This window comes from Anas platyrhynchos, chromosome 1 (genome assembly GCF_047663525.1).
Source record: "Anas platyrhynchos isolate ZD024472 breed Pekin duck chromosome 1, IASCAAS_PekinDuck_T2T, whole genome shotgun sequence".
Classification (NCBI taxonomy): domain Eukaryota; kingdom Metazoa; phylum Chordata; class Aves; order Anseriformes; family Anatidae; genus Anas; species Anas platyrhynchos.
The window spans coordinates 23,168,004-23,296,036 of record NC_092587.1 but is presented as its reverse complement, the minus strand read 5'-3'; the positions used below and the strand labels follow the sequence as shown (position 1 = coordinate 23,296,036).

Genomic DNA, 128,033 nt, shown 5'->3' with positions numbered 1-128,033 from the left:
CTATTATTCTATATGATAAAGTTGTACCTGCCTACACTACATTAATGCAGCTTATGTAAATGTTATTATATTCTGTAGTATTCTGGCATGGATCCAGCTCTCCAGGCCCAGGTTTCTCTCACCCAATATATCAATTGAACTGGGACAACTAAATTAGAAGCAAACATATTTGGTGGGGATAGGGGCACTTCCTGAGGATGACTTTAGGGTTTATCAGTAGGGTTTAGCTGTTTTTGAAGTCACACTTGAGCAGTAGCTGTTAGAGATGGCAGTTTGGTCAGAGGTGCCTATATCCCACCTCAGTTTTAAGCCAGGCATGTAAGTCCTGGTTTGGATCTGGGCCATGTTTCCTCTTTAGTCAGAGGTACGATGCCTTTCTGAGTACAAAACAGCTCTGCTGTACTGCTTCCTTCCATTGAGAGATACAAGTTATCTTTACTTGTTTGTCTGTTTTTCCCCCCAACAACATAAATAATTTTTCAAGTGCTCTCCTGTTATTATATATTCAGAGGAAGACCTCAAAATCCAAGTTTGATTGGGAATTATAATTCTTAATTATTACAGCCCAGGAAGGTAACCAGCAAAGCACAGACCAATGGAACAAAACCTGATTTTCAGCTATTTCAGAAGTATCTACCAAGTTTCAGTTTCTCTTTTTAAATCGTATGGGCAGCCCAGATGATTTTGTGAGGACAAATTAGCACACATTGTGGTGTGCTAGTGACCAACTGCTGAGTGGTACAGTGATGAGGTACTTCCCAAACCACAGCAGGTTACCCCATGTACATGCTAACTGTTCTCAATGGAAAAGCTGAACCAGCCTATGGCTCTTCTGCTGGCGTCCCTCTCCTTTTGAGGCCAGAGATTCAGGCTGTGTGAGAGCAGGTATCAACTCCTATCAGCTGCACCACTGTGATCAGACCACCCTCTCTTCTCTGCTCCTGTAAGGAGTGTTTCTGGTTTCAGTTTTATAACTTTTTGGATTTCTGTTTTTGTCTCTTTGTGTTTCCTATTGCCTATGTTTCCTATTGGCTGTATTTCACAATTATCAGGTAATGTGCTGGTATTTGAAAACATCTTGGGATTTAACTGTCATAGAACAACCAAAAAAAAAAAAAAAGAAAATGCTTAAACTTCAGACTGTGGAATCTTTTTTGGTGTCAATACCCTTAAGATTTAGGCATGTCAGAACTGTTATGATGGCCAAATTATTTTATGGATTGCAGTAGGAGTTAGGCACCTAAATAGGCCTGAAAACCTGTGCCTTTGCTCTCAGCAGCTGCCTGGTTAAAACCATCACACATGGCATGTAGAACATAATGCAGCATCTCATAATAAGTGAATAGAGTGAAACTCAGAGTGAAACAAATTGTTCTAGCTGTAGGCTTTTTCCCTGCAGAGGATTAGAGACCAGTTTATGTTATTTTACTCACTAAATGATAGTGACAAAGTTTACTAATCTCTATACATAGATAGGAATGAATGTTTTTAAGTATAACTAATACTTTCTTTTATTATAGTACAGTTCATGATTATTTCATGTCTTTTGAGCTTAAACATTTCTTAGTAATTGCACATGAAAATAATAATATATGGAATTAAACATCAGAGGATAGCTGATAATCATGGAAATATTTTAGTCAATTGTCTTTTGATGGTCTAAGCCAAAGCCATATGGAGTCAATATTAAGCTTCCCTTGGTTTCCATAGACCTTGCATTGAGCTGGGTGTCTCCTAGGGAATTACAAGACCCTGCAAGGGTCTTGAGACTTTGATGGGTGCCTCTTCTGTGCTAGAACATTCCTACAATAAATCAGATGGATGAAGGCATACATTGCAAGGAAAAAAAGTTTCGAAAATACCCATATGGGTATCTAAATACAAAAAGTACCTAAAAATATCTAAATATCTAAAAAGCATCTAAAACAAAATCTTAATTATCTAAGTTGTTAAAGGTTTTGATAGGTTACTAAGCATTTAGATGATAATAATAATAATAATAATAATAATAATAATAATAATAATAATAATAATAATAATCTCTGTGATTTGGTATTTAACAATATTTGTTGGTATCAGATATGAGGATAACATTGTGTTCTTTCACATAAACAAAAGATTAACAACCATTTAACCATCAGCTAAATATCTGCATGTGTCTCACTAATACTGGAAAGAGGGTACAGTTTTCAGTACATCTAGTCTTTTAGCAGAGGCAACCTTATTGAAAAGCTGTGAAAGAGAACAGGACATACAGAAAAACTGCTTTGACATTACTGGCTGCTGATGACCCTCCTAGGCTGTTCCATGAATCACTCTGAAATGGGAAATCTGATACTGATTCTGAATTTCAGGTAATTCAGAAGCTCCATTTGTGGTAATGTCTAGTATTAAAACCCTGTACCATATTTCTCACTGGCTTTATGTCGATAAAGATATCTTCTCTTTTTGCTCCCATTTACTGTCATCTTGGAAAAGGACAGATGTTTGAAGCTGGCACCTGATTACAGTCATACGGTGAAGAGGCTGTAAAATTCATGGTCTCGTTCCTTCATCTAGATCCAATCAGGCAAACCCCATCTGCATGTGTAGCCAGTTACGAGGAACAGATCCAAGTAACAGCAAGGTTAAGTAGGCATTTCAAATTAAATCAGAAATTCTGATCTGAACGAACAGATCCAAACAACAGCAAGGTTAAGTTACTGTTTCAAATTAAATCAGAAATTCTGATCTCATGTAGGCAGCCGTTGTCTCAACCATCCTAATTTATTCAGAACTAAACCATTTTCCTCACATTAGCCTGGAGGCAGCTGAAGGGTAATGCTGTACCTTCTTGCCCATTTCTGCTGCTTGATCTCGCAGACAAGGATTTTTCTTTATCACTCAGCCAGTTCCAGATGTCTGGATGTTGATCTTAATCCCAGGCTGGGGCCTTGCTGTGTATCAGATTGACAGTCAAGTGCAAAATAGCTTTGCCTTAGCATAATTCAGGTGCCTAACTTGCTGAAATGATGGTTAAATTCACAGCAAAAAACCTATTAGATACAGCATATAAACTCTGTACAGATGCATGACACATTCATTGTAATTGTATATTGTTTTGAAATCAAAGGGAATAGAACATATAATCAGTTAGATGTTTGTTTCTGTTATTCTTATTTTCATGTAGAGGGGATTAACGCTAAAGTACCTATCTGAGCCTTAGTACGCTGTTATGACAGATTATTTTATGCTGACCTTGAATAATTTAATCACCATAGTTACTGTCTTGACAATAACACGGCAAACTACAGACTTGTATATTTTTGTGTATACTTCCACCTTGTTCTTCACTGCTGGAAGTTTGAGGAGTATCATTTTAAGAAAATTACAGAATTATATTTAAATCTTAATTTATCTTTTATCTTTTTCTACAGGACTCCCGCTTGGGGAGGATGCAGGATTTTCTGAAAACAGGCCCAGTTAAAATTAAAAAAAAAAAAAAAAGAAAAAGAAAAAAAGAAAAGGATTCAAACCTGTAGCAAATTCAGAAATATCGTGGCTTGTCTCTGCTATGTGAACTGGTGAAATTAATCAATGGGGATGATTACTCAGTACTCAGATGAGTTTTCACTGATGGACTTTCTATGGGAAACAAAGTCTCAACTACATGTATATGTGACTTCCTCAGTGTTTTGAAGTGAGATGTTGACTGTTGTTATAGACTTTTGTTCTTCTGATTCTTCAGGATTTTTTGTAGCTGTTTTGAGAGGGTGGAAAAGGTGAAATGTGGCATGAACTGGAACATCTAATTATCACTTAGTAACACGCATTGCAGGAGGTTAAGATTCAAGTTCTTTCCTAAAGTAATATTGGACAGAAGTGTCGCAGCACCATCTTATCAAAACACCATGCTTGAGATCCTTATTCAGACAAGTTCTGACATTCAGTAAAGGCGAGCCTCCTGGAAAGAAAGTCAAGGTTCTGCTATTCCAAGGATATTATAACTGTATGTGCTAATAATGACATCAAATCTAGTTTCTGCTAGGATTTTGGGTAAATATCAGTTCTAGAAAACAGGAGCTTATTAGTTCTTCCTGAGATATGTGTTTATGTAAGGATTTTCTCTCAGCAGATAAGCAAGATTATCTTGAAATCTGCCAGGACTGGCTGCAGTTGCACCTCAGGTGTGACTGTAGAAAATGTAATTCTTTCTTTAACCCTCACTGGATGTGGCTGATGAAGGCTTGAGCACTGGTTCTCTTTAGATGTGTTTAGGGCTGGAGCAGTTCTGCATTTTCCTGCCTCATGGGGAACATGGAATAAGTCTCATGGAGCTCTTCAGCAAAGAAATGCCTAACCTATTCCCAGACCTTCGGACACAGGTTGTTAAAATTATCCCATCTTTTCTGGTCATCTCTGCATCTATCAGAGTGATCTGTGTTAAGCAAATGGGACATATGCGTGTTTCTCCCAGAGAGTGGGAGCAGAAATGGCTGCTCAGCATTGAGGGAAATGTCCTTAGTTTAAAAGACTGGATTTCTGAAGTAAAGACTACTACATGTCTCTGCTACCAAGGAAATCACTCTTTATTAGAAAACAACCTAGACTTAACTAGCATTCAGTTAAGGCAACATGAATACAGAAGATTTAATTGTAACTCCTGGGTCTAAGAAGAAAGTGGTGTCTCTGTAGGTAGTAAAATGCTTTTCTAGAGTTTCCTGAGTATATTGCTTTTATAAAAATAACACACTTTTAATTTTTTTTTTTTATATTCTGCGTCATGATCTCTTGTATTCTAAATATATAAAAAAAGAATCTGAGTCTATTAAAATCAAAAAAATCTTTTGTTATATTTTAAATCCATGTAAAATAAAAGAAAACATGCAATTTCCAGCCTGGTCTTGTCTTTATCTACATGAGTTTCTGGCTGGTAGAATGAAATATCACTTCTCTACATCACATATATCATGTTCTTCTCTTGTTACAATATAGACTTCAGTAGCAGTGACTCACTTCCACAACAAGGTGGAGCAGATGGAGGAAACTTAGCATGTCTGTACTGATGTCCAGAAATAGGATATGGACTCTGAAGTGCAGCCCCAAACCAGTTCTGCTTAGTTGGCAACTGAAGGAAGCACAGGAAAAACTGCAGTCGGAATTAGATGACTTACAACAGTTTCCTAAAACATGTAGATCTTAGAGGCAGGCCTGATACTAGATTTCCCAGAACTTATGAAATAAGTGCTGGCAATGTTTGTTTATCTCCTCAGACTATGCCTTTGAAACAAGAGACAACACAGAATATGGAGCTTCTATTGCCTTCCTTTACAACCCAATTTCCCCCAAGGGCACTCAGCTCCTGGGCCTTTAGTTTCATTAGAACATTTGTCTGGGATGGCAACATGCTGCGTATTTTGAGAAGCAAAACTGAAAAGAGAAGTGGAAGAGAAATGCAGGAACTGTGTCATGAGAATTGCACATAGACGATACTCACACCTGCTGGGGAACTGGGCTTCACGAGGGATGAAGTTCACTAACACTGAAAGCTGGCAAAATCTTTCCAGTCACCATGACAGCAGTGTCAAACTTCCATACAAGAAATGTGCAGGACTCCTAAAACTGAAATTTTATGGTAATTCATAATTACCATATGGTAATTGACACATGTCTATAAAAGACAGAAAGGGCTCAAAATGTAAAATTTGTATCCACATTTGACTCATCCTTAAAACATGTTAATAAAATCTTTCGCTTTTTTTTTTTTTTTTTTTTTGAAAAGACTTCACAATACTCTCTCTAGTACCTGTATTTATTCTATCTAGTCCATAAGGAATACTTAATGTCAAAGAGCATTATAGAAAATATGCTAAATTTGTGAGTTTTAGCCAGCTGTTTGATGTATAACATTGGCATTTTAAAGCTCCTGCTGAATTTTTAAACCATTTGGAAAATAAATCAGAGACGTCAGTGGGACTTCTCTGACTTACGCCAGCTGGGAATTTGACCCTGAGTGTTTTAGAACAGGCTAATTGCCAATCAATAGGAAAAAAATTCAGTTGGTATGTGAAAAATAGCATTCAGCTGCCAATTCAGTCCTCGGCTTTTCCGGTGGAATTTTTGCCAAGAAAATTGTCTCAATGGTTTTAGTGGTGCCCAGGTAGAGGTTGCAGGTTCTGCTTGATGCAGCTGCCATGGCCTCACAGGCATTTCAGGGCAGGGGAAAAGGAACCAGGAAGAACATGAAATGGGGATACAGACATGTGGGACTTGTGTGCTGGGACCATTTCTCTCAGCAGATGGATAGAGAAAAACAAAGGATTGACTATCAACACAGAGCCAAAGAGTCAAACTGGTCATTATCCTGGGAGCTACTATGGGTTGAGATAGGTATTACATAGGAAAACAGTGTCTAAAACTATCACAAACTCTCTAATCCTAACCAAATTCCTAAACACACAGAGAAAGAAGCATGGTGCCAGTGAAAGATGATCTGTGTAGGACATAGGGACATTGATGCTCAGTGTGTGGACCAAGCACGTAGCAAATAGACAGAAGACAAATGCTGAACTTGAACCAAGTGCTCAGCACAAAACTGGCCAACACCTGCCGCAGATGGGAGTCCACAGCATCACTGGAGTATGGGTTCCTGTTAGAGGTGCTGAAGACCCTCTTTTGAGCAGCAGCCTTGTAGTTGTAGTATTTGCCCGGAGCTGACCTCACCAGGAAGCTATAGAATTTGGTTTTGCTCTTCATTCTGATGTCGACAGTCCTAAAGTTTTATCTTGCCAACTTGATAGATAAGGCCTATGATTACATGATATTTTGGGTAAAACAGAAGATTCAAGGCCAAATAGAAGACCTAAAGCAATATTTGGCCTAGTTTCTTACTTTTTCCCTGTACTTGAATATATGAGACTGCTAGCAAGCTGCTCATTAAACACTCCAGCACTGATATAGTGACCCAGTAATACTGGTCATTTCATCTGTTCTTGCTAATAACTTTTCCAGTCATATGCAGAATGGATAAAACAACACAATCTGGGAGATGGCACACTGGCATCTCCCCATCTTGGATTCCTACCTCTTGGCAGCTTGGCTTGTGCAGCAGGTCTGCTGTTCTTGGCTGAGTCTGGAGCAGCCGGCACAGCAATAACCCAAGTGGAATTATCTATTTTTAAGCTGCTTTCTGCATCAGCAGAATCTGGAAGCAGTTATGTAACTCCAAAAGAGCATCAAATCTCTCTCCTACCCATCCCAAACTCACAGTTATTTTCCCTGAGGTTAAAGCCCTACCCTGAGAAGTCAGCTCCAGGCAGATGATTTTCCTAGGATGTGCATTCATCAGTTACTGCTGGCATAGCGCAGTGAAGATGGGTGTTACACAAGCAAATAATAATGCCACTAATATGTGCTATTATTAAGGTTATTAAAATACCAACTGGCATTGCAGAAAATTTGTTGTCATTAACTACATATTAGAGCTTTATAATGAACCATAAGCGTGACCACTCCTGGGCAATCTTGGCAAATACTAGAGCTTTGGAGGAACCCATTAACATCACAAGTTGGTAGAGGTGGCATTGTGTACTGTGGTGGGATTTGAAGGCAGAGCAGCAAGGGCAGTGGTGGGCAGCACTGATGAGGCAAGCTTTGGGTGTAGTGCTGCAAACAGAGTGTGCTCCTCAGGACTGCCAGCACCCCGGTCTACCTGCACTCTGGTTCACCACACTGCCACCCTTCACGTGCTGGTGAGTTCCAAGCAGAAAAAGGAATGACTACGACATGTACCCAAGCTACATCCAGGTGGTTTGTCTGAGCATTGCAAAACTATGGAGGAAAGGGGAGGGTGAGGGTGAGATGTGACTGCTGGACTCTGGGGCCCTGTCTACTCTTTGGAGGAGTGAAGCACTGACAGTTGAGCTGCAGGGCTACTTGGTGGTGGCCATCAGAAAATTCCTTGGCTGGTGTATTTGCTAACTCCTGCAAATCTACCATTTCTTTTCTCTATGTGGAACATTTCCTATAGTACTGGCTGGCAAAATAAAGAGTATAGAAGAAGTGATAGCATTTATGAAGGTGAGCATTTGCTTGGTGCTAGCTTTCTTGGTACGCAGAAATCAACATAAAGGAACCAGAGTCTATGAAAAGAAAGTTCTTTATAGTGCCACCAAACCTCCAAAAGAGAAATCTGCTTTTTCTGTAGCAGACAAGCTCTATTTACATGGTCTGCCTACTTGTTGAATATAATGCAGTACCTGAATTTTACATTAAAATCTTTACATTTTTATGTGCTGTCCTTTTTCAGGATAGGTTAATGAATAGTATACACAGTTTTATTAGGTTTTCTGTGTGACTTGATATCTCTGACCAGATCAATCAAATTCTTTCAACCAAGCTCCAAGGCAACTGTTAATCGAAAAAGAAATAAAACATTTATTTTTAAGAGATTTTCTCTCCATTCAAATAAAATTTGCTGTTTCCTCAAGAGGATCTTCAAAGAAAATTTGCTCATTAAAATATTAATTGGAAATAGAGAGAAAAGGGTCATGGATGGAGTCACATATTTATTGAAACCTGCCTAGAGGAATTTGATCGCCTAGTTTCTCAAATAGGCTTTGTAGCATTGATCAATTCATTGCATTGAGAAACATGGCCAGATAACCTTTCTGTTCTTTTCTTTGCTCAGCAGAAGCTTTGATAATGTAGAAATGATCAAAGATAGTGGGTGTTATGACTTTTTTTATAGTATCTCCCAGGAAAGGACCACTTCCAAAATAAGGTAAATTGTGATTGAAAAGAGAAAGGTGACATCACCTTTTCTTGTTCCAGACTTCACTTTTAAACATATTTTTAAACAATGCCATTCAAAACTTTTTTTTTCTTTTTCCCTCTCCCCCAGGATGACTTGATAGGAAAGGAAAAAAAAAAATTTGTTGTTTTGTTTTGTTTTGTTTTGTTTTTTTCCCCAACTTTATTTGCCCTGGTAATGTCATGTTCCACTGCTGGCTTCTAGTGCTGGGCTTTCTGGCTGCCTCTGAGCCCCTTCCAAGCTGAAAGGCTGTGCGCAGGAGCCTGGGAAGCTGGTGATGCTGTGCAGGGTGACTGTGGGGCTCTTGTTCAGCAAGGATCCTGCAACAGGATCCACGATCTAAGCAATTAGCTTGCTACCCAGGGAGACAGAATGAGAAATGTAGCCCATTCATACTCACAGAGTTGGGCACCCAGTTGTCTCTCGAGGAGCAGGACTTCTACAACTCCTTCACAGCTTTGCACTTCTTCTGCTGGATGTGATGTATATAATAATTGCAAAATCTCCTGAGTTGAAAGGGACCCACAAGGATCGAATTCAACTCCTGAGCCCACAAAGGGAAACCTAATAGTTAAATCATCTAAGAGCATTGTCCAAATGTGCTTGAATTCCAGCAGTCTCAGTGTTGTGACCACTGCCCTGGGGAGCCTGTCCCAGTGCCCGACCACCCTCTGGGTGCAGAACCTTTCCCTAACCCCCAGCCTGACCCTCCCCTGTCCCAGCTCCATGCCGTTCCCTCGGGTCCTGTCGCTGTCCCCAGAGAGCAGAGCTCAGCACCTGCCCCTCCGCTCCCCTCGTGAGGGAGCTGCAGGCCGCCATGAGGCCTCCCCTCAGCCTGCTCTGCTCTGGGCTGAACAAACCAAATGGCTTCAGCCAGTCCTAATAAGTCATCAGAAATAAAACATTTCTATACTAGGGCTGCCCAGATATCCCCATTGCCTTTATCTAATATTGCTTTTCAGTGAGTGATGTCTAACTTGAATATGGAGGCCTAGTGCACTGGTTCAAGAAGAGTCCAGTAAAAAGTATAAACACACATCAAGCCTTAGACTGTCCTTTGGGCTGCATACTCATGCCTACACTTCAGAAGCTTCCAGAGTTTTTCAGTTTTCATTATCTTTACATCTCTGATTAGGGACTTGTGGTTCTACAAAGCACGGAGTGCTTCTGTCTGCATACCAAGAGCCCTCAGCTCCTCCTGATTTCAAACACTCGGGGGAGGTTAGGATTGCTTTGTTTGCCCTGCCAAAGAGTACATGCTGTAACAAGTGAATGTGGGCATAAGTGGTGTGCCACAAACTTCACTCCGTGCCACTTAAGGAAGGACGGGGAGAACTGGATATCCGCCAGCCCGTATAAAGGTAAGGTAACTTGGGAACAGGTAGTTCTGGTAGCTTTCTCCTGCAGAGCCCTGTAAGGAGCAGATCTCATCAGAACCAGGTAAAATCTCTGCATGAATTTGCTTATCTTAGTTTAAGCCTGCTATTGTTTGAACTGGGTCATTTCTAAGCTAAGGGTGGGATTCGGGTGTATCCCATCTAACTTCCTGCTGCCCCAGAGTGACATAGGACTCTTGTACATCCTGTGTCATAGCTGCCAACCCCATGGAGATATCTGGGATAGAACAGGGCAGTTCCTAGATGCTTGTAAATAGACACATGGGTCATCACCAAGTGTTTTTACAACTGTTTGCACTATTTTTGGGGGGAGCTTAGCAGGCATAAATTTATGTTTAGTCAAGAAATTTCTGTGTCCTAATCCATTGGGACACTCAGAAAGATGGTTTGTAGTGTACTGGTAGCAATCATAATGAGATAAGATGCTTATGTCTAGTATGCAGACGTTACCGAACTCCTAAAATCCTCTGCTCAGATATTTCCTAGCTCTATAGACCACTGTGTTCCTTCAGCACATCAAGCTTTCCTAGTAATGTCTTATCACCAGCTGACTCGTCTTGACATGTGGCTACTGGGACACTCATTTCACACTCACACCTAGGTAGTATTCTCTAGGATTCTCAGCTATCTGACCTGCAGATGATGACTTGCTAAGTGTCTTTAGAGCGTATTTTCTGGACATTTGAGAGAGAGCCAGCTAATCTTGATAAACACCAACTGTATCCCATTTTATTCAACAGCCTAGTATTGTAGACAATTCACCCGAAAGACTTGTTTGCTGATCTTGTTTGGGAGCAGAGACCTAAACCCAGGCCTACTGTACATTTAAGCTTGGTGAATCTTCACATCGACATGCAAAGAATAAGCGTTTATTTTGCTGAATCATTACAGTGATGGGAAAAATAGAGAGCTTTTGTTCTTTGTACTTATTATGTGATGCTATTTGTAGTTGCTCAGAGCAGAAAGCCAAAGATGAGAGTATCATGGGACTGTAAGAGCCAGCAACTCTATGACAGATGGACAGCTGAAAGCTGAGGTGACCCCAGCACAAGTTATGCCCTTTCCAAAGAGTGCAGTCCCATGGAGGCTGGACATGGAAGGCAGGCCTAGATGCTGGTAACAGGGATCCATCAACAGCCCCATCAAAAGCCAAGTGATGTGCCAGGTTCAGGGGTTGTTCAGGGAGCCCAGTCAGAAGCAGCAGGAGATGGCGCCAGAGATGAGATGGTGGTGTGGGTCCAAGACATCCACAAAAGAGACAGGGACAGGGATGGAGAAGTTGGCTCCCCTGCAAAATTGCTGGGGTAAGAAATGACAGCCTTGACCTTAGCCGAAATGGGGTACTGGGCCATGGGCAGGAGTGGAAGGATGCCCCAGGAGAGGGTAGGCTGGGGCAGAAAGTCCATTAGTACCCTCAGGGCTATGACAGAGAATTGTTTCAGCTCCTTTTGTGGAACGCTCACCAAAATATGGAAAATAAGGGCTGCAGATATGAGATGAGCAATGCCATGAGAAACTTTGCAAACAATAGCAATAAAGCTGTGGCATATGTATCTTTCCTAAAACCTTGGTGTAGTAGGAAGGAGGCTTAGGTTCTCTAAATTCCCACTAATGTTTGCTAGCTGGATGTTTATTTTGAGAAAGGCAGGTCAAGAGAGTTTTTTGAAATCTACAGGTAACACATTTGCAAACATGGATGAAGTGCTGTATTAAGATCTTTTCAAACTGCTCTTGCTTCTATCCTTAGCATATTTTGTGGTCACAGGAAAGTCTGTGATTATTTTTCACTTTCAAAGAATTGCTTAATTCATCATCTTCATGAGATTTGCTGTAGAAATACAATCACCAATTGCTCCTAACACAATTACTTTGTCTGACTGGAATTTACATATTTACTAAAGCAATGTCTGTCTCATTTAATTTTGAATTGAATAGAGAAAGGTCAGTAATGTAGAGAAAGAAAAATACAAGGAAAATTAAAACAGATTTGAGGGAACCTCCTTTAGTAATGAGCTAAATAAAGCAAATGAGTAGTTACCACACAGAATCTCCACTGACAGGCTTAGAAAACCCTCCAAGTCACTTAGCACTTAAAAGCCGTGAAATTCTATTTGTTTATTCACAGTTCCCTCCGTTTTTGCACATTTTAGCACAAAGCTTCAAGTATGCTAAGTAGCAAGAAAAAAAATAATAATCAGGATCTTTATGCACAGAAATAGCAAGTAACTCAAAATATACATTGCTCCCTTTGGGAAAAAACAGCTGAACTCTGTGAATAGTGCTTACTAAAAATTGTTCTGGAGGATACTGAGCATCATTTCACAAATTTGTCAAATTTATTCAAATTTATTTACATGTACACAGACAGGCCTTCTATAAACATTGTAGCATTGGTTCCTGCTCTTAACAGTGTTAATGTTGATAACAAGACTAGGTGTCTGAATTTTATTGTGTACATTAATTCCCACTGGTTTGGCAGTGTACATGGTAAAATAACTACTTAACAGACATAAGTATGTGATACAATATAGAAAATAACTCTCAGAATTGACACATAGTCAAGATGATATCTTCCATCTAAATCAATGACTATAGTAATGGTAGGAATATTCCAAAAAGTCATGTTCTTCTCTCAAAGAGACAAAGTTAGGGAAAGAATGTGATGCTGGCAAGTAGACAAACTCAGTACAACATGGTAGAGCCTGTTAATCTTTGGAAGCTCACTGTGTTTGCACATGCAATAAAGACAGTGCTTTCACTTGAAAATATTCATATGAAGGTAATAAAACCATCTTTTATGCAGTTGAGCAATATATGAAATAGAATAGTTTTTCTTCTGTATTTACATCTTTTTCTAAAATAAGAAAACATAATGTCAGAACAAGGCCTGTCGTACCCCTGTTTATCAGTATGCTGGGGGAGCATATTTTCTGGTAAACTTGTTACTAAAAGTTCAACATGTAACCAGCATAAAGAGCCTGTAAGCAGGCCCTTTTTATTAGTGCTTGTAGTAATAGGACAAGGGGTAATGATATTATCTAAAAGAGGGTAGATTTAGATTAGATACTAGGTAGAAATTCTTTACTGTGTGTGTTATGATACACTGGAACAGGTTGCCCAGAGAAGCTGTGGATGCCCCATCCCTGGAAGTGTTGAAGGCCAGGTTGGATGGGGCTTTGAGCAACCTGGTCTGGTGCAAGTGTCCCTATCCATGGCAGGGGGGTTGGACTAGATGATGTTTAAGGTCCCTTCCAACCCAACCCAACCCAACCCAACCCATTCTATGATGCATAGAATTATAGATTCTAGAATTACAATTCTGTAATTCTATGATAACTTCCAATCAACAAAGAAAGATTCTAGAAGTGAGAATGCAAGTTGTTTTGTTTTGTGGGTTTTTTTTTTTTTTTCTTGTATTAAATCATAAATAATTTTTCACTAATTGAAATATAACTCCTCCTTTTCCTAACAAGATGAGGAGGAAGAAAAGTGCAACAGGCAGTGTAAGAACCTATGGGTTCAGAATTCAGTTACTTTTCCCCTAGATTAAGATCCTGAAGGGAGATGCTCTGGCCATGATGTGACGAGCCACCAGCTGCAGAGGAGCACGCCAGTGGAGGATCCAGATCTGTTCCTGCTCAGGATCATGTCAGTGCTGCTGGCCAGGTTTCACCCTCAGAGCCAGGGCAGACCCAGGGCTTCTGCCTGTGAGTTTCTCAGAGGCAATAGGCAAGGCCTGGGAGAAAAAAAAAGAAAAAAGAAAAAAAAAAGATTAGGAACAACTGTGTGAGAGCCTAATTTTCAACTGCATTTTCCAGCAGTTATGCCCTCTTATTTCCAAGGGATTCAGATAATGTAACCCAGATGCTTCTCTGGCTATCACTTTAGAGACTCAAAAGTGGTTCGTTTTTTTTTTCTTGCTTTTTTTTTTTTTTCTTTTTTCTTTTTTGCCTTCAGTCAGGAAATGAAAAAATCCTTTTATAGCTGTTTCATTTCAACAGATGATTTTGCCGTCAGCTGTTTAACTACTAACTAAATACAAAATCAAAATGAAAATGAAAAGTCATTTCAACTGACAAACTTTGTTCCAGACTCTTTCAATATCATTGCAACCTTCTCCCCTCTTGTTACTGAAATTTTATGATGGGCAAAAATTAAATCATTTTATACATCTTAAAAATATATTTTATTGAAAGTTGTAGCACTTTTTTAATGCAAAGCAACTTTTCTAGCAGCTCTACCTACCACACTTAAATTCAACCTTCCATGGTAAATTCAAACTACTCTTTAAAACATTTATTAGACATGTTCTGCAGAATGCTACACATCCTCTGCTCATTTCCATGTGTGCAGAGGATGTTTGACATCTTAAAGTCGGAGATGTTTAGAATGCAAATAAACGTGCAAGGGTGCAATTTTTTTCTAATGCTTACACTGTGGACATGTTTAAGAATGTATTTTACCAACAAGCTCCAGCTGATTTAAATAGAATTCAGTGTTTGAAATGCTTTTCAGCCGAGATGCTTTAGGTAGTTAATAGGACCTAAACCTTGCTCTCTCTACTCTAATGTATATTGATAATGATATTTCAGGGATTACAGCACTGAAAATAGGAATGGGAAATAAAATCCAAATTAAAGTAAGAACTATAGCTTGAGAAGTGGGTTCAGTAACTGACCTGCATCTTTCAGTGATCTTTGCCCAAACACTAAAAAATGCTAAGTTTGAATTCTTGGAAAAAGAGTAGAGAATTTTCTTTTTATTTTTCCTGTCACAGTCAATGCACCTTGCAACAATTTCACTTTTTAAATTGGAAATAGAAATAGCAACAAATACCACAAGAAATCCTTCATCTGATAATCCTACTAAACTCAAGAACAGAGAAATTACTAGAAATTGAATTAGAAAACCTCACCTGGGAAAGTTGCCTGGTTCAGGAAACTTTGATGAGTTTCAGTTACTGTTGGATAGCTTCTTGCAAGCTGATCAAAGCTTCTGAACATTTAGGACTCTGAATATCCTTTTATTAATGAGAAGTTTTTTTTTTTGTTTTTTTTTTTTTTTTCAATATTAGTAGTTATGTATATAGCTTCAGATTTTATACTTTAAGCAACAATTTAGGCAACATAGAAAGTTTGTCATGTTAAAAAGTCACGGAAGCAGATAGCAAGTTTACTGGCTTTGGGCAGAATTGAAGGTTTTTCCCTTTGGGGCTTGAATGCTGTTTTCTGCACTGCAAAAGAGCAAATACCTCAAAGAACTTCTACTCAAAGGTTCACAAGCCAGCTGTTCCTTTCTACCACATATAAGCTGCAAGACTCAACAAAACATTGCTATCCCCCACTGCTTCAGCAAAACTCTTATTCTCCCTCAATCATCTGCTTTAATTCTGCCAGAATTCTCCATATTCCCTAGCCAGAGGTTTTATCCAGCTGAGTTCAGTGATAGACATTCACCCATCGGCAAACACAGCTGCTTCTGAAATCGTGCTTGACTGGAATATATCCCTGAGAGGTGAGTGGTATAATAAGGTTTTCTTTCTCATAGTGAAAACTTTGTGTGAGTCTGTTCTGCAGGACTAAGCTAGTTAAGAATACCAACAAGAGTCACAATAGCTAATGGGTTTGTAAGCTGATTTATATAATGAGAAATATATATTAATGTTAACTAATTAAATTGGGAAAATGATGATTGAAAGAAAATATATTCTTCCCTTTAGAAAATTTAAAAATACATGGAAATTAATATAATTGCATTTTTGCCAAAAAATAAAAAATAAATAAAAATGAGTGCCAGGCTACAAGCTGGGGAAAACAATTTGTATGTTTGTGTTATGGAATATGGTGATCCAAAACAAAAATTTAGGCCAAGTGTTAGGAACCTGTTTCAAAGGGTCCAATAATACTGTGAATTCTTTGTGCAGCAATCTTTACATGACAGATTTGCCTTCAGACCCATCACGGTTATCACAGCTGTGCAGAGAACTCGGCTTACCCAGGAGCTCAAGCTGGCAGGGCCTGTTTTCTGAAGATGGAGAAAGCACAGAGCGCTGGTGATGGGCAGGACAGGACAACTCGTTTCATGCTGTGTACCAGGACACCTGCCAGTCACTCAATACCACTGTTGGAGGGCTTTTGCACACCAGTGTTCTATCACTTCCCTCCATAAATGTAAATCACACACTGTTGACCAGTGGAGTTCCTATTAGACTTGTCCATAAGGACAAAGATGTGAAAAAGGGCAGAAAGGGCAGACAAAGATGTGAAAAGGGCAGAAAGGGCAGAACCAGAAAGAAGGAGTTCAAGCAGAATTGGACCCTTTCAAAATATCTTAATCTTTGGAAAGAACAGGGATTTTGTCTGGGACCCTTTTGTATGCGAACATGGTGAGGGTGTGTGTGTACCCCTTCTGATTGCAAGTTCCTCTGAAGGGACACGGATGTAATTGCAGGTTGGGTCTCACCAAACACCCTGGATACATGATCTGAGCACCTGGGCCAAGACAGGGCATCCAACAAAGAGAGCGAGGGGCTCGTTGCCTGCTGCCCACATTAGTTGTGCCTGAAAGTGGAGGTTATGGATCCTGGGTAACTTCTTGTTGTGGCTGTGAAAGAAGCTTCAAAGAGCAAACAGCCCTGCACCCCCACACAGGGGCAGCGACCAACGCAGGCTGTGAGAGTTGCTTGAATGTTTGTGGCTTCAGGCATTTTGCTGCCTGACACATCTCATCATCTATTGACCTAAATTCCATTTTTGCAGTTGCTGCAGGGCATTCACAGAAGGCTGACTCCACTTTGAAGATAGAAATGGTATAAACGTCAAACACCCCCGTGATTATTTACATGCAAATTTATATTGTATCAGTCATTTACATTATAGCAATCAAAATGCTATAGGTCAGCAAAAGGTCAAAAGTCAACGTTTTCTGCCCGAAAATAATGTGCCACTGAAAACTCTTGGACCAACTCTTAAGTTGAGCTCAGGTAGAAGATCTGATAAATGCCACCCATCCTTTCCTCAGATGGCCTACATGAAGCTTTCAAAACCACAATCAAGTTGTTACACACTGCCTTCCTGTGGCTCCTGAAAATACTTTCACTCCAAGTCTCACCACAGAAATGCATCACTGCAGAGTGATTGCTCCTGTGATCCATTCACAAAGTGATGCTCTTGCTCAGCTCATGGCAACCTCAACAGCCCCATCCCACTAAATTCTTTAGATCCTAAATCTTTGTTTAGATCTACAGCCTGGCCCTACTCATATTAAAGTCAGTGAAAAAGAGTGCACTTATTTTATTGGCACAGGATCAGGCAAAGCATTTTATCAGTTCTTTTGTTTGTTTTTGTTTTAGAAACTAGTAAATAGACTAAATAAACATATTTACTTAAAGTTATTCTCTCTTTGTTCCTTTCTATTAGCAACCTATAGTTTTTACCATTCGCCTGCCTCTTTTTTCCCTCCCATCCTATTTCTGAACTGTTCATTGAATTTTCCCACATAAGGCCAAGTTCTCTTCTTTCCACTTTATTAAGAAAAAACTGTGGCATCAGAGGGTGCTGTGTTTTCTTTTTTTCTTTCTTTCTTTTTTTTTTTTTTTCAAACTTTGCTTCTATTCTGCAATATTTTAGTTTCCCTTGCATGAACAAATTCAGAGTTATTCACAAACTAAAGCAAGAAAAAACCTACCTCTGCTTGATTTTCCCTCAGAGACAGTAAGAGCCACTGAATATGTAAATCGTATTTGCTGGGCACTGGAGCACATTTTCTGAGTTGGTAACTGTTCTCAGGGGATTTGTTGTAGTAAATTCCTCAAATTTTATAGGCCAGTGGGCATAATAGGGTAAACTTAGTGGTAACAATCAGAGAAGGAAAAATCTTTCTCCTTCAAGGAAAGAAAGATAGTTGGAGAAAAATAACATAAAGCACTGGCTCAGTGAAAGAGAAGTATTTAGGAAAAGAAACGCTAAGAGAGAATAACAAATATCAGTGGCTAGCAAGTCATCTACCTGAAAAAAAAATAATCTAAATTTTATGTAGCAGTGTGACCTCATGAAGCAATATCCCAGCATTTGCAATATTGCCCACTGGTCTAAACATGGCCCTTTCTCAAAAATATATTAAGCATTATAAGCAAGTTAGAGAAAAAAGAACATGAAAAGGAATTGAAGAAATCACCATATACATAAAAAAAATAAGATAAATGACTGATTACAATGACTCATGGTAAAAGGGGACAAAATCTTCGACTATTAAAAAATCTCTGTAGATATCAAAGGTTATATATAAAAAAAGATCAACCTAGGAAAGGAGGGAATGTCTGGTGAATAGCAGGGTAAAATGAAGGTTGTAAGATGTGTTTTGCTTTGAGAAATATTTGAAAAGAATATGTGAAGTAAGGGAAACATACATTGCTAAGGAAAAGACCAAGTGACCTATTAAACTTCATCTCATTGTAAGATTCTGACAGCTATATTCAGAGAAAGAAAAGTCACGAACCTCAATACCTTTGACAATTTCAGTAAAAGAAGTTGATCAGTTGCCTTGTTTCTGAATAAGAAAAATGCAAAATATTTTATTTACTGTGTAAATTATCATTGCCTGAATTATTTTGGGTGTGAATGAAAAGAACTGATGCATTTGAGGCCATCACAACTCATTCTGCAATTTTCTAATCCCTGCAGTGCGACACAGAGACATTCCCTTGCAACTGTAGGGCTATTAACTGCAAAAAGATGCCAGGTTGTTTCATATCATCCCCCTGAATCCTCTCCGCCTCCCTCTGCAGAACTGTTGAGAATGATGCTCATTGTCAAACACGCTTCCATGCACTGGGCCAAAGTTAATTACACAGGACTTAGGCTGGCTGAGACGTACTTAACATCCAGCACGTGACAGCGCTCACCGTGTTGGGAAATGAATGACCGGCACCATCCTACTAATGCATGATGTAACCATTAACTCAAGGGCAGTCACAGAGAAAGCCATAAAGGAGGTAAAATCAGTAGAGCATACACACTATTTGCTAAGTGCCAGCTGTTAACCCAGGGTAGCGAGTTAATTTTTAAAGGCAGAATTTGCCGTCAGGGAGCCACGCGTGCTCCCACGGCTCCCAGACGGATTGCACCTTGCTGGGATATGGCACCCAGTCTGGGGGCAGCGAGGATGGTGCAGACAATTTTTCTTCCTGCGCTTGTCTGTCGTCATTACCTCTTTTGCTACATTTTACGAGTCCGGCTTCCAGATGGCAATTTATAGCTTAGCTGAATAATAAAAAAGGGTAATTTTTCTTCCTGTTTTGTAGATGCATTCTTTCATTGGGATATACAATGTATATCACAGCAAATGTATGTCATGTTTTCAAACACGCTGAAAAGACATAGGCAGCAGACTAGGATGAATTTTCCCTTGAATGCTTTTACCTATGGTGGTGTGGAGAAGGGACAGAGGAATTGCTGGCTCCTCTCCCCTGCCTCCTGTGTGCTGAGCGGCTGACATCGTGTGCACTGACCCCACACCTCACGGTCAGCCATGTGGAAGGGCAGCCGCCCATATAGATAAGGACAATATCTGCTACTGGGTTTCCAACAGGAAGTTCCTTTACTTTGGTTTGCTTTGGTATTTGTTTTTGAAAATAAATTAATTTAAAAGGGTGGTTCCTTTGCTTGCAAAGTATTTTAGGTCTGTCTTTGGGTAATCAATCTCTGATGTAAACTAGTTCTGAGCTTTTCCATTATTCTATGGTACTGGGCGATGAACAAGTGCTTGGGGATGGTGCTTGTGAGCTCTCAGGACCTGTTAGCATTCCTGAATTTCTGAAACTACATTTCTGGCCCCACTGCTGTAATTAATAAAGCTGAGGGGTTTGTATGTGTGGATGTTTGTATGCTTGAATTCCTGAAGTGAGTGGTATCTGTGTTCATTTTCTCTGGGTCACTCATTGCTGAATCTGCCCTCGTTGCTGCTCAGAGCCTATTGATGAGCATGCCTACGTCCTATACCTGTTCTTTATAAAAATAACTTGTACAGTCTATTATTGCAGCAAGATGATAATAATTGTTTATATAGTGGGCACCTTTAGAGCTAACTTGGTACAGGTAGTGCTTCATTAAGCTGTCTAATGCTGTATGTTTTTTGGAAAAGTCATTAATATCCATGTTATCATTTTACTCTTTTGTAACTTCTCCCCTTTCAAGTGTGTAATTATTAGAATTTATCTGTATACAATTTTATTGATATTTGGGCTACACATCAAGTATTCAGTTATGTAGCATCTTGGAGAAAATGTTGGCGAGCCTCTAAAATATACAGTTCTGCCACAGTGGGTCCCTAGCACACCTTCAGACCAGGCACTGATTCTCAAGCCAAGTAATTTGTTATGATGATAATCACGTTGTCTTTTATCACATCCTGAATAGTGCAATATAGTGCAGAAAGTGCTTCCATCTCCGAGAGAGAGAAATTACTTTTCATTTTCTGTGTGATAAGCGACTATTTAGGCCTGAATTCATATACATACCTTACCTCTCCTGCACTAATTAGAGGCCTGCTCTCATTAGGTACCATCTGCAGCCAATGGAGAGAGACAGACACTTCTGCAGGGTGATTCCTCCCCCCTCACCTGCGTTCAGGATTGGAGATGAGGCTGAGAGGTTCCTGCAGGGCAAGTCTGGGATGACTGCATTCCTCAAGTAGGCACCTCAGCCAAAAATGCCTGAAGTAACCTTGGTAATCTGCATTATAGCATTTAATTCTTACAATTTTAACCATTTATATGTTAGGTCTGTGGGCCCAGCTATGCATCCATGATTCACTCAGTCATCAGAGGGAGAAGGGATATCCTGGCAAAGATAAATCTACTAGATGGTAACAGATACAAAGATACAACAAAACACACTCTAAAATTTTCTTACTTTTTTATCAACCACAAATAGTGTTTGGAGTAACTATCTTGGAGTAGGCACCTAACTGTAAGACAGATGAGAGAAATCCCTTCCTAAGTGATAAAGGAAAGTATCAATTTAGCAGCTCAATAGACTGTAGTGATCTTTTAGCTTATCCAGTAGGATAAAACATGCAGCAGGATGCAAGCTTCCCTGTAATGTTCAGTGAGCATCATTCAAAGTTACTAGGCTCTGACTTGCCAGAAGAGTGGGGAAATAGCTCAGTCTTCATTGACATTAACTCAATTACTTTCAACTGTACTGTAACTTTTATGTCAGAGAGCTAAACAGTCAGTATGCTAATATTATGTAATGTAGCAGGTAGTTAAGATTGAGCAGTTAAGATATTAGCAGAGCAGAATGGAACTAAGCTTTCAACTTAATTGTGATGCTGTGATAGAGAAAAAAGTTGATTTCACTGTAGATATTTTGAATCCTTAAAGAGAAGGGATGGAGAAAGGACCAGTATTGCTTGAACATGGAATAAAGATTACAGGTTTCAGAAAGATTCCAAATTTCTTAAGGCTTGATCACGTATTTTTGGTAACAATACTTGCAATTGATTTTTAGTGCTATTTTTTGTCATGCTTAAGCATTTAAAATCTCTTAAAAGTCCTAGTAATCTGTAACCATAGTTCGTGCAAGTGTGGACAACTGGCTGCTACGCCAAGAAATTCCTCACGAGGCTACACAAACCAGTCTTGGAGAAGTGGCTTAGTATTGGCTTGTGGGGTTTGAGATGTGGCAGAATCAAGCATGTACTTACAGCTTATTCTAGTGTTACTGGTTGCAGTGTGCAGAAATTCAAAGTTTGGTTTTGCTCAAGGAGGAAATAAATGACCTTGAAGCAGATGTTTTCATCTGGGCAATTGGAAAAAAAAAATCATGGGCCTGTATTTTTAAACCTACTTATTAATTCTGGCTGGTGCAGTGTCTAAATAACTATCTTGAGACCACTGATTAAAATCTCTGAATGACTAAGGAAGGGTAAAGAGATTTCAATTATTATGGAAAAAATATGTGTCACCAGAAACTGGTAGACAGCTTTGGAAATGGGGACATTGGTCCCCATATCTCTACACTGCCTTTCAGTGAGAAAGTGCACAGCCTTTAAAGGCTTTGTCTAGCAGCCGGTCCTGTGGTATGTCTCATCTCTTGAATTATGTTGTCTGACATACCTGTAGTTAAAAGGCATAATGTATCAGTCAATCTAAAGAAAATAATTTGAAGTCAGACATGTTTAAATACTGCAGAATTCAAAGAATACACTCCCGAGAAGGTTCTTTGGAGATCATCTGATTATCCCCTGCTTTCCGAAGTTATAATTTCTTATAACTATAACTTCTTTGAAAGATTTCCATATTTTCCTTCCTCTGTTTTTAGTCCTTCCCACCTTTCACACCTATTAAAACTGCTACATTTCCTTTTCTCATTACATTTTCCTATTCTCTAAATAAATGTCCTTTGATGTCCTTTGTTCCCCCAGCTTTGGGGCTACTTTTTTTTTTTTTTTTCTTTTTACATCTTTCTGATACTATTGTGTTTTCCTGATCATTTTCCTTTTTTTCTTTTCTTTTTTTTTTTTTTTTTGGCAACGAGTTACTTCAGCGTATTCTTTCTGCTCATATCTAACCAGTATTGAAATATTTGCAAGCAAAAAGAAGCTGTTCTAGGCCAAAAGAAAGCTGTAAATTAATAATCTCATACTCCAAATGAGTGCCATGTTTTGGTTTCATGACAGTTACTCTGGCCCAAAGAAATTGATGCAGACAGCCTACAGAAAATGGATCTGGACAAGTTCTTACAGAGTGACCATGAGGCAAGACTCACCTTTCTCTCCCACCTGGTACTGCATATAAAGTGCTACATGCTTTAACATCCATCATATAAACACCTCCTACTATGCAAAGCTGCAGCAGGTATTTAAGGCAGTGAAGCAGGACCAGAGCAAGAGGTATATTAATTAACTGTAAACCTATTCCTGAGATATCCAGCACTGGGTCATAGATAATTAAATGCTGTAGTGAAATGGTTGTGTATCCTATGGAACTATGAAGTGATTGACTTTGTGGTGCTTCTGCTGGAGAGTCCAGTGAAACAATGCAGATCGGGGAGGCAAGTATTCCACTTACACAGAACGTGTACTATAGCAGCCTTCATTGTATGAAGGGGCTCAGATGTATTTGTGAAATATCTTGAAAATGAATGATTTCCCTAATCTTTCCTTAATAAAGTCCTACTACTATAATAAAGTCCTACAGTAAGGGTTTAAGAAACAGGGGACTCTAATGACCTTCTAATCCATTACCAATTCCTTCTTTTATCTGGGAGTGCATGAATTTAAGAGTAATGTGACAGGAGAGAAAGAGATGCCACTTTCACATGCATGTACTGCTGATATATTTTACTCGTGGTGAAATTCCTGCAGGATTTCCCCAGCTTGCAAAATCTTCCCTCTTTCTCAGTAAACTGATCGTTTCCTTTATGTTCAGAGAAGCATCTGTCATAGATGATTTACTCCGTGGATTTTGGGGGATTTTTGGATTCTTCTTCCTTCTGCGTCGATGAAACATGATCTACGACAATCCTCCATAAAACTTTCGTACTTCTAAGTCTCTCTCCTGCTCTCATGTTCTGTGTGTTTCATAATGATCGAATTACAGATGGTTTTGCTGGCAAGTTCAAATCCACATGTAGGGGTCTGAAAGATAGAACTGGAAATAAATGTTTCACTCTGTTTTATACAAGTATTCCAGACATTCATATATCATCTTTACATAGACAATTGTAGAGCAGAGTCAAGCATAGAAGAAACTGTAATGGTTCTCAAATGCCTAGTTGAAGAGTATCAAAAATACCCTCCAGTAATTCCATTTTATATTGTAAAGAATTAAACCATCGGAAATCAAATACAGTCTAGATATGAAAGTCTCACAGAAATAACTATTTCCTAAAGCTATTCCTTCAGGGCCTAAAAATATTGGGCAATGCCACGTTGAAGTGTAGAGTGATTTTTATAACATACAGCAATGTTTTGGGACTCTGTATGATAAATAACCTCTGAACGCTGACATTGCTGCCCAGAACCACCATTTCACTTGCCATGGGTCTCCCTGAATTTGTTTTGGCACTGGTCTTTATGACTCCAAGTAGTTCTTTTTATGCCTTTAATATGTAGATGGGTAGCCTGGGAAGACACTTACCGTTCCTATACTGCTTTGCAATCCAAATGAACTGCTACCTCTGCAGCTTTCAGAAGTCATTTAAATTCGTTTCACAAGCAGGTGAAACACTTCTGAGGCAGTTTATAATGCAGATTTTCTTTAAGGCCGCATTCCAACTGTGTTAGAAGGTGTGGAAACTCGCTGGTGGTGGAGCTGGGTGGTAAGCAACCTTCTGTCCCAGTCTCCCTGAAAAGCCTTGTGTTGGTTTATTTATTTACTTATTTTTAAAATCCAAATTTAGGTACTCATCCTGACAAAGAACTTTTATGACCTGCTTTAATTAGCACTTCTCTCAGCAGGCATAGTAAATTGGACTTTTTTTTTTTCCCTTTTATTTTTGAAGGTAACAGACAGGTGGATCTGTTTCTTCAAGACTTCTAGTGAACAGAGGTTCCTAATAATTTAAATATTTTTATTTATTTATTTTATTTTATTTTATGAAAGTTATTTTACAGGTGCATAAAGACCTTGTCAGACTGGGTTTATAATTGCTTGTGATGTTGTTCTTGATATAGAAATCACAAGGAAAAATCCCTGGGTCTGATTCCTCTCTTCTTCTTGTAGAAACAAATCGGGAATATCCTCTGGTGAAGTCTAAGCCAGACAGAATTATTCTGTACAGATGTTATAACTGGATAGTAATCTATTTCTGATTTCTGCAGAAGTGATGTGTTAGACAGCAGCAGGAAAATAAACTCAAAATGTTAATAGAGAGAGAAGCCTCTGGAGCCCCTGAACTTCTCTTAAAACAGAGCAAAGATTAATTAGGATCTCTTAGTACCTACATCTCAAAACGCCCTTCCAGTGCATGAATAGTTATGGCAAAGCTTTAATGAGTTTTTACTCTCCTTGACTTCACAGGCAGGGTGGGAAAAAAAAAGCAGACTCAGCAGGGAAGTTTTGAATGCTCAGGAAAAAGAGCTAATTTAACTGCAGGAAGGTCTCAGAAGAAAATCCTTGAGATCAAACTCCAAATCAAGTTCAATATATGATTACGTGAAGAGAACAAAAACCTATCAATCAAACACACTGTACAGTACTGCTGAATGGGAATTTTTTGATGATTTTTTTTAAAAGAATATTCCAGTCTGTTTAAAAAAAAATAAAGCAGAAGACCAAACTGCAACTGTAGGCTTCTCTATTAAATTTATGCATGTACACATTGACTAGTTAAATACTGTTTCTCACAGGTTGAAATGTGTAGTGGCAGTGCTGGTATGCCTTGTTCTGGCTACCACAGTCCAGGACCTGCTGTGTTAAGGTGAGATAGAGCTGGAGATGATTTTTGCTAAGCAACTCTGTCCACATCTGTACTGCCCATCTCTGCTGCACATGTAGAGAGCTTCCAGACGAGAGATGGAAGGGCGGTGGGCAACTGTAACACCTGTGGTCACCCCAGCCAGAGCTGTTTGGGAATATTTCCAGGTATGCTCCTTTCCAGGTATGTCTCCTGCTGTCATTCTGCCTGTCTATACACACAGACACAACCTGTTGCAAAACAACAGTCAGGAAACCAGGTCTTGTCTCTCATGAGCCGTGCATGTATCTTTGCTTGGGGCAGTGATACGTCTCTGTGTTTGGGGTGGAGGTCAGTATTATTCAATACAGATGGTTTATTATTGGTCAGTATCTTAAGTGAAATGTTCTACCCCACATTGTTCTCAGTGACTATGAGGACTGAGAATATTAGCTTGGATTTTGTATGTCTTCCACACAAATAATTTCAAGGCAGCTTATATTTCCATAATACGAGAAAAGTTTTGGCCTGCGAGATGCATTTTGGAACCAAAAAGTGAAGTCTGGCAAGTGAGAGTGAGAAGCAGGATATACTGCTGTCCAGTATCCTAAACAGCAAGGATTTGTGAGTTTAGGGAAGACTATGATGTGCTCTTTAAACTCCCTAGTTACAATTGAAAGGATCCATGGTGGTTTATCTCCTTTTCTATGCCAGGTTGGTGAGGACATCTGCTTTTCCCTCTTTGCACACATGCCAGTCCATGGGGAAGGGATCACTTTCTAGATATTCCTGTCAGTGGGCATGAATAGGCCAGTGGGCTTATTCTTGCTAAAGACACAATCCCAAGCACCCATTGTATGAATGTGGGGTCACTGGTGTAAGTACACATAGATGTACCAGAGCTACACACAGTGCAGTGACTTTCAGCAGTGAGAACGTGGGACTAGGTGAGCTTCAGAAGCATCTTGTGCTATTGCTGTTGGTTTAAGCCAGAGTTCCCAAACCTTTTTGCAGTTGGGCGGGGTGAGAGGAGGGTGTCTCTTTGTCTACTATTCCTTATTAAAGCTGCCGCTTTCAATATGTACACAGAAATATATCTTTCTCGACATAAAACCATTTCACTCAGATTGCTTTTAGCTTCCACATCTGAAGTTATAACTTGAAAGTGCCTTGGCATAGATTGACATGAAAGACAATGAGACATGAAAGGCAATCAGGTAAATAAGAAAACTCTTATTTACAAATTTATATAGCACCTATTGTCATGGAAGCTTGGCAATGGCTTAGAAAGATTGAAATGTAAATTAACTATGTCATTCTCAAAACTAAAATTAGTTAGTTATGCAAAAATGAAAAAAGAAGAAAAGAGCCTTCTATAATTTCTTTAAAAGCTTAGATCTGAGTCCTGGAAGGCACAGAGTGCAAACCACATTGTGGGAAGCCTGCCAGAGGAGAGCTGTGCTGCCCATCAAAGGACTTCTTCAGCTTGTACAGAGAAGCACGAATGTCAGAGGTAGCCTTGCATATGCAAACATGTCAGCCCCAGAGCAGGGAAAATGGTAACTGCAGAAGTGTGGTGCTGTGCCCAAACGAAAAGCTCCACAGAGGCAGCGACAGCATAGCTGCTCTGCAGAACTGTGTGTGGGACAGAATCCTGCCTGTTTGATACTGGGGGGCTTTTAGTCTCAGAAGATGCAGTGCTGACCTGTCCCACAAAGAGACTGGCTCAGGTCCTAAAAGTATCCCACGCATTAGAAATGAGCTGTGCCAAATTAGAACAATGCTATGCATGGAAAGGTTAAATTATTAGTCTGTTCTAGTGCTTTCAGGACCCAGGCTGCTGCCTCTGCGTTGTGTTGTGCTACACATGTAAACTGGCTCATTTGGAAATCACAAAGGAAAACCTTCGGGCTCCATTACATGACACAGATATGGTCAAATGCCACACTACATAGTGGAAGTTTTCAAAATGACTTGAACTGCTGCAATACAATAGAGGGCTCTGATGTTTAGACAACCTGACTTGCCATCATTTAGGAGATACTTCCACCCAGAAAGTTTATGCACATGTAGGAAGGGTCCCAACTTAAAACATGATATGCTCCCAACTCCCTGATTTTGTTGTATGTGTCACCTCCTTGCAAGATCACCTCCTTGCACCATCCTGGTGCAAGACAGGGAAGTGCTCTGCTTTCTGTGGCTCTTCCCCAGTGCCCTGGTTTCTCATACAGCCTCAGATCAGTAGGTCCTAGAAAATGGAAGACCTACAGCTTCAGCAGCACCTAACATGGCTCTGTCAAGCAGAAGAGAATGCAGGTGACAGCTGCTGTGATGGCCCACCTCTGTGAGTAGCTAAACCCTGTGGGGTGCCTGGGTGGAGATTTGGCACAGATCTCCAAAAAGCAGTCTGAATTGTTTAGGCAGGAACTAACAAAGTACTGTATAATGTACAAAGGAGAATATCTAGAAAATCATGACCAAAGGAAAGGTATGGTAAATAATGACAAAGGCATGTGACAAAGATCTATCTGCAATAAGCTGGGAAAGCAAAATCCAAGACAAGCCAAACATATGTGCTGCCAAGCCAAACTGCTGGGGTGATCAGAGCTCCCGTATCTTATCTGCAAGGGCTACAACACTGCCCAGGTCTGGCTTCAGGTGAGGGCAGTGCACAGGAACACTTAGAGTACTGCCAAGTGGTGGCCTTGCTGCTGGTAGCTGTGTCCTGCTTGTGTGGTGTCTACTCCAGCTCCTGCCAGCGCTGAGATCATGGGCAACCCATTAGAGAAAAGAGGGAAAGGAGACCTTAGCCTGTTTGAAGCATTTCTTCTGCTCCACTTCTGGGTTACAGAAACAGGTTCCGTAATATTTCAGTTTGGACACGGTGGCCTCCACAAAGGGAGTGAGTTACGGGATTGAGCCCCATATTGTGAAGTGCTGATGGAAAAAACATCCTGATGTAAAGTGGAGCATGAGCTCTATGGCAGAGCTGGCGGGTAAAGATATTATGGAGCCAGTCCTTCTGCCTAGGGGAGTTGAGGGTTATGGTGGGCACTTTGGAGAAAGAAAGGTTGGAGGTGGTGGTTTTGAACTGTGCTGGAACAGAGAGAGAGAAAGGCACCTCAGTGAAGGGTGAGCTTAGGAAAAGGTGACATGGTATGAGAAAGGGAGGATCTGACCTGGGGGTAATGGGATAGCTACTGAGAAATGTTTACATGTGCCTTCATGCCTTCCTCTGCTGAGAGATTGTACTGGGTATGTGTGGTAAGGGTTTGGTAACAGGGAGGGTGCAGGAGTGGCCTCTGAGCAGAGCCCAGCAGCTGCCCCATGTCAGATAAGAGTCAGTTCCAGCCAACTCCAAAAGGGACCCGCTGCTGGCCAGTGCCAAGCCAATAAGCGACATTGTTTGCACCTCTGTACGAGCAGATTTAAGAACGGGGAAAAAAGCTGCTGCACCACAGCAGCTGGGAGAGCAAGGAGGAAAACCAGCCCTGCAGCCCCCAAGGTCAGTGCAGCAGGAGGGCAGGAGGTGCTCCAGGCACGCAGCAGCAGTTCCCCTGCATCCTGTGGAGAGGCCCCTGGTGGAGCAGGCTGTCCCCCTGCAGCCTATGGGTCCCACATGGAGCAGATCTCCACGCTGCAGCCCCCCCATGGGTGGAGGAGCCCCCGGTGGAGCAGGTGGCTGTGGCCTGGAGGAGGCTGCAGCCCATGGAGAGGCCCCGCAGGAGCAGGCCCCGGGCCGGAGCTGCAGCCCGTGGAGAGGAGCCCACGCAGGAGCAGGGGGTCTGGGGGGAGCTGCCACCCATGGGGGATCTGTGTTGGAGCAGTTTGCTCCTGGGGGATGGACCCTGTGGTACCGAGCCATGCGGGAGCAGTGCTTGAAGAGCTGCTGCCTGTGGGCAGCCCCCACAGGCTCAGTTCGGGAAGGACGGCATCCCATGGGAGGGACCCACGGGGAGCAGGGGCAGGGAAGGAATGACAGAGATGAAGCGTCAGGACTGACCGCAGACCCCATTCCCCGTTCCCCTGTGCCACTCGCAGGGAGGAGGTAGAAGAGGGTAGATTGGGTGAAGGTGGTTTTAGTTTATTATTTTGTTTTGTTTTCTCAGTGTTCTAGTCCTCTAGTTATAGGCAATAACTTTCTCTAATCTCTCTATGCTGAGTCTGTTTTGCCTATGACAATAATTGTTGAGTGATATCTCTGTCCTTATCTCAACCCTTGAGCCCTTTTCCTTCTATTTTCTCCCCCTTTCCCTTTCAGGAGAGGGGGTGAGAGAGTGGTTGTGGTGGAGCTTGGCTGCCCAGCTGGGTAAAACCACCACAGAGATGAAGTACCAGGGAAGAAGGATACATCTCAGTGGGATCAGACTGGCTGGAGAGCAGGGGATATGTGGAGAGAAAGGGTGAACGGAAGGGAGGCACCACATCCCCTGCCTCCCATCAGTCCACAAGGTGTAGTTAACATTGCAAACCACTCTGCCAAAGTCATGATGTGGAATTTTGCCACTGATTAATAATGGGAGAAAACTCAATTCCTCTGTTCTTTGTTCTTGAGGCAGCAGAGGTCAGTTTTGCCTACATTGCTGAAAAGCTTTGGGCCACTTCTGCCTTTGCACATTACATACCTGACTTTTTATCTGTCGCATTCAGTGAGTGATATAAACTGTGCAGTATTTGCATATCTTTACCAGCTTCTCTTCCCATCTGGCTTCAGACATCTCCTCTTTTATTAGCTGCCAGCTGTGGCTTTCCTGTTTTCTTTTTATTATTATTATTATTGTTATTTTTATTTCTTTTTTATCTTCTCCTGATGCCCCACAACCAGCAGGAACACCTTCCAGTTTGTGCCTTATCAGAGTGAAATCAAGAGCCACCTAACAGCCACACTCTTATGATTTGGAGGAGCACAGAGACATTTAGCATCAGGTTATTGGGTTGAATCCAGCTCATTCAGTAGCAACTGGAAATTGTTAGTGTCTGCTGATGAGCCGGCAGCTGTGGGGCGTGACACTGGGGACTCTTCTCCAGTCGCTAATGGACAGATGTCCACATCATAAACACACAAACAAAACTAACGCTTTTGCTGGCAGCTTCAGCAGGGGAGTGACACATTCAGCGGGCAGTGAGGCTGTTTGTAATGCTGGGCAGTGACCACAGAGAAGTCCCAGAGTACCGGAGTCAATAATTTGCTGACCCCTGTTGGGCTTGCTGTGGGGATGGGAACCTTATGTACCAGCAACTGCAAGTCTTGCTTTGAAAGAAATAGTTTAATGAGAGAAGCCAGAGGGGATGTTGCTGAATGTCTGAGACAAACTAGTAGGTTAATGAGGTGTGAAGAATGGTTTGGTCATAGTTCCTCTTCCCTTCCTTTTGTTTCCCATACCCCTGCAGAGCCATTTCCACATCTCCTCAGGCTTCTCAACTTTCATTCTGTTCCACAACATCATTTCCACCAAGCACAGCAATGTTTCCTTCCTGTTTTGAGAATTATTTCACTCATTTACTTAATACTGAAGCCAGCAAAAGTCTTATTCTGGGAGGAAATTCTTATTTGACAATGATAATGGATGCTAGACCACAAGATAGGTGGTAAAGTTGCAAGGTAGGATTCTGTCTGTAAGGCTGCTGTGGAGTGGATCTGGTACCAAAAAGATGCAATGTTACAGGAGAGAAAAATGGTGCTACAGGTGAAGTGGCAGAGCCTTGCAGTCTATAGCTTGGGCTGAAACAACAAAGACTTTTTGAAAACAGCTGCCATGCATCTCAACAGCAATTTGACCTAAAAGGTCTCATTATTGTGTATAATGCAATTTCACAGAGAAAACTGGCTTAACAGTTTCCGTGAAGGAAAATATTGTCTTTTACAAGCACATCAAGTGAAAAAAATCAATCCAGACAAGAACAAATTTTAGAATTTCAAGACTTTTACCAATTACTATTGTGTTAAAATGTTTGTGTAATGTGCAGTAGCATGTTACTGTGGAACAATGACATTATATTATATGAATAATATTATATATATGATATATATATCATGAATATATGCTGATATTAAAAAAATCTTCATCCTTCATCGTAGGAAACTCTTTGCTTTAGAGTATTTTTATCATAATTTTAGAATGATTTTATAAACTATTATTTTCTAAACCATTATTTCTAAATTATTGTTCTAAATAATTACTTAAAGTCAACGTAAAACATTAATTCTAAATGGCAGCTGACTTTAACGATTGTAAAATAACTCTGTATTTTGGCTATTTTGTCATTTGTGAATTTATCATTGGATCCATTATATACATTTATGAAGGATTTGTCATGTAGTACTGAAAACAGTAAAAATAAAAAAACAAAAAAAAATACAAAGAAAACACTACATGTGACATTTGAAATGACAAAATTGTTTCCACAGTGAAACAAAAGACTTGAGACCGACATCAACTCCAAAGCTGATGAGCTCCAAAGCTGCTGAGGGAGAAATGGATCAGGTTCTAAGCTGCCTTATTACAAGCAAAATGGAAGGCCTACAGCTGAAAAAGGCACCTCCTGCCATCCCATCGTTGTGGGAAGCCCTCATCCCACAGGGATGTGTGAATATGATTAGAACGAGAAGTTTGATGACAGAGAGCAGAAGGTTGTTCCGTCACCTTTACATGGATGGTAACATGCCCTACATCAGCGTCCACTAGGGATGCTCCAGTGTTCCTGCCTGGATCTCTCTGAGAGCAATCAGAGGGCACTGTGGTGCTCAGTTCAGTGATCCCCATCCTTAGCAACCTCAGGATCTGCTCCCCAGTGGGTAATTTTCCCTGCTACCTTGTTTGCCGCACAGCACGCATGCATTTCCAATTGATACCTGTGCTTGGGTACCATGGAAGGCAGTCTTGCTCCCCACACCCCATTTCTGCATAGCAAAACCATGAAAATACTTTTGCCTCCATTCATCAAAACACTGGTGCATCAAAAAGCAACAGTAAGTTGAAATGTAAGGTATTTCTTACTTCAGACAAAACAACAACAACAACAAAAAAAAAAACAACAAAAAAACACACAACACACAAAAAAGCACCCTCTTTTAAAACTTTTGGCATTTATGAGGTATACTATAAACTAGTTGTAAGATCTTCGACAGGTAATGTTTTGTCACAGTGCTCACTGCAATCAGCTATGACAGGAGACACCCTTAATCAACTTCCCTATAATTATGCTAAGGTTTTCACTAAATGACAAATCCCAATTGGCTGGGCCAGAGCCCTGCCTTTCCAGACAAGGCTAATTATATTGTCCACTCACCCGTTCATTCATTCCAGCAAGTCCTGACCTGTGGTATCATGTAGGTGAGTATTTACTATTTATTTTTATTTTGCTTGAATTTTTACTATTTTGACATTTAAAGTGAAGGTAAATCTTAGTCGGACTTTTCGGGAGGATTGTCAGGAATCATGACGTGTAACAACCTAACCACCTTGATGAATCATGTATTGAACTTCTGCCGAGTGTGATACTATCAGCTATTTTTCTCTCAGCAAGTTTTAATATTTTTTTTCATTCCAAGTGATTCATTGAACTATTACACATACAAAAGATTACTTATAAGCAGTAAATATGTAGCTGACATAGCTATTGAGTAAAATCTGTGTGTACGTATCAAAAAAATCGCGAAAACCATCGAAGTCAAAATGACACTTTTCAAACTTCTTAGGTTTGACAGGAATCCGTTTCATATACAGGCAGGAGTACACTACCATGGGATTTTGTTTCTTTAGGAGTCTATTAGAATAAACTTACTTTTGGGGAAGCTGAGTAAGAACCTATTTGTCCCAAGTGAATGTTTGTAGTGGGGGTGAAAAAGGATGAGACCTTAATGTTTTCAACATTTCAACTCAGGTAAATGATACGTTGCAGGTTAATAGTTATTTTTTATAAGAAGCCACAAATGGGCGAGGCAATCCACAAAATATCAAAGGCAACAGGTTTGAGTCAGAGTTACTTGTAAACAATAGAGTGAATGCCGGGCAGATCCTGCCCAGGTACAGGTTGGTGTGGGTTTCTGCTGAAGCCACCGGAGAGGAGAAACCTCAGAGAAGGTGTGGAGGTGGGTGACATCTCCAGGTTGAGAGAGCAAAGCCCGAACGGTATGCGCTGTCCAGGTCACAGCTCCTGGCAAGTGGTCCAAATTCAAGACATTAGGCCTTTTATCCTTAAAAACAGTAGAGTTCATTATGTATCTTGGCTTTGCTGTTTAGCCAGGATTTGTAAGGCTTTGCAGGTTATTTCAATTAGAAGAAAAACTGATGATGAGGTCATGTATCTTCGTTTGGCACTAAAAACCATACAAGCTATTGCCTCTGTAGCAGTGGCAGATCCAAAGAAACAGAAATTGTTGCTTCCTGAGAGCTGCAAGCCTCTGCTTTCCAGCTCCCTTACTGTAAATCCTTTTCTTTAGGCTTTCTCTAAGGGTTATGCTAATGTGCTTGCTCAGGCAGGTCCAACTGCGCTCCTTTTTCTTTTCATCTGAAACTGTTAATTCTTTGCATAACCATTTCCCCAAACAGTGCTCGATAATGCTAATGTCTCCTTTATAAATCACCAGTCTTCTGCATAGCTTTGTACTCACCTTTGTTTTGAGACTTTGACATCTGCTTACCCATCTCTCTCACTTATCTCCAGGGATGGGTGGCAATTACACTGGCTCCTTGGTATTAGGAGGTTTATCAAAATAACAAAAGACAAGGGAGATTGTGAAGAAACAGAGGGTGAAAGGGGATGCAGTAGGAAACGGTAGGAAAGAGAAATTATTCTTTGGAAAGGTTCATTTTTTACTGTGGTTTCATACTTTCCTCTGATTATTTATATACAATCATATGGGAGAAAGGAATATAGAATGAATTACAGTCCCAGGGGAGGAAGTTTAAAAAGAGAGAGCATTCAGGTATAACACAAGAGAACTTGAAATCACATACTGTGAAGGCAGATGCTAATATATAAACTGGTACTGAGGTTAATAATACGTATTTTTTCAAAGGCTAATTCTAATTTGAGGGCCTCCCGTACCTCTCTCTCCTCTTGTTATAGTTATAAAGCTTTTTTTTTTTTCAGAAAAAAAGGCATAATTTTGTGACTGAAACTGTTTCACATTCTGAATTGTCTGCTGTGTTAATTGTAATACTGCATTACTAAAAGAGGATTAAACAAAGGTCTATTCTGTCTCTTCCAGAGATGTCTAGAACAGTCCCACCTCTTTCAAAGACACAGCTACCTTTATACAGTGTAGATCATTTTTTCATATTAATTACCAGAACAAGGTCATGATTTGCTGGGGGGGAAATATTCTTAACCCAGCTATAAATTGCCATCTTTGACCAAAAATGTAGTGTAGTTATATTTCTGTGCTGCATGGAAAGCTTACAAGGAAAGAATATCATGTGTTTATCTGTTCAGATGTCTGGCTTTCAAAATAAACACTCCTATGAGAGGTGATGAACATACCCGTTTCTTAATGGAGTATTGTAATCCTCCAGGTTATTGGCTCCCCTTGAGACCATCCACACACCTGTAGGCATAACACTGTCTTGTTTGGAAGAGCTCACTTGCAAGATCTAGTAAGCTGCCTAGGAAGCCTGTTTTTGTACTGCAGCACCAAGCACATGGCCATCTGCACTACAGCTCTCTTAAAAAAACTGCTGTCCAAAAGAGTTTTAAATGGTATCAGAACACAAGGTCTGGCAGCAAAGCAAAAAACATTGGGCATTTTAGGAACGGAATTACAAAGCATTATTTTGATGAAACTATTCAAAGCTTATTTAATTTACTGAGTTTTGTCCCCATGGGATAGGGAAACTGATGAAAATTACACCTACAACCTTGTCAGGCAGTTAGAGGGAAAATCAGGTTGAAAGCACGGGCTAAAACAGAAAGCAGGTGTTGAGGTTTTTTTTTGTTTGTTTGTTTGTTTGTTTGTTTTTTTGCTGAAGGCTTCTGATTAGAATTATTCAGTAGGGTTTGGTGTGATACGGTAAAGAATATTTAACTAAAAACAGGCCAAAGGAAAACACTGGTTGCCTTTAAAAATGGGGCTGTGATTTTCCCAATATTCTACATTAGGGCAGTAGTAATGTAGTACAGAAATGTGATTCAAATCTACCCCCAACATGATGTCTGTTTTAATTAGCTGTTTACTAATTGATATTAATGGTAGATATATGTTTTCACATGACATTGACTAGTAGTGCATATTTTTAATAATTTCAAAGCCTGCTACGGAGTTCTTCACAAAGCGACAAGTGATGGACTCTTATCTTGTCCTTGATTCCTCTGCAATGGAAACTGTCATTACAGAAATTGAGTTCTGCCAAGCCTAATTATACACAATACAGCAACAGAAATTTTCCAAATACTTTTGGAAATGTGTTCAGACAGTTTATTTGGCTAACTCACAACAAAATCAAATCAGAACATCAATAAACAGGCTGCTAGGATGTTACAGAACTTTACAGAATTCAGAATTAGGATTTGCAAGAGAAAAAAAAAAGAGAAATTAAGAGGAGTACAGAAAAATAATCGTAAATATTAACAAAAACATATAGCTAAATCACATGTAAATAATAAAACAGTAGTTTGACGAAATCTTTCATATATACATTGTTATAGGAAGGCTATTTACAACCTGGATGCTCAGCTGCTGACCTTTACAACATCCACATATTTTGATTTCTTCCATGGGCAACTTAAAATCCTCTCAAGCTGGGAATACCAGCACAGAAATTTGTTTGGAGGTTTTCTCAGGCTTCAGGTCCTCACACAACCATTGCCTTGTACTCAAAAGCAGAACTAAAGAATGGGAGTAAGCAATCATGAAAGCACTGTTTTGGCAGTCATTGATGATAAGGACAGCTACAGCACTGGGGTGTAGTTTGGCAAGCATTTCTTAAATCATCTGTGCTGGCTAAACTAGCCAGTTTTGCTGGTTTGTGTAGTTAGTCAGAAAAAAAACCTTCCTCTCTTCCCTTTTGGCTGAGGTGCTTTTAACTTGAGCGACTCATCGTGTGACCCCACAGACAGCTGTAGGAGTTCAAGTGAGAAGATTATACTGAAGTGAGGATGGAGTTTTAGAAACCTGTCAAAATAAATGCATACCAAATTCTGACTTTACAGACAAGTGCATCTCAGTCCATTTCTAACAATGAGGTTAAATCCCACTATGTGAAGGCCATCCTTCATGTTTAATGTTTGATCAGGTTAAATTTGTCATCAGCTGTGCAGCACATATGTTCATGCTTAGCGAGCTGCACCTTCTTCCCAAGGAGATTCTTACCCCTCACAAGCGTTAATGTTATTATCACAATGTCTGAGTGTGTTTGTGTTAATTGAATATCATTCAATTGCCTTCTATTTTAGAAATTCCCAAATGACCCAAGTGGGGAGTGCATTGCAGTTGCAGGATTATTCTTCCATTCCTTCTATGGCTCTGCTGATGACTATTTATGACTCTAATACCTGCCTGTAATGAACAAACAGCCTCTCGCCCAGGATATGCACCTCTAAAAGGAGCACAATGGTTTAAATCCTCTCTAGGTTGTAGTTCCAGCAGCACTAGTGGTTTCACACATATTTTTTTCTACTGATCCCTTAAAAATACCGATATTGACAGCATGAACTGCTAACAGTGTGAACTGCTTTGATCCTCTTTCAGGGAACCATGAGCGTATGAACTGTATTGATTGGTATTGATGGTACCTTTTGGTTTAAATAACAAACTTCAGATTCTACTTCAGGTTCCAAGTTTAAATACACTTGACTTGACTAAGTTATGTCTATTTATTTCAAGGCTAAACTTGGAGTCTCATATTTATTTTTAATTAAAAAAAAAAAAAGCTAAGAAAAAAAATAAAAAAGCTAAATTCTTCTAACACATCAGGAATATAAGCCAAAGAGCATATCCAATAATTTTTGATAGGACATATAATCATGTTATGGTGCATAATATTTGTGTGAAGTTCAAGTGTACATAAAGTACTCCTCTCCCTTTTATTTTCTAACTTTTTTTTTGGCCAAGTGGGTCATTTTTTTTTAGGGTCACATAACGTGGCACAGTTCTATGACAGCGTAGCTTCCAAAATATGGGAGCACACTTGTATTTTCAATCATGTGTGTTTCTGCAGTCAGTTTATGCTGTGAAAAATGATAAAATAATTAAAGCAATAAAATTCCTGTGATTTCTTCTAATACAACCTTTACAAATGCCAAATTCAGGAAAATCTAAAGCAGTAGCTGTTTCTTTAGACGAAGGGCATTTAGATCCATCAGTATGTACTTCTAGTTAGATAGCCCCAGAGCAATTAGTGTTAATATATTGTAAAGATATTGACTTTTTGACAAAGACAAGAGCAGCTTTATTACTCAGCTTGCTTAGACTGGCATTCAAGGAGACTGAAAAGAGTAGCATTTATTAGAGCTGTCATCGTTAGGTTGGGCTAAAGGCAATCCTTTTAAGTGGAAGCTATCACATAAAGTAATCTATTAGCTTATACCCAGCAGAGTATATTACAGCAAGGTTTGGAGAACTATTTCCCAACAATGTTAAACTAAACTTTGCAAGATTAGCCAATAATAAATAACTGAGTTCTAGCTAAATCAGTAAATACAGTATTCAAAGCAATGCTTTCCTCTTAATCTCTTTAACAATGTCCCGTTAATGAAATCCACTTATGAAAAAGATTATAGGAACAAAGAAAAAAAAAATCCTGTAGTTTTCTGACCTCAGTGGAGGCAAGAAATCATTCATAGCCAGAGCCAGAGGCACAATAAGGGCTGAACTACTACTACAACTCCTTTTTTGAAGTGATTCCACTTCAGTATGACAAAAATTATTACATGAAGGATCACTATCTTGGCAAATGCCAGTGTATATCAGCTCTTTATGCGTGATAATTTAATTTCATTTTATTAAGTTGCATTTGCATAAGTGCAAAATATTTTTGTCCAAAATTTCTCTATGGAATGTTTTTATTTTGTCCTGGAAGTCTGTCCGTATCATGTCAGTATCAAGTCCGTATCACTTCGTTTGGTTATTGTAGGATCCAGCAAGGAGAGATACTGTTGGACCTCAGAGTTACAAATACAGAAGGTGAAGGTTGGGGTCAGTCTTAGCTGCAGTGCCTATGAGATGGTAGAGTTTAGGATCCTGAAAAGTAGGAACAAGGCAAAACAAGACAAGACCACAACCTTGAGAGCAGACTTAGGCCTTCTCAGAGATTGACTTGGAAACATCCTCTGAGATAGCCCTGGTGAGAATAGAGGTCCAGGACAGTTGTTTAATCTTCACGAATCACTTTCTCTGGGCTCAAGAATGGTCCTGCCTCATGCAGGAGAGCTATCTAAGAGGAGGCCTGTATGAATGAACAAGGAGCTCTGACAAAGCTCAAACATAAAGGGAAGCACACATGAGATGGGAGCAGGGATACTGTCTGAGTGTGTAAGGATGGTGTTAACAAAGGCAAAACCCACCTGGAGTTGAATCTGGCAAGAGATGTGAAAGGCAACATGAAGAGCTTCTACAGGTCTATCAGCAGCTGAAGGAAGACTAGGAAAAATGTGTGTCCACAGCTGAATGAGGCAGGACATCTGGTAGTAACGGACATGGAGAAGGCCAAGATACTCAGTGCTGCCCTCACCTCAGTCCTTACTGGAAAAACTAGCCTTCTGGGACCCCAGGCTCCTTAGACCCATATAGACTGAAGCAAGGAAGACTCACCCTCAGTGGAGGAAAATCAGGTTAGGGAACATTTAAACAAACTGTCCATATACAAGTCTATGGGATGTAATGGTACATGCCCATGAGTGCTGAAGGAGATGGTTGATGTCATTGCAAGTACTATTAACTCTTAATAATCTTTAAAAGGTCATGGTGACTGGGGGAGGGTTCTGAGACCTGGAAGAAAGAAAATGTCACCCCTATCTTCAAGAAGGGCAAAACCAAAGATCCAGGGAACTACAAGTTGGTCAACCCAACCTCACCTTGATCCCTGAGAAGTTGATGAAGCAAATAATCCTGGAAAATTCTTCCAAACACTAAGGACAAGAAGGTGACTGGAAGTAGTCACCATAGATTTACAAAGAGGAAATCATTCCTCATCAACCTGATCGCCTTTCATAATGAGATGACTGGCTTGGTGGACAAGGAGAGAGCAGTGGATATTGTTGATCTTGATTATAGTGAGACTTTCAACACCCTCTCCCATAGCATTCTCACTGATGAAGTACAGGCTAGGTATATGGATGGTGAACCTGAAAACGGCCTGAACTGGCAGGCTCTAAGGGCTGTAATCAGTGCCAGGAAGTCCACTGGAGGCCTGTTTCTGGTAATATACACTAAGGGTTCACTGTGGGCCCAACACTCTTTAACATCTTCATTAATTATCTGGGTGATGGGCATTCCCAGACACACTATGGCCCATTTCATGGTGCCTCCCATATTTTCCTCCATGCTCTCACCTGCCTTTGATACTCTGTGGCCTAACCATGAGGCTGCCAGGGGAAGTGACAGATCCAGATATGAACTGTCTCAAAATCAGGAGGGAAGTGGATTCAGGTAAGCTTCTGCACAGAGGAATGCTGTAGCTGTCTGTCTGCTATGTAAAAGTTGACCACACCATGACAACCACCACTGCTATTATGTTCTTGAATAAAAGTAAGTGTGACTGCTCATTGTGTATGCATGGACAACCTCAGCTTTCCTAATGAATTACATTCCTAGGTAGACTTGGCCTTTGCGTCACTAAATCTGTAAATCTCAAATGGTCTCAAGCTACAGATAGATGGCCATATGCCAAGATTATATGCAGTTTTTGAACCTGTTTAAAAACTTCTGGACAGAAGACAGAGTGTCTATCATATCATGGATACCTCACTGAGTTAAATGAGTTTATATAGATTGTTTTCTTGGATGTAAGCCATAGTTTGGGTTCCAATTTTGTGTTATCTTGGATCTTCCCTTAAGTGCTCTGTACAATTAATCAATTAAGACCTCAAACTTTAATATTTTAAGATAAGTGAGAATTATTACTGATAGATTACTGTTGACTAACAGAAGACATTGTGAGACTGCTCATGTTTACAGACATCATTCACAGCCACAATCAAAACTACCAAACATACTCATTCTGATTCACAACTCACTGTATACTATTTCACTGACAATTTTCACTGTTCTTACATACATGTACTTATGTCCTCTAAGATTGTACATTGTGCTTTTCCTTCAAGAGGGAATTTTACTCAAAGATGACAATATGTTCAAAACCATAAATGGTATTTGTTTCACAGTTAGAAAAGCTTACTTTATCTTTTTTTACTTTATCCCCGCTTACTTTATCTTTTTTTTTTTTTTCTTCTTTTTTTCTGCATTAGGTTTTAAAAATTGTTCAGACTTTTCCTCCAGTCTGAAATGGTAGAAAGCCTTGCATAAAGGACATGCTGATTTTACACCTCAAGAACATTGCTTAATAGCTTTAATCTGAAGAAATATATTATATGGTAAAGCTTCCGACAGACTATCAAGCTTGTCAACACCCAGAGAGCATTTAATTTTTGTTGGATCAGAAGCACTTAATACCACTGCAATTGTTACAATGGAAACTCTAAGACAAATACAAAGTTTTGGAATTCGTGTTACTTGTATGTATCCCATAGCATCCGGTATGGTGTTCGCCACTGTTCTAGTTTCTTGCTGCTCATCTCTGAACATAAGAGCTCGTCCACTTATTTCTAATTCACCATTCCTTTCTATCTGGAATGCTCCTACAGAACTTTGTTCTGAAAGGACTGGAGTGCATCTGGATATGACATTTTTTTCTCTCATTGGAAGTACATTGAAGACATCCATTGGACAAAACATTACTCTATTCTACCCAGACAGGCTTGGTTACTATCCTTACATAAACGAAATCACAGGAGAGGCATTCAATGGAGGACTCCCCCAACTCTTGCAGCTGGAGAATCATTTAAAAAAAGCCAAAGAGGACATCCAGTTCTATATTCCTTCAGATGAACAATCTGGATTGGCTGTCATTGACTGGGAAAACTGGAGACCTCTGTGGATAAGGAATTGGGGATCAAAAGACATTTATAGACAGGAATCCATTGATCTCGTTCAGCAGAGAGACATAAGTCTATCAGAAGCTGAAGCCAGGACTACAGCTAAAATGAAATTTGAAGCTGCAGCAAAATCTATTATGTTGGAGTCTTTGAAGCTGGGCATAGCAATGAAACCAAAACGTCTATGGGGATACTACCTTTACCCAGACTGTTATAACTATGATTACAAACAAAACCCACATAATTATACAGGAACCTGTTTGGATATTGAAATAGCAAGAAATAATGAGCTTAATTGGTTGTGGGAGAAAAGCACAGCACTTTATCCATCTGTCTATCTAGAGACAGCCTTAAGATCTTCCAGAAATGCCCAACTCTTTGTTCGCAACAGAGTTCAAGAAGCCATTAGAGTTTCGTATGTCTCCAATTCTACTTACCCCCTTCCAGTTTTTGTATATACACGACCAGTATTCACCGATGTCTATGAGGAATATCTCTCTCAGGTGAGTGGAGCTACACTTTAAATATTTCAAACTGAAGTGGAAAGAAATTACTAGGTGACACTTATTTAGCAAAGATACTAATTTGTTTCAGGAAAAAAAAAATGTAGATTTTGCATAAAAATAAATTAATCTATCAACTAAATATGTGCAAACTGAACAGTAAGAGGTTTATTTTCAAGCCTTCCTAATGAAATTACTAATTATTTACTAAATAATAATTTGCCCTCTGAACAGTCCTCACATGTTGCAAAATGTAAGCTAAAAAGCATAATTTAGTATGTTAACTCAGAGGAAAGAATAACCTTTCCAAGAGAATTTGTAAAACTGGGCTGGCCAAATGTCTGCTTTTAAAAGTTATAAGGAAAAACAATAAAAGTGATTTTTAAAAAAAATCTTTATTTTTTATTATAGAAGTGCTTCTTACTCTTTGCTCTTCACTTTGATAAGTAGGAGATATATTTCTTCTGCTTTTGTAAGAGGACTGTAGAAGGACATTAAAGATGATTGGTGTAAGATCTTTTCATACTTTCATGCCTCTCCCACTCCTCGGTGTACATTTGGAGAATGAGAGGTCACTCAGCAATCACTTCCGTGTCCAGAAAGTTAACCTTTTTCTTCTTTTGAAATTACGAGGTGCATATTAAGACAACTTCTATTGCAGGAGTTCTTAAACAGTAAATTACCCTTCTTCCACCCCAATTCATCTGATTTTTCTGATGATAATTTAATTAGTTCTCTAAAGTCAAAGAACTTCCTTGCCTGTCTAGGACTTGAAGTACTGATGCAAAATTCAATTTTTAAAAATCAAAGCAAGGACATTAAGTTTGCTGATTCTTTGGTAAATGGGTTTTAAAGCTGGTGAGGAAATTCTGTCCTTAGGTGTACTGGGGTAGCCTCCTAAATGGCATATCAGCATCTCACGGTTTTGTCAAGGTTAGCCTCTGTTTAAGGTCTAACCATCTTATTACACTCCTGGCTACACCTTTTAATATTTTTTTATATATAAGCTATCATTGATACCACCACTTTGTAAAACCTCTTCCTGGTCATCCAGGTCACAAAGAAGGGGAAGTCAGGGGAAGTGGTCCTGGTGACTGCCTTGTGTCTTCCAGCATCCTAGTTGGAGCATCACTGAGCATTTCCCCCTGCTCTGTATATATCTTTGAGGAAGAGGGTGTGCTGTTACAGTCCCTGATGGGTTTCTTGTTACTCACTGAAACCCTCACATCCTTCCTTTTCATGTTGTTCTCCACAGAAAGTTTTTTCCTTGTTCTTTTTCTATCCATAGTCCTCTCCCATCCCACATGGGTTTTCATGTTTTGTTAGTGCTGGGCTAATAGCTGACTCTAGAAAGAGAGCTGAACAGAAACAAATTTCCCAGATCAATCTCTGTAAAAGGCCAGAGGCATCCTCCTGAGAAAATAGATTGATGTTGGTGAAAGCTATTCTCTTGCTACTTTTCAGCTTCAGCACTTTCTGGTAACTGAAATTAAGTACAAACCAAACCAACCAACCAAAAATAATAATAATAAGAACCAGACACCTCCCTCCTCCCACCCACCCACCTGTGCTTTCCAGCCTCTGCTTCAGGCAGCATTAGTGAAATTGGTTACTACCAGTTGAGCAGTCAGGAAGCAATGCAGCAAAATAAATCTTAAGATGGTTGGTGGAGTGCATGGGCCAAACCACTGGCTCAGTTTTACAGTCATGTTTTTCTAACCAGATGACATATATACACTGGAGATAGTTGGCAGTATTTTCTAGTATCACCTGCTCAACTCCATCCCATAATAACGTAGTGTAATTCTGAGCAGAATGTTTGCATTGTGCATAATTGCTTGCTGTTTTCAGAGTGGTTATTTTGGCTATGTAATTTACTATACGTATTATACCTTTTGCCCATATGTTATAGCTTACTTACATCAGTAGGATTCTTTCCACATTCACTCTCAGGATGACCTGGTAAATACCATTGGAGAGTCTGCTGCACTGGGTGCTTCTGGAGTCGTGATCTGGGGCGATCTGAATTTAACACAAAGTAAGGTATGCCAGATTAATGATTAATATGACATTTTTAAAGAAAAAATAAAGTGAAAAAGATATAAAACATTGTAATTATTTACATCGTATCTTCTACTTTAAAAATGAATCCATATTGTCAGCAGACTTACTGTCTTCACTAATTATAAAAACAAACAAACAAACAAAAACAAACAAAAAGGCAAAAAAACTATAATCAGGATTTGAAGATTGCCATTGACTATACAGAATAAGAGTTCAATTTTTTGAAATTTCAATGTTGGTGATGAGTAACTGGACAAGCTACTATGATAACTGTAAGTGAGTCACCACCTGTTCACTTAACTTAAGGAAAGAATTCCATATCTTCATACATTCCATTCGCGAGGTACAGAAAAAAAATACTTGAACTTGCACAGAACAATTCTTAAAAAAAAACTTCCACTTTTTATTTTTAAAATGGTGCACTTGGCAATAATATTTAACACTGGGAAACACTAGGAGTCAGCATGAGAAATATCAGCTCTAGCCTGTTCTGTGTGTTGTAAGTACTACTTTGACTAATTCCATGATAAGAAAGGTCTGAGTCAGAAGAGGAAAAAAAATCAGATTGTCTTAGGAAGGTCAAAAACACATTTTGAGAAACATTGTTGTAAGGACATTCAAATATTTGAACTAGTTCATTCATACCCAGGCAAACTGAATAAAATAAACTACTGTATGGGAAGACACTTCTGAAGCCTTTTAGGAGCAAAGAACCAAAAATCTTCAGCACTGCTGAAGCACTACTGTCACAGACAGCATGGCCAAATAAACCTCCACAGCTCTGTAAGGGTCAAATTCTCAGAAGTGTCCCACTGACCATTCTTTGTATGAGAAAGCATATCAACTCTGATTTTTCAAATTTTGAAACTTAAGTGAGCAAACAGGATTTTCTACAGCTCAGCCAGACTATGCATTTGTGCACTAATGGCACCTTTTTTCAAGGGTATCACAGTCTGTGGTGTCTCAGCAATGAAATATTACTGCGAGCCTCACTTCTGCATGAACTGGATAAACCAAAATTTTCTAGGCACGGATTTTAGATATACGTAAAAGAAAAACAATTACATATACCTCAGATTCATTGAGATGATCTCCTTGGGTGTAACTAGATTTTTCTATGTATTTATGTGTGGTATTGGGTAAATGGCCCTAAGAAAACATAGATTCAGAAACAAAAGAGTTCAACAAACCTCCAGTTATTATACTGTGCCACGCATGCACAAAATATATGCCAGATTCATCAATTAGATGTTACCCTAACATGGTTTTTGACCATCCTCCCAAAATGCGTTCCATTCAAAAATGCTGTGAAAGGTCCCTATTCCTGCAGCCAGCTGCTTGTGTCAGGGAAAACTGAAGAGTATCACAGGATGACGTAATAGAAAAATTATTTGTTCAGGTTGAAGAAATGTTTTGTGTATTTTTTTTCCCTTCAAGATCCCTTCAAAATATTTAGGACACATAAAAAGGAACTTTTAAAAATGCATCTGATTCAAAGTACTACAGGAAGTGTCATACAGATAAAGTGAAAGCTTAAAGTTATCTACTTTCTAATGCAAGTGCTTTTAGTAACATACTCAACAACCACCTGAGATTAGCTTACTGTGATCCTTGAATTATATAGCAACTTTCTCATAAATCTGCTTCCAACAAGCAGTTACCACTATTATCAAAACCTCAGGATAAACGTTTATAGATGTCCACTACAGTACTGTTATTATAATAACAACATTTTATTAGTTTCTGCACTAAACTTTTCAGATATGATGCTCTTTTTACAGAACACCTGTAAGACTCTGGACAACTACCTTAGGAGGACTTTGACTCCTTACCTCATCAATGTCACAATGGCAGCCAGAATCTGTAGCCAAGTATTATGCCAAGATTCTGGTGCCTGTGCACGGAAAAAATGGAATTCCAGTGACTATCTTCACTTGAACCCCAAGAATATTGTCATTCAAATGACAAAGGATGGAAAATACACTTTACAGGGGCAACCAGCATTTCAGGATCTACAAACATTCATAGAAAAATTTGACTGCCACTGTTATGCAGGGCACACTTGTGAACCTAGAGTTAATATCAATGACATCCAATACCTCCGTGCTTGCATTTCAGAAGATATTTGCATTCAGATATCCTCAAATTCACTTTCTAATATAGAAGCTTCTGATGAAAAGATCCTGTCTAACAGGACAGTATTTTCACTTACCTCTCAGAGTAAGGTGACACATCCTGAAATAGAAGACTTCCAACCTGACATTGGAAATAATATACTCCATATAACTGCTGCAGAATATAACGCTGTCACGGCTGCCACTATATATGATGTAGAAGCAAATGACACTCGTACTTTCAGTAGTTCTTCGCCCTATAAAATAAGGATGTTTAATCTGCTCTGTTTAATTCTGATTTTTAGAACCTTAATATAAATGACTCATGAAAGTGAGAATATTCTTTTCCCCTAGCTGTGTTTGAAATTCTAAAGGTTTTACTTGCACAGAGAAATCACTCCTGAAAGGTGTAAAATAGGTGCAGCTTTGTGGTCTTATCTGTAACAGGTAGCCTTTTCTATTCCTTAGGTGACATTTCAATTTGAATGTTATTTCTCCAGTTTAGTTCTATAAACTACTATTTGTGCCAAAAATATACTAGTCTGTATATACTGATTATACCTACGAAAGGATAATCCAGAATGAGAAAGTTGTTTTTACAGTTAACATTTTTAACGGTTACGTTTGAAAAATAAATTTGTTGATAATGCCATTTTATATACAACAAGTTAAACCAGTTAAATCCATCACAATCCATACTTCATTCTGAGCAGTCAACAGGTTTGATGCTCTATGCAGAAATTAATTTCATTCCATATGAATACTAGCTATTAAAAACATGTGGCTTAACTGTAAATCTGTGGGACTTGGCAGCATAAAATTTATTTGATTAATGTGACCCTTTTTCACTTTTCACAATATCTACAAGGACAGTGTGCTTTTCCTTTTAATTATGTATATTCCGAACTCTTGTTCAAAAGTTTTTAGCTTTAATGTAAATGTTGTCTTCAAATATTACAGCTTCATTATTTAAAATTTGAGCTGTAGCCATTAATTCTTCCTTCTTTCTTCTCCTTTTCTTCTCCCAAGTCCACATTTTGTTTCAGATTTCCCCTTCTTGGCTTTCAGTTCTTTTGTCTGCCCAGCACATAACTCATCTGATCTGCTTCTTTACTCCTTGCTGACACTGGTCACCAGTCCTGGTTTCTCCGTTCAGCCAGCCCTATCCAGTGCATGTGACTGTCTCTGTGCCATTGCGACAAGAGGCTGTGTGCCTTCTCTATGCCTGCCTATTTCCTAACCAAGCTATTTGACGGAAGCCAGTTTGTTCCGTAGGAAAACTCAACAGTGGAAGATGCAGTGATGCTGGGGTCTTGGGACTCTCCTTCTTCACCTTCAGTGTCTGTGATCTGTAATCTCAGGACCGACTTTTTGATCTGTTCTGTTCACAAAACCCCAAACCACCTGCCCTGGTGCACAGAAAACTGCGTGCCACCGAGCGCTCTCTCAGAGGGGGCACTACTGCCACGTGCCATTAGCCAGGGAAGAAAGGCAGACAGCAGTTGATAGGTAAGACGGTGAAAGAGGTAATACCTGTATCTGGAGAAGAGTCTGGTGGAAGACAGACATGAAAAGCATGCCACTGGGGACACTGCACGCCAGGCCACAGGGTGAAACCACTTTCTTTCAGCTCCGAAGAGAAATGGCAAGCACAAAAGACCCATGCCTTCACTGAAGATGTTCAGCTGTCTTGCAGAGATCATATGGCTTGTATGTTCCTTGCAAAGGAGAGACATGAAAGAACCTTGTGTATTCTGCACTGGATTCAGAGAAAATCAGTTACTCAAGTCAAAGACATGTCAATACCCACTCATAAACACAGTGTCATCACAACTACAGTAAGGCTCTTTGCCTAGTATTATTTTATTGACAAAAGCAACATTGAAGTAGCATATATACCTCAGAAGGAAAACATTCCAGTTTCACATTGAGGCCAGTTATGATTTATGTACAGCTTAAGCATTTAGAAGCAATTAACTGCAGTTCATTTGATAAAATAATATTTCCAAATTGTTATGTCAGATGCTTAACAGAAGGCTTGACTTCTAATGGGTAAAGAGTGGTTGCTGGCAGGGATAGATTAAAAAAATCTCCCTAGAGCTAGGCATAAATAAATCATCACCTCCCACAGATAAAACGTGCCTCACTAATGGAACTACCTGGAATGTCAATATAGTAGCCCTTTACTTACAAAAAGTTAATGCCTAAATCCAGCAGAAAACCCATATGACAGCCAACGCCTTCAAATTCTCAGATTGTCAGTCATAACAGATGTGCAGAAAAATAGATGAAGGCTTTAGATTTAACATGGAGTAATAATGTTTTATGGCTTTTGGACAGCAAGTTATAAAAAGAAAGTGACAATTTTCTCATTGCATTTATGCTGTTGAGTCCAAAAGTCAAAGCTATTCCTACTGTCAATGTTACAAGCAGACTAATGAGTAAGACTATATTTGTAGCAAACTTTCTGGTACCAAAGAAGCCTTCTGGCTTTGATCACCTCTGTAGAAATGTAGATTCTTCACTGCAGCTTTGACAATGTTTGTTTGACCTTGGGTAAATAAAAGCCATTGTATACCTTCTGCATTATTGCTGCATCTGAGGTCCCTCTGTTTCTTGTTGAACCTGTGATAACTATCAAAGGATTTCTAAAAGCTTTAAACTTCACTTGTAATGTCTTAGCATATTTTGTATGACTTATATGAAGTTTTATTTTTTCAGCAGAACCCTTTAACACAGCTAAAATTTTGTGTTGGCATATAGAGTTTTAGTTCAAAGGCTGCATCACTTTGTTAAATCACAAGTTTCCTGAGGTTAAGCTTCTCTGTAAACAGCTGGCTCTCTGGAAGACACTGGATTTGTATTACTTTGTGATAAGAGAGCTTGCAGGATAACAAAATCCTATGAGTCTTGCCATAAATATCATTGACTATCAGCCAAGTAATAGCAAGCAGGGTGTTGGGGAGAGGATGAAATCATGAGGAAAGAAGTAGGAATGAGTAGAAGAGTTAAGATAGAGCATTTAGGACCTCCCAATAGATGCAAAGGAAGTGAACTGCAGAAGTGAAAGAGTGAAGCAGTAGTGAACATGGACAGGTCAGTCTTTGTGCACCACAGTTTTTATCTACCTGGTACTTAATGTAGACAATCTTTTCCCAATTCCCACTATAAAGATAAAAGAACACAGTAATTGATATGCTAGATTAGATCCATCCATCTGATCTTTTTCCTGAGAGCAGTTAGGATAGAAAAATGAGAGTAAAGCAGGCCATCACAATAAACTGTCCACAGAAATGCATCTTCCTAAGTTCCATCCATAGTTATCTTGTGCTCTCATGTACCAACCACCTTTTGAATATTCATTTTGGATACTTATGTCACCTACATGTATCTGGAATTCGTGCTTTCAATCCTGCAAACTTCATGTCATAGTGAGATTCAGGTCACCTAGCTACTGTGTGTAATTACAGTATTTTCCAAACACATTATTTTGCTCTGCATTATGTTTGTCTTGCCTCTTTCTATGTCAGAGTCACCATGGAGTCAGCAAGAGTTTTCATGGAGTAAGGAAGGAGAAAAGAAGGAAAAGGAAAACTGCTCCTTCCATTGCTGGTGACTTATGTTCAAAGCCAAACTTGTATTCTCCTAAAGCAGACAAAAACGAAAATCACTTACCATTAATTGCACATCCTGTAATCATTGTCTCTGTAGCCTTATAGTTTCAGTTTCTGATGTTCTTATATTTTTCAGAAGATGAAATACTAGATGAACAATCATTTCACTTTGATTACTATTCATTATTTTGTACTTCACACTTCCATGTAGAATGGAGGCTGGCAATAGTCCGGGGCTGGGGAATGCTAAACTGGGTTTAATGAAGAGGTATAAATGAAAGATGTTGAAATACCATCAGTGCTCTTCTTAGTGAAAATTTTGCTAAAATTTTCATTAAAATTCTGCTTCTCTGTGTGAAGAATCTGGATCTGGTTTATTGTGTTGCTTATTCTGGGACACCCAAAAATATTAGCACTTTCAAGAGAGATGGTTGTTGGCTTTTACATAATTTGAGCGGAAGTGAAATCATAGTCTAGTCCATCCCTTACAGTTTCTTTCTTGCTTCTCTGTTCAAAAAATAACCACTGCACAAAGAGATTTTGAGAGACAGGCCGATAAGACCACTTTGCAGACAGCGTAGGTTGTGACTAGCATCCCAAAGAGTCCAGGAAAATTTGCGTTAATGCTTGCACCATACTGGGACACCCTGCTGTGTATACATAAGCAAAGAGTTGTGTGGAAGATTTCAGGCCTGTATAAAATGGACTAGGCAACTCCCAGACACAGATTAGATTTGTAGATGTATCTATCCATCACATAACATTACAAACAACAGCACAGCAGTCACTTACATAATTTTGAAATATATTCAATTACAAAGCACAAGTGACCTTTCTAAGGAGACAACTAAATTCTGTCTTTCAAGCATACACAATAAAAAAATATTTGGAAGGTTTTTCACAGCCTGTTTGGGCAAGCCTATTCACACTAGCACATACCCACTCTGCCAAGGCAAAGCAGTCTGCAAGATTATGACCTGAGATTTCAACACAGTCATGAGTTTCATTCCAAAGAATAATATCAATGCAAAGTAATATTGTATGGTTTCAAAAAAAAATTTACTGCTTTACTGAACTAAGACTTCATCTTTCTTAAATAAATATTTTTTTTACAATTCTTTTGTTGCAGGTTTTTTCTTGTCTAACTAAAAAAATAGTGTATAGGTGGCTAGAAACAGATTCAAAAAGTTAACTGATCTAACTTCACCCCTTAACAGTTTTAAGTATTTCCTGCAATGTAGCTATCCCAAACCCTTCTGCCAATTTTGCTGGAAAGACTCCACTGAAATTTTAACCCACCGTCATGATATTTTTCTTTATGAAAGATTATGGAAACATAAAGTATTTGAGGTCAATCCTCAGTTCTTGTGTCTGCCAGTCAAAGAGCTGGGTCTTTAGAGAACAGTTCTCTTCTGTAGGTGTTCTAAACCTTCAGCAGATACTTTTCTCCTCGCTGTCAGTAGCAATCAGGACTGCAAAATCCTCCTGCATTTGTTGTCCCTTCATTACATATGAGAAAGTAAAGGGCAGGGAGGTAAAGGGCAACTATCAATATTAGCATCCTTAAGGGAATTAACTCAGGATTTCATTATGTTCACTAATGTGTTATCACCATCACTGTATATTGATTATATTTCTCCTTGGCAGTAGTAATTAGATGACATTTTTCAGTGTATCCTTGTATATCCCTTAGTTTATAACTAATTAGGTATTTATTGATTAGTAATCAGACACGAACAGACAGTATGAAAATTAATGTGAATCACTACTTTGTATGTTGAGCAAACACTTTGTTTCTATGCACACGACTGTGGAGAAGGGTGTTCAGCTGCATACATGGACCTCAAACAAGGTGCAGTGTCCTTTATGTGCCTTTGTTTTCATCTCAGGAAGCACATCTATTCAACAGAACTTCAAGATTGTGCAGAAGAAATACACCATATGTTGGCAATCTCCTTCTGGAGCATACTGCTCCCCCAGGCTACTACCAGGTTGAGACAAGATGATAGCCTGCCAGTGTCAAGTGATGGTTTCCTGAGGCAGGGACCTAATAACCCCTCATTTAAAAGGGAGGTTAAGGGAACCCTGTGGTTCCGTAATAACAGTATTGTTCATGCCACAACAAAGTAGGAAGTACCTCACTGCTGGGCCCAACTAGTAATTAAGGGCACTGGACTAATTATATACAAACAGGCTGTCTGTAAATCCAATGCGTAGTTTAAGTTTTCATTCTGCATATACCAAACTAAAGAGTTCTTGAGTTAAAAACCTTAATCTGCCCTACTCTGTCAGTGTGACAATCCATGCTTAAGTGATTTTTCACTCCTTTCTTTACTGGAGTATGAGAAAAATTATTAAGATGTCTCTTAATAATTTACTCTCTTAACTACAGAGGCTCTGAGGTTCCAGCCAGTAGAGGGCACGGCTGATGCACATAAACACCAACGGGTACAGTACAATGCTTTCACTGAGAGCTTCAGTACAGCCTTTCCATTATCCTTAGCAAAGCAGCTGCTTGACTCTTGCCTACTAAGGGAAGACCAGTGCCTAACCCATGCAGTGCCTCATTAGCAGAAAAGATGTATAGTTTATTCTACTTTTTTTTTTTTTTTTTAAGCCTCTGGTATATCAGGACAAACTTGGAAATACCAAAGTGAGACATCACTTCTCACGTTCTCCTCTCCAGAGACTTCATTCAGCTGAAGACTTCTCATTAAGATCTACAGCTGTCACTAATAACCATGCTTATGCTACAGACAATCAGATCTGATCTCTTTGGTAGTAGTCAGAACTAAAGATGTGAGACACAAACATCTTATATTGATCAAATGTTTGGATCTGTAGTGTTGGTTCAGGTCAAATTTTTCTGACCACATTTATAGCATCACCATCATCATCATTTGAAACATAAGATCTATTGCTAAATTTTTTATAGCACAAGTGAGTCTCTGCAATGGCGTGATCTGCTTTATTATTGTTTCAGAGACAGAGCACTTCCAAGTCTCAATACCCTATGTGCTACATGTCACCATAACACAGCTACACTGTTCCCAAAGTGTGTAAATCTCAATAGACAAGACAGAAAAATGAAATATTTTATCAGTGGTTAAATGTTTCCAGAGAGATTAAGTGGCTTGCCTAGAGTCACATGGAATAATGAATGGTGGCCTTCTGTGCCCCTGCTCAGGCTTTTAACTACAAGAACAAATGCCCTTTGAGATGCTCATTGTAGCAAGGTAGCAATATTTTTACAATATTCTATTATCAAGCAGTCTGTAAACTAAAGAATTGCCTTTCACTGTCATATAGTTTATCACAAAAGTAGGGACATTATAAAAGATTTTAAAACAATATTACAGATCTTTGAACTTGGACAAATACTCCAAGAATTTTTAATATATTTCAATCCCCTAAATGCTGTAACAGATTTCAGTTGGTGTGTAGGCTGAATTAGTGTCTTAAAATTTACCTGCCTATACTCTGCTGGCCTATTACTAGGATATGATAGTTTATTTTTTTTATTTTTTATTTCCAGAATATGCTACTGTATCTGTAATATAGTTTCTTTAAGCTTGACTATGGGCCTTAAGGACTCCTTCATCATCGAAAAATTCTTGAAAAAATAGACTGCTCTATTTTATGTGAGTATTCCCTCATGCAGTAATCAGAACCCCTTCATTCACAGAAACTACCCTTACAAATGGCCCATCTTTAGTCCATACATTGCCAGCTGGGTGATGTGGATGAGGGAGAAATTCTTATATTTTCAGTTCGAATGCAGCCAGGAACATTTCATCTAGTCATTCAAAAATCGATAACTGCCTTGGCTGAAACAAGATTTTAAAAATAACAAGATTCATAACAGAAAAGAAAAGAACAGTGGTTTGCCTATGAATTATTTCCCCAAATCTGTTTACCCATCCAACAAGAACAGCCTACTTCCCACCTCAACTTTTCCACTCATGTCTCCAGTGATCCCCCTGCTTACGTTTAGAGTAAATGGTAATCAGCTAGTTAATTTGTGACTGCTGGCTGAGGACAGTATGTATATATTGAATGACCATTTTGCTGCTCCCAAGAAGCAAGTAAAATAGCTGATTTTGGTTACCTGCTCCTTCAGTGTTGGACCTGATCAAGTTCCTTCCTTCCATCGTGTCACCGTTTCAAAAAACTTTGAGAGCTGTACCATGCTCTGAAATTGCCTGAAGACACCACTACTGCCTCAGTTTTAAGAGCAGCATCTAAAATTCTAGCTTTAACCAAAAACACCAAAGCTTTTCATCTTGTAAATTAACTACACCATTTTCTATCTTAATTTCTTACCTAAGAAAAAGAGACTTATGAAGTTGTTTTGTCTACAACTTTACCAGCTGCCTGACCAACCATTTTCATAGTGCTTTTTAAACCCTAAGAACAACTTCAATTACCATGGGCAGAAGTTTTAATCTGTCATGTTTCTACAAACTTCAAAAGAGGTAGTGGTTGATATGGGAGAAGAACGTGAACAAGTTTCTCCACTGAATGAACTACAAGTATTCTATCTGTCAAACAACTTGGCCATTTTGTATTCTGTTTGCTGAAGGCAGTTAGTCTTGGGTGTATGTAGCTGTGGATCAACAAGGTAACAGTGGGGACATGGAGACAGAGGAAAAGTGGAGTTATTGTAGAAAAGAAGGAGTTTATGGTTCTTAGCTCCTTAAGAAACTAAATTCACTAGTTGTTCTGCTTAGGACACAACTCTATTTAAGAAAAGTCATTGAAGTTATATCTTTGTTGGCAGCCTGTAAGCTCCTCCCATGACTTCTCATATTGTTCATTTAGATTTATGAACCATTGAGGTTAATGCTTCCCCATTTTAACTTCACCCTATACTTAGCACAAAGGATTGAGACCAGTGAACTACCATAGTAAGAAGAAACACAAATAATTAGTGCAACTCCCATCTCTTGAGTGCAAACTCCAAAACTCAGAAAAACATAAGATTACACAACTCTTAAGTGGAGTCAGTCTTAGGTATGAGCAAACAATTGTTTCAGTTGCTGAGCCACACAACCTCCAGTTTACTATGTTTATCCATGAGTATAAAAAGCTGTGAAAATAACATTAGCATTAAAAATACGAATTCCCAATGACATAAGAATGGTCATATCAGATCCAATGATCAGTCTTTCTAGCCCAGAACCTTGCCCCCAAAACTGGGGAATCAAGAATAATTAGGAAATAGCTTTAAGACAAAGGGACTATATCAGTATCAAGGGCAACACCTTATGCTAATGAAAAAAAAAAAAAAGCCTCCTCTTATTTGTTTGGGACTTGCCACTTAGTTAATATCTGCTTTCTTTCAGACTTTAATAAGAGAAGCAATGAAAAACAATTTTCTAGAACTAACGTTGGGTGGCGAGGCCAGTTCCAGCACCCTATTTTCTTCTGAAAATGTTCAATTGAATTTACAAGGATAAATAAATATCTACCAAAAAAAAAATCAAAAAATCACAGAATTATATTATGAGTCATTTTGACTGTATATATGACCAGGGCATGAAGAAGCATAAAAATCTTTCACCTTTACAGCTAGCCCAGAATCAATTGCTCTTGACAGTAATGTCACAACAACTTCCAGTTATTGGATGGACATAACCAGGGAGCTTTGTCACAAACTGCATTTTGGAAAATGACGAATTCTATTTTTAAATAGGCATGAAAAATGAATTTCTAAATGGTTTGATGAATTTGCTATGTCTCAAAGGTAGAAATATCCATATTACATTTTTGAAGTGCTTTGCTTATACCTGTAAAAAAGTTCATCAACCAATACCCAGCACTGTAACGTCCTAGAGTATCATGTATAATTTAAATGACAACTTCTGAGCTTAGCAGATGGATCCGGGTTAAGCGTTACCTCTGTATTTTTAGGGAAAACAAGCCTTTCTTTAATGCTGTGTGGCAAGACAGTATGCTAAATGCCACTTACCTAGCACAGGCAAACGACAACTCCTTGTGATGCTGCATATCTTGTCACTGCCAGCTATGCAAAACAACCATAACAGGCATCTCCTGTTGAGGCAGGGAAGCATGTTAAGGGAGACTCTCCAAACGTTGTCAGAGAAGAACCCAAATAAAAACATGCTAAGCCTAGAACTGCCAGTCTGTCCCCATGCAGAGAACAATTTAGGAAAAGACTTTTACGCGGAAAGTGGAAGCACGAGGGCTATGAGAACTGTCATCATGGGAGGTGGAACTACAAAACAGATCCCACAAAGGAGACTGAGTCCTCCAAATCTTATAAACAAGTGCTGCATGGCTGCAATTTGTGGGATGGTGAATCCCGGTCCCAGCTGCATGCCCACACTGGGGGGCTCCGGGACACCCTGTCCTGCCCCCTCACAGCACTCTCCAGCCACAGACCGGTTGTTTCACCCCGCAGGGCCCTCGCTGTGCCCAGCCTGCCCACCACCAGCCAAGCGACCCCAGGGCCATCCCGCTGCTTCCCGAGGCCTGCGGTGCCCCCCGCCACAGCGCCAGGCGGACACAGCCCGTGAGGTCCCACAGGGCACCCCACATTGGAGACGCCTGATGCCCTGGGGTGACAGACGATGTGACAGACTCTGTGACAGGCGATGTGACAGGCGATGTGACAGGAGATGTGCCAGGAGATGTGACAGGCGATGTGACGACCCCGGGGCCATCCCCGCCCGGGCCCCTCCTTCACCCCTCGGGGTCCGCCCGCGCCCCGCCGCCATCTCACGGCGGAGCCGCCCCGCTGCGGGCGGTCCCCGCCACCCCACCCGGCCGCCGCCTCCTCCCCGCCGGGTCCCTCGCGGGGCTCCCCCGCCCCTGGCCGGGCCAAACCCCTCCCCTGGCTGCAGCAAGTGGCCGCGGGAGAAGGGCGGCGGCGGCGCCGCCATCACGGGGAAGGCTCCGGCTCGCCTCCCCGGTCCCCTTTCCTCGCCGTCCCGAGCCCGCCGCCCCCATGCCCAGCAGCGAGGCGGTGCCGCTGGGGCTGGGCGCCTGCCGCAGGTCGGGGGCGCTGGCCGGGATGCTGGCGCTGGTGGCGCGGCTGCTGGAGTGGCTGCGCTCGTTGTTCTGGAAGGAGGAGATGGAGCTCACCCTGGTGGGGCTGCAGTACTCGGGCAAGACCACGCTGCTCACCGTGCTGGCGGTACGCGGCCGCGGCCCGGCGGGGCTGGGGGTGGGTTGGGAGGCAGCTGGAAGGCGGCAGCGCCCCGGGGCCGGGGGTGGCTGCGGGGCGGAGGAGGGGAGCGGGGTCTGGCGGCGTGCCCGGGGCTCGGCTACAGCTTCTTGCCCCCCGCAACAAGCTGGGGGGCTTTGCCCGAGCCGCCCCTCATGGCGTGGGGTGCCCCGGAGCCGGGGTGGTGGGTGGGGGCCGGCAGGAGCCCCGTGGGCCTTTGGTAGCCTGCAGGGTTTTGCCCCGGTTTCATATGTGTGAAATCCTGCAAGGGACAGAAGGCAGATGCCTGCCGTGTCGTGACTGCAAAGTGCGGCCATCGCAAACACAGCCCCGGCCAAGGCCTGTTGCCCGTCGTTGAAAGTTCGTGTCAGTGTATCGCCAAATAATCAGCGATACATTGTGCTTCTCCCAAGGCCTTAACTTCCCTTTCACTGAATTCTCCCCATCCATCAGCTGCATCAAATATCGCCTCCCACAGTCCCTCGATAGCTCCTTCCAGCATTTAGGTCCGATTCTGCCATTCCCCTCCTCTGGTGACAATGGCCTTGCTGTCTTGTTCGTCTCTGGCACTGACATCTGCTGTGGTGCTTTCCATTTTGTCACCACGCTGAAATAGCCTCCTCCTACCTGTTTGCTGTGCTGCCCACCCGTCTGCATTTGGGTACATCCCAAAGCTTTCCTTTCCATCCAAAGCTTTCCTTTCCAACACAGACAAATATACATAAACTGTGATTAGCAGTAATCAGGAAGCTCGTTGGTGATACCCTTTTCTCTGAGATGATCCACTGCTGTTAGGTGTATGGCAGCTTCACCTGCCATGATTTAGGAGCTCCCATATGCTCATCAGTTCTCATCCTGAATAGCTCTTAGGTCAAGAATCAGGAGCAGACTGGGAGGGGTAGGGCCTACAGTGAAGGAAACTGAGACAATGTATTGTCTCCATGTAATTTCACTCTCAATGTAATACACTCTGAAAGGGTATTTGTTTCTTCTCAGATGTGATTGTGGATTAAAGGAAAGAAAGGAGACTGTGAAATACTGTGAATGAAGAAGTTTAGGCAGAGAATGATAAAAAGGAATGGGGTAGGGAGAGTGCAGCTAGCAATGAAGATATGCTTTAAGGGAAATCAATCAAAAAATGGAAAATTTTCTGAAACTTGTAGCTAATTTTTAGGCACTCATGTGGGTCTCCATACTCTTAATGTCCACAGGAAGCATTCATGTCCCAACAGCGGGCTTTGGTGGGGAAGGCAGAAAAGGCTTAATAAATGATATTTCCTCGTGGATTGATTTCATAAAGGGAGCGGAGGAGAACACAGCAGTCCAGAGACCTTAGTGCTCTAACAGTAGTGTGCAGTATTAGATTTAATGTTTGCCCACTCATTCGTGCTACACCACCTGTGGAATGATGTCATGCCTCTCTCATGCTAACGCAAATTCGATAGCACTCCTGTTGCTGCAGGCCTGGTTTTGTCAGCATACATCGCTCTTAAGAGTATTCTGCAAGGCATCCATGTTTTCTGACTCGAGGAGTGTAACAGATGACTGTTTTTGTAGCTTTTGGATCTTTCGATTTGGAGATCTCGTGCACTGATAATTGCCAAGGAAGGCTAGTTGGAGAATCTGGGAGTAAACAATTTTGCATGAGGCAATGGGTAGTAGTGTACTCTTGATTCCAGTTGATAAGAGGATGGCAAATAGACAGGGAACTCTGTGCATTTGCATTTATGTGGCTAGTGTGAGACAAGATGAAAATAGCCATTACAAAACTGGATTCTTAAAATGCAAACGGCAATGGATTGTATAAACAAATGATAGGAAATAATTATTTTTCTCACTTTAGAATAGTATTCAGAGATCGTCTCATGCAAACACAGAATAAACATGATTTGAGACAGTCTCCTCCCTGTTTGAGCCGTATTTAGTCCTCCATTACTAGTGGAAAATTTGGGTAACTTCACTGCACGATGTGATGAAGTAGAATCTGTCCCATTGTTTTTGATACAGTAAGGAGTAATGACAGTATTCATTGTCAGTTCACTATTCATCAACATTTAAAAAGGACATTACAAACTTCTTAGCACTGGTTATTTTCATTTGTGTCAGGATGTAATCTCTTTTTTACTGAGGTATAACAATAAAATTGTTTGCACATCTTGAATATTGACAAAAATAGGCCATTTGTCATGTGAAACTTCCTTAGCAAGCAAAATTGAAGTTGCTTTTTACTTTATGGTGCTTACAGCACTTGAAACAAAACGCAGTAATTGGAGTTTGAGTTTGTGGACTAATATGAGCAAAAAATTCAGCGTACTAATTTTCTACATTGTGTGGAGAAAATAAAGAATTGTAAACATTACACTTTGTCGCTTGTTCTGTTTAACCATAACTGAAAATTTTTAGGATAATAAAAACCATTAAAGGAGCCATTAATATGTTACATTCTATCCCCCAAACTATTGGGGGATTATGATTGCTTTTTGTTTTGATTTTTGTCTAGTTTAGCATATTACTCATGGTGTATAATTCGCTGACAAAATCAGATGCTGACTTTCTATGAGTTTGCCTAAATGATAGCCTCCTGAGCTGGCTGTCTGGTTTTCCAAGCTTTCCTGTGCCTGAATAACAATACTACATTCCCAGCGTACTAGCAAATTAGGCCAGTACCCGCTACAGCAGATTGTTACTGATTGGCTTTGTCTTATGCTATCCAATTAAAAACTTCTGACACTGCTGTGTGCATCAGTAGGAAACTACAGGTACATTTGTCTTCCCTGTTTTCCTTGTTGCTGCTGTTGACAAGTCACTGAACCAAGGAAAGAGAAGAAAAAAGAGTCTTCCAGAAACAAAAGATGGGGAAGATGTATAGTACTGAATTTAGCAGTGAGATTTCCCTAGGTGAAATTGAACAAGAAATTGATGGATCTTGTTTCTTGCCCAAAGGATCTAATTCCAAGCCCCAAAATCATGCAAGAGGAGCAAATAGCTGTCAAAGGTTACACAGCTTTTTAAGTCTCAAATTTTAAAAAGTCTTAGTTTGTAAACACAAACGGAGTTGCGGTACAAACTGTATTCTCATGCCGCCACAAACAGTGAAGATGAGAGTTGCAGAAAGCATTTATGTCCTAACTGAAACCACTGAAACTGACAATACAGCGGCCAGCAACAGCACTAGGGATAGCTGGTGGTGGTGTGCGACTGGAGGCATGTTGCTGCTGTTGTGCACTTGAAGCTCTGATCATCTGCTTCTGGAATGGGAGGGCCCTGCTGGAGTGAGGTCCATATACTCATATTTTCTTTGGGGAGAAACAAACAAATGAAAAAAAAAAACAAGCAGGTCACATGGGTTGATGAGGGGCATATAGGGCAGATAGAAGATACAGATACCACACTCTTCCTTTCTGGGTGACTGGAAATCCAGGACTACTGCGTGCATTGCAGAGTGCCTGGACCTCTGCGTAGAAAGAACTGTTAAGTAACCTGCTGCATATCTTAATGTACTACTCCTGGTGAGGCACAACACTTCACTAATGATGAATTTTGAACAGGAAGAATGAATAATGAATTACCTTCTTAGAAATGAGTTTCGCCTTTTTCCTCAAAAGCTACCTTCTGTAGTTGGGTAGATTTTTGTAAGGTTCCCATTGTCGTATTGACAAATGTCTGTCTTGTAGAAATACTTCTCTTAACTACGGAGGTAAAGACAGGCATTCAACACTGTTAAGTTTGATGGTGTGCTGAGTTAGTACTTTGAATTTTTCCATCTCAGTGGCATTCGTTTAGTTTCCACAGTGGGTCTGTCTCCTTTGCTGTCACCTACTCAGAAGGAAAAGGACGGCATGGAGTTTTCTCCACATGAGTACTCCTTCACCATTTGTTATATCTCACGTTAAATTGTTGGTAATAGTGGTGAGAAACTATAGGGAAAGATCCAAGTACAGTCAGTTTCATCATATTTTGACAATGCTGCTTTCTGGTTTGCTCAAAGATCAAATGAGGAATTATCTGAAGTCTCGTGGTTTCTGGGATGATCCTTGTCACTGAGGAGAATAAAAGATCATTTAAAGGGACTGAAATGAACGGTTTTCCTTGGCGTGACAATGCATTAATTGAAGTGCTGGCTGATGTTCTTGTAGAAAATTAATGTGGTGTTTTACAGTGTTGTAAAATTAAAATTTTAGATTGCAAATGAGAGATGTATCTGCTGTGTGTGGATTGTTTTATAATATATGTAACCATTTTTTTTGTATTCTAGTCAGGGCAGTTCACAGAAGATATGATTCCTACAGTAGGATTCAATATGAGGAAAATAACAAAAGGAAACGTTACCATAAAGGTAGGTGTGCATGTTTGCATTAATACAGAATGGATAATTATAAGAGAGTGATTACAAGTTACAGTGAAAAGGCTTAGAAAATTTCTTTTAAGGTGATAGAGGACCATTTACTTGTTTTTCTAGTTCAAAAACATTTTTAAAGCATATAGCCATATATTTCTGTGTTACATTGACCTATTTGATTTCATGATATCCATGCTAGGCAGAAGCTGGCACTCTGTTGGATTAGAAGAGTCATGAAATTTGGAGATAATGAGGGAGCCAGGTTGTCTTCTGGAGGTGCCTCTTCCTCCTGTAATCTCTCCCCCTTTCCACAACTCTTAAGTGTAATGTGAAGCAACTTTCCTCCTAAGCTATGCATTTCATTGGAGAATATAGTTGAGTTCACATCGTGTTAGCTATCCAGAAACAGAACATCTAATCTAAGACAGTTGTCAGGGCACCATCTCTTAGGCCTATAGAGAGGTATAGATGCCACCAGTTTGGTTGTGATTCATGCCATAAGTATCAAAGTAGAGAGAAATCACTAGCATTAACACCCTCTCTTGTTGCTTGATTATGAAGGAAGCCTGGTTGATTAGTTTAGATCAAATTCATAACTTTCATCTAAAATTAGGTGAAGAGAATGTAGGATTTTTTTCTTTGCCTCGACTTTTCCATTCTTTTCCTTCATTTTCTTTCCTTTCTTGCTTAGTTCTAAATATGTCCTTTTCCCTCTGGATTGGTATGACTCTACCTAGCAAGGATTTTATGAAAACACCCATAATGTGAAAATAAGCAGTTGTTAACTGGCTACCCACTCACTTTAAACAATGAGCAGGTAAAGGGTGGTAAAAGGGATAAATGATTTCTGTTGCTTGGGATATGTTCAAGCTGAAGGAAAATAATAATCCAAAACCTAAAATTACTCTAGGGATATAGATATTGTGACTTTCTGTTCCTGGTCTTAGTATCTTGGTATGCTTTTTCAAAACCTCATGACTGTAAGGCTTTCAGATGAACATTTTAACTGAGTATCTAATTCTATGATTTAAGATTGTAGAATAATTACTAGGTGTCTCTACAACCACGTGTATAAGTGCCTAATAAGCCCATCTTTTGAAATCTATTGAAATGGAAAGTCTAATGTCACCCAGCTATTTCCTCTCAGCACTCCAAGCCTCTTTCCCATATAACCTCTTGAAATTCACATCAGGTTTGGCTGAATTAAGAACTCTTAACGTTACCAATGATATGGTCTGATTTTAATTTCCCAGGAAATTTTGGCAGAATACCAAAAATAAATAATAGTAAGTACTTTAAAACTAGGTCTACAGTAAAGACTGGAAAAGCTTAAAGGTAAAGTGGAGTAAAATATAAAATGGAATGAAAGTAAATCGAAGGAGAATCATTATTGCCTTGTAAGCTCAGTTTTGCGACTTTGTGGATGATCGTTACGGTAAGTATGTGATCAGAGTCTCCTTTGGCAGAGAATCTGATCTTACTTCTATCATAGAACAGGTAAGCAAGAAGACAAAGTAGAATCACAGAAGCAATTTTAATTCAAGCATTTCCTGCAAGATAAATGATTGAAAGAAACCTAAACTTTTTTTTTTCTTCAGTATAGATGGTGTGTTTGTGAGTTTAAAAAAAACCTCGTGATGAGCACTGCAAAGTCAATGCAGAGCAGCCAAACTCTGAAGTAAAAAGCGTGTCATCACAGAACACAAAAACTTTGGTGTAGAATTTTTTTCCATAGGGAATCCTTTTCTGTAACTTTGTACAACCAACTTATGTGTGATGGCAGAGATGATGTCCAATTTAATGTTTTAAAATAAATACTGTTGATTATTCCTTTACCATATTTTTACTAAAGTATATTGTAGCACAAAAAGCATACACAGCAGGAATTGAAAGAAGGAAGCTTCTGAAATTTTGAGAGAAAACCTTCAAAAGATTTTTCATTTTGGTTTCTCCTGTAAGTTGTAAATGGAAGATGTTATTTCATTGTGCATTTTGTTTTAATTCTTATGAATGCTGTGTTTGAAACTAGTGAAAAAACATATACAGAATTTCATCCATGAAGAAATTTAACTTCTGGTCTTGGCCCTTTTTCACCTATGCTCACAGTATACACAAGATCATCCAAGCTGTCTGTCATCTCTTGTGGTTCATATCTGTGGCCATCTCTGCTTGTAGTAGTGCTTACACTACAAGTAAGGGAAGACTGGTAAGGGGGAATCTCGATTTACAGGAACATCTACTTTATTGCAGTAAGAAGGTATACTGACTGATGGACAGCTGTTTCCTCTTTTTCCTTGCTATGGAGTTTCATAGAATCATAGAATGTTCTGAGTTGGAAGGGACCCATAAGAATTGTCGAGCCCACCTCCTGGCTCCACACAGGATCACTCAAAAATTAAACGGAATGTTTTTTCTCCAAATGCTTCTTGAGCTCTGGCAGGCTCAGTGCTGTGCCCACTGCCCTGGGGAGCCTGTCCCAGTGCCCGACCACCCTCTGGGTGCAGAACTTTTCCCTAACCCCCAGCCTGACCCTCCCCTGTCCCAGCTCCATGCCGTTCCCTCGGGTCCTGTCGCTGTCCCCAGAGAGCAGAGCTCAGCGCCTGCCCCTCTGCTCCCCTCATGAGGGAGCTGCAGGCCGCCATGAGGCCTCCCCTCAGCCTGCTCTGCTCTGGGCTGAGCAAACCAAGAGACCTCAGCTGCTCCTCATATGTTGTCCCCTCTAAACCCATCACTATCTTTGAAGCATTCCTTTGGACACTGTCTAGTTGTCTGTTTATATTTTGACACCCAGAACTGCATGCAGTACTTGAGGTGAGGCTGCACCAGCGCAAAGCAGAGTGGGACAGTCGTTTCCCTTAACCAGCTAGCAATGTTGTGCTTGATGCACCCCAGGATATGGTTGGCCCTTTTGGCTTGCCAGGACACGCTGTTGACCACTATTCCATTTGCTGTCAACCAGAACCCCCGGGTCCCTTTCTGTGGGGCTGCTTTCCAGCCACTTATCCCCCGTCTGTATGTATAGTCAGGGTGGAGTCATCCCACATGCAACTTCATATTGTTGGTGGCTGCCCAGCACTCTTAATTTGTCAAGATCTCCCTATTAAGATCTCCTAATTTGTCAATAGTTTGCAAGGCCTCTCTACGTTAGAGGGAGTCAGCAGTTCCTTCTAATTTACTATAACCTGCAAAATTAATTAGTATGCATTCTAGTCCTGCATCCAGGTCATTTATGAAAGCATTAAAGAGAACTGGCCCTAAAATGGAGCCCTGTGGAACCCCACCAATGACTGGCCACTAGCCTGATGTAACCCCATTTATTAATACCCTTTAAGCCCAACATATCAGTCACTTGTTCACCCATTACATTATGTACTTATCTAGTTGTGTGCTGGACATTTTGTTTAGAAGGATACTGTGAGAAACGGTCTGGAAAGCTTTGCTAAATTCCAGAAAGATTATGTCAGATGGCTTCCCTTGGTCAACTAGGTATGTGACCTTATAAAAGGAAATTATGTTTGTTAACCAGGGCTTTTCTCTTTGTGAACTCGTGTTGGCTGTGACCAATGACTATACTGTTTTTCCACTGTCTTTATGATCATTGTCTTCTCATCAAACATGATCTCCTCTTCCACTGTTGTGCTTCTTTGTGCCTCATCCCATTCCATATACAAAGGCCAAACCATAAACATCTAATTCCTCAAAGTACCTTCTCATACCAATTCAAGAGGAAGCAGCAAATGTCTAGGAGTGGATGTCAGTGAATGAAAAAAAGAATAAAATTCTAGTCTTGAGTTCCTCTGTTAAATGTATCTTAACAGCCATCACTACTGCTGAGCAAGTGTTGAATTGTGCTCTAGAAGGAACATACCTGAACATAACAGTAGTGTGGCACATTCCTGTTTATCTTCTCTACAAAAGAATGTCTTTTAAATCAAAATCAGAACTGCATATTTTAAAAATTGGTTCCAAAATCTGCTTACCAAACAGAATCCTTAATGTAGAGTGAGGTGAAATCAACCCCTTTTTCCAAAAAGTCACAAAATAACCTTTTATCACACCTGCTTTTCTGCCTGTGGTAGCACTTCTAAACCTCCCAATGATGTTCCTCACACTGGGGACAAATCAGATGTCCCTTCTGGGAAACCCAAGAGGGAATCAGGTGAGGATGGTGGAGACTAAAGGTCAGATTTTACAGTCAGTTTAAGTAGATCATGACAAGAGGCTTTACATTCCACTTTAAGCCTGGCCATTTACCCTAACACCCCTTTTCTACCACACTAATTATCATATGGGAAAGCAGTAAACAGAACAGCCAATTGATCTAGCTGGATGCAGCCTCTTTAAAACAAAACAAAAGAAAAGAAAAAACAACCATACTAGTTTATACCTGGTCAAATTACTGAAGTAATGTGGTCCCCCAAACAATTGAATGATTGGTAGTGCCACCCCAATGTAGGAAAGCAGGGTACAGGCACATGCATTTTGAGGGCAGCTTAGACAGATCGACTTAGTTGCAAGATTGCATATTTACAGCTTTGAATGTGGACAGGAAGAAAGCAGTCCTTCCACTTCTGAGAAAAAATGTGTTTTCCTTAAGTTAAAATTAAGCTTTTCATCCTTCTACCCTGATAGCTACAAACTTTTAAGTACAGCTAACGCAGCATGTGGCTCTGGGGCTACCAGAATTATGTGCTCAGTATGCACACATAGGCTGACTGTGGGTTTGGAAAAATGTGGCAATATTTTTTTAAGTAAAAGTTTAATGCTATGTTGTTAGGATTTACAAACTGTGAATAGTTTTAAGCTTTTCTAATCCTCATGATTAATTCATTTTTCATATTAGTTATGAAAGAGAATTTATGAAGTCAATAGCCACCAGTACCAGAGCAGTTGGATTGATGCACTAATGGTATAGATTTTCTACTCAAAGATTCTACATATTATACAAAAATGAATATGTGCACTAGCTGGGATAGTAACTCAAGACAGTGCATTTAGAACATCAAAGGTACTGCCTTGCATGTGTATGAACCTTAAGGCCATCCCATGCATTCTTGGCTTCTTAAAAGTCAGTGGCAGATGTGTAGGAAAACTAAACCAGTGACATAATTCTGATTAGTACTGTGATATGAAGCAGCAGGCTCACAAGGCAAAGCTGTTTGTGTCTGTTTAAGTAGTCAAACTGTCTTTTCACTTATTAGGAATGAATAAGTCTAATAAGTCTAAGTAGCCAAACCCCTGTCTGTGGCAACAGTCCTGCAACCATCTGTTAATTTGCCAGATTTGATTGGCTGTGCTGCCCAATTTATCCAGGAGAGGATACTCTCTATTTTATTTATTCCTAAATATCTAGTTTATATAATTCTCATTGCATCTGCCTTACCACAAGACTGATGAAAGAAGTCTGTGGATGCCACAGTCAATAAAAAAGTTACCTCATTCCACGATAAATAATCATAAGAGATTATGGATAGGATAAATAATCTATAAGAGTGTGAATTGCCTTTCAGTTCCCCTGTTTTATGTCTTTTGACTAGAAACAGTAAGCCATGATTTAATATTTATGTATAGAAAACAGAAGGACAGTTGGGGTGCTGTACTGGTGCTGCTACCAAATTGTCAGACATGGAAGAAAAGGAGAAAGCGGTTGATGGTTCATTCAACTAGACAAACAAAAGTATTTTACAAGTAAAGAGAGTCCTCAAAATAAAAAGTGTGTTTTGAATTAGGATGGTTCAAATAGGCAAAGAAAGTTTGTAGTGGAACTGTTTACACAGATGATATCAACGTCAGCTTCATGCAGGGACGAGGTGTGTGGGTTTCTGTGTAAAAATGCCTTGTTCAGCACTTTGTTCTCAAAAAGCATGTTCTGTGAAAAGTTTTACAGTCTATTTGGTAAGAATAAAGGGATAATACTAACATTATTAGTAAGTTTACTAGATTTGAAAACAGTACTTAGTTTGGAAACCAATATGCATGGAAAATAACGTATCCCAACAAATTCTAGTGGTCTCTCTGCTACAACAGTGTATAGTGAAAATAAGCATTTGGGGGGAATATGGCTCATATATAGATGCTTATTTCCTTGAAAGCCATTCAAGAAAAATTTAAAAGTCAACATTCCTGCATTTAAATAAACTGTTAAAATCTTACCATCTATTTGCTAGATAAAGTTTCCAAAATTACTTTACTGTGAGAAGAGATGACATTACTTGTCGATAAGCTGATGACTGGAGAATGCTGAGAGGGATGCCTCTTGCTCATCCTTCAATGAACTGTTTGCAGTGTAGTTTGCGAGGAATTTGAGTGGAATTTTATTTAACCTTTCACAACAAAGCAGGTTATTTTTCTCAAGCATAGAAATAGTATGATAGCCAGCTATCAGCTGCTATTAGAATTCTTGGATAAAGCATTATTTTACTAAACCTGTAAAGTCCTTCAAGCATGTCAGGAGCAATTTTCATATTAAGCAGAAAGGTCCTGCATCTAACCTTCTTCGAAGGTCTAAGGGGACACTGTGTGACAGAATAAATTAAACTTAATATAAGAATGAGGCTGAGGAACTATCTGGGTCAAAAAGTCATCGAGGGAAAAAATGGCATTCTAGAAGGCTAAGATTGATCACTTGAGGGAAAGAAAGCTACAAAGCCAACAAGTAGGTGATACTAATCCTTCATCTGTTTTTTTGCCATATTTTCAGTCAGGCCACTAAGAAGGAAATACTATGCTAGCTCAACATCATCGTCTAGTTTCCTGGCTACAGTTCTATCTCTAGATTCCATACAATTCCAGAAGACAGCAAAAACTAAGGACCCTGCAGTCTACTTTCTTAGTATTTTGGCAGTCTTTTCCAGAAGTCAGCGGATTTATTCTCATATTTAGTAATTCTGTAATCCTAGAGTGTAAAAGTATGGCCACTGACATACCTGTGTATAATAGTATTTATTTGAACTATGCGGAAAGAAAAACACTGATTTAAGCAGGTCTAAAGAGTAGAAGAGTGCCAGTTTCATTTGGTCTTTAATGTGGCTTGTGTGGTTGAGCATGATCGGAATTGTAAAGCTGTTAGCTGTAACTGTGTATTGTCAAACTTCAGCTTATCAATTTCATAAATTCAGTGTATCAATGTATTTCATAAAACCTGTCACCTACAATTACCAAAAAGCAGGCGAGGAAAAGAGAAAAGATTTTACCACGCACCATTTGGAATCCAAGCAAGAGGCTTTATGGATTTTGAGGCTGCGGTTGAGGTATTAAATTACAGGATGATTTCCAGCATCAAAATACCTGATGTACTGCAATTTAGGGATCTCTTAAAAGTATTTTGATGAAGTTCATAATGAAACTAATAGCTATCACTTTTTTTTTTTATTTTCCTGACAAAACTATGACAGAAGTAATTTGCAGGTTTAATTCCAAATAAGTTTTGTCATTTGCTGTGTAATTTGATTTTGTGGGATTGCTCTATTTCTGGATTAGTTTAGTATCAGTTGTACTTCTGGTTTTGTGAGATTTATTGTTCAATAAGCTAGAGAGTAGCTAAAACATTTCTTTTGACATACCAAATTTTGAGAGCCTCAGAAGGTGTGCATCATTAGTTGTTGCTTCAAAGGATTGTGAAGCTCCAACTCATAAACCTTTGATTCTCATAGTGGTTGTCTTAGATTAATCTCAGATATGAAAAAGAGGTAAAGCAACACAAGAAATGTGTACACACAGGCAAAAGAGCAACTTCTTTTCCTTGCTGTTTCACTTTGTTTTAAGCTTACTGTCTTAAAATCCCGCCACCAGCCAATTTATGCAACCCCACTGACTATTTGCAGGCTGGAGAGAACTGGAGCTGCAGAGGTTGGGCTGCAGCCACTCCAGCTGTCACCACTAGAGGCCAGCGTCCTTCCATGGGAGCTGCAGCCTGGGCAAGTGCAGGCAAATGAGCTGGAGCGCAAAGCCAAGCTTCTCGCTTCTTGATGTTTGCTTGAATACAACTGAGAAGGAGGAGGAGAATCCCAGCTCTGTGTGTTTCTCTCCAACTTATTTCATTGCTGCATTCCTTCCTTCTCTAAACAGCAGAGTTTCCATGTTTCCAAACATCCACAGAGAAACATACTCTTCTTGCTTTTTAATGCTTCATCCTACTATTCAGCAACAATAAAAAATATCTTACCTGCTAAGTCACCCCATCAGGAAGTCCAGTTGCTAGTGATGTATCCTGGAGTCTGTTTAATGTCTTCATTAGGAATCTGGATGATGGGACAGAGTCTGCAGATGCTGCTAAACTGAGCAGAGTGGTAGATTCACTGGGTGGTTGATTCATCGTTCAGAGAGATCTCAACAGGCTGGAGAAGTAAGCTGACAGGAACTTCATGTGGTTCAACAAGGGGAAACACCAAGTCTGTGCCTGGAGAGGAACAACCCCAGGCACCAGGATGTGTGGGGGGCCTCCAAGCTGGTCTTGACTTTTTAAAATTTGACATCTTTTCTATAGACTGATGGTTAAAACCAGTGCAGGAGCCTCACTGACTGTGAGGATAGGGCAGTAAATATTCTCAAAATTGTACGTAAATTGCTTCTGCTAGTACATGCTAGTTTAAGATCTGCAACACCGAAGACTCATGCTAAGTGAGCTGCTCAAGAGCTTTTCGTCCTCTGTCTCTCCCTGGTTATCTATTTTGTATCAGTGCATTTGGTTCCCTCTGCCCGAATATGGCATTTTGAACTTGTGCTTGTTACATTTCAGCAGTTTTATTTCAGACTGTCCCTCTAATCGGTCCAGATAATTTAGGATTCTGATCTTCTCTTCGTATCCCTTCCCAGCTTGAAGTTATCTGCAACTTATTTAAACGTATGTCCTATTCAAACATCCTGCTGGGACACCAGGGGACCATAAATGCTGCCTCTGATTAGCTCTCTCCTCAGCAGCTTTGTCTCATTGATAAATGCCAAGAATCTGTCAGGATTGCTCAGACCTGAGAAGTAGAGGGCAAGAGGGGACACGTGAGGAGGGTGCCAGGCAGCTGCTCTGGGGGTTAAATCTGACATGGGAGAATGTCCTTTGGTTGTCTGTCTAACAATATCGGAGTATGTTTTCCCAGCATACACACTGTTGTGCATCCCACTAGCTTCTGCTGTTGAGCAAATACTCATTTTGCTTTCATGGTTACATGTTCTTCAAGGACAAGCAAAATTACTAATCACTACAGGAGTTATTGATCAGCCCTTCTGAGCTAGCAATGTCCTTGCCTCTGGTCTCCTTGCTGTCAGTCTTCCAAATGCAAGTTCTCCTTACAGCTTACAACTGCTATGTGCCAGCCTTCACCAGAATCTCTTGGATTTTGATGTCTGGAGACTGATTCATGATCATGTGAAAGGTGTGTGCAAAGGATTGCACATGATCACCCAACTTCGGGGCTTTCTTCTTGAGAGAAGACAAAATATTGAGGCTAGGAGGGATTGGCTCCTTGGATTTAGGGGTATGTTACTTCTTGGTTAAGGATCTTATCTCTAAATCTGGGCTCCCTGGTGCTATCCTTGCCCTCAAACACAGCGCAGATATAAGCAGCACTAGAATCAGAAAATGGTTGCTGAGAACAGACTTTGCTTTTGTGTTCTGCTTATAATCCTTTTCAGGAGTTGAAGTTGCTCAGCCATTTTGTGTTGCAAATCTAAGTTTGTTTCCAGTTCTTCAGTGAAAGTATTATGATTAAGTTAAAGAATTATAAATTGTGTGAAATGTTCACATAGTATTTTTTTTTCTGCTCAATGTGACTAAAATAAAATAATAATTGCAAAAATGTTTCAGATCTTCAGGGCTCTTTTTTGGGGGGGGCTTTATCACCAGTCAGGGTTGTCAACAGGGTTCTTTGACAGAGCAAGACTGATTTCAAGGAACACAGTGTTTGGGGAGGTATTGCCTGCAGAAAATGTAGCCACATGGCTTTTTTATTTAAAAGTTTAAGGTTGTTTGTGTAACTCTTTTTATTCTTCCCACTTATTAGATGAGAAAGGTTAACGTTACTGGAGGAAGAATCCAGTGTAGAGGAGGTGACTGTTCAGGGTTTGTCTCCCTTAGCCCTAGCCAGGTAAAAAGGTGGAAGCCAGCCTGAACCAGTTGTTTAAACTCAGAGGAAAGCAGTGAGTGCTTTGCAAGAATGGCTCAACTGACAGGGGAGATGGGTAAGACAGATGCCATCATCTTCTGCTTTAGGTGCCCTCAGGGCTCCCTCTGTTATCCCAGGAAGATGCTATTAACTTGGGTTAGATGCCTACGTTTTAGGTGGCTGAAGTTGCAGGAAATAAATCCAGTGCTTTCCAGTTGCTCCTTGTCCTTTCACATTGCATTGTCTTTGAATGCTGTGTGCTTGCTGTGTATGTGTGAGCTCTTAAGTCACGTGTCAGTGTACATGGACATGTCTGTGTACAACATGTTCTCAGGTGTTGCTGATGCTACCTTATTCTGCGCAAATATTTTTCTGTGTTTAGAATCCTTTAACCTATTTGTTCAGGTTAGGTTTTTTGGCTGATACTGACTGAGTACTTCCAACTAGAAAGACACATTTCTGCATTCAGGTGCTTGTAGAGTCAGTTTCAGCTTGCAAATTAAGATGCTTGAATGTAAACAGCTTTCTGCCTGCCTGAGGGTTAAGCTCCTTTAATAGTGAGAGGAGCTCTAGTCGGTACTGACAACCCCAGGGCATAGTGCTGTCATCCTAAAGAAGACATTGCTTTGGGTCAGCTGAACAGCTGTCAGACCAGAGTGAGATCTTGGGTACTGAGCCCATGCATCGACATACAGACACAAATGTGTCATGGTACACATCTCTATCAGAAGATAAATCCAATCCAACATGTCTGAAAAACAAAAGCCCTGAAAAACTGTCACCTAGAAAATACTGCTTCTCCCTTCCTACAACTTTCTCATTAACTGTCAAACCCTCCCACAATAAAAGCTAATTAAAAGAAGCACAACTAGAGTGTTAATGAGCCTTGCTGTCCCTGAAAGCTTTTGCAAACCTTTGAACGTATGCCACAACTGCATTTTTGCTCAGCTGGCATGATACACCTCTGCAAAAGGAAAAGGTTTGTTCCTTAAACGTAGCTGGTGGCTGCAGTCTTAGGAGGGAGCCTTAGAGCCGCATGAAGTATGGAAGCTGTACGAGACATACCCAGAGAGATTCTTGTTTGAGAAGAATTTGGCTGAACAGGTAAGCATAAGCACTATGGTAAATGATGATTCCAACGTGCAGGGATTAGTCTCATTTACAAAATAAAACATTGCATTACAGTATGGGAGCACAGACCTGCAAGTATGGTAAGAACTATTACTATTCCACAGGAGTAGACAGAAACAGATAAAATAGCGATTTATAAAATGAGGTAGGTCTAAGGTGTGTGTGCCTCTGAGATTTAGCCTAAACAGCAACTCCTTGAGATTTTGATCTTCTCTGAGGCAATAGCACTGGATATCAAATAAACTCTTTCTCTGCTTTGTTCGGTCATTCTGTAGGCATTGTCTGATTCTTAACATCAGCTGGTCTAAGGATAAAGCTACCTATTAAATATTGTGAAAATTAGATTCCCCGGGGCCCAACAAAAGCCACAGGAGCAATTTGAAATCCAGTCTCTTAAAAATCATGTAGACAAAATTAACTTTTCTTTTTACAGCTTACTTGATATTCTGTTAAGATTTAGTCTCCCACCTCTCCCAGTTCACACACAGAAGATTTTACCTGTGTATTAAATGCTGGGGTACAAAATAAGTGATGTACAAAACACGCAGGGTTCATGCACGAAAACATCTGTGATGCTATCACATCTCCCTTTTCCTTCTTGGGTGCCCCTTATTGTTACACAGTTCTCTATTCGGTCATTTACAATGAAAATGGCTTGAGGCAGAGATTTGTGTTTGGAATAAAGTAGCTAACACTGTTTCTGGCTATTCAGTATAGTAAAGACTATTAGGAAGTTAGTACTTGGACTATTTTAATTTCATAAGCAAGGAGGAGAGGGATTTTTTATCAGTTTATTTTCTTTCCTTACTTAACATAATTATAACTTAGTATATTGATATAAAATGGATTCCAAAGTGCTATTAGAAACACCTAATCTCTCTTGTGTCCTTCGTGTTGTACTTTAATGAATAGCTGTAAGCCTTATTAGGGAAACTGACTGGAAATGACTTATCTTCCCATTGCTTCAAGGTGACTCTTTCTCCTAATGACAGTAACACTTGTTCTGTAGTGCAATTTAATATAGTATAGATGCAATATATTATCAAACAAGGACAAATTATTAGTCCAGGCCACATCATCTTGTAGATTTTTCTGGCTACCAGGAATAATGGCTATTAGCCTTCAAAGATCTCATCCTACTACTGGCCTGCCCTGTCCTCTTTCCTCCTTCTTTCCTCTCTGATCTACAAAGAAAATAATACGGTTTCCTTCTCCAGACACACAGATGTGCACCAGATGGCTACTGATAGTTTCAAGGTCCTGATGAGTTATTGGAATAATTAGTGTTGGTGTGAGATTTGTCATCTAACTATAATATTGAACTGCGTAGTCGTCTCTTTCAAGCTTTAAAATAAAAGGTGTATTTTATTAAGACTTCTGAAACAGCACCTCAAATGTCAGTGCAGATAATAATTGATACCCAGTTCATGTTCAGAATTTCACTCAATTCTCTTTAATGTGTAAAATTCTTAATCTTATAAAGGGGATCAAAGGCAATCTACATTTAAGCAGTGTACTAATTTTATGCCAGCAGAAATGGTAAGAGATCAATCATGGAATTATTTTAATGGTGATTTGGGGAATATTTCTTTCCAAAATATGAACCTAAGGTGTTGAAAATGATGGAGAAATGGATATATAAATATGATTTATGGACTGTGGAATAAAAAAATACAGCCCACGTTAGTTGAAAAAGTCCTTATCCCAAGGGTATATGAAGTCTGTTTTGTGCAAGTCTTTACACCCAACAGAAGCTTTAATATGTTGGTGTTTAGGAAGTATAAATATGAAAACAACTCTTAAGAAAACTGAGAAGGCGTAATTTTTTGCTTCTGTGCATGCTACTTCCAAATTCAGTTTGTGCTGTAATGGATATGCCTCCTAGTTTAGTTGTATTGAATATACTACTCTGATAGTTAAATCGGATTAAATAAGGAATTTTTGCCCTTGACATAGAAACAAATCCAATCCTTTTATTTTTTGGTAGCCATCAATGTTTTAAAGAGTGTGTCACTTGTACACAACTGTCTTTGGATGTAGCTGCAACAGCTGCATCATCATACAGCCCTTGCCTGTGTGATTTAGATTCTTTCCCTTTTTTTTTTTTTTTTTGATCTTGGAAATAGTTCTGAAGCTGTTTATTCTCATCCACCAAAAATACTGATTTTTTTTTTTGCAAGCACAGCAGAATAAGTTCCTCCTTTACAGAAAGATGATGGGGAAGCCCTTTGATGATAAGGAATTCAGTGGGATTGTCCAGCACTAATAGCATGTGTATGCATTTGCAGGATTGGAGTTTATAAAATCCCAAGAAGAATTTGAGCTTCCCTTCCTTAAGATTTACTGATGAATCACTTGAGCCCTACCTTATACTACTGTTTCCTTTTTAGTTCTAATCAGCAAAACCATGTATTTTAAAGCACATGTAATAAACAAATGGGAAAGCTGTGGAGGTAGTGGAGTTCCTTAGCATATATCGACCTTTACGTGGATTCATTCTACTCTCTGACCAAGTGTTTTATCAGTACCCTTTGTTACACAGAAGGCTTGATGTATTCTTGTCTCTGGTCTTCCTAGCCCCATAAAAAATGCTACTCCATAACTGTTTGCATTCAAATAAGCTATTCTCTGTGGGTTTTAGACTGTGTATTTGCGGAATTCACTTGCCTATATTAGTTAGATTTCTCTTGCAGTTAGAGGGAAAGGGTAGAGGTGTCCAAGTGAGCATTTGGAGCTGTTGCGGTCACAGGACTGACTTGCCTGTTGACCAAAATGGGCTGAGAAGACCGGTCTCTGAGGACAGTTACTTTAAGAACTGCCTAAATGTAGGCAGTGTAAATACAACCTGCATGCTGCATATAAGAGTTCTTTTGTTAAGTTGTCTTCTGTTAGTGCTGTGTAGTTAAAGTTTGGGGTTGCTGTGTGTTTACCTTTTCCAGGTATGGGACATTGGAGGGCAACCAAGGTTTCGAAGCATGTGGGAACGCTATTGCAGAGGAGTCAATGCAGTTGTGTAAGTTTTCTTGTGTATGCCTATATAAAACATAACTTAAAATACATATTAATATAGATATGCTTTTCCTCCTTTCCATCTCACTTACCCCTTTCTTAATGACGCTACTTTTCTTTTATGGTCAAATGCTTAGCTGAACTTGGTGATAATACGAAAACAAAGAGTAAGCATAAGATATGCTGCAGTGTTCTTTTCAGAACCTGATTGCTGTAGCAGCAGAAAGCAGAATTCAAGAAAAAACTACTTGGATTGTAACAGTGAGTTACTTAACTTACCATATTAAAATGTCTTGTTTTGACTTCACTGGCATCTGGAGGAAAGGTATTACATTATGCAGCTGGCAGAAAATTGTTTCCTATGCTTGCAATATTCTTGTTGTTTCCTAGCACTATATATAGATACAATTATATTTAATAGTGTCCATTCTTTCCATCCATTTGCCTGTTACTCTTCAATATCTTGATGACGTTGGATTTTCCTACTGCAAAAAATCCTTCCACTAGAAACAGTTGCTTCTAGAAGAGTCTTTAATAGGATGCTTAGATCTGTCAAACCATTCAGTAAGAGGAACCAGCACAATACAAGGAATGTTTTTTATACATCCCACATCCCAGTTATATCAGCAATTGCATTTTCCAGGCCATTTTTCCCCACAGCCCATATTTAATTCTGTGTCTTCCTGTGTTAATAAATGCAAGGTTTATACAGTTAGGAGAGGTTCAATGCTGTTGTCAATGTGAACACATTTATCACATTTCAGAAGTTTTAATGGAACTTTCTGTAAGTAGTGGACAATATCATACCTATTTTCCCATTGCAGTTACATGGTGGATGCAGCAGACTTAGAAAAAGTAGAAGCTTCAAAGAATGAACTACACAGTTTGATAGATAAGCCACAATTGCATGGAATTCCAGTAAGTATTTTGATTTTTCTGGTTCTTACCTGAATGTAGACTGTGTAGTGTTAAATCCTCGTGAATGGATTCTCTTGGACTCTTGAAAATACTAGTGTAAGTGTAATGCAGCTTTAAAGCACCAAACTATCTTAAAAAAAAAGTAACATTTTTCACGCGACTCAGCATCTTATCAGTGCTGCAGTGTGTTTGTACATTTTCTAGTCTAAAGGTCAGAACAGATTTGGAACAAATTCATTTTCACATGTGGCATTATCAGATAATAATTATTTCCAGCCAGTTCCCTTGTTGGCTGTGTTTAAACCACTGACCTAGATATGTTTGTGGCAGTATCTTAAGACTTGTGAGATACGTCTTACTGAAGGTTGGCAGGTCTGCTTCCAGAGGTTATGGAGGAACTTGACTTTTTCTCTTGACTTCTTTTTCTTTTTAGCTTTTTTAAATTTAAGATGTATGGAAAACGTACAAAAATACTTTGGTTCTCAAGTAAGAGGTGTCAAAGAATAGTATGACCTGCTGGAATTCTAGTCAGGAATTATGAAGTTGCGGACTGATGTTAAGTTAAATGTAATCTGCCATTTGAGACCTAGTATGAGTCAATCTGATAAGTGTTGATCTTTGATGCTGGCATCACCAAATGAGTTTTTATCTTTGATCATAAGAACAAGTAATGCTACATAAAAATCAGGGAAAAGTTATAAATGACTTTATGGATCATGTTTGGCCCATTTATGTAAGCAAGTATTTGGATACTCAGCCAGTGAAAATGCTTGAAGTCAGCTGCAGATGAGTAGACGGAATGTCAACAGAGTCCCCATCAAATCACTGTGAAAATAAAATTAGGCAAATGCAATCAGTGATTCTCCATCCTTATTATAAGTTTTGCTATTATTATTGCATTTTTATGTGTTAATTACATATTGAACAAATCCTATGGAAATGTACTGGCAGACCAGTCATGGGCAGTGACATTGTCTTTCTATTTTACTATCTGCACATTCTGATTTACTTCTCACTGCCCCTTCCTTGACAGGGTAGGTCTCTAATATCTTCAGAAGTATTTAATTAAGCTTCTTTGCTTTTATATGTTATTATACCATATTTCATTTGCTCAGCCTGACCATCACAGTAATTTTCAAGGTGCAGTAATGAATTTTTACTTATTTTTATTTCATAGGTAGTAGCTAGTTTGAACTTCCTTCAATTTATTTTGTTTAGACTTTGGCGCTATAGATTTTAAGGTACCTTTTTTAATCTGAGAGTGCAAGTAATGAGTTTTTTTGTGTTCCAATTGCATGGAAAATAATGGAACAATCCTGACTTTGACTTGGAGTTGGAACGCATCTGGAAAACAATAATGCAACCATGATTAGAAAAGCCTTTGTTGCTTACTTTATCTTAGATTGTGCTCAAACCATTCATCTGACCTTCATTTATACATGAGGTCTTAAGTATTGTGTATTGTATAGGAAATTTTTGTCCCAGCAACTCTTGAGTAGATTTACAGCATTTCTCAGACTTAATTCCTAATGGCTGCCCTCTGATTTTTTACCATGGTTGCTCAAATTGGGGAGGGAAAGGAATCAGTCATTTAGCTGGTGTTTGTGTGGGTTGTAGTTTGGGTGCCTTGGTTCACCTACGTTAAGAAGCAGGGAAGCAGAACTGTGGAGAGAATTGTGGTCTTGAAGCCCCAGCTTGTTCTCCTGGGGCCTTACTTCTGATGAACAACAGCCTGGCCCTATGGATTGAATTACCATTGGTGGCTTGAGTGCACTGGTGCATGCTCCCTTACAAGTTTAGTTTCATGCTAATGGGATGCACATAGGGAACTTCTGATACTGATATACCCAGAGACAATTAGACAGGTTCAGTTTTCAAAGGATTGTACCCAGCACCAGACCCTGACTGGAAGGGGCATTTCCAGGCTGCTCACACAGACATTGGTCGTTTTGAATATGTCAGTTACTGCATTCTGAATACTTGTTTGTGAGACCCAAAATAATGCCAGCAGGTGGCTAAAGACAAAAATAAACTTCTACTGCCCTTGGATTAACATAAATATGAATTATTTCTTTCAGGTGTTAGTCCTTGGAAATAAAAGAGACCTCCCAGGTGCACTGGATGAAAAGCAGTTAATTGAGAAATTGTAAGTATCTGGGCTGTGTAGAAAGCTGAAATGCTGCAAAATGCAGTATGTAAGAGAAAGTCATTGGTAGTCTATGGCAATAGCTATCTATAACAGATTCTATTTTACATTCTCAGATGCTCCACTTTGAGTTCTGCTGGCAGTTGAAGTAGCAATCTAGGCTGATAACTGACTGCAGGAGATTTGAACTTCTCTTGATTATTATTTCGGTTGTGTAAAGTTGTTCCAGATAATCCTGTTTTCCCATCACTGAAGATAAAACCGGTAGATAGTAATAGGCTCACTTACACTTCTCCGAGTACTTTGTAGTGGCAGTTTAGTGTTTGAATGGCATTACAACAGAACCTTTCAAACTATTGTCTGTAAATCTAAGCAATTTGGATATTTTTGGCATGTATCCAAAGCATATATTTATGTATAACTGAAACTGACTTAAATATTTAAATGAAATACACAATTTTGTAAAAATGGGTGATATAGTAATAACTTTGCAGAACAGGTTTCTGTATCTCATCATTTTAATCAGTAGGAAGTGAAGCGAAGCTTGTAGTGTAGATGGATGGTCCAAAGGCCAAGCAACTAAACTGAGGCTTAGGAATCACAGAATCACATAAAGGTTGGAAGGGACCTCTGGAAATCATCTGATCCAAGCCCTCTGCTGAAGCAAGCAGGGCCACCTAGTGCCTGTTATCCAGGATCACGTCCAGATGCCTTTTGAGTTATCTCCAAGGAGGGAGACTATGCAGCCTCTCTGGGCAACCTGCTCCAGTGCTTGGTTACTCTTAGAGCAAAACAGTGTTTCCTGATGTTCACACAGTACCTCTTGTGCTTCAGTTTGTGCCCGTTGACTTGTACTGTCACTGGGCACCACTTTATATTATTTATAGCTTCCCTTCAGATATTTGTACACATTGGTAAGATACCCCCTTAAGCCTTGTCTTCAGGGTGAATGGCCAATGCTCTCTCAGCCTTTCCTCACAGGAGAGATGCTCCAGTCCCTAAATCATCTTCATGGCCGTTTGTTGGACCCTCTCCAATATGTCTATGTTTCTCTTGTACTGGGGAGCCTGGAACTGGACACAGTACTCCAGGTTTGGCCTCACCAGGGCTGAGTAGAGGAAAGGGATCACCTTCCGTGACCTCCTGGCAACACTCCTAATACAGCCTATGATACCATTGGCCTTCTTTGTGGCAAGGGCGCACTGCTGGCTCTTGTCCAACTTGGTGTCCATCAGGTCTCCCAAGTCCTTTTCTGCAAAGCTTGACTTCCCTTCTCAGTGCTTCTACTTCCCATCTGTTCTAGGAGCATCATCTGTTTCTTGCATGTTTCTATGACTTGTGTGAGGATAAACAAATGAAAAATAGCAAAGTGTTCAAAAATGCTGAGGGGGAATAGGGAAATTCTTGCAACGAAACAAGTAAATTAAGAAGCCGCGTCTTCCTAACTGTAGAAGTATCCTTTCAAGTAGGAATTGTATCTGATATCTTTGTGTATGATATAATAAGCTTCTTGAATATTAATGCTGTATACTGTTGTTTGACTGCAAGATTTAATAGATCTAAAAACACTGAATTCTAATTTAAAAGAGTAAAAGGTGAATGCTAAGACAAAGTCCTGTTATTCAGTCACCAGTACAGAATTTTATTGTCAGCTTATGGATTTCTGCTTTTTTATTATTCACTATTATATTGACTTAGTGAGAAATTTGAATGTTTGAAATGACTTTATAACCTTAAAATCTTTAATTTAAAAAACCTTTTTCATGTCATAGCGTATTTCAAAAATTGAGTATCTGAGGATAGAATTTAACTCGCTGAATAAAAAGCAGGGAATATGTAATTTAATGGCAATTTCTTTTGTCAGTTTTTGTGAAGTTATAACACCATGTAATGTTTTTTTTTGTTGTTGCTCTGTAGAAACCTTTCAGCTATTCAAGACAGAGAAATCTGTTGCTATTCTATTTCCTGTAAAGAGAAGGATAACATCGGTAAGCTTCTTTTTCTTATGGGATCATCAGTGTATACTTTGGATCAGATGTTTTAAAACATTAATGAGATTTGAATATCTAGCTCCATCATATAACTGAAAATCTCAAATTACTTTGAAAGATTTTGCTTCAAATAGTATTCCTTCAATAGAATTGCTTTTAATACAGAATTATGTATAATTTAAAAATCACTTCTAGAGTGACTTCAGTTCCACAAGAAGTTATAAAATTAGTTTGGCAGGGGCCTTGGGAAAGTGTGTCTAAAAATGAGACTACCTGAATCCTTCACAAAAAAACATGTTACTTTTGCAAAAAAAATAGTAACTGGGTATGAAGACCTTCCAGTTATTAGGTGACATTTAATAAATTTTGATAAGTGTTCCTATTCATGATTTTACTTTGTAATCAGGTCTTACATGCATGTCACTAGTGCTTTTGTCCTACTGGAGACACCCTGAATATATCCAAAATCTGTGAGGACCTGTAAACAACGCCTCGTGAAGTTGTCTCCCATTTAGCCTTTTATTTTTGCCCATCTCTCTCTTTCCTTTTTTTTTTTTCCCTCCATTTCCCTGTCTCTTTCCTCTCTCATGCTCTCCCCTTCCCTTCCCTGGGTACCCCATGGAGAAAGCTGAGCTCCTCAGAGGCCCTTGAGGTGAGCAGGAGGGAAGGTGGGCCAAGCCAGTGCTGCCAGCAGGGTGAAACACAGGCTGTGCCAGCAGCAGCACGTGGCTGGGGACATGCTGCCTCTGTGCCACCCTTCTTCCCCGCACACTGCTAAGACAGGTGGTGCTGGTTGGGAGAGATGCAGCCTGGGTAGCTATTTATAGCTGCTTCTTGAGGAAACCAGGCTTGTCGGAAGAGTTATGCAGCTCCGTAGGGCTCAGCTGAGTGAGAGACAGTGGGAGTGGAAATGGGAGGAAAGCCAGTTTCTACCAGCAGTAGGGGAAATTTTCATCACAGGCAGGGAGAAACAGGTAGTGGAGGTAGTGAGGAGACTGCTATGACCTGGGCTTCAGAGAGTTGGGAAGATTTCAGCTGTGTGCTTGTTAGGAACTTGTTTGGCGGTGTCAGGCAGGACACTCATATATTCTCTTGGAAATGGTGTACAGGGTTTGGGTAAGTTTGTTCGAAGGGGACCAGATCTAGTTTTGCTGCAGCTTGGCGTGCAGCCATTGTTTCTGAGTAAAGGAAGGACACAGAATGCACTGATAGACTTAGGGATATAAAGACTGAGGAAGACTGCATAGTCCAGACTACCTGTATAAGTGAGGGGCAGATTGAGGTGGACACAGGCCTGAACTAGCACTGAAATGGAGAAAGTAGAATACATGGAAAGAAGTTTGAAGACTACTGGTGAAGGACTCCAGAAGCCGGTTGGCTTCAGAAATTGCATGGCTCCGTAAGTAAGAACTGGTTTGTTCAAAACTCAGATATATTCCCCAACTACATAAGTACCATCTTAGCTGTCAGGTTTTCTAAATGTGGCATTTGATCCTCATCAGACCAGCAAGGCTGCAGTGGAGGATGTCACAGTGGTACTGTAATTAGTGTAACAATCAGTATAATTTCTGGAAGGATCCTGGAGAAAGTAGGTTTTAATCCTAGCTCATTTCTATGAATGGCCTGGAGTAAAAAAGCATGCAGTAAAACACATGCTAGAATTTGCAAATGAGAAAATAATGAAAAGGAGCACTGATATGTGTACTGAGCAGTGTGGATCACCTACTTGTGGTAGTATTGAGAGCAGAGATGAAAAATACTCAAGTCCTGGTTAAGAATCAATCAAGTATCTTCCAGTGTAACACTGTGCTTAGAAAGGCTGACCTGGTTCCTGAATATGTGCACAAAGGAATAACAAATGGGACTAGATAGTGTGTGTTGTGTGTTTAGAACTGTGTGAGCATTACGGGAGCACCGTGTTCGTTCTTGTGCCATATTCTGAAGAACACCTGGAGAAATTGAAAGCAAGAGCAAGAACCTGGGGAGATCAAAGGACTGGCAAATATCAATGATGAAAAACTGTAATGAAAATATATTTAGCTTATTAAAGTGATGAAACTACTAGGCTGTTAAGGAGAAGAGTGGGAGCTGTCCTCTTTGTCTGCATTTTTGATTGATGTCAGTGTAGTTGAATGGGAGAGTCATTTTTTCAGTGCAAACTGCAACCTAACTAACTGGTTTCATCAAGGGGCATAGGTGTAAGGCTGCCAGCTTCTGGGTCCTGAGAGACTGTGGAAGATTAGGATATAGTTATTAGCTTTGGATACCGTGGGATGCTGTTGTCTGCAATCTCCGTGCCTAAGCTGGTCTGCCAGAATATTCCTGGAGTGATGTCTTGAACTTTGCACAGATGCGACAACAAATTGAAATTTGAGGGCTACAGTTGTTGCTGCCCCCTGACACTCTTCCTTCTTCCCTGACAGATGTTACTGCCTTGAGGCAAAAGCATCTAATCTGCTCATGAATCAGGTTGTAAACTGCTGCAGTTTTCAGCCCAGTGCATGAGGTTGTGTCAGGAGGGGGACCAATTTCAGCTATCAAATTCTGATCCACTGTTCCGTGTCTTTCAGAGACCTTGGACTCCTACAATCTACCTAAATGGCTTCTTAATGTCTTGTCAGATGCTTGCCCTTCTCTTTTCTTCTGGTCATGTATTTCTGCCTTTGTTCTCACACTGCATTTCATTCCAGTCTGGATTTTACAGTACATTTTATGGTCATCTTAAATCTTTGCTTTTCCAATAGTTCTTCATCTGTGGCTTAGAGAACTTGATGTCAGTCATCATATTTCAGGAGTGTAAAATGCACATAACTTAGAAACAAACAAAAAGCAACAGAAAACAGAACCCTGGAGTCTTAAGTGCTGAATTTTTAATTAGGTGTGAGTGAAGATCTGTGGTTTCTGGATGTTGTTTGTTTGTTTTTATTTCTATTAACCTGCTGGTGCTCTGTTGTCCCTTTACACTCTGCAAACAGGCTGTTGAGTTTTTCATTTTGTTTTATCTGTCCTGGCAGACATAACATTGCAATGGCTTATTCAGCACTCCAAATCAAGACACTGTTGAAGAAAACTTGCTGAAGATAACTCTTCTTTCCCAATCACTCTGACTCCTATCAGCTATATACAACTGAAGAGATGAAGAATGCAACTGCATACTACCAGGACTCACTTTGATCATATTTGTTAACAGAAATAAAACTGAATTATAGCTTGTCTCTCCATTTTGGTTCTTTTTTTTTTTTTTTTTTTTTTTAAATCCAGATACTTGTCTGCCTAGATGAAATTCCTGAACGCCTTAATACAAGACTGAAAGAAATCAGTACTTTTTTGGGCTGTAATGTTTGAGTTTATGCATGTGAATTGTCAAATACTTAGTATTTTTTTCTAATTTGAAACTGAATAAACTGCACAGTGGAAACATATGACTTGTTTTTTTTAATCAAGATATCAATTATTCATACAGACTTTTTTTTACAATTAATACCTGTAGTTAAGTATCAATAATAAATTAAGGCCATACTTAAGAGATTCTTACTTGCCAGAATGCTGTTAATCAGAGCACTTTCAAATACTCCAGTTGGTGAGAAACTATTTATGAAGTTTACGTATCTGCAGTTATCTAGTTTTTCTAGTCACAAAGGTAAATGGTTCAAGTGAATATTCTTTGGGAATTGAAAAAAAACATTAATTCTAGACAATCTTGTCCTCTGTTGGGAAAGGAAGGTCTGGGGCTGCAGTGGAAGTTTATCTCTCTCTGACAGAGCAGGTGAGAGCACGTGCATCTTTTTTTTTATGGGCCAACTGATATTGTTGCCCCCAAAACTCGTGTATTTCCTAGCATTTTTATTGTGCTTGAAGTAATTTTCAGTTTGCTTCTGGACTACTAATTTCATTCCTGAACCTTGCAGAATTTTCTAGTATATCTAGGCTTTGAAGTAGAATCAGTTCTCTTAAACAGATTAAAGGAGTAATTCACTTTTACATTTTGATGCATTACTAACATCTTACAGATACCTGCGTCTGAGTGCTTCACTTAGAAGCACTCTGTTGGGAATTCTGTGGGTTTGGAAATTCTATTAAATCTGAACAGTTCTTGTCAACTAATAGTAGATAGACTTAAAAATTAAAGATAGTTGCTCAGTGGCCAAGTGTTTCAAGGACACTTGCAGATGAAGGAGGGCAAAGTTCTGAGATACTGGTCTAACAATGTGGTAGACGAACTGACTGCTGTAAGCATTAACAGTTCTAAGTAGCTTATGCAGTCTTCTAATTAAATACATGAACTATAAAAATAGTAACTTTTTTGTTGAGTCTCAGGATGCTTTTTGGGCAGTGGCTCTGATAAGCTGCTTAAAACAAATGCTGAGCAGTCGTGATAAAATCTTTCTCAAGTGTCACAGGAATGTTGCTGTAAGCACGATAGGCAAGGTATAGTCTTGTTTGTAAACATTTGCAGTACCACCTGTGGAACTGTGGCCGGAAGGGCTAATTTTTCTAGTAGTTACACGAAAATAATTTGACTGTGTTAAGGGCTCAATGCTCTATAAATTAGTGGATGTTACTGAAATAGGATGTTGGAGAAGGTTTTCAAAAATGTGGTGAGTAATCCATCCGGTGACATAACGTATGCTGAAGAAAACAACATTAGATGAGTAAGTTGATAAATTTTAAACACTTGTTGCTCGTGGTCTTCTGAAGTAGTAGAGCCATTCCAAAAGGCTGGAATTGCAATCATTTTGCATAAAACACAAAAGAGGAGCCACTTTTTTATCATTGATCTCAATATCCTTCCTTAGTCTCAATATCCTTCAATAGCCTTTTGACAGTAGTGCCTGATCCTCCTGACCTACTAACATTGCATACAAGGTTTTGCTTCTGGCATAGCAGCTCATGTCAGGTCTTGCTGTGTTGCTCCTTGCTGTGGACCTGCCTTGCTCTGTTGCTGCAGGAAGTTTTTGGGGTAGAAGCAAGAACTATTGGTGCTGGCTGGCTGGAACCAGCACTGGTGATAAAAGCAGTGATGGCTCCTATCCTTCCTATGTGTTCCTCTGGGCAAGGACCAAAGAAATTAACTTCCCGTATGTGGTATGCACATTACCAAGTACCAATATAAAGACAGTCTGTGGAGGGAAAAGGTTAGCTTCCAGGCTGGCTGAATGAATCTCTGTGAATAAGAGGGGAGAATGAGTGATTTTGTTATTAAAATCATTCCATTATACAACATGTGCTGTTTTGCTGTTTTGTTTGTTTGTTTGTTTGTCTGTTGTTTGTTTGTTTGTTTGTTTTTTGTTTGTTTTTTTCTTTACTCCTTTTTTCTTTTCTCCCACTGTGTGACCTTGTATCTGAAGCTAAGGCAAATCAGTGCAGGCACAGGTCTTGCTGTTCCCATCTGAAACAGCCTGTGTGTTTTTCTGCGACTTGCCTTCAAGTGATCTTTCAAAACAGCCTTAGCTCAGGGTGAGTGTTTACTGTCACACTCAATCGCCTTGCGGGAAGGATGGGTTGTGGCTGACTGTCAGCTCTGACATCCTGAGACCGCACATCGCCATTAAGTGCTACAGAGGTCTAGACCACTGGGGACAGCATGGCAGAAAAGCTACTTGAAGGGGGGTTACAGAGTTTCTCCTCCTACATCAGGTGTGTTTCGGAAGGGAGGGATCTCCATGCACAACATCCTTCAGGCATTGGGAGGAGAGCAGTGCCGGTGCATGTGGGTGGCTGTGGCAGCTGGACTAACTTTCTGTTCAGGCACAGCTAATAACACCAGAGCCACAAGGCCAAGAGCCCTAAAACAGAATGACTGTAACAGCCACACAGATGTGGTTCCCTTATTTCCTGCTCCAAGCATAGGAATAGTGTAACTGTCACCCAGGGCTATACAGAACCACCAGGTACAACCAACCTTGTTTACACCCAGCACATTTTATTTATTCTTTTTTTTTTTTTTTTTTTTTTTTTTCTGCTTAGAGATGTAATTTTTCCCACATTTATTTTTCATTTGCATAGTGTATTGCAGAGAGCAATCCCAAACATAAAATTTTAGTTAAATGATATGAAAAAAAAAAAAGGATTTATCAAATGCATTATAAAACTTTCTACATTCATTGCGGAGAGCAGTGACACATACATAATTTGTTCCTGAATAAGCCACTTTGTAAAACATTGGTACTTCAGTCACCTGAGCAGCATACCAAATCGAGTGTCTTTGTTCTGTGCGTGAGGACAGGGCGTACATACCGGCTGTCACGCGACTTTCAAGCATGCCGACGGAACAAATGTAAGAATTGTGTACAGCCACCCCAAAATGTTTAGAAGCTCATGGAGCTGAACAGGCTGTACCCTTGGCTGCCACCTCCGGCCAGGCTCTTCTGCCTCTGGCTATGATGCAGCCTGGTCTGCAGGATGCACACGGTGATCCTGCAAGGTGCTGCATGACAAACTCCAGCTAGCTCTGGCCATAACCTCACAGCTTGAAAGCACATGAGGGAGGTGATACGGGTGAGGGCTGGCTTCTGGCTGTTAGTTTTCTGCCCTGTGGTTTCAAGGCAATGCCTCAAGTCTGTACATGTCAGTCTATACAGTGCCTGTGCAGAACTTCTTCCTGTGGATCTGGCTTACTCAAATGCCTTCAGAGAGCAGGACACGTTTATAGTTTTTCCGGCAAAGATTCTGGGGTATGCTGGCTGGAGCCTACTGGCCCTGGTAAATTCTGAGCAAATTTCTGCTTGCAGGCACAAGTTGCTGGCATGGGAGCGTGCCCAGGCTGCTGAAGGAAGAGGCTGGGACCACTGCCTACATCCTCAAGATTTTGCAGGACAGCTTTTAAGGGGCTGGACAGGCAATCCTGTGCCATTCAGTGGTACTGGCTCTGCCCTGCTGCATTTGGGAGTGGGCTGGTGGACTTACCCCTCGGGAGGAGGCTGCGTCAGCGTGTGCTTTTGTATTTGCAATGAAAAGACTGCTCAGAATGGTGAGCCGCCTCTGCATACATTTTCCTAATGGCTCTCCAGGGCCATGGTAGTGTGGGCGAGGTGTAGGACCTAGTAGCCATTCAAATTTCTCTTTCGGCACACAAGCCTTCATTCAAGAACCGCTGCTCTGGGTGATTCTGCTCTTTATGGGTTGTATCTCAGTGTCCAGCACCTGCTGTGGTGGAGTTGAAGGTCTGTACTCATGACACTCATGAGTTGAAGAAAGAGGGAGGTGATTTTTCTGTCATCTCTGAATACTTAATCTTTGCTTCCAGACAAAACTCATCCCTAGGGCTCACAGACATGCCTTTAGAAAATGCCTTTTTTTTTTTTTTTTTGACAGTGAGTGGACTAGATTGCACCTAGTACGCATAATTTTACAAAATGGTCCCCAAGGAGGTAGCTCATCTGCCTTCCAGTTTCAAAAATTGAAGCATTATGATACATCTATGTAGGCACTATACTTTTTCAGGAATAAGGTATTTACAGTTAAGTGCACTTAAAGTAAGTGGGTTTGTTAAGCAGCATTGCCTGACTCTTTGCTCATTGTTATCTATAGATGGCATGGAAAGTGTTTTCACTGAAGTGGAAAACAAGTCAATACACTTCCCTAATCCATCCTTCAATGCAAAAGCAGGCACATGCACTGCTGGTATTTTAAGCTGTTTATCAATTAAAGGACAAGGAATGCAAGTTTGCAGCATGCTGCTTGTTTCGAAGGCTGCATGGTATAGCCATATTGGACCAAGAACCTCATTGAACACAAGAATCATTTTTGCTTGAGAGGAAGTAAGGTATTCCAGTATTTAACCTTTTTATTAACTCAGATCCTACACCTTTGACTCTAGCACACTTCCCTGCACTCAGATTTTCTCAGTGTTTATGACCCAGCCTGTACTGAACGTCTGAGACCTTGTGAATTGTGAGTTTCAACATTAGGGTTCACTGGCTGCTTCTCTTGTAAATGCACTAAATGAAAAAGAAATGTATGCAACATAAAATCTCTGTGCTTGGGGATACTGTCCAGTTAATGTAACGATGCTTAAATATGTGCCTAACACCCAGAAGTGCTTTGTGTTCTGCCCACAGCCATTAACAAATGGACATGGCCTGTTGTAGGTGTCATCCATCAGCTGCTAATATACAAGGTCTACCTGTGTCCTCCAGGAGGTGAAGGTATCTTACCTGCCAAAAGGAGTGGTTAGCATAACCATTCAGCCTTGGAGGTACACAAGGCAGGCATTTTGTGTGTTGGAAGAATTAAATCAACTAACATGTTCTTAACCTTTTTTAACTTCTCAGATTCTCTTAGTTCTCCTCTCTCCTATAACTAGAATGTCCTAAAGCCATTTTTCATGCAGTTGACAAAACACTATTACATGCTTCATTTGCATCAATTACACAAAAATCAGAGCTGAATAGCCTGTAAGTGCAGGTAGATTTGTATCTTCAGCTCTTCAGGAAAGCAATATTTAACAAAGTCTCCACGGAAAGATCTATAGGGCCGGAACCAACCATTTATTCTGTAAATATTTTGTAATATAGTGTCGTGGTTCCGCTCGAGTGGGCAGCCGAGCTCCACCACAGCCGCTCTCTCACTCCCCCTCCTCAAAGAGGAATGGGGAGAAAATATGTGAAAGGGGCTCAAGGATTGAGATAAGGACGAGAAAATCACGCAATAATTAGTGTAACGGGCAAACCAGACTCAGCATAAGAAGACAGATAGTAAGATTTATTGCTCATTACTAACAAGCTAGAGAAGTGAGAAACAAAGGAAAGAAACCAAAAGCACCTCCCCCCCATCCACCCTCTTCCACTTCCTCCCCCCGAGCGGCGCAGGGGAACGGGGGAATGGGGGCTATGGTCAGTCTACAGCACTTCTTCTCTGCCGCTCCTTCTCGGTCACTCTCGTCCCCTGTGCTGTGGGGTCCCACCCACGGGATGCAGTCCTTGACGAACTGATCCGGCGTGGGCTTCCCACAGGCAGCAGCTCTTCCAGAACTGCTCCAGATATGGGTCCGTACCATGGGGTCCATCCCTCAGGAGAAAACTGCTCCAACCTGGCTCCCCTACGGGCAGCAGCTCCTGCCAGGCCACCTGCTCCTGCGTGGTCTCCTCTCCACGGGCTACAGGTCCGGCCCGGAATCTGCTCCGGCAGGGGTCTTCCACAGGCGGCAGCCTCCGTCGGTGCAGGGCCACCTGCTCCACCGTGGTCTCCTCCACGGGCTGCAGCGTGGAACCCTGCTCCACCGTGGTACTCCATGGGCTGCAGGGGGACATCCTGCTTCACCATGGTCCTCACCACAGGCCGCAGGGGACTTCTGCTCCGGCGCCTGGAGCACCTCTCCCCCTCCTTCTACACTGACCTTGGCACCTGCAAGGCTGTTTCTCACTCCCTTGACTCTCCCGGCTGCTGTGTGGCGCAGCAGTTTTTTCCCTGTCTTAAATATGCTCTCACAGAAGCGCAAAACAACATCGCTTATTGGCTCAGATCTGGAAAACAATGGGGCCCTTCCCAAACATGGGGCGGCTTCTAGATCTTTCTCACAGAAACCACCCCTATGGCCCCCTGCTACCAAAGCCTTGCCACGTAAACCCACTACATATAGCAACAAAGAAAGAAAATTGAATACATTTATGGCTTACATTTTAAAGATACTGCTAACAAGATCTAGCAATTTATTCCATATGCATTTGCAATTTCTTCACTTAAAAAGTGCCTTTCGAGTGTTTGTTTGAAGTCTAATTATATAAAGGTCATTAAAGCCCTCTTTGCCTTTATATGATCATCACAAAATACAAGTGGGTTTGTATGTCTCTATGAAAAGAGGAGAATTACAGCATTTGTGGAACAAGGAAGGTTTTATTGAACGGAAGGATTATCATTCAAAAGGACTTTGCTTTTCTAAGAATTTTCTTACTAATGTGCATTAATTGATTTTCATTGACCATAAAGTCAAAGTTGTCACACGGCCTTACATGTACCAGAACAATGTTCAAAGCTGTAGTTCAGACTTATGTTGAACTTAGCACAATAGAGGGAAACACTAACAAAATAATAACACAGTATTTGAACTTTTGGAAAACCAATTTCTAATTAAATCTGGCATAATTGTCAAAATAACTACAGAGTACGTTTGAGAAATGAGGCTCAAAAGTCAGACATAAGAAGTCTGAGCATCAGGCTTTCTCAATTTACCGAAGCTGTAAACTAATAAATCAATGTCTAAAACAAGAGATGAAAGATTAGGGAATAGCAGGAGTATTTCTACACTTCACAGAACAAAATGCACTGATATTTGTATCAGAGAGTTTTAACTACATTTAACTGTTGTACCTTAAGTCTTTAAAAAAGTAAAATCTTTATTTTTTATGGTAATAAAATTCAACGCCTGAGATGCGATGTTATAAATTAGTGAAACTTTGCTGAAGGTAGTGGAGTCACATCTACACTTTCTGGGGCTTGAGCCCTTTACTTGGCATCAAGTGTAACCAGTCAGGTCTACCAGATAATGTAAGAAGAGAAACATGCTGTGCACAAACTGAAGTGCAGGGTTCACACCTTTCAGGGAAGGGAATTAGAGGTCAGCAGTGCCATCTGAGGCTCACTGGTCCAGGGGCTAATGGTAACTGACAGATTCAGGAAAAGAAAAAAACTCTCAAAAGTAACAATCATGCAAATTCATTAATACGTAAAGGGAGTGAAGATTTATGTGACTGTTTTCCTCATCCCTTTCACCTGGTTTCACTTTTTTTTTCTTTATTTTCTGTGCTGTTCACTAATGATGCTCATTAGTCTGCTTCACTTACTGCTACCCGCCCTTCCCCTGCACCCCTCCTGTGTGCAGGGTTCCCCTAATGTCACAGGGGGCTCTATCTTCCTGGCCTCTCATTCATGATCTTCTCTGCTGTTTTTGGGTTGCTGTTGCAGCAGAGGAAGCTCTTTGGCTGAGCTCTTCACTCCACCTCTCCACCAAAGTTGATGTCCTCAGAGGACAGTAGCCCTGCATCACACCCTGGGTATTGCACCCAAAGGAATGGGTGGCAATTTAAATTAATATACCAGACTGGGAAGTGACTGAGCCACAGGTTGTCTCCTTGGCTCAGACCTCTGTCTGCCAGACTTAAATCCAACAGGTCTGGGCAACAGATCTCTAGGGCTTCAGCCCAAGTGTGTGGAGATCAGTGGGAAGATTCCTCCTGTTTTTAATGAAAATAGGGCAATGGCTTTAAACTATCCATAGGATCCAGTTCTACTGTGACATTTACAAAGAATAAAGAGGTGCATCTGAGCAAAACATGAATCAAGTCCTTCCTTTGTCCCACAATGTTTTACACAAAAACCTGCTGGGAAACTGCAATTACCCTTCTCTAATTCCACCTGCCTTCTTTCAGCCCCTCCCTATCACCCCACTCTACTGCGTCTGAAAGGAGATACAAGCTTCTTAGCATAGTCCCTGGTTTTTCATCCAGAGTGCAAGATGTTAGCCTTTTTGAATGCTGTGAGATGATAAATATATCACAGCAAATGTGTTTTCTGCACTTAACTGAAGAGTAATTAATCCTAGAGCTTTTTCCTTCCTTCTGGGAATGGTACTATCAGCTGCTTCCCAAGGATGATAGGCAATTGGCAAAAGGCGGCCGAACTTGATGAAGTGAGATGGATGGTGGGTTTCTCTGAGGATAATGATATTGAGCAGGATCTGTCTGAGAAAAAGGATTAACTGAAGGGAGGTAAGGGGAGAAGATCTGGGGAAAAACAGACTTTTGCCCCCTTGTACCCTGTCCTCAAAGACTGGGTTCAGGGGCAGCCCACCACAAACATTTTTGTTCCAAAATTTGGTTACTCTCCTATCTGTTGTTAATTTAAGTAGCAGGCTTAGGTCCATATTTGCATATGTAAAAATACATCTGTACACACATACATAGAGAGTATGGTGGTAGATGCACTTGTTGTTTAAATGCAAGATATATTAATGAGCTTCAGCATCAAGTTGGAGTGTTTCACAGCAGGGTGTGAAGGGCTGTTGTGGTGAAAAATATCAGAACTAGGTAATTTGCTAAACTGCTTACTCAAGGACAGGATAACTTATAAATACATGCTCATTTCATTTCTGCACATTCATGGATTTTGTATTTTGCAAATGGTGTTGTCTGTTTTGTGCTTAGCAAGTAAACACTTTTATTTGCTTTCACCTTAGCCTGCCATGTGATAAAACTCTTTTTAAGGTCACTTTCAAATGTCAAGCCAGTCATTCCCTGCATATGTTACCACCTTTGAAGTAGGAGACTGGGAAATTTAACAACTGCTTGAAGCCCTTGCAGATTGCTCTAGGGTGGGGGGTATCGGAGTGATGGACATGTTTTCATATTGGGTGAACAGGCTGATTTGATAACTACTGGAGTGGGAGTCTGAGAGATGGATGTGTCTTCCTGTGACCAACAGCCTGCTGGGAAGCTCAGTGACCTACAGCAGGGTGTGTGGTAGGCACGTAAGGTGTGAGAGTTTTCAAGGTGTTCTGGCAATTACAGCTCTGGATGATCAGGAAGACTTGTGAAATCCGTTATCAAATAAACTTAATAGTTTGTTCACAAAAGATTTGGGGATGTGAAAAATATTGTAAGCATGTGTTGTCACAGTCTACATTAAGACCTCCATCCACCTCCATGGAGCTTTGCAAAGACCTCTGTTAAAAACTGAGTGGGTGAGAAACAAAATCAACCTCCCAGTCCACAGGAAAAAGGTTTTAGTTATGAATCTCCTCAAAACATTTTGTCCTAAAAATGGGAATATTAACAATCTACACATGTGGAATGACGATGATCTGGATCCTTGGCAGGCACACCTTGAGGAAAAAGGCAGCAGAATCTTCAGAATACAAAACCAAAATGTGCATGGATTGCACATGCTTTATATAATCAGATAATATATATATATTTTTTTAAAGTCCCAGCAACCCAGCATAAGCCATTATTTATAACTTAGGTGTTGTTACCTGACAGTCCCATGGATATTATCCGCTTGATTCAGTCTCTTTTTCAACAAGTAGTGATCCTTTTAATGTTCATATAACATGGAGTTGATATAAACAAGCAGAACTCTTTCTGTGTGTTGGAGAAACTTGTTTTCATTGGCACCTGGAGACATTTGTGTGCTGCTGTGTTTATTAAACTGCTGGCTTGGATATTACTGAAATAGATAGCTTTGGGGTAACAAGGGGATATGTACCAAAGACATCTTTTACCATTCATTTGCTCTAGCTGGGGTTGCACTTACAAAGGATCGAAGAAAACTTAACAGATATTATTTTGTAGTCACAGTGAAATGAAATTTGCTCTGTGAGTCAATGAACTGCTACTTTTACTGCCTGATAAAATCATTTCTTTTCAACTCTCTATTAGAAGATGAGTATTTCAAAAATATGCAGCAAACTTGGTCTGAAGAAGTTCTCCTGATAAATGCACTATATCCTAGCTGGTAAGCACTGCTATTTGTGTCCTGTTCTCCTTTCAGGAGGAGAAAAATAAACTAAGATGTTTAGATATATTCTTACCTGCCAAGATTCAGTCGTTATGTAAAACAGACTTCTTCCTGCTCTTGATAATGCAATCAGCTTTGAGGATAGATACTACAGCTATATATTTGCAAGCTAGGAGTGCTGAGTGACAGAAAGATGAATTGGTTTTCCAGAATCATTCACTTGTTCTGTTTGCCATCAGCTGATGTACTTTCATCACTCTCCCCTGAGATTAATCGTGAGATTTTCCACTGCCTTTGTGCTTATGAAAGACCCTGAGCTGCATTTCAGGTATTGCAACAAGATAAATCTATTTAAAACACCATAAATCTCTGGTAAGGCTTTAGGCTACCTTTTCCCATAGGCTTTAGAGGCTCTGCTTGGCAGTTTGTTAGAGCACATGCTACGTCTGATGTAACCCTGTGGTTATTGGATAGAGCAAGAAGTTTGCAGAAATTCGGCTTCTTCAGTGAAAAAAGCAGAAACCAGCACTCCATAGCTCTGTATGTAAAAATTGGGAGAATCATAGAAATGATTGAACTTGTACTCTATGGAAAGTCTCTTCCTACCTGAACTGAATTGGATAAGAGACATGAAAAATGGGACTTTTAGTTAGTTCTTCATAGTTTCTTGAAAATATTAGATTATTTTTATACATAATCTTAGAATGTTGGCTTTTAGCAAATACCTTTATAAAATGCAAGCTATTCTTTCTTTTAATATCGGGAAATACCCAAAGAGAGGGAAAAGGAATAGCTTTAAATACATGCGACATCTTTTGCAGCATGATGGTGGCACACAAAATTTGGCATAGGATGTGATTGATTGTGAGACACACCTTATGGAGCAGTTATCAGACAGAACCTGTGGCTCTTCCGTGTAAATGGAATAAAAGATCCCACAGGTTTGGGATGAATCAAAATTGGCCAGGAGCTGGCGGGGCTCATTGATAGGGCTTTAAACTAGGTAAGAAGGGGGATGGGGGTGAAGCAAGGATTGTTGGAGCTGTGCCAGGGGGAGCAATGGCAAGGCCGGGGAATAAGGTAATGGCCCAGCTGAAGTGCATCTACACCAATGCATGCAGCATGGGTAACAAACAAGAGGAGCTGGAAGCCATCGTGCAGCAGGCAGGCTACGACTTGGTTGCCATCACGGAAACGTGGTGGGACCAGTCTCATGACTGGAGTGCTGCTATGCCTGGCTATAGGCTCTTCAGAAGGGACAGGCAGCACAGAAGGGGTGGCGGTGTGGCTCTCTATATTAGAGAGTCTTTCGATGTTGTAGAACTCGAGGCTAGGAATGACAAGATCGAGTCCCTTTGGGTTAGGATCAGCAGGGATAACAAGGCTAGTGTCCTGGTCGGGGTCTGCTATAGACCGCCGAACCAGGATGAGGAGACGGAGTTCTACAGGCAGCTGACAGAAGTTGCGAAATCTTCAGTGCTTGTACTCGTGGGGGACTTCAACTTCCCTGACATATCCTGGAAGCACAACACAGCCCAGAGAAAGCAGTCTAGGAGGTTTCTGGAGAAAGTGGAAGATAGCTTCCTGATTAGTGAGCTGATTAGTGAACCTACCAGGGGTGGTGCCCCGCTAGACCTTCTCTTCACAAACAGAGAAGGACTGGTGGAGGATGTGATTGTCGGGAGCTGTCTTGGGCAGAGTGACCACGAAATGGTGGAGTTCACTATTCTTGGCGAGGCCAGAAAGGGAACAAGTAAAACCACTGTATTGGACTTTCGGAGAGTTGACTTTGGGCTGCTCAGGACACTAGTTGGTGGAATCCCTTGGGAGGCGGTTCTGAAGGGCAGAGGGGTTCAGGAAGGCTGGGCGCTCTTCAAGAGGCAAATCCTAATGGCGCAGGAGCAGTCTGTTCCCATGTGCCCAAAGATGAGCCAGCGGGGAAGAAGACCAGTCTGGCTGAACAGAGAACTGTGGCTTGAACTTAGGAGAAAGAAGAGGGTTTATAATCTTTGGAAAAGTGGACAGGCCACTAGGGAGGACTATAAGGATGTAGCGAGGCTGTGCAGGGACAAAATTAGGAAGGCCAAAGCTCATCTGGAGCTCAATCTGGCTACTGCCGTTAAAGATAACAAAAAACGCTTTTATAAATACATCAACACAAAAAGGAGGACAAAGGAGAATCTCCATCCTTTACTGGATGCGGGGGGAAACTTAGTTACAAGAGATGAGGAAAAGGTGGAGGTGCTTGATGCCTTCTTTGCCTCAGTCTTTAGCGGCAATATCGGTTGTTCTCTGGATACCCAGTACCCTGAGCTGGTGGAAGGGGATGGGGAGCAGGATGTGGCCCTCACCATCCACGAAGAACTGGTTGGTGACCTGCTACGGCACTTGGATGTGCACAAGTCGATGCGGCCGGATGGGATCCACCCAAGGGTACTGAGAGAACTGGCAGAGGTGCTGGCCAAGCCCCTATCCATCATTTATCAGCAGTCCTGGCTATCGGGTGAGGTCCCAGCTGACTGGCGGCTAGCGAATGTGATGCCCATCTACAAGAAGGGCCGGAGGGCTGACCCGGGGAACTACAGGCCTGTCAGTTTGACCTCAGTACCAGGGAAGCTCATGGAGCAGATCATCTTGGGAGTCATCATGCGGCACTTGAAGGGCAAGCAGGCGATCAGGCCCAGTCAGCATGGGTTTATGGAAGGCAGGTCCTGCTTGACGAACCTGATCTCCTTCTATGACAAAGTGACGCGCTGGGTGGACGAGGGAAAGGCTGTGAATGTGGTCTACCTTGACTTCAGCAAGGCTTTTGACACCGTCTCCCACAGCATTCTCCTCAAGAAACTGGCTGCTCTTGGCTTGGACTGGCGCACGCTTCGTTGGGTTAGAAACTGGCTGGATAGCCGGGCCCAAAGAGTTGTGGTAAATGGAGTCAAGTCCAGTTGGAGGCCAGTCACTAGTGGTGTTCCCCAGGGCTCGGTGCTGGGACCGGTCCTCTTCAACATCTTCATCAATGATCTGGACAAGGGCATTGAGTGCACCCTCAGTAAGTTTGCAGATGACACCAAGCTAGGTGCGTGTGTCGATCTGCTCGAGGGTAGGAAGACTCTGCAGGAGGATCTGGATAGGCTGCACCGATGGGCTGAGGTCAACTGCATGAAGTTTAACAAGACCAAGTGCCGGGTCCTGCACCTGGGGCGCAATAACCCCAAGCAGAGCTACAGTCTGGGAGATGAGTGGTTGGAGAGCTGCCAGGCAGAGAAGGACCTGGGAGTGATGGTGGACAGTCGGCTGAATATGAGCCAGCAGTGTGCTCAGGTGGTCAAGAAGGCCAACGGCATCCTGGCTTGTATCAGAAACAGTGTGACCAGCAGGGCTAGGGAGGTGATCGTCCCCCTGTACTCGGCTCTGGTGAGGCCGCACGTTGAGTACTGTGTTCAGTTTTGGGCCCCTCGCTACAAGAAGGACATCGAGGTGCTTGAGTGGGTCCAAAGAAGGGCGACGAAGCTGGTGAGGGGCCTGGAGAACAAGTCCTACGAGGAGCGGCTGAGGGAGCTGGGCTTGTTCAGCCTGGAGAAGAGGAGGCTCAGGGGCGACCTTATCGCTCTCTACAGATACCTTAAAGGAGGCTGTAGAGAGGTGGGGGTTGGCCTGTTCTCCCACGTGCCTGGTGACAGGACGAGGGGGAACGGGCTAAAGTTGCGCCAGGGGAGTTTTAGGTTAGATGTTTGGAAGAGCTTCTTTACTGAAAGGGTTGTGAGGCATTGGAACAGGCTGCCCAGGGAGGTGGTGGAGTCACCATCCCTGGAAGTCTTCAAAAGACGTTTAGATGTAGAGCTTAGGGATATGGTTTAGTGGGGACTGTTAGTGTTAGGTTAGAGGTTGGACTCGATGATCTTGAGGTCTCTTCCAACCTAGAAATTCTGTGATTCTGTGTAATACTGTCTCAGCCTGTGCAGTTTCAGAAAAAGCTGTTAATTTTTTATTTATCATAGAATCATAGAATGGCTTAGGTTGGAAGGGACCTTAAAGATCATCTAGTTCCAACCCCCATGCTATAGGCCACCAGACCAGATTGGCCAAGACACCAACCAGCCTGGCCTTGAACACTTCCAGGGATGGGGCATCCACAGTTTCTCTGGGCAACCTGTTCCAGTGCCTCACTATCATTACAGTAAAGATTTTCTTCTTAGTGTGTAATCTAAATCTACTCTCTCTTAATTTAAGACTATTCCCCCTTGTCCTATCATCCTTGTGCTGGGGGCCCCAGACCTGGGTGCAGCACTCCAGGTGAGGTCTCACAAGAGCAGAGCAGAGGAGGACACAATCACCTCCCTCGACCTGCTGGCTCCGCTCCTCTGTTGATGCAGCCCAGGACGCAGTTGGCCTTCTGGGCTGCAAGCACGCACTGCTGGCTCATGTTGAGCCTTTTGTCCATCAAAACCCCTAAGTCCTTCTCCACAGGGCTGCTGAATAAAATTCCTCTATCCTGTTTTGGATAAACACACACATAAGTTGTTGGGTATCTTTATTGCCATTCTGTGGACTAAAATCATCAGTGTATTCAAGCTAACAATATTCCCTCCTTCTGTTATATCATGCTAAAATTGACATACTTAATTGGAAACAAGTTGGACAGATTCATTTTCTGTTAAATTCCATAACTTTTTTTTTTTTTTCAAATTTCTAAATCAGCATCTCACCTATTTTTTAATTTTTAATTTTGTTTTTATTTTTTTCTTGACCATGCACAGACTACTATAAATTCTCCAAACAGCTGTCAGGACTGCATTCGGGATTTTGGAAGCCATGGACACAATACTTCTGGAGGGGTCTCCGTCATCCAAGACAGGTACTTAGATGCACACAGGATGGTTATATTACATGCACAGCAAAGTCTAGTCAGAGTATTTGGACATATGGTATAGCAACAACTGTCTGCCTGCACAGATGGAGTGAATAGGGTGATTTATCCATGCATGTGCAGTAGTTGCTTCCATATATGGCCATGGAAATATGTGAGAGATGCTAGCTGGGATGAACAGTCATTCTGTACTGAATAATGTGTCCTGGTGACCATTCCAAGCAGCCAGAAAGCCATATATGTTAGATAATTTTAGCATTCTGCTTTCTGCATATATGGTGGCTAGCATAATAGGACCCTGAGCCAGGTTCACAGATATTAACATGATGGAGTGTTGCCTCAGCATGGCAATCCCTCCTACAGGCCAAGAGTTTTTGCATCTCCCCTCCCCACCCCCTTTTTTTTTTTTAAATCAGAACAGTAGTAAAAACATGTATTATTAGGAATAATAATAACAACTATGCCATTATTACATGTTGGGAGACTGGTATGTATTTCAAATACGTGTTTCCAATATATTGTTTCAAGAAACCAGTGAAAGATACTAAACCTAAAAGTGGTATATAGGAACAATAGGGATATAGGTGAACAATTTTTGTAGATTTGATCCAATTCAGTTGCTTATTATCTTCCCAGTTGCTCAGATTCTCAGGAAGATGCAATGAAACCTAACATTATATTGTGATCGAGTAACTATATAACTGTTTGATGACTTCCCTAAATTCAGTGAAACTTTGTAAGGTAAACTCCACAAACTAGTGGTGTGTTGTGGGAGGGCCCTTAAATACCTGTACATCTCTCTCTTTCTTTTACAGGGAACTTTATCTCAAAAACTAAGCCACTGCAATGTCTAAAGACTAAACTGTTGAGTTGGGGAACAGATTTATCTCTGATGGGAGAAATGAACATGTTTAATTTTACTATAAAGCTTCAGGCATTGTAGGCAGCCAGGTAATATCCTGACTTTGCTCGAATCACTGGCAATATGCCTGCTGACTTCAATAAGGCCAAGATTTCATCCACAATATCTTTAATAATCTGTGTCAAAATGAGATCAATTCTTTGCTGTGGGTGGGAAGATGTGAAATTGTTCTAAAATGGAAAACGAACAAGTTGCCAATAACTAAGAGACATCAGAGAATTTGAGAAGCTTCCATCTGGGAAACATCTTTGGTTATTCTTTCATATATATTAAAAATATGTTTCCTGTTTTCTGCAGCTAATTAACTGGCGGAAAAAAATCTTCTGGTGGGTATACTGAGTGATCAGGCTATGAGATAAAATCAGCTAGTCTATCAGTGCCAGAAATATTACTGAAATTTTGACTTATACTGAAGTAGACTCTAGCCCCCTTTTTTGTGAGTCTGTACATCAGACTGCATGTGGAAATAGAACCTAGCATTTAACTCTTATTTAGAAGTCACTCATAAAATATAACATTATGTAAGGATATTTATAGACTATTTAAGATTAGTAGATAGGACTTGATTCTTCCTGAGTTTCCAGGTTACCTGAAATCCAATCTAGCAAATACATTATATACCACTGCTTTTGTTTGTTTTTGTTGTGTTATGTTTTTCAAAATCTAAGTCAGTTCTGCTTCACTTCGGAACCAAGGAAGGAATAGCCACGTAAATACTGACTGCACACATAAATAAGTATAAACTGACCCTTTCTGAACTGCAAAATATGAACTTGCCACATATTATATTTCTAAATAATAAATGATTACAAAACACAGACTGCTTTTATTGTTGCCAACCAGTCCAGGGTCAGTGGTGACTGAGGACAGTAACCGGTCAGCTCAGGCCCATGTGTTGGTGTCTGTTGGTGTTGCTCCAACCACTGCTGATGGCTGAAAGGTGGATGTTCATCCCTCCCTCTGCAAGCTGGTGGAGGAACAAGCAAGGACACCCCTTAGTCACAACCGAGTTTATGCTACAACGAAAATCATTAGCCTAAGTGCACCTATACTGTTGTACCAACAGAATTTGGTATTTTTAAGTCTTGTGAGTGATAAATTCACTTTTTTCTCTTATATGAGAAGTCTGTGACACTACGTTAACATTGCAAGGTGAACAAATTTCATTTCAAAAAGGTATGTATAAAATTTCACAGTTGTGCCATTAATTCCGTAAAATATTCTAGGATCATCAAAGATCTGTGAGGATAAATGAAATTCTCCAGTGTTATTATATTAATCAGTAACTAGTAAGTCATCACTGCATTTTTATATCAACAAAGTAATCAGGCAGGCTCTCTGGTAAGTTTTTGCCATTCTGTAGACTTCTCTCTATATATTTACCCCAAAGATTAAATATACTTACTTTGCTGTGAAAGGCAACCAAATTCCTTTTCAACTTGGAGTTCAAAATTTGCCACAAGTTGTTCAATATCAAAGTGGCTTTTTTTCTCAATTCCCTCTGCAGTGTAGTTTCTAACAAGCCAAGTCAAACACTGTTGGATAAATGATGTGTTTCCAGAGAGGCATTATAGCTATAGCAGAGAGCATCCTCTGCTAAAACTGGAGTCCTTCTGCTGCAATACAGAGTGTGAAAAAGAAACCAAAACTAATATATTCTTGGAGAGAGATGAATTCCTCTCTAATGTGTGGAAAACAGAAGACTGGAATAAAGGAACGAAGGCTTTCCTTTACGTGCCCATTTATGACAGTAACCCCTTCAATAGGAGAACTACAACCTTTGGAAGAGGAATAGGAGAGTTCCATCCATTACATTTAGAATAGCTGCTAATATAGTAAAATTCAAAGTCATGCAACATAAGGTCTTTACCTCATTGATTGTTGCTTGCAGACCCAATGTTTTTCTGGTGCCATTGGATCATTATATTGCTACTGACTGTGCTCCACTACCAGAGAGGCCTATCATTCACCAGCTAGGTTCAGTCTTTTTAGAGGTCACATTTTTTCTGCTGATTCTAGGCAGAACTTTGCAGTCAGCAGAGCGGAATATGATCACTGGGATGGAGAAATGCAACAGTAGCTGGGAGAAAGAGGAGTGAAAAAATATGAGAGAAACAACCAGGCAGATGCCCAGGTCAGTGCAGCAGGAGGGCAGGAGGTGCTCCAGGCACGCAGCAGCAGTTCCCCTGCGACCTGTGGAGAGGCCCCTGGTGGAGCAGGCTGTCCCCCTGCATGGAGCAGATCTCCATGCTGCAGCCCCCCCATGGGTGTAGGAGCCCCCGGTGGAGCGGGTGGCTGTGGCCTGGAGGAGGCTGCGGCCCATGGAGAGCCCCCGCAGGAGCAGGCCCCGGGCCGGAGCTGCAGCCCGTGGAGAGGAGCCCACACAGGAACAGGGGGTCTGGGGGGAGCTGCTGCCCGTGGGGGACCCGTGCTGGAGCAGTTTGCTCCTGGAGGATGGACCCTGTGGTACGAAGCCATGTGGGAGAAGTGCTTGAAGAGCTTCTGCCTGTGGGCAGCCCCCGCAGGCTCAGTTCGGGAAGGATGGCATCCTGTGGGAGGGACCCCACGTGGAGCAGGCACGAGGAGTGAACGTGAGGAAGCAGCAGAGACGAAGCATCAGGGACTGACCGCAGCCACCATTCCTGTTCCCCTGTGCCACTCAGGGGAAGGAGGTGGAAGAGGGTGCATGGGGGCAAGGTGTTTTTAGTTTGCTTTTAGTTTCTCACTGTTCTAGTCCACTAGGTATAAGCAGTAAATTACATTAATCTCCCTATATTGAGTCTGTTTTGCCCATGACAGTAATTGTTGAGTGATCTCCTTGTCCTTACCTCACCCCTTGAGCCCTTTCCATAATATTTTCTCCTCCTTTCCCTTTGAGGATAGGAAGAGAGCAGCTGTGGTGGAGTTCAGCTGTATAGCCGGGTAAAACCACCACAGAGGTAAAAGTCAGAGTGTCTCAAGCTGCCATTCTCCCTGCTCAAGCCCAATGTTACCAGTTTTCTTATGGTCCAGAGCAGGACGATATGTTCCCAACATTAGTGGAAAGCATCTTCTGATACTTGGGTAACCTCCACAGATTGGGGAGCTCAGGCAGAAATTCTTCCTGGCTGCAGGCAGCCCAGATTCAGGGCACTCATTTGCTCAGCAATGGTGCCTGGACAGTAGGCAGCCATGCAGGATTATAGGCAGCGGCACTGCCGCAGTTTGTGTGGCAAGCAAATGGCTGAGTGTCTGCGCTTGGTGCTTGCTGTTGATCATCTTTAGATGGCTGCCTGCTCAGCTGCATTGGGGGCACTTTGATTCTTTATATACACCAAGAAGTCAGGAGGTATAGACTCCTAGTTTATGCTCTCTAAATTGCTCTCAGGAGGTGTTCAGAGCTGTCTTGTTCTCTGTATTGCACATTTAAGGAGGTTGGGCATGTTTTCTGCACAGCTTGACTTACAGTTAAAAAGACAATTATTTGATTGTAGGAAGAACTTAGTTTGGACAGAAACTCAGGATGGGGTGTAATCCAATTAGTGGTCACTGGGCCTATGTCCTCCACCTGTGAAGTGGAAATGACAGCACCTTGCATGGAGGTTGTGTAGTTCTGTATACATTTAGACACTGAGGTGTCTCCCATCACAGTGATGTCTCCAGCTCAGACTGAGCCTCTTTTGTCTAACTGTGTCTTTCCTGTGCCTTAGTGAAACCTAACACGAATATGATTTTGGATCTATGGCTACTGGTGAAATACAAAATTTGTGGGAAGAAAGCTCTTTATTCAAGCTCTATTTGCTGAAATCTTTTTCATGAGAAACATCACACATGCCATTTATCAATTCTTAATAGGAATCAGAAACCTAATTGGCAGCTCATCAGATGAACAAAGAATATAAAAGGATACCAATTCCCCAGGGATATTCCTAGATAACTGGAAACAAGAATTCACATTCTGCAACTCAGTTTTTATAAATATTGCATTTATAGTTGAGTCCGGTAGTTTCATGTAGTCAGTATCTCTGCAATGCAGGGCCCAAGCAGTAATGTATATTAAAGTTGCAGCACATACTTCTGTATTTTACTCAAGCACTAAGTTGCACAGTGCTGCATTGCAAGGACGGACACAACATAACTACACAAACTCAGGTAATAATGCTCAAGGTTTCTGCTTTTTTTTCTGCTTCTTTTTGTTTAAGAATATGATCTTTCTGAGACAGAGAAATCAGTTGAAAGTATTTAAGACTCAAGGTAATGTTACAGGTACTTGGCCATGCTACTGATGGATAATAGACTAGTAAAGGGCTAAGGGTCAAATACTACAAATGTTAAGAAATACTCTTCACTAAAAGAGATTACAGTCTGTGGGATTATGTTTTATTTCTCTCCTGAGACTGATGACAGAATAGGATCTCCCATCCCTTCCCTATGTATTTGTCTTTGGTCTTTATTAATCTGTGCATGCTTTCAATAACACACAGCAATCTTTTTAAGGCTTGGATGTATGGTATATTCAAATTTACTTTTTGTTTTGTTTTGTTTTGTTTTGAAAGACATTCAAAGAAGTTGGGAAGTTGAGGAAAGCCTCAAAGGGTTCAGGAAAGAGTGACTATTCTTAAGAGGTGAAAGCACAGCTTATAGGTAAGCACACTGTCTTTAGGAAGAAAGGAACTTCTGAAAGGTAGTAAGAGAGGCTTCAGGAAGGACCTTGCTTGGTCTAAATGAACTGAGGAATACAATGCTGAGTCTAGACAACTTCCCCTCAGACTTAGCGTAACATATAAGAGCTGGTGTACTTGGTAAACTGCTCTAAGCTGCAAAACATGTACCTACTGTCTGTGTCACTTTGTGTTAATTAAATAAACCCCCCAAAAGGTGCAGTTATTTTATTGCCAAAGTAATCTTCAAAACCCTTGAACCCTTGTGTCACTCGCTATTCATTGCTTAGCTTTTTACACACCACACTGACAGATTCCTGCTTGGGCTTGGCAGGGTTTATGTTTTGTTTTTTATTTATTTTTTTATTTTTTTCTTTCTTTCTTTCTTCCTTTTTCCTGTATCCATGCAGACATGGTGAATGCTATTACTGCAGGACAGTGGGCTCAGAGATCTTGGTCTGCGAGCCCTGCTGGGATAACGTGCACTGTAGATCAAACCAAGTACTGAGGTGAACAGCTACAGCTATTTGTGCTTAACAGTGAATGACCTGCAGTGTTTTGGCATTACATATTTGAGATGATTTAAAGCAGTCAGCCAGAAAAAATATTATTGCATGAAAGAATGAAAAAATAAATTGAAAATAGGTTGCTTTTGGCACAGCTTAAAACACCCCCACCATGCATGGCAGGTGGCTGTGTGCGCACAGTGTGGCAGTCAGTGATGGTACTGGCAAGCAGCCAGTCCTTCTTTGGTGCCATCTCTTCATTTGTTCAAATTTATTATTCAGAACAATCCTATTCTTTAACAGGTGTCCATGATGCTAAAACGCAAGTAGGCCCAGAACAGATGTCCACGTTATTTTATTGTTGACATCTATCTGCGTCTTCTTTTATTCATCGTGAAGAAATCTCTAGCAAATGATGAAGGGAAGACAGGCTTCCCACCTCAGCTGCTGATGCTGGTAGATGGTTTCTCAGAGTAGTTATTAACATGGGGTATCAGAAATTTGTTACTGGAATCCAGTGCAGTCAGCCTGGCTCTAAGATCACAGATTTGGTCCTTCAGTGTAACTTGGGAAATGAGGGACCACCCAGATCGCTTTCAGTTAGCAAAGGTAGCTTCTTGTCTTCACATGGGAATGAGCTGAGGCTGCCTCTGTCTGCTTTAGCTGACAGAGCACCATCTCTTCCAGATGCTGTTTGCTGACAGATTGTATTTGCAACAAGATTTGTCATCTCAGTATTCTATTTATGAATACATTTAATTAAAATCCATTCATGCAGATGTAAAAGCATTTACCATTTAAGTAGGCTGTGACAAGGACAGAGAGAGGACTTCTATTCCTGTAGCTCCTTTGCCCTTTACTTTGGTCTTTTCAGTCCCTGAGTTTTCCGGAGTATTCTTGGATTACCTGCTTGACTAAAGTGGCTTGCAAATATAGAAGCTACCAATAAAAATGCTCACAGAGAAGCCATTCAGTAATCAAAGCCTTTCATTTCCCATTTCTCAGCTACCTGCTTTTTGAAATGCAGTCTCATGAGTCTGACAAAGGCTCTATGCTTAAATGCCAAGATTGAAATTGATGCTAAAAAAATAAAACACTAATTCACTAAAGATATAAAAAATCCCTCAGAAGTCTAATCCAAATTACATCCAATTATGTAAAACAAAGTGATACTCTAACAGTGTTAAGCCACAAAGCTAAGCACTCCCAAGTGGATAGTGTCAAGGATACCTCTGCACCCTCAGCCATTCAGATACATCATGGTTCAATCTTTATTTACACAAGCACATAATATTTGTAGAGAGCCTTTATCTACACTGTGCTGGGAATGGCCTGTGATGGCTCTGTCTGGTCATCTTTCTCATGCCAGGTAGCAGTATCTTGTGTTGTTAGCATTAATGGCACAGATGGCCAGGAGGATGGAAAGTGATGTCTATACATCTACAGAGAGCTACAGATAATCCTACCAAAGCTGTTTGAGTGTCCTGCCCCGCCTGAGTCTGGATAGGACCAAACATAAACACAGGTTATTAGATTTGAATAGAGGAGCATCAGTACCTTTTTTAAGTCCTTGGTTAGGAGCAGAAGGCATGATACAAGGTACCTGTTGACTAGCACCAGGGTGTGTAGGGGAGTTGCTTGGAATTCAGGGACAATATTGACCATTTGAAGAAGGAAGGTAAGCGTCCCTGCTTGAATGAGATCTAGTGTTGGGTGTACTAAGTGAGCAAAGCATTTCAGAACATTTTTCTAGATAAAATAACTACAAAATACATTTAAACCCAAATGTTTCATGTTACATTTAAAAATTTTCTCAGAAATGCATTTAAAAAGTGATTCAAAAATCTCAGAGACTCTCTTGGTGATTTGGGTATTAGGGGAAGAGATGTGAGACATTTTAATTTCCTAGCCTCCTTGGTTGAAAATGACCTGGGAAGTAAAAGAACAAATTATTTGAGTGTGTATTATGGCTATATTACTATGTCTGGCAAATTTTGAAGTTTTGTTCTTGTTGATATTGGCATTATTTTTTTTTCTCCATCTCAGGGGATAGTATAATAGAACCGTTTTTATTAAAATATTCAAAAGATTTTCTTCTATATAAACCCTTTCCACATCTTGGAAGCTGTAAACTGGTTTATCATCCTCCAGGGACCTCTGCTGAGGTCCCCATCTAACACCAGAGTACGGCTGTGAAGCTGTTTTTCCTCTGGCTGAGACAAATACTTCTTGAAGAATGTGTGCCATGAATCTGTATAGTCCAGACTGCATGTGGCCTACTTGATGGACTGTAGAGTAGATTCATAACGTTTAGGAAGTCTTCAGAAATGTGTGCAAGCTTTTCAGCAAATTGGGAGAGCTGTAGAACAGGAAAACATTTTAACGACTCAGATTTAATGGACTAGTTTATCATGCCAACTACCTTTGCTGTTTGGTGTGGGATGGCTTCAAAGGGAGGTGATGAAGAGAACATTTTTTAATGCATGTAATACAGATTAAGACTAAACTGTGATCTTGTAGTAAACACAGATTCCAAAACAGAAACCTGACTCAGTCTGATTCACTGAAAAATGTACAAAAGTGCAGAGTAAGTCATTGTTTTGTAAAAATTGAACATACCTGTCTCAGAATACCTAGGCAGTGAGAGAGCATATGCAGGTACAGAGGAAAAAGCAGCATTATTTATTTATTTATCTATTTATTTCAACAAAAGAAAACAAAACTGCTGCCACAGTTGCAAAAACACAGAAAAAAAGTCAAAAAAGGTCAAAGAAACTGTTGGAACCAAGATGAAAAACATTTGGGATTCTGGTAGCAAAGCAGATAATGACATTAAAGAAATGTAAAACTGTCCAGAATAACAACAATTTGCTGCTGCTGCTGTTGAGTAAATAAAACAGATTCTTTTGCCTGCGACAGTTCTGCCATTAGCACAAGAGAATCATTCATACCACAGCATCAAAGAAAACAAACAGAGATCTGTACCTAATTTGCAGCAAAACTCTGAGACAGCAGCCTCCAGCAGATTAGGACAAAGAACCTTGACAATACCCTCCACAAGTTGCACCTACAATATGAGTGGAAAGAACGTGTGTGTGATCAGAAAAATCAATGAAAGAGCATGTGTATCTGCACGAAAAGTCCAGGCTGGAGACAAACCAATAAAACAACGACCAGAAGCAGAAAAGGTGGAGCATGTATGCTCTGGGTGAGCTCATAGAACATTCAAGGTAGAGGGGATAAGATGCTCTTAGGATGGAGGATGAATTGCAAGAAATGGTTTCCTGAGGGTTTGAGAGGTCACTAAATCCACCCGCATACCAGCCAAGGTTTCTTCCCATCATCTTCCAGTACAAGGACTAAAGTCCACACTTCAGTGAGTGCAAGGATGCTGAAATCCAAATGAAGTCCAGGCTCCTTCACTGAACCAAGTACGATCATTTTGCATTACTACGGGGGGCTACTTGGTATTTTAAAATGTCAGATAACTACCACAGTCCTTCTCTTTATTAAGACCTTTCACTTTGTGAATTATCAGTTCATCTCCAGCCCCAAGGTCAGACAAAATAAGTACTCGTCAGACAGATGTCCATTTCTAGCTCAGGCATGTCCATGTGCGCAACCACTCCATGACTGACATGAGCTGATTCCTTCTGTCAGAGGACCTTGTGAGTGGTCAGAGGACAAACCCTTGTGTAGGCTGAGCTCTCCTCTGGTCCATGAAGTGGGCTGAAAGGGCAATGCAGGGAAAACTGCTTGTGTCATATCACTTTCTGGTCAAATAGGACTTTGGACACCAAAGCTGTCAAGCTGTCACTTCTGACAACCACTTGAATTCATCTGTGAAGATGCAAGGTATCAGTGACACAACTGATGTCATTACTGTTGGGGGAGTCTTTTCTAATGCATTAGCTAGTCCCTAATGAGCAGTGGATATTTTGCATCTTGTCTGGGATTAATTGCTGAACCTACAGCAACCCTGGCAGTTCCATCAATAACAAAAACCTGTCAAAAACAGTGAATATAAAAGCTGCCTACTGGAAATCGCTACAAAGTGCTGAGGGAAGCTAGGTTTTGAGAAGAAGATGATGAAAACTCAATCAATGACTCTCACACCTTTCAAAAAAATGTCCTTTTACTACTGGAAATGAGTGATGGTAATGATTTTTACCTGAATAGTTCTGGGTGGAGATTAATTTTATTTTTAAAAAAAGTATTTCTAATCACTTTACTGCCAACTAGAAGTGCATAATAAAAGGCAATAAATTAACCATTTCACTCTAAACAGAATCTAGGAGTTACAATGAAAATTCAATTGCAAGAAAAGTCCTCTGACAGTAAATAAAATTTTATAGTACATGTAAATAACAATTCAAGTGACTCAATTTAGCAGTGACAAAAGCTGTTTTCAATGCAGAGTAATTGTTCAAATTGCCCTCTTTCACAAAAAAAAGCAGTTAAAATGAGCCAATTTATGTAGCATTGACAAGGATTGTTTTCAACTGTAGGCATTCTGTTAAAGCTGTTTAAAATTAAGTAGAGGGTTGCCAAATTGATGCAATTACTTAGACATCATAAAAAGGGTTTTAAAACTATAAATGCATCTGCTAACAGTGTTAAATTGAGGCAATTAGCCAACAGGAGTTTTAACCTTCATGTAGCCACCAGCAATCTATTTGGACATGAGAAGTACTTTCATATATGTCTTATTGTACTTTATGTTGGTAATTAAGGAGGAGGGTTACCTGGACAAAAATCACCAATATGAGCTTCCAGAGGTGTGCCTATCTGTAGCCAACATGAAGCCGTGTGTTGCGGATTCTGTGTTCACATTAACTGGTGCTGTATGAGCTGCACTGATACTATTCACCATTACATTTCATGTATGTCCATTTTGCTATTCAGTCAATATGTCTCGTAGTGGAAAGCATCTGGAAGCCGACCAACCCCATCAGAGGAGAGCAATTGCGCACAATGAGACCTGTGAGATTCTTCGGGTTGTTTCCATTGCTGGAGGAACGCCTGGTGCCGTATGGGCTAGGATGCTGTCTGGCTGCAGGCAGTCCCTTGCAGCTACACTCCTGACTTTGGAGGAGCTGCCTATGGGATGTCTCTTATGGTGTTCCCAGAAAGAACTATCTGGTATAAACAGACATCAGACGGGAAGGGGCACTGTTTCTGGACTTAAAACACATAAGTCAAATCAATTCTAGATTGTGCTGTGTGGTCATGGACTAGTCACACAGACCTGGAAACACCAAATTACATCAGTGCCACTGGCACTATTGTAAGTTTCTTGAAGCCTCAATGTTAATCAAAAAGTGCAAGCCTCAAAACATTTAAGTAAACCTTTGAAAGTGCAGCTTTTAATTACTAAGTTTCCCAGGCTGTACAGTCCTGGGGTCTGTACGGCAAGTGGTCATCCCAAACCACTGTGGTCTCTTGGTTGAGGAGGGCATCAAATCTGCATCTCCACATTCCTATCTGCAGGACAAGATGACCCCTTGAAGGAGAGCTCTAGATTCAAAGCACTGTTATGACATAGATACTTTGTTTTGAAGAGACTTTAAACTTTTGCCTTGAGCCTAGAATTAGGTATCAAAACTCCTGGAGTTGGAGTTTATGTAAACATTTCTCTTTAGCATTTCCTAATGACTGTCTTAGGCAGCTCTCCTATTCAGCATAACAGCTCTTGTCAAACCTATTTGGAGATGCTTGATGTTCCCTGCAGACTGTTTAGGCACTTCAGCAAATTCCTGTCCTGGATCCAGACACCTTGTGAGTGCCTTGCAGATTTCAGCACTGCAACACCTAAGCCCATTTGCAGATGGTTATCTCAGTTCACATCTGTTACTGGGAACAGCAGTACTGTCTTATTTTAGAGGAGTAGGGTCAGATGGGCAAAAAAAGGATATCTGGTTGTCAGATGTTGTAGCAAAGGAAACCATATGAAGGAAAAGGAGGAACAGCTGAGTGGGACTTGTACTTTCATTAGTCTGAATCCTGATCAGTCTGGTTCAGCCATACTCTGTCCTAGGGGGAAAAGAACCTCACAGAGGAAAATATGCTCAAAAAATTCAGTTGTCTGACTTGCATTTCCCTCTGGGCCTTTTCTGTGCATCTTGATAAAAGTTTTGAAGTTCAGATTTCTGCCATTCTGAGTGGATTGTTAGATTGGGTAGGACAGGGGTACCTAGCAGCAGCGAACTTTGGGATTCAAGTGAAGTATTGCCTCCTGGGGCAGTGTCCCCAATGACTTTCAGTCAGGCTTTTTTGTCTCCATCCAACATTCTCCAGTTTGTCAAAACATAACAATGCAGAGAGAGTCCCTTATAAGTTAGGGAGTCAGGTAAAGACTGGCTATGCAGACATCATTCTCTCTCTCAAAAAAAAAGAAAAAAAAAAAAGCAATTCCTGGTGCATAGCCTTATTGACATCTTCTTTGAGACCTGTGAGAATTGCACCCTGTGGTGCAGGAGATAGGTCTGTTAGAACAATAACAGGAGAGCTGGTGGCTAAAAGGGAATTGTTCTCAGCAGAGCTGCACCCACCAAAGAAAGAGTCATTAATCAAAAAATTCTGGCTATCATTTGTATGCCCTATATAGTGTGCAAATGCATAAAAAACGAGCTGGTTCAATGGCATCTCATTTTTAACTGTAATGCCATTAAGATACCTTAGTGATGTAAAAAAAAAATTACAGAAGATGGTTTTAAATAAAAAACAGGTGTTCCTTGTTAAAACTTTCATCACATCTCTCTAATTTTTTTAGGCCGACATCCTCCACACAGTATCTGCTCAATAATTCTTCCTCCACTGGTCAGACTCTGATAATTTATCTAAAATAAGACGATTTAGGCCATATAAAGTAAGATGATTAGGTCATCAGAGAGCAGCTATCAATAGCTAACTGTCAGATTGGAAAGTTTTCATATTGAGTAGAGTTCCATGGAGCTTTGTCCTGAGTTCATTCAATATTTTCATTAAAATCTTGTATGGAGAAATTGTGAGTTTACTTATGAAATCTGCAGACAACTTCAGGCTCGGAGGGACTGCCAGTACTCTGGAAGGGTGGTCTAGAATTCAAAATGATCTCAACAAATTGGAAAAATGTTCTTAAAATTAGGAGTCTATTCAATAGGGAAAAGTGGAAAATATTAGATGAGTATAGGAATAATCAATGGCAAAAAATCAAGGTAGGGAAAGACACACAGTCCTCCAGGAAAAAGAAGGATTTTAGCAGGTTATAAAAATATAAAGTGTAATGTACAGCCCTTTTAATATTTCTTTCATTCTAATCAGCAGTAAATAACACCTCAACTTGAAGTATTGTGTCCATTTGGGGTATTGCAGGCCAAGATAAACTTGGATCATATTTCAGAGGAAATCACCAGAAAGATCAGAAAAACACAACTTGTAGGGAAGGAATGAAGAAGATATAGTTGTTTAACATAGAGACCATTGAGAGACATAAGTACAGTATGAAAAGATTTATTTATTTATTTATTTATTTATTTATTTATTGCAAAGGGGAAGCAAATCAACTCATACACACTAGAGACGGAGTGATGTCTGAGAAGTTTAAACTGGAGCAAAGAAAATTTAGCATAGATACAGAGTAAAATTTCTAACTGGCAGGATAGTTAAGAATTGAATAGACTGTAAAAGGAGGGTTTGAAATCATGTGGTTTTTTGAGGGTTTTAAGAAAGTATTATACCAGTCTCTCTGAGGGACAAGATATTGTAAACCCTGTTAGAGTGGATATGACAGAGAAGGAAAATCAAGTGACTGCCCAATGTCCCCTTACAGCATTGCTTTCTGTAATTCTTCACCCAGTAACATCCTCAGCAAAACTATCATGCAGGAAGTCTTTCAGCCTCACATGGTACCACTCAAACTGCACATATTGCCTCTCTTCCTCCATTTGCAAAAGAAAATTGGCTGTGCTAAACACATAATTATTTTATTTGCTGCAAACATGCTATTGACCAGTTATTGCCATCTTTATATTTTAATTGGAATAATCAAAGGCCAAGAGCATAAGATGAGGAAAACTGTTCCAGCATCATATATATAGAAATATACAGAAAAAATACATCTGCGGTTCATAGATATTCAGCTCACAAGGGCATGTTCTCATGTTCTCATCAATGGACAGTGTATAAGAAAAATTATTTTCTCTTAACATTTGCCTTTTTTTTTTTTTTTTTTTTTTTCAGTTTCAACATTTGTAGTATCACAGTTCAATGCATTTTTTATAAGGTTTATTCTGGCTTGTTATCTCCGGAGCCTGTTTCTGCATTCCTTAGGCAGACAAGCTAAGCCACTAGGATTTCACAACATAATGTTCTGCTTATTTCTTCTTTTCTTCAAAGAAAGAGCTTCCTGCCTTCCTTGCTTCTGTGCATTTATTTTGTTGTTGCACTTGATCAGTTTGTGGAGGTCACTATGTGATGCAATGGTGTGTTAGCCAGTATGTAATTCACAAAGGAGTTTCCGATGTCATGACAGTACAAATGATCATCAATGTCAATTTAAACAATCAGCTTTTACCAAAAACATTTTCTAGATATGTCTTCACTCAGACCACTCTTCAATGGACACATTGTAAGTGATCCATGGCTTTCCATGCTCAGAAATTGTGCACCCCCCATTGGAAAGAGTGCTAGAGCTGAGGGCTTAGATGATATAGCTTTCAATTTCTTTTTTTTTTTTTTTTTTTTTAGAGTACCACATTATGTAGTGTAGTATGGTTTATTATTATTTTTTATTTTTTCTCAGTGGTCTGTAGGTTTTCAATTTTTAAATTTCTTAATGAGGCCCTTTCTATTATTTTTTTTTTCTAAACTTGTGAATCAAAATCAAAACAGTTGCTGTTCAACAGGTCACAGAAGACTTCAAAAGTTGAATTTTCCTTGAGTTTATGCTGCCTAAGCTCCTAAGGGTCTTTGTTACTTTGGAGAGGTATTTTCTTTTCTCTCTCTCTTTTTTCTCTCTCTCACTCTCTTGCTAACTTTGTTTGGCTAAACTGATATAACTATTCTTTGGAGTACTGTTCTTCACTCCCTCCCTCCGTCCCTTCCTTCCTTCCTTCCTTCCTTCCTTCCTTCCTTCCTTCCTTCCTTCCTTCCTTCCTTCCTTCCTTCCTTCCTTCCTTCCTTCCTTCCTTCCTTCCTTCTTCTCTCTTTCTTTCTCTCCATTCTTTCTTTTTCTTTTTTTTTCTTTTTCTTTTTCTTTTTCTTTTTCTTTTTCTTTTTCTTTTTCTTTTTCTTTTTCTTTTTCTTTTTCTTTTTCTTTTTCTTTTTCTTTTTCTTTTCCTTTTCCTTTTCCTTTTCCTTTTCCTTTTCCTTTTCCTTTTCCTTTTCCTTTTCCTTTTCCTTTTTCTTTTCCTTTTCCTTTTCCTTTTCCTTTTTCTTTTTCTTTTTCTTTTTCTTTTCCTTTTCCTTTTCCTTTTCCTTTTCCTTTTCCTTTTTCTTTTTCTTTTTCTTTTTCTTTTTCTTTTTCCTCTCCCTCACTCTCTGTCTTTCACTTTCTCTCTTTTGTTGACAATTATCTACATTTCTCTTTATACTCTGAACTAAAACAAATGTCTTCTGTGACTGTGCTGTTCCTAGTACAATGGGATTAAGCTCTATTTCAAGGTTTGAGAACTTGTACTACAGATAATGCATGAGAACATATCACACTAGTTGCATGACCCAGATATAACATAAAAAATATCAATTAGAAATCACAACTCTTTCTTGAGGTCTCAGTTTTCTGCTGCTGTTCAAGAAAACCTCTTATTACAGAGACTTCTGAAGGAAGAAGAATGATATTCTACTGCTGATATTTTCATTCATAGTATGCACTGATCTGAAAAGACAACAAGGATGGGAGAACTGGCCAGAGTAACACTTCCTAGAAATGTCAGAAAGCACATTTACCCTGAAGAGCAGCAGAGACTGCAGTCTTTCCATATTACCTGGGGCTGCCCTAAGTTGGTGGCATTTTGTGAGGTCATGTGGTCCATTGTGCATAAATGTCACTGTGACTAGGGTCTATTGTATGCAAATGTCTGAATCCCTAGAACATTTCAGTGGTACTTTCTGCTAGTGATTAAAATCTTGGACTGGTGCCTGTCATTCATTATTCATTATTCATCATGCAAAAAGTTTGGTCACAGGCAGAAAGCAAGCACAATACCAAGAGGCTTGGGTAGCATAATGTATAATTAAAATGAATAATTTCAGTCAACAAATTCAGCATCTAGTCCCTTAGTAATGTTTTCAAATAAGCGGTAGGTGCTGAGAAGAGATGGCATTGCAAATTTTTAGCAAACAGAAAATAGGTGAAATAAAACTCAACATTCTTTATTAAGTAATTTAAGCATTTGGTTCTCATTGGTCTCAGCTCTTATACATGCATCACTGAAGCTAGTGCAGGCTTACAGAACAGATTCAACTACCGGGAACATTATATTTCCTTTTCCAACACCTATACTTCATTAATGAATACTACATTAATGAATATTATCTTATTGATACTACATCAACTTAATAATACTACATTAATGAATATGAACTTATTGCCTGACAGTTTTGCTTCTGACAGTTTTTGCAGAGATAAACTTGTCATTCTCAACTCTTTGTTGTTGTAGAGATAGTATCATTCAGTACAGAGCAAATGTGAAGAACTTGTCTTAAGAAGAAATAAGGAATAAAGTTACTCCGGTGATCCCATCAACTCTGAACTTTTAGAAAAGATATTACCTAGAAATGAAATTTCCATTCTGAGTTTGAATGTGGAGAACATACTGCTATCAAGTCCTGGAGGACTGTATATTAATTTCATATATTTGCTTGATATATTCAATATTAGAATTCATAACACAAGTAGCCTGGGATGTTCTATTGCTTTAAGTCATAAGACTGTCACTGAGAGGATGTTTTTATATATTGACCTATTTATGTACCCTGTAACCCAGAAGCATCCCTTACTCATGTTTTAAGCAAAATGTAGCTGCAGACATGATCTGAACAAGTTTGATAAAAACAGACTGACATCTAGCTTCTTTGAAGCCCTCCTGAATGCAAACAAACAAAAAATGAACTAGTCTGAACTGCATCAATCGTTTTGGAGTTTTCATGTGCCGAGGTTCAAAAATTATAAATTCAGAGTACATCACATAGAGCTAAGGTAGTTGCAGTGAAGGCCAAAGCTTTTGTGGTTAACTGGAAAAGATCTGCAATGAATCTGAATAACTGTTTGAACAGGGAAATGTTTTCTATTCCTCAGTCTGGATGAACAGGAAAGAAAATCTGTATTACAAGCTTTCCAACTCACAACACAAGCATAGTGTTGTGGAAAGATCTTTGGTATCTTTGTTTCTATTCAAACATTTTTTAAACCTCTAAAAATGATAGTTTTGTTCCTATCCTCAAAACGCATAGGTAAAAACTAAGAGATTTTTTATTTATTTATTTTATTTTTCCTCCAGAAGTTAGCTCTAGCCATCAAAAAACAGTGTTAGTTGAAGCGGTGTTAATATGTTTTGGATTTATGAGGTCTGTTGTGATTCAGCTCCCCAGTTAGAAGGACCAGTGTTGCACAAGCTCATTGGTGCACTGTAAGAAAGAGATACCACCTTTCAGAGTAGCCTTTCATCAGGCTAGACCAACCACTGTCATTGGTGGGCTAGTCAGAGGATTAATCTGCCTCAGATTAGTCATCTAAAAGTTAAACCTGTGTGTCTGAGCTTGTTACTCTTGGGTCCTTTTACAGTCAGTGGAGAGAAATATTCACCTCCAGAAGGTCATTTTATCTCATCCTCATAAGGACATGAATTATCTGCTGATGGCTCTTTCTATTGACTACACAGGCACAAGGGTTACTAGCAAGAGTGGGATATGTAACTAATCTTAGAGGACTTTTGTTAGGACATGTGAATCCCACCAAAAGTTTTCTGCTTAACTACTAAACAAATCAGAGGTATCAACTCTTCAGGAGAATTACCAACAGTAGACTTTTCCTTCCAGTCTGTTAATGTGCATACACAGTGTGTCACAAAGTTTTACCTTGGGACATATTGCTGAGTGCTTTCCTCTAAGTAATGTTGCTCTGAAGGGAATTATGGAGTAAAATGCTACACAATTTGTGTTAAAGAGAGAAAACCATAAAATTAAAGTAACATTCTTAGGCAGAATTCATAAAGGTGGCTGAGAAGTGAGCATCTCCATTTTCTTCCAGCTGATACCACCATATCCCTTAGTCAACTAGTTCCTTTCCACTGTTGTCTATAAATATAAATATAAAACTATATGCATGTATATATCATGAGTCTCTCTATCTCTGCCTTATTTCTCTAAACAGCTTTCTATATTTGTATCAGTCCAAGAAATATGGCCCAGACTTTCTTCAGAAGATTCAGATGATATCATTAGCTATTTCAGCTTTTCAGATGAGGTAAATCATCTGAACTTAGGACCTGATCCTGAATGTTTCTTTGCCTAGTCTGAACTGTGAAATAAGTGGTACGCATGTGAATTCCCAAAGTCTTAAAGCTGCAACCAGCACATCCATGCAGAAAGAACTGTGGAGATATAATCTTATCAATTATATGTATCCCAAAAGACTTTCTCTGTGATTGCATTTCTGAACACATATATTCAGTTTCCTGAATGCGTCATAACACAGTTATGTGAATAGCCAAGGTAAGTCTCTTGTGCCTGTGTTCTTCTTTGGACATTTACAGCCATATGAGGTGGATGGAGCAGGCACTAGTTAATCAGAATAGTAAGGGTTTGCATTCATTTGCACCAGCATGTTTGTCTGCAGGGATGCAAGATGATGGGAAATCCAAATGGGACCTGAAGCAATGAATAAGAAAGAGCAGGAGAACACTGGAAAATTTACATTGACCTTACTGTGGGGAACAGCAGAAGCCTTCATATTGCTTAGAATGGACACTTTTTTAAGGGTTTAACAAGACTTTTTTTTTTTTTTTTTTTTTTTTTTGATTGATATGTAAAAAGATAGAACAACTTGCAAGGATAAAGTTTAAGGATAAAGTTTAGAATATATCACCTTTGTCATGTCAGCATGTTAGTTAATTGAATTGTATTTCCCAAACAGAAATGGCTTCAGGAGGTGAACAGTCAAATCATACACCTAATGAATCAAACAAGAAAATGTTATTTTTTTTTTTTAATATTGAGAAAATTTCAAACCTCTTGAATGAATTCTGATAACCCACCAGAAAATTTGACTGTTTTCAGACAGAGGCTCTTTTATCTCAACTGTTCTAATCACAATATTCAAATTTCTTCTTAAATTCAGTCTGGTTAGGAAAAAGTTTTCACTTCATGTTTGTAGGTTATCATGGCTATCCTCTGATGTTTCAAATTTGAAGCCAGCATATGGCTTATCAAACTCAGTGTCCTCTTTGACCATGGCTAGAGTAAGAGACTGCAAAAGACATACCCTAAATTCAGCTTGCCAAGGTTATTATGCTGAAGGCATTACTTGTCAGTACATCCTTACTTGATCTTCAGACACGAGCATATTCTACTTTAGAAATACTCCTCATATCAGCAGTGCTGTCTTAGGTGATGATTGAAAGTCAGGTCCAATATTAACACACAGCTGCGGTGCACAAATTCCTGACAGAATTTAATGAATATGTTATGTATCTGAATCTTTTACCTTGACTTTGTTTTGCTTCTCACTACTTCTTGAAATAGCTCAGGAAAGACAGTGAAGGATAGTATCTTTTTATTTCTATTTTTCTGTGATACTTGCATTATTTATTTTGACGTTATTTCACTGCAGAGAGAAATTTGGAGTTCACACTAAATGTAAAAATGAAATGCAAGCTAATTGTTCCAGTAAGCTCATTCAGTTGCCCTCTTTTAACACTAGAGGGAAGTGTATGTAAAGACACTAAAGACTGTACATCTTTCACTGTGGAAATTTGTTACATGCACAGCATTTCCTTTTAAATGGATGAGCATTTGGGAGCACTAATGAAGGAAGGCAGAATAGTATAATGGATCAGGCAGTGGTGTAGGTTTGAGGCAACCTGAATCCTGTCACCAGCCTTCTGTGTGATTTCTGGCCAGGCACTTTACCTTGCTTTTATTTGTTTAGACCACCCATTATTTCAAGGCAGCAGTTCTGAGCAGTTGTGTAGTTGACAGTAACATGCACTTCCAGAGGCAAAAGTCTGCCACTGCCTAGTGAATAAGGAACAATTTGGAAACAAGAAAGATCAGAGGCACTTATGGCTTATTAGATGCAGTTCCTCTATCTATCAGCCTATGGCAGAATGGTTTGTTTGTGTCCAGATGCTGTGGTGAGGTCACCAAACAGCTCTAGAGCGTTTTCGGCAGCATTAAAACTTCAGTAAGTTTATAGCTCCACCTTGATGTAGGGACACTCAAGAAACCTCTGGAATACATGGGAGAGACTGTCAATGAAGAGTGTTGTGAGGATGCATGCTCCATGGCATTTACGATGGACCAGATGTTTCCCCCATATTGACAGTAAATAGAAATGAGCATCTAATCTCCTTTTCTGGATGCTATGCTTTACCCCAGAAGTCCTATTCTTCACTTCTCTTGGCAGATCATGAAGTAGGAGTCTGCATTTAAGTAATGGACCCCTTTGTGATTTTATGCTGACCCATGCGAATCCTGATCCAGTGCTCACTTCAGCTAAAGGAAGGGTACCATGACTTTACTGAGCTTTAAATATGTATATTGATATACATTATCCTACTGCTCAATTGTCAGATAAAGCTGAAGAATGAAAGGAAGTCAGAAGAGGCTTAGAAAGAAGAACTGCATTCAGAGCATGAAGATGAGCTGAGAATTATTTTCTAGAACCTGTCATCTGTGTGATCATCTGTCTCATATCAATATCTTAGTAGAGGAGTTTTTGTCTCTAAAAATTTCACATGGAAATACCACGAGAGTCAATAAGCAAGTATGGCATATGGGGTACCTGATTAAGCAGTGCTACTTCAGGGGATGTTCTTAGAGTTTATAATAGCTAATAACATAAATGACTTATATGTTATGTTTTAAAGAATTAAAGAACTTGCCTTTTATAATAAAGAAGCAAATGGTAATGTATAACATGAGGAAAGTAGTAATTTGTCATAGCTAAAGTGTTACATTATGTCTCCACACATATGAAAAATATTAATATGGATGACCGGGTTATTCTAACACAACACATATTAGCACCTGTAATATAGTCACTGACCAAGTGAAAACACTTCTTTCTTGGTCCCAGTTCTTCCTTACATCTGTACTGCTTTGGTAACTGCTTCTTCTTGAAACCCCATGTTTCTGGCCTTGCTCAGACTGTGAGCAATTCATACAGTCCTACAACACCTCACCTCAGTCATATGCCATGTTCAAATCCCTACAGACTATGTTCCCCTAAATGTAACATTATCTACTGATTCTATGCCTGACCAGTGTTTCTGATCCCTCTGTAGTTTTTTGTTTGTTTGTTTGTTTGTTTGTTTTTTATCCTGTTGTATTAAAACTACAGTCCTATTCAATAATATTTACATAAGTAATCTTTTGCTTTGAAATAGAGAAGTGAAGACTTTGGTTCTAATTGAATAGAAATAAGATATATTTTTCTTTTATTTTCTTTGCTAAAATACTAAAAAAATAGTAATTCACTATGTCATGTTAAGTGAAATAAGCCATCCAGTCTATCAAGAAAGAAATGTTTCGTTTCCTCTCATTTCTCACACAAGCAGTAGAAACTAAACGGGATTTATCAATGCTGAGGCAATGTAACTCCATGCTACTTGATATGTCAAATATCTCACCTGCTTAATGTTATTGTTCAGTGAAGAATAGTCACCCAGAAATCTTACTGCATGACATTAATTAAATTATATGGCTAAAACACAGCATATCTATTAAGACTTTTGCTGATGGGAAGATAACAGAAATAGGCATGATAGAGATCAGTTCACTTTTATGAGTCAACAACACAATCACAAGATATGGGGTATAATACTAAAGCTATAATTTGAATGGCAGGAGAAATCTTTATGAGGAGCCTTCAACATCATATTAAAGAAGCAAGGAGTGGTCATGGCACTGATGGATTTGGTTTGCCAGAGTAGGAATGACCAGAGTTTCCACCATATGAAGGAGGAAGGAAAATCAGACCTCAAAGCCTTCTCAGAAAAAACAGTTGGCCCAAGGGGCATTTCTTCACAATAACTGTATGTGGATGGGATTGCAGAATTTGGAAGTTTGTTTAAGCTTTCAGACTCTGAATGTCTTGAGACATCCCTGTCACTTGATTTTCTTTGTCATTTAATTTGCAGTTATTGTGCAGTCACATGTGCTTTTGCTATCTTGAGGCTGAAATATTAACATATTCTGTACAACTTTAATTCACTGGCTTCACTTTACTACTTAGACATCATGTGGGGTTCCCTTAGGAAACAAACAGGCATGTCACCACAACAACACTGTGATTTGTTTTCCTGACCTTGTCTATTTCCAACATATTTGTATAAAAATTCCTTTTTCCCACAAGCACTGTCCTCTGAGGAGAACACAAAAGGGGGTTGGGAGGGAGTAACATGCAGTATTGGGCTATAGATACCGCAGTAGAAATTGTTCCTAAATGAACTTGTGCCTGAATCAACATTTTTAATCCTACTGCCATAAGAACACCTATTGCAGCCACATCTTCTTGCATGACAGCAGAACCATGGTCTGTAACCAAAGGGCAGCTGGTATTTACAATTCTCTAATTCTCTACTGTTTTGACTGTCCTGTCATGCTGAACAGAAGCAGCTCAAAAGCTTCTTGTATAATAAATACTTTTTAGTTTTTCTGATGACCATTTGGCCTCTCTCTCTCTCTCTTTTTTTTTTTTTTTCTGTCTCTCTCTCTCTCTCTTTTTTTTTTTTTTATATATTTCTACAAAGATAGTTTTTCTCTAGTTGTCATCCACCTGCAGGTCTCCTCCAACATCAAAGTGGTGAATAACTGTAGTAGAATACCAGGATTATTATTTATCTGAGCAGGAAAACTGAGTGGGCGATAATTTCAGCTACACAAATGAGAGAGAAAACTGAATACCACTGTAATGAAACTGGTTTTCAGCCCTGTATTCTGGGCACTAAATACTTTCATAGATCTAAAGGATTATGACTTTAACTGTTTATAACTTGTGGTTTAGCCAGGAAATATGAAGTGCAATCGTTTCTCATTCTCTAAATTGGAAAAGACTTTAGATATCAGGGCAATTTTTATTTATTTATTTATTTGCCTGGAGCTACAAAAACTATAAAAATACCTCAATTAGTCAAGAAACCTAGATTGGAAAATGTAAAATAATTGAAACATGGACCTGTATTTAGAACCAAAAGGCATGCAGCTGTATAATGTAGGTGAAGAGATGGGATACCTGCTAAAAGAGATGAGGGCTTTTCAAAATGATATGAGGACACCTTCAGACCTGTTTTTGCCAGAGGTTTGCACTATTGTGGAGCAAACCATTACCAATTTCTTTCCTCTGACCTGACCGTGATGTACCACAGGTACTCTTAAACCTTCCTGAATTTCCCTCAGAGCTGTCTGTCCTGTGCAGGTTTTACAGGCTGAAGTTTCTTTGTCCTACACCTATCATCTTTTTATCACTGTATATTTAAAGGCATGACAATGTTGGGGCAAGAGGGATGTCAGATTAGAGGTAGATAAGTGCTAGTTTTGGATGAGGGAGGGAAGAGGAAGGCAGGATTTTCCTCCCTTTTCCCAAGATTATTCCTAATTTTGTTTTTATTTAAAAGCCACAATGACCACTACCACCAGCAAACCACAATTATATAGGGTCCTGTAACCATGAAGATTTCTCCCAGGAAGGAGTCTGACTCCATCCTCCCTGCTGACTCTCTGCTTCCTTGATCCTCCTTGTCTGGTGGTGCTTCTTCAGGGATGCAGGATTGCTCTTACCCTGTGTATCCCACACCTTGAAGGTTGAAGTACTCATGTGGAACTGGAGGGAAGTGTACACTGTTCTCCTCAGACCAAATGAAGAGACTCTCTTTTTTGGGGGGGCTTTCTAGCAGTGTGATTTTTATGCCTTACCATCCTCCTTTTTGGTCTTTCAGTGTAAGAGAGCCCTTTGAGCAGGATACTGGGTAAAAGTCCCTGACACATCTGTCAAACATATAGTCGGTGGGAGTAGTAGCTGGCAAATCTAATCAAAAGCACTTGTCCTCTTCAGTCATGTAACTCATTGGAGAACAGAAACTCATTTTGAGGCAGACCGGATTTTCTTCAGCTATGTTTTTTCTCCGTTAACTGGGAAAGACAGACCATTATTTGAGGTGGGTTGTACCTATGCAATCTACTCTGCTTCCCCTCATCCAGGCTAACATGAAATCATTCTGAAAGTAGAGGCATGAACTGTTCAAATGGGATCTTAATGCTAATTTTCTCTTCATGACTTTAAGATCTTGAAGTGGCACTGCAGGCTATAGGACCAACTTGCACTGGCTTCTGCCATGTCAGAGTATGCAAGCTGAAACTGCATCCCAGTGCTGAGGGTTTGGTGCCCCAAGTCATCTACAGAAAAATGGAGAGGGGTGGATGTTCAGCATGCACTGTATCATGATTTCATATAACAAAAGATCTGTCTTGAACACAATATGAAACTGGTCCAGGTATTTGTTGTTCTAATGTCAGGGAAAGCTCTTTAAGATAGGGAGATTCAAGAAAATTATTTTGGATGGACTTCCAGCAAAACAAAAATTGAAAACAGCAAAAGAGGAAAAATCTTTTCCTACCTTCTACTAGCTAGTGTGCAATTGCAGCACAGCTGATAGCATTTTATTTTATTTTATTTTTTCTAGCTGGAATAACCTGACTGCCTAGTGTTGAGCACTCAGATTTCCTTGTACAGCTTTTATTACAGCACTGTTTAAGTAATGAGATAGCCCCTGGGAAACACATTCAATTTTGTATCAGAGGGTGCATCTGTAGATAATCCACTCAATTAAAAACTTGTGTTGTTATTATTTTTTTAGCTACCTTAACAGGCAATATATATATTAACTATATATTATATAAAAAGTATATAAACTGTATAACTGTCTGCCAGATATATGCTGTTGTGATGAATTGGTGCCACAGCTGATTCAGCTGTAGAACAAAACCTTAGCACTTGCCAGACTTAGAATTTGTCATGAAGAAAATCCCTCAGAGACAAAGCAAAAATTGATTGTATGAAACCCATAGCAGTGAGTTTATTCTTATTACCATTTCCTCATGTTGTTCTATTTTTTCCCTAGTCCCTTTTAAATAGTATAGTGATTAGTAGTAATACTGAATTCTGATGAATCTTTCTATCTAGTTATGGGTTGAATTATTTTAGGAGATGAATTCCTAACTTGCCAGTTGTAGATACAATGAAGTTATTTGATCATCAAAATTTTAGCTTTACTGTAACATGCTTGATCAGAATTTACATCAGGGTACAACAGCTGATGGATTTTAAAAGTGAAGAAAAACTGGCTAATCAGTGAGTTTCATACTTTGAATATTGAATTAACTGAAGATAATGAAAAGTAATAAATTTAAAAAGTAAATCCTTAAGATGGCATTTCTCCTCTCAATTTGTAATGTAAAAATCAGCTATGGCTCCTCTATGTCCAAAGTGTGATACATCATACTAATTTAAATGCTAAAACCAACCAATATTAAAAAGTTGTATTAGGAAAAACTCTTTCAGTCAAGCTATTCTATCTTGTATTGTTTTCAGTGTGGGCTTCAATTTTACTTTTGTATTTCTAAAACCTGACTTGGTTTGTATACATAGACAAGATCTGCAAATCCCCTACACTTAACAGAATCTTATTATTTCTATCTTCTTAATTTACCAAAGTAAAAATAGCATAATTAGATAAAAATCAGGGAAATCATTATAAAAAAGTATATCTTTTTCTGATTTTTTTTTTTTTTTTAATCTAATATATCTGATTTTTATCCAATTTATCTGATTTTTATCTAACAAAACTACAAAAAGCTGCAGGACTGGTTTTCTGCGGGAATGGGGTCTGGGAAAGGTGATGTGTCTTTCATGTGTAAGGAGGGATACAATCACCAGGATAAGCAGTCTTTGGTGATGGCAAGTGGCTATCCAAGTCACCTTTTTCTTTCATGTCAATGGTGCAGAGGAAACTCACCAAGATAGCCTATGGGTAATGAAGAGAAAAGAGGCAGAGTCAAGAGAAGTGGTATTGCTGGTTCCAAGACCACAGGCAGGAGGAGAGATGATGAGAGATGATGAGAGGAAACTCCCAAATATTAATCATGGTGACAGTTTGAATCATATTTTCAGATTATGTTTCTGCACTTTCTCGCAGGATGGTTCCTTTCTGAACTGTCTTTCCTCTTTACTCCTATCTTGCTCTCAAATAAGCTCAGTTGGAACAGTTGAGAATGAAGAGTCACTGAGATGAAACAGGAAGAGCTGTGAAGTTACAGCTGTTAAAAGCACAAATGAAAAACTATATGCCAGCACAGTATATATATAATATTCTCGAAGAAATTGTCCATTAATACAGAAAGATCAGCATCTGCAGTAAGGTTTTCTGCACATTTATCTAAATTCTTTATCATTTTTTTCTGTTCTGCTGCTCAGAAGAAATGAGCCTAAGTAACTGCAACTTTTGCGGTGGAAGGGTTTTTGAGTAGTCATTCCTTGAAAAGGAAAAGTAATACTGACAAGGAATGAATTTTAGTGATTGTGGTTCATGCCAGGAATGACTTCTTGAATGCTTCAAAGCTCCACAAAACTTTTAATAGTTCTTCGCAGTGTCTTTTTTTGTTGAAGTATTCTCTATTACGAGATGAAGCTAAAATGATTATATGTCACTGAATCTTCTAATCCAAAGTGACCCTTGATCTATTTTTATCTTTCAACTGTTTTTATTTATTTTAAATTCAACAACTTTATAATATAACATACAATTGGCAATAGCAATTTTACCCATATAGGAGAATTAAACACACTGGAGTTCATTCTGTGGTTTACTCATTCACTAGTGCAGGAGTAATCCACTGGATATAAAGAATATGTTATGATATTTGGATTTTTTAAAAATGTATTCTCCATATAATCAAGTGTATTTTTGACCATATCATTAATTTAAATGTAGTCATGCCCTGTACTAGTGAAATATTTTCACGAACATACAGACAATCTAAAAATGGCCAGGCAGATCATGAAGCACGAAAACCAGCAGTGACTTCCAAGCCCTAATACTTATTAGAGATAGGCTTAATTAATCCAAACACCATATGGAATTCAGCTCAACTAGTATTAGTTATTTAAAAGTATAAGCAAATCACCTAGATCCTCTTTGTAATCATAGTCAAGAGAAATTGTCCAAGCAAAAATACCTGCTATTTAACTGTGACTCTCCCTCATTAACTGCAGCAGGAACAGTAAATCTAGCTTAGATTAAATGAGTTTGTAGGTAGGTCCAAATGATACATGATCTTAAGAAAAATGAACCTGTCAAATACTTACCAGAAATCAGCTTAGACAGAAAATTTGTATATATTATACTGAGATACTGAGAATATATTGCAAAGAGAGCTGTATGTCTCAGAATGACCCCACTGGTTTAGCCAATGTTTGCAAAACCATGGAATTTAAGCAAGACTGGTCACACTGATTTCAGTTGGGCAGTATTTGCAGAATAGTACTGTGACAGAGTAAGTAGTATAATGTAGAATAAGGATATAATGTAGGAAAGGAGCTGGGTTTAAGCTCCTTTAAGCCTAATTTATAGCAGAAAGACTTGAAATAGTGCTGAAACAAAAAATCAAATTATGTTTTTACTTTGTAATTTACAGTTACTTTAGAATTAGACTGCAGATACCACTTTGCTTTATAGATCATTGAGGATTTCCAGTCTTCCCATTTCCTTTTGACATCCTCAGCTACAAGTAACCAAATAGTAACAAACTTCCCAGAATCTAACATTGGAAATCATTTTTATTTCCCCATCTCCTTCCCCAACCCTCAAAATTGGCCACATTGGACAACTTCTTTTTTATATCAGATTATCTCGTTACAAAAGTCAGCCATCCAACAAACCACCCTGTCAGCCAACCTGCTTATGCAAAACAAAGCTTTTGACAAGCAAATACAGAGTTATTGCCAGATATTATTCCCTCTACTGATATTGGGAAATGCACTGCTCTTTGATGTTCTTCTTACTCATGTAAAGCAACAAGATTTAAACCCTAAAATTAAATATATGTTTTGGGTATCATTTTATACCAATAGAGAAAAAATTCATTCCAGTCAATTTTCCTATATCCCAAAAAGAAAATGAGGAAAATGGGCACTAAATAGAACTTTGCACAGTAATAGCTGCAGGGAACAGAGATTGATTGCCCTCTCAGTAATTAAAATCACATAATAAGCTTTCTGTCACCACCAATGCAATTATTCAGACTTCAGCAAGTGCACATTACAGGCTTGATAAAGTTTTTAGGTGACAATTTAATACAGTGCTCAGATCCTTTCCCTCTAAAATGGATGCAGTTAAAGATCTCCGAGTAGTTATTCTCTCTTCACTAGATGAAAAAAATAATAAAGGAAAATTCACACAGTGCAAACAAATTTTAGATTTTTGGTTTGTATTGTCCTTGCCAAACCAGAAACAAAAATGAAACATGGTCATGTGTTTACTGAAACATTACATCAAACATGAACAGAATATTTAATTTTCAGACACTTTAGGACAAACAATGAAATGAAGAGCTAGACTTAGTGATGATTTATCCATTGATCTTCTGTTATCCAGTTT

At 39.9% G+C, this 128,033-nt stretch overlaps 2 protein-coding genes and 3 long non-coding RNA genes across 6 annotated transcripts; 3 read left to right on the top strand and 2 right to left on the bottom strand.

Moving 5' to 3' along the window:
* Positions 1 to 10,151: 10,151 nt before the first annotated feature.
* LOC140001534 (uncharacterized) lies at positions 10,152 to 41,133 on the top strand. Its single transcript, XR_011806806.1, has 3 exons — positions 10,152 to 10,231; positions 15,585 to 15,702; positions 40,995 to 41,133. It is a non-coding gene; the product is annotated as an uncharacterized lncRNA (long non-coding RNA).
* Positions 41,134 to 41,215: 82 nt separating this feature from the next.
* On the top strand, positions 41,216 to 47,273 carry SPAM1 (sperm adhesion molecule 1). The gene is made up of 3 exons (XM_021267898.4): positions 41,216 to 42,184; positions 44,138 to 44,227; positions 46,030 to 47,273. Exons 1-3 carry the CDS (start codon positions 41,216 to 41,218, stop codon positions 46,678 to 46,680), a joined length of 1,710 nt encoding a protein of 569 aa, XP_021123573.2. The 3' UTR covers positions 46,681 to 47,273.
* On the bottom strand, positions 41,958 to 46,627 carry LOC106015054 (uncharacterized). Its single transcript, XR_003497450.3, has 3 exons — positions 46,461 to 46,627; positions 44,106 to 44,206; positions 41,958 to 43,542 (listed from the first exon to the last, which is right to left on the bottom strand). It is a non-coding gene; the product is annotated as an uncharacterized lncRNA (long non-coding RNA).
* On the bottom strand, positions 47,274 to 56,743 carry LOC140001533 (uncharacterized). The gene is made up of 3 exons (XR_011806805.1): positions 55,948 to 56,743; positions 50,038 to 50,227; positions 47,274 to 48,080 (listed from the first exon to the last, which is right to left on the bottom strand). It is a non-coding gene; the product is annotated as an uncharacterized lncRNA (long non-coding RNA).
* Positions 56,744 to 56,793: 50 nt separating this feature from the next.
* Positions 56,794 to 84,218, top strand: LOC101797519 (ADP-ribosylation factor-like protein 8B). 2 transcript variants are annotated; one of them, XM_027458140.3, is made up of 7 exons: positions 56,794 to 57,135; positions 61,421 to 61,501; positions 75,672 to 75,745; positions 76,566 to 76,659; positions 78,738 to 78,805; positions 80,723 to 80,793; positions 83,811 to 84,218. In XM_027458140.3, the coding sequence occupies exons 1-7, from the start codon at positions 56,947 to 56,949 to the stop codon at positions 83,858 to 83,860; spliced, it is 627 nt and encodes a 208-aa protein (XP_027313941.1). In that variant the 5' UTR covers positions 56,794 to 56,946; the 3' UTR covers positions 83,861 to 84,218. The 2 variants fall into 2 exon arrangements, with proteins under 2 accessions (XP_027313941.1, XP_027313950.1); XM_027458149.3 differs by lacking the exon at positions 80,723 to 80,793.
* Positions 84,219 to 128,033: the final 43,815 nt, after the last annotated feature.

What these genes read in the sequence shown, in the direction of transcription:
- SPAM1 (XM_021267898.4), top strand. Translation starts at nt 41,216, where the DNA reads ATGGAAACTCTAAGACAAATACAAAGTTTTGGAATTCGTGTTACTTGT. An exon ending in ATGAGGAATATCTCTCTCAG is followed by an intron (nt 42,185 to 44,137) that starts GTGAGTGGAGCT and finishes ATTCACTCTCAG; the next exon opens with GATGACCTGGTAAATACCAT. An exon ending in TGAATTTAACACAAAGTAAG is followed by an intron (nt 44,228 to 46,029) that starts GTATGCCAGATT and finishes CTCTTTTTACAG; the next exon opens with AACACCTGTAAGACTCTGGA.
- LOC101797519 (XM_027458140.3), top strand. Translation starts at nt 56,947, where the DNA reads ATGCCCAGCAGCGAGGCGGTGCCGCTGGGGCTGGGCGCCTGCCGCAGG. An exon ending in CGCTGCTCACCGTGCTGGCG is followed by an intron (nt 57,136 to 61,420) that starts GTACGCGGCCGC and finishes TTTGTATTCTAG; the next exon opens with TCAGGGCAGTTCACAGAAGA. An exon ending in AAGCAGTTAATTGAGAAATT is followed by an intron (nt 78,806 to 80,722) that starts GTAAGTATCTGG and finishes GTTGCTCTGTAG; the next exon opens with AAACCTTTCAGCTATTCAAG.